The sequence below is a fragment of the Durio zibethinus genome, chromosome 9, assembly GCF_047325235.1.
Source record: "Durio zibethinus cultivar Kanyao isolate XHJ-2024 chromosome 9, ASM4732523v1, whole genome shotgun sequence".
NCBI lineage: Eukaryota > Viridiplantae > Streptophyta > Magnoliopsida > Malvales > Malvaceae > Durio > Durio zibethinus.
Window position 1 is genome coordinate 28,610,134 of NC_143170.1, and position 144,179 is coordinate 28,754,312.

Genomic DNA, 144,179 nt, shown 5'->3' on the forward strand with positions numbered 1-144,179 from the left:
GGTAATGGACCAATTCAAAACTTGGATCAAGTAGGGTCCTGACATTATCGTTCCAGTTGCATTTACAAAAGGAACTAAAAAAATCGCTTTACTTCATTCATACTCTTTACTCAAAAATCAAATTTTACGTTGTATATTAGTACACAAAAATTTCTACTTTCAATATTACTGCAGCAATATCTACCAAATTATTTCAGAAACTTAAGTACTGAACCAAAGAAGCTAGATGTTGAAGCAGAGGGCAGGCAAACGTATGAAATTAAATGAAGTGGATCAGCCTCAGCCTAAGCTCCCCTTTTTTTTGTTACACTTATTTTTAACCATATTCAGCAGCAGGTTTTGGATCATTTTCCTTTTTATAATAACCGTGCCCCAAGGCCCATACCCATCCATCTGATGCCGACCAAGCTTTTGTCAAAATTTCCCACCGAATTTAGATAGTGGGCCTGCAGAACAAGACTTGGAAGAACGCTATTCAAAAAGGTGGATATGTGTATTTTTCAACTTTGAACACAATTCTTGATCACGTACAATTTGTTCGTGAGATCTGAGATAACGCTGTCGTCCCTTGACACTGGACGTCGCTAGCTTGTTGAAAAGGTCAGCGGGAATGGGAGGTTGAGAGCCATGATACGCTGCTCTCAATTGCTGACAAAAATCGGGAATGAGAACCACTAAAGCTTCAGAACTTAATCCACGTTTAACGCGTAAATTAGATATGCTAATATTCTATACGGTACATTGATATGGAAATAAACTTTTAGTTTTAACAATCAAAATTCAATAACAAAAATGCGTATGACTAGATTCTTTTGTGAAACTACAAATAACGTTCTTGTAGCCTTTGCCACTCGACTAATTTTGTCTCAACCGAGTGTCAATGTATGAGAATTTTGTAAATAATATTCAGCTAGTTTATAGGTTAGTGAGAAAACTTACAATATAAATTATGAATATAATAAGAAAAATAGAATATAAAAGTAAGATTATTTAAAATTTTAGTAATAATTATATATGAATTTAACAAAATAAAAAGAAAAATTCGTGTTTTCGTAACAACACAAATTATGCATACAATTTTCATATAAAATATAATATAAATACAAAAATTTTAATATTTTATGTTACATGAATATATGAATTATCATATTACTTGAAACCATGATACACTCTAGTCCACCAACAGCTTCAAATGGGTTCCATTGTTTGACAAAAATCATAAATGTGGACCATTCAAACTCAGTGCAAATGTAAATGGTCAAACAATTTAAACTTTTGTTAAATTGCCAAATTCATAGAGTGCAAGTTTAGCAGTTTATTTGGGGTTGGGGCAACTTCCACAGACCTCACTCACTTTGCACCCCCCACAAGATACGTTATATATTATTTGTAGATGTAGATGGTCAAACAATTTAAACTTTTGTCAAAATTTCCAAATTCATATAGTCCAACTTTAGTAGTTTATTTGTTTGGGCAACTTCCACGGGCCTCACTCACTGTGCACCCCCACAATATTAGTTGTCTATTATTTGCATATGTAGATAGTCAAACAATTTAAACTTTTGTTAAATTTCCAAATTCATATAATCCAAGTTTAGCAGTTTATTTCGAATTGGAGGTTCCTAAGCTTTAGGTTTGGGCAACCTCCACAGACCTCACTCTGCACCCTTATAAGAGACGTTATATATTATTTCCTTTGTGATTCATCAATTTCAAAGTTCTTTTTTAATCTTTTTCTCTCCATGACCTGCAATTAAAAATGTTTAAAAAAAATTTGTCATCGGACTCATTTGAAGCACATAACTCAATTGCCAACTACTTAGGCTAAGTAGTTGATACAATTAAGAGTGTAAATGATACATTAATACTCATAAATTACTTAAGTTTGATTCAAATAAAACTCGAATTTTGCTCGATCATTATTGAGTCGAACTCGAGCTCGAATAATTTAACTCATCGATCAAGCAGAATTTGAGCATTTTTATACCTGATTCAAATTGCTCGTGAGACTAATTGAGTTTTTATATTTAAATATATTTTTATTATTTTAATTAATAAAATATCTCGAGCTCGAGCTTGAGCACAAATAATCGAGATTTTGTCGAATATAAGAATCGAGTTTATTTTTACATATTAATCGAGTCTAATTAAGCAGTTCGAATAATTCAATTTTTATATCGAGTTGAGCTCGAGTTAAAAAAATAAAAGTCGATCGAGTTCGAGCTGAGTTTCGAGACTCAAATTTTGAATCAAACTCGAACTCGAACTTAATATTATATCAACTCGAACTTAATCAATTACACCTCCAGATACAATCAAGGATTTTCATGTAAATGTAATACTCGGAGGAAACAACAAAAACAGCAAAATAAGCCACGTTAAAAGGAAAAAAAATTGTGTATTGCTGCCATCCACTTGGGAATCATCAGACTAATGCTTGTCTGTTGAGGAAGTGTTATTCACTAGTTTAGAGCTTAATTAGATACATCTAGTTGAATACCAGTATCTCTATCTACCAGAAACAGCCTACTTCAAGCTGCTGAGATACCCTACTCATAGTTGGTCGAGACTGGGGATTGGCACCACAACATAGGATTGCAATATTTAACACGAATGATAATTCATCTTCAAGTTTTTGGTCCACAGGAGAAGAGGGACGGGGATCTAAGACATCTTCCAAGCCGATTTTATGATCAGGGGATGAATGGAGATAGGATATAAGTTCCCCAGGATGGTTTCCCATCAAAACTTCAAGTGCTAAAACGCCATAGCTATATACATCGCATTTTTCTGTGACTGCCATGGAGTAAGCAAGCTCTGCAGCAACAAACATTCTTTGATTGATGATGGAAATTTCAACCTTATTTTGCAATAAATATAGATATAAATGGTCCCCTAAGTTATATTGATGATGTTGTTTTGCTATTTTACTTTCAAACCAAAACTGGAAATTAAGAACAGTTCATTGCCACTAAATATCCAATTTCTCACATAAAAGTTCGTTTGAGAATATTGAAAAAATTACCCCTATTATGAGCATGGAAGTTTTAACAATGGATTTTCCGAAATCAAGCTAAAGATTAAGTGATAAATGGCTCAGGATTCTTAGATCATGAATACTCAAGTGCGGAGAGACTAAGAGAGAAAGCGAGAGTGCAAATGCAGATTACCTGGAGCAACATAGCCATAAGTTCCTGCAACTGCAGTCCAGTTGGATGAGTTAGGATTCAACAACCTTGCAGTGCCAAAATCTGATACACGGGCCTCAAGTTCAGGACTCAATAAGACATTCTTGCTCGATATGTCTCGATGAATTATTTGTGGAACACAATCATGATGCATATACGATAGAGCATGAGCTACCCCTTTAATAACTCTAATCCTTTTCGTCCAATCTAATTCCTTTGCTCCTACGTCATTGCTCAAGATCTTAGCCAAGCTTCCCCTTTCCATAAACTCATACACCAACAATAAATGTCTAATTTGGGAACAAAATCCATAGAGCTTTACAATGTTTCGATGGCTTATCTCTGTCAGAGCCGCAATCTCATTCTTGAAACTTTTCACTTCCTCCATCTCTATGTCACCATGGGAGCTCAACTTCTTAACAGCAAATACTTGGCCATCTGCCATTTCTGCTTTGTAAACTTCTCCAAATCCTCCCACTCCTATGCAACATGTCTCGTCAAAGTTCTTTGTCGCTTCAAGGATGTCTTTGTACATGAATTTCCCATTAAACTGCCATATTGGGAAAAGATTTTCTCTTATTGGTATGTCTTCAAGTTCGGACTGATTTACTGATCTCTGATGGAGAAAAGCTAAAATCCATATGCAAACCATTACAAAGATTAATATACTTGCCAGGGATGCAACAACAATAACAACAATCTTGTTCTTATCATTTCTACCGTTCTTCTCTGTAGATGTGGCACTGCAGGGTTTTAAACATTGTCTTTCGCCGCATAGATCTTTGTTGTTCCTAAAAGCCTCTGGTTGAGCTGACCGGAAGAAGTTGCTGTTGGGAAGAGGACCCTCCAAGTTATTGTCTGAAAGATTAACGGACACCAAGCTCCAAAGATTGCTAAGCGAAGAAGGAACTTCACCAGAAAGATTGTTGTGGGATAGGTTTAAGTTTTCCAAATTTGTAAGCTTCCCAAACTGCCATGGTATCTCTCCAGAAAGTGAATTATAACTTAAATCTAGTAAACCTTGTAGGGCTACAAGATTACCAATTTGATACGGAATTGTAGCATTCAAGCGGTTTTCATTCAAACGTAAATTCTGCAGCTTGGAACAGTCCCCTAACTGATATGGAATTGACCCGCTGAGTCTATTTGTTGAGAGATCTAGAGACTGTAAATTCGATAGTCTTCCAATTCCTGCGGGTATTTGACCCGAAAGCTTGTTATCATTCAGGCTTAAGGAAAACAATTTCGATAATTTTCCAACTTGTGAAGGAATGATTCCCGAAAGTTGGTTGGAAGAAAGGTCAAGCTCCACTAATTGGTTCAACTGACTAATCTCATCAGGGATCTTACCACCTATCATATTACCGGCAGCTTTCAGCAGTGTCAAGTTCCGATATTCTCCCCAATTTGAAGAGAGCTCACCACTCAGTTTGTTGTAACTCAAGTCAATATATGTGAGGTTTGGGTACAAACCAAAATCTTGGGCTATGTTTCCAGTAAGTTGATTATATTCAAGCCGAACTCTGTACAAGGTCTTGCAATTCCTCAGGCTCTTTGGGATGGGACCTGAGAAGTTGTTGAAGGAGGCACTGAAATTGACAAGCTTTCCACCTCCACAAACTTGTGACGGTAAGTTACCACTGAAGTTGTTGACGGCCAGATGTAGAACTACTAATGATGAAAGATTTCCCAACTCCTCCGGTACAAGACCAGTTAGGTGGTTTATGTGCAAATATAGAATATTTAACTTGCGTAAAGTTCCAAAACTAACAGGAATGTTTCCTGAAAGTCGAAGACTGGAAAGCTGTAGAACAGTTAAACTGCTCAAATTACCCAAAGATGGAGGGATAGGCCCATAGAAAAGACTCCCATCTAGAGCTAGCAAAGAAAGATGTTTCAAATTCCCTATCTCATTAGGAATTCTGCCACTAAGTAGAGTATCTTGAAGGAGAAAATTTTTGAGACTAATGAGGCCTGTTTTCGATCGACTAGTTCCATCGGGGAATAAAGACGGGTATAACTCACCCGTTATGTTGTTTCGTGAAATGTCAAGCTCATAAACTTGAGTGAGATTGGCAAGAGAGATAGGAAGCTGGCTGTTAAAAGAATTTGTGGAAAGATCAAGGAACTGGAGTTTTGAAAGCAAACCAATGCTGGAAGGTATTTTGCCCGTGAGCTGGTTTACTTTAAGATCAAGCCGAAGAAGGTGCGGGAAGGAAGAAAAATCTAATTTTTCAATGGTACCTCTCAGACCTGTGTATGCAAGATTTATTGCAATTACATTTCCTGCACTATTACAGGTTATTCCACGCCATCTGCATGGACTCTGAGTAGTAGCATTGGCAGGAGCTGGAGTGACCCATGACTCGAGAATAGACTGATTTCCGAGGCTTTCTTTCCATTTGAGCAAGGCCTCAGCTTCTCTAATCGGGGCAGAATTGGCTTTCCAGGAAGAAGGCAATACCAAAAAAGCTAGAAAGAGAGTAAGAGAGTAAGAGAGAGATACTTTTCTTCGAAATTAGGCATAGTTTCACAAAGCCTTTTCTTTTCTTTTCTTTTTTTCTTTTTTTTCCTTCTGGTTCTGGTATTCAATGGCAATGGCATGATTTGGTTATATAGGGTATAGGTGACCTCTTGGCTTCTCACCCAACTCGCAAGTCAGAAGACGACGTTTGTTAAGACTCCCAAATCCCACGTTAACGTGGAATACAGACTACGATTTGAATTGACATTTGTGACAAATTCCCATCAAGATAGTAAAACTACAGTTGGATCATCCCTTGCGAAACGAAACTAGTCTTTTAATCAGCATATTTTCTTCAAAAGTTTTATCACAACTTATTTATTGCGTCAAAAGAATTTTCCCTCAATCAGTATTAAAACCAGAAAAAAAACGAAACGATATAGACTGAATCAAAATTTTAAATGATTGACTTGAAGCCCAATCCCAACGGAACTTGCAGGCCTATAGTTGATCCTCTTATGTTATATTGGTGTATAAGATGATCATGAAAAAGATAAAATAATAGTAATATTATATTATATTTTATTTATATTTAAAAAAAGAGATTAAATTACAAAAAGAATTAAATGTTCTATTCGTATAAAATAATTCAATCTTCTCAAAATAAAGAGAATTATTTTTAATTTATGAGATTAATTTTAAATTTATTATTGTAACTTTAAAAATGATATCAACAATACAAATGGTATAATTTTGATTAATAAATAAATTATTTTATTATAATCCTTGCACACATCAAATATAAAATAATATGATATTATTTAATGTAATCATAATCATAATATTATTTTATCTTATCTTATCATAACTCTATGTGTCAAATGTATCCTTAGTAAATATAAGTCATTTTTACTTGATCATTCTTATCAAATATATAAGTATTTTCTTTTACTATTAATTATTTTTTAAAAATTGTTAAATTTTCTTGTAAGTGATGTTTAATTGACACTTTTTTTTGGCTTTTTTGTGAAAAAAAAAAAAAAAAGCAAACTAAAGGTTAATATCAATATTTGCATATGATTTTAAAAGACATTTGGCTTTATTTTGGAGCTCAATTTGAAGGTATAGCCATAAAAAGCATATTTCAATTAGGTGAGAACCCTCCCAAGCTTCTAAATGGACTGTAATTAGTTAAGTAGTACATAATTAAAAATAAAAAAAATGATAAAAAAAGAGATATTTGACTAAGTAGTTAAGATTTTAATTAAAAAATAAAAATATGTATTATGAAAAATAAATAGAAAAGGTTACTATCAGTATTTACAAATGATTTAGAGGTTGCAAAAATAATAAAAGTAATTGTGTAATTACTAATTAACTCTGTATATAAAATATATATATATATATATATAAAGTATAAGCCATTAATTCAAAGACACATTGAAACAAAAATAAGGTGGAATTGTTAATGTAAGGACATAATAATAAATTAATTATATAGTTGGTAGCAATCCGAAGTCATGTAAATCTCCCTACTACTGAATCTCAAAATGAATTAGACATCGCCTAAAAGAGAATTAAGCAAACAAATTTAGTACAGGAGAAAAAAAGGTTAAGCCGCAGCCAGAAACTGATGCTTCACCGGGGAACACGACAATGTCATATGGAAGCCCAGCAACTGCAGCTCCAATGACGAGTCCAACCCAGTAAACTACTTGGTTCTCGAAGAGACCAGCAATGACAGCAGACACAAAGGCCAATGCAGGGTTCATTGACCCTCCAGCGAACGGACCAGCGGCCAAGGCCATGGCTCCTGCCATCAATCCTATTGCCAAGGGTCCAACGGTGCCAAATGGACCAGTTCTAGGGTCATCAGCAGCATAAACAGTGTATACCAATGCGAATGCAAGCACACCTTCGAGCATGGATGCTCCGAATCCAGTCATTTCATTTGCAATCGTATAAGTTGGGACATGCTGCAAAAATTACAGGCACTTTTAAATAAATTGGCTTCCTTCGTGGTCAGAAGTATTTTACCTGCCAAAAACTTTTAGCACAAATCTTTGAATTTGATTGTTCATGTAAAGCTTCCTAAGAAAGAAGTGCAAAATCATTTATCCTTTTTTTCCTTTTAACTATGATTTCTGTAAAACATTGTTGTTCGTAGGAAGGAAAAGATGAAGGAATGAAATAGGTCGAAGGAAAGATGAGGATATCTTTTTCATAATGTGTAGTTTTGTAGTACATGAGATGCTTGTAGTTTTGTTTTAGTAAATAATATGTGTTGCAAATTGCTAAACTGAAGCATATGAAGGAGATACCAATTCAAATTCACGTTTAGCAAAGATCTAAATTTTGGTGTTGCTACTGATTTCTCTTTCTAAATTGTTGCAAGAATGCCTCATCAACTACATTATGCAGACATAGGCTACTAATGTGTGATGAACAATTAGATGTGTGTTAGTGGTTTATGGAAGTTAGATGTTTGTTAGTGGTTTATGGATGTTAGATGTGTGTTAATGGTTTATGGAAGTTAGTTGTGTGTTAGTGGTTTTTGTTTATGGCTTGCAAATAGGAAGATCATGCCTTGTGACTAGTAGTCATTCTAGTTTTAGGTTAAAATCCTTTTGTATTTAAGGAAGTTGCATCAAATGAATAAGAGGTACAACATTTTCAATTTCATATTCTCATTGTTCATTCTCATAAGTTTTTTTTGTCTCTGTAAAAACTAACAAAATTGGTATCAGAGCCAAGCCTCTTAGGGGATCTGTGAGTTGAGTGAACAAAAAAAAAATTATTACAAATAAAAATCCTCTACACAAACACAGCAATACATAAAACCCTTAGTCAAATGGAGTCAGATAAGACATTCTCTGTTGAACCATCAATCTTTGATGGTGACAACTATCAAGCCTAGGCTGTTAGAATGGCAATACATTTGGATGCTTTGGATCTGTGGAAAGCAATGGAGGATGACTATGAAATTCTTGCACTACCTACTAATCCAATAGTTGCTCAGCTCAAGAATCGTAAGGAGAAATGGACCAAAAAGTCAAAAGCAAAAGCTTGCTTATATTCTACAGTTTCAAGCATAATATTCACCAGAATCATGAACCTACAATCAGCCAAAGAGATCTAGGAGTATCTTAAAAAGGAATACCAAGGCAATGAGGGGACAAAGAACATATAGGTGTTGAATTTGGTCAAAGAATTTGAAATGCAAATAATGAAAGAGTCAGAATTCATCAAAGAGTACTCTAACAAGCTGCTCAGTATTGTGAGCAAGGTGAGACTATTTGGTAAGGATTTTTTTTATGAGAGAATTGTGCAAAAAATTTTGGTTACATTATTTGAGAAACATGAAGCTAAAATCTCTTTTTTAGAAGAGTCAAAGGATCTATCAAGCATTCTTTTGGCAGAGTTAGTGAATGCATTGCAAGCATAAAAACAAATAAGGATGATGAGACAAGAGAATTGTATGGAAGGTGCTTTTCAAGCAAAGGCATAGAATTCAGGATGAGGCAAAAAAAGAAAGAATAATAGGAAGTAGAACAACAATAAGCTTGGCAATAATGTAGGCAACAACAAAAGCAAGGATGGAACTTATCCACCTTGTCCACACTGCAAAAAGACTAACCATCCGCAGAAGAAGTGCTGATGGAGGCTAGATATTCAATGTGGAAAATGTGGTTAGATTGGGCACAAGAAAAAGATTTGCAAATTACATAAGCATGAAGATGAAGCAAAAGTCACTACTGAACAATATCAAGAGGACCAGTTGTTTGTTGCAACATGCTTTGCAACGAACAGCAGTTCTAGTGACTCTTAGCTTATTGATAGTGGTTGTACAAACCACATGATAAATGATCAAGAACTTTTTAAAGAATTTGATAAAACTAACATTTCCAAAGTCAAGATTGGAAATAGTGAATACATCGCAGTCAAGGGCAAAGGAATAGTGGTCATAGAGAGGCCTAATAAGTTTGAAATGCATTATTGATATTTTATATATGCCTAACATTGATCAAAACTTGCTTAGTGTTGGACAACTGCTTGAGAAGGGTTTCAAAATATTATTCGAAGACAAATGGTGTAAGATAAAAAATGCAAAAGGTATAGATACATTTAAGATAAAAATGAAAGAAAAAAGCTTTGCTCTAAATCTAATGGAGGAAAAACATATAACCTTTCCATGTAACACAAGCAATGCAAAATTATGGCATAAGAGGCTTAGGGATTTCCATTAAGCTAGACTTTTTTATATGCAAAAACACAATCTAGTGAAAAAAGTACCATTGCTAAAAGAGAAGATGGTAGATTGTGCAGCTTGTCAGTATGGCAAACAAGTTAAAAGTTTTTTTTCTCAAATTGTGTGAAAAGCAACACAAAAGCTTTAACTAGTTCATACAGATGTTGGAGGACCTAAAAGAAATCATCCTTAAATGACAGTAAGTACTATGTTGTCTTTATTAATGATTATACTAGATTCTGTTGGATTTATTTTCTTAAATTCAAATCTGAGGTTGCTGGTGTATTTTGGAAATTTAAAATATGGGTGGATAATCAAAGTGGTTGCAGAATGCAGGTAATAAGGTCAGAAGGAATACATTTTTTATAGGTTTAACAATTTTTATGAAGAAGTTAGTATTGAGCATCAACTTACAGCATCCTATACTCCACAACAAAATAGAGTAAGTGAAAGGAAAAATAGAACCATAATAGAGATGATAAGGTGTATGCTATATGAAAAGGAGCTACCAAAGAAATTGTGGGCAGAAGCTGCAAATACAGAAGTCTTTCTACTAAATCGACTACGAACCAAAGTTCTCTAGAAGAGAACTCCATTTGAAGCATGGTTTGGTTATAAACCAGACTTGCAACATCTAAGAACCTTTGGTTGCTTATGTTTTCTTATGTGCCATAGGTAAAAAGAGACAAACTAGACAAAAAGGCAAAACCAAGAGTCTTCATTAGATGTAGCAGTCATCTAAGGCTTACAAAAGTTTTCAACTATAAAATGAAAAAATTCTTGTGAACAAAGATGTTAAGTTCATAGAGGATAGACAATGGAATTGGAAGGAGTTAGAAAAGAATTAAAACTCAAAGTTTCAGCAAAATCTTGAGTTTCTATTTTTTTTCTTCTTTATTTGTATATTTATTTATATTACTTAGTTATTTCTCTTTCTTTTCGTATGCATATTTAAAATAAATTTTTATAATAAATTCATGATCCCTACCAAACGATTAGAGGATTTAAGTTTTGAATTATAAATTCTACTAAACGATTGGAGAATTTCATAATGAATTTTTAAAAAATAATTTTTCAATCCTACCAAACAATTGGAAGATTCAAATTTTCACTAAATCTTACCAAATTATTGGAAGATTTAATGACTTTTTTTTTTCAAAAGAAATTTTGAGGTTTTCAATTAAAAATCTCACCACACGATTATGGGATATGCATTGATATAAATCTTACAAAACAATTAAAGGATTTTATTATTTACTTTCAAAAAATAATTTTACAGAAAATATGTTAATGAATCCGATGATAGAACCTCTTCAAAGTGGAACACAAGTCTCCATGAATACTTCAAAGGTAAAAAAACTATCTTAAATCACTACCAAACAATTAGAGTAATTTTACGATCAATTTTTAATAATTAAATTTACTTGGTAAAAATTCAAAAATATTTTAAAGCTTGGATAACATAAAATCAAATTGATACCATCCTTCGATGGGCGTTGTGAGGGTGTTATAACATTCCTCACATGTAATCGTACTCCTAAACCTAGTGCTGGTTTCATAGACATGAATCTATTTTTAAAGTTACCTAAGTCAAATTTTTGACTTCTCATTAAAATGGGACAAATTCAATTAGGTGACCAATTGCACCTAAATAAAAATGATTGGTTGCGACTCCTAAAATCAAGTCTAACTATAAGTTTTCAAATCTATACATTATGACAAGAATCATCAAACCTGAGGGTATGGAAAGTGAGCTTTAACCTTTCTTCCTATGTTCTGAGTGTAGCTTAGATCAAGAGCAACATCAACCTATTGCAACCATCTCATAGAGAAGTTAGTCACTTCAACTGTCATTTCATGACAATAATTTACTCAAAACAATAAAAGTACAATATGAAAAAGTAAAACAAGAACTATGGTGCCAAAAGTAAACTCAGGCCTTGAAAAATACCATGATTGTGTAAGTTTGCGTACTTGCAAGTGTCTTCAGATGCATAAACATTCAATAATTAAGAATCATTTCATGAAACATAAAATTTAGAAATTACTTTAAAATCCAACTTGTCTTAACAATCTTCCTATATTAAGCCATAATTGCCTATTCTATGGAATTGTGCCATTCAAGAGATTTTCATTCAAACATAAATTTTGCAGCTTGGAATAATCCCCTAATTAATGTGAACTTGGCCCACTGAGTCTATTTGTCAAGAGATCTAGAGAATGCAAATTCAACACTCTACCAATTCTTGCAAGTTTTTTTACCTAAAAGCTTGTTATCATCCAGGCTTAAGGAAAACAATTTTAATAATTTTCCAACTTGTGAAAGAATGATTCCTAAATGTTGGTTGGAAGAAAGGTCAAGCTCCACTAATTGGTTCAACTAATTAATTTCATTTAGGATCATACTGTTAGGATTTGCCTTGAATCTCATGATCCCACATCGAAAGTTAAGTGAGTTTGAGTTTGTTTTGTATCCCATATCGGGAGTTTAGTAAAAGTATAAGGGGTTTCACCCTTATAAATAAGATGTTTAGGTTTTCATTTGTTAATCCCAAATAGTTAGACATGAAGAGAATAGTTGGTGAGTAAGCTATTAAAATGGTATAATTGGGTTTTGGGTTAAGTTTTGAGTAAGGAATTTTTGGTGACTTTTCTCATTCCAAAAGTTTCATAGTTGTAAAGATTTATTTGTTAGTGGATTATGTTTAGAGTAGGCCATTTTGAGTTGGGCCGAAATAAATATATTTGTGTATTTTTTTTCTTGATTTGAGCTTGCTATTTTGTATATAGGTACTGCGTGTACATGTTGATTTCCTAACAAATGGTATCAGAGCTATGATAATCCCTAACAAGTGGTATTAGAGCAAGGTTTTAGGTTTGTGGGAAGAAGAGGCAGGCTTAAGAGATCATGAAGCAAGTATTTCAAAATGTTTGAAGAATATATGTCTAGTATGCCTATACCCAAGTTTGAGGTTTCGTTATTTGATAGAAAGAGTAATTTCATGTTATGATAAAGTACGATTCAATATATGTTAGTACAATAATAGTTGGATTAGGCATTAGAGAGTAATAAGCCTAAGGGAATGTCTGACTGTAATTGGAATAAAATTCAAAAAAATCCTATTAGTACTATTAGATTGGTGCTAGCCTTAGAGGTCAAGTACAATGTGTTGATTGAGAGTACTCTGAAGAGTTTGTAGGATAAGCTTGAGGGTATTTACATATCGAAGTCATTGACTAACAGGTTATGTTTGAAGATGGATTTGTATTCTCTAAAAATAAAAGAAGGTACTAATTTTCATAATCATCGAATAAGTTTAATTTATTGGTTTCTTAATTTTTGACTATTTCTGTTGATAAGTTAGAAGATAAAGAGAGGCTTAAAGTTTGTTGTCACATTTGCCCAAGTCCTATAGACCTTTAATTTAAACTTTATTAGTGGTTAGATCTACTTTGAAGTTGAATGATGTAACTACCCTGTTGCATGAGAACAAAAGGTTTATGAGAACACAAAACTCATCACTAGGAGAGAGTACATTAGCTGTAAAGGGTTTTGATCAAGAGAGGACTCAAAAAAAGATTGATAGATCAAAAAGGAGATCCAAGTCAAGAGATAAATATTATAATGATATAAAATGTTATTATTGTGGTGAAAAATGACATATCCAAGTACGCTACAAGAAGTTGAGAAAGAATATGATTGTTTTCAAAAGGACAAATGATGAAAAGAAATCAAATGAAAGAAAGAGTGATACTACTATTATTGTGTCCAATGATGATGATGTCATTTCAACGACTTGTATAGATAAGATTCAGACTTTGAAAGATGATAAAGGTTGGGTTTTGGATTCAGCTGCTATAGTTCATGTTTGCAATGATAAGAGTTGCTTGGTGGAGTTAAAAGAGATTGAGAAGTATGGGGATATTATGGTTGCCAACAATAAAAAGGTACAAATTAAAGGCATTAGGAGTGTTCACCTTAGATGTCACAATGGTGTTGTTAGGATGCTTCATCATGTAAGGTATGTGTCGAGTTGTAACTACAATTTGATTGTTTTGGGTGAGTTAGCTTCTTGGAGGTACACATATGATAGTTATGATTAGTTAAAAGTGTACAAGAATGGTTGTGTGAAAGAATGGTAGTGTGATTCTACATGAAAAAAGAGTCAAAAATCACTTGTACATGCTTGATGGAGACTCAGTTGTTAAGATTTGTAAAATGAAGAAAAAGAAGAAGGGCAAACAAGCATGTCAGCTTTGTAGATACTATTGAAATGTTTGGAAATTCAAGTCAATGAAGGATTTATTGGGATTTGCCTTAAATCTCATAATCCCACATCGAAAGTTAAGTGAGTTTAGGTTTGTTTTGTATCCCACATCGAGAGTTTAGTAAAGGTATAAGGGGTTTCAACCTTATAAATAAGATGTTTTGGTTTTCATTAGGCAATCCCAAATAGTTAGACATCAAGAGAATAGCTAGGTGAGTAGGCTATTAAAAAGGTGTAATTTGGTTTTGGATTAAGTTTTGAGTAAGGAGTTTTTGGTGACTTTTCTCATTCCAAAAGTCTCATAGTTATAAAGATTTATTTGCTAGTGGGTTAGGTTTGGAGTAGGTCATTTTAAGTTAGGCCAAAACAAATATATTTTTGTGTTCTTATTCTTGATTTGAGCTTACTATTTTGTGTGTAGGTGTTGTATGTACATGTTGATTTCCCAACACTTGCCACATATCATAATATAGGTAGCTTTTAGTAGTGTAAAATATCGAGATTCTCCCTAATTTGATGAGAGCTCACCACTCAAGTATTTGTAAATCAAGTCAATATATGTGAGGTTTGGATACACACCAAAATTTTGGGCTATGTTTCTTGTAAGTTAATTATATTTAAGCCGAACTCTGTACAAGGTCTTGCATTTATTCAGGCTCTTTAGAATGGGACCTGAGAAGTTGTTGAAAGAGGTATTGAAATTGACAAGCTTTCTACCTCCACAAACTTGTGATGGTAAGTTACCACTAAAGTTGTTGACAGCCAGATGTAGAACTACTAATGATGAACGATTTCCCAACTCTTCCGGTACAAAACTAGTTAAGTGGTTTATATGCAAATACAGAATAGTTAACTTGGGTAAAGTTCCAAAACTAACAAGAATGTTTCTTGAAAGTTGAAAACTAGAAAGTTGTAGAACAGTTAAACTAAATTACCCAAAAATGGAGGGATAAGACCATAAAAATGACTCTTATCTAGAGCTAGCAAAGAAAGATGTTTCAAATTCCCCATCTCATTAGAAATTCTGCCACTTATTAGAATATCTTGAAAGAGAAAATTTTTTAGACTAATAAGGCCAATTTTTGATCAACTAGTTCCATCAGGGAATAAAGACGGGTACAATTCACCTGTTACGTTGTTTTGTGAAATATGAAGCTCATAAACTTGAGTGAGATTGGCAAGAAAGATAGGAAGCTGGCTATTAAAAAAATTTGTGGAAAGATCAAGGAACTAGAGTTTTGAAAGCAAATCTATGTTCGAAGGTATTTTGCCTGTGAGCTGGTTTACATTAAGATCAAGCCGAAGAAGGTATGGGAAGGAAGAAAAATCTAAGTTTTCAATGGTACCTTTCAAACTTGTGTATGCAAGATTTATTTCAATTATGTTTCCTAAATTGTTGTAGGTTATTCCATGCCGTCTGTATGAACTCTAAGTAGTAGCATTGGCAGGAGCTGGAGTGACCCATGACTGGAGAATAAACTAATTTCCAAGGCTTTCTTTCCATTTAAGCAAGGCTTAAGCTTCTCTACTTGGACAGAATTGGCATGCTAGGAAGAAAACAATACCAATAAAGCTAGAAAGAAAGTAAGAGAGAGATATTTTTCTTGGTAATTAGGCATAGTTTCATGAGGCTTTTTCTTTTCTTTCTTGTTCTCTAGTTCTGCTATTCAATGGCAATGGAATGATTTGCTTATATAAGGTATAAATGAACTCTTGGCTTCTCACCCAACTCGCAAGTCAGAAGGCTTATCACAACTTATTTATTGTGTCAAAAGAAATTTCCCTCAATCAGTCTTAAAGCTAGAAAAGAAATGAAACGATATAGATTGAATCCAAGTCTTAAATGGTTGACTTGAAGCCAAATCCTAACGAAACTTGCTGGCCTAAAAGAGAATTTAAAAAACAAACTTAGCAGAAGAGAAAAAAAGGTTAACCCCAGTTCCAAAAATTGATGCTTCACCTAGGAACGCAACAATGTCATGTAGAAGCCCTGCAACTACGGCTCCAATTAGGGGTCCAACCTAGTAAAATACTTGGTTTTTGAAACGACCAGCAATGACAATAGACCCATGGGCTAATACAGGGTTCATTAACCTTCCAAAGAACTGACTTGCTGCTAAGACCATGGTTTCTACCATCAATCCTACTACCAAGGGTTCAACGGTCCCAAATGGATGAGCTTTAGGGTCACCAGCAGCATAAATGGTGTATACCAATGTGAATGCAAGCACACCATCTAGGAAGGATGCTCTGAATCCAGTCATTTCATTTGCAATCGTATAAGTTGGGACATACTATAAAAATTACAAGCACTTTTAAATAAATTTGCTTTCCTTCGAAGTTAGAAGCATTTGATCTTCCAAAACTTTTAGCACAAATCTTTGAATTTGATTGTTATTGTAAAGCTTCTTAAGAAAGAAGTGTAAAATCATTTATCCTTTTTTTTTACTATGATTTCTGTAAAACATTGTTGTTCTTGGGAAGAAAAAGATAAAAGAATGAAGTAGGGCAAAGGAAAGATGAGGACAAAAAAATATCACTAATTTTTCATAAAAAAATGGAAAGGAAAATGAATAGATTTACTCAACTTCACATCCAAGAAATCCAATATTTTCATAAATCAGAGAAAAATGAAAAGAAAACTATCATGGAATTTGGACTAATTGTTTTGTTTTATTATATACTTTCCCTTCTTTCATTTTTCATCATTTGTAGCAAATATAACAATAACTTTCCTCTGTTTTATCCCTTTTTCTCTTTCGTCCAACCAAACATATTGTTAAATAATTAAACAAAGTTGTATTACAGTTTTCTTACTACAAAGTTTACCATTTAAAGGTAATGAAAGACAAAACAAGAGAATAATCTGTGCTTGTAAATGAAGTTAATGTTAGAACAAATAAATAAGAAAAGAGAAATAATAGAAAAGAATTTTGGCTTTGAGGCGTGAAGAATACTTTTTTAAAGGCAATTATATCTTTAAGATACAATAAAGCCTCAAACTTTTCTATTAAAAGCAATGAAAATGGTTATATTTAAAAATTTATTTATAATAAAAATTTATTTATAATGAATGAACAGACATAAACTTTTATTTAAATGATTATGATCTTCTATATAATCATGACCTTTATGAATAATAATCTATTTATATTCAAATAGCTATAATCATTTATTATATGATAATTGTTTCTGTTCAAACATAATTATTTAAAAAATGAATAAAATTAACATAAAAATTAATTTTATTTATCAATAATTAAATCTTTCTATCCAATATGAGATGCACTACATTTTAAACTACCAACAATCCCTTACTAGTTTGGAATGTTGGTGCTTAATTTTTATCTTTTACACAAATAAATATTATGAATACAAGAAAGTATATCTTGATTTAAACCTTCAATTAGCATATATATCTTAGAATTTTAATGAAGTTGATAGTGTTCGTAGATTAAACCTCAACTCTTAGTGTTAGAATTGAATATATAACATTCATAATACTTATTTATTCTTTATCAGAGGTTTATAACTACTTTTTGCACTATTATGACCATGTGCTTATCCTATTTATAAACATTTATAGGAAAGACCCTAATTCTTCTTGTTGAAGCGGTACCACTTCTATGTTTATGTAGATAGAGTTTCCATTATGTCTCTATTGCTTTGGGCATTTAAAACTCCATTAAGAGTATAAAAACTCATTCTTCCCATGTAATGGATCACACTAGTTTTTAAAATCTGAATGGATTTTACTAGTGTTTAACAGACACATAACAATAACTTATTTTTACCCAATAAACTTTGTAATTAGAGGTTACTAATTCAAAGTTGGGTTCTTATTATTGGTGTCTAATAGTAAAGGTTTAAATCCATTCTACTTGTAGTAATACTAACCAAATATTTTGGAATTCAATTTTCTTTTATGGTAATTACCCCCATTTGAGATTGAATCTCTATTATAATCACTTCAGGTTAATATGTCTAAACTTTTCATTTTGTGTATCATTTATATGCTCCAAATATTGTTGCGTAATTATTATTATTTTAAGAAATAGTTGGTTTTGGTTATGGCCACAACTCTATATTATTAATTTCAACCATTCTATTTCCATACTTTTATACATTTTTATTATAATTATACTTTTAGACAATTGAATAAACTCAATGAATATACCAAACGATTTTTGTCCTTCTAAGATTTTTAAAAGCCTTTTTATGATTTACTTTAATAAGTGTTTAAACTTATTAGTTTGTATCATTTGCTCATAAAATTATACTAAAATCTTACAACAATATGGTGCTAATTTTTATTTCTTTTGATCTTATCACCCCCACCATGTGCAAGTATGCATTCTTTTATTAAAGAATATCTCATTCAATTATCAAGATATCATATATACTTAATTAAGTTGCCATTTCATTTATCTTTTCACTATTTGGTGGTTTTTTATTTTTTTAAGTAGGAGGCTTCTAAATCCACCATTAGTAAAAGATAATTAGTTGATATCTTAATATTTCAATAAAAGTTTCAAAACTTTTATATTTTAACTCAATATAAGAGTTTACATCAATAAGTAGATTTCATATATAATCATGCTTCTATAGTTTCCTTTTAAGACTTTTATGTCAATTCATAAAAATTTGTATGAATTTGTTTCATCATGGATACTATTAATAATTTTTTATTACCATGAACAAAACCATTTTCATCATCCAAATTGATCAAATAGCATTCTTTTTGCTATTATAAAAGTTTCAAATTCACAAGATCTTTGAATCACTCATGATTTCCAAAGTAAATACACTTTGAAATTTTAGCTATATAAAATTATAGAAGATAAATTATTTGTATAATCCATGAATTAGACCATATATATAATAAAAAATTACCACAACATGATCAAGATTGTGGCATGAATTTTGGCTTATGGCTATTTTAAGCCAACCATAATAATCCATCTCATACCTACAAATCATGTAAATTTGGCAATTAAAGTTATCTCATTTATAATAATGGCTTTTAGTGTAAATCAACTAGCTCAAATATTATCATGAGTTTTCAGTGCATATAGTAATTGCCCAATGGCCAATTCCAAGTTCATGATCATTGAAACCTTTAAACTTGATTTCAAATTTTTATGAGAACTTTCTTTCTCCACTATTGTGTAGCCTATATATCTCTATTATTTATCACTTTTAATTGGTCAAAACATTTTCAGATATATAATAAATTCAAACTTGACTTATAGGACCAATAAGCCTATATACAATAAAAGCCTATAGCATATTTAACTCCAATTTCAAATACTTTTACAATCATTTTGTAACCAATATGTTCATATCTAGATCACCATATCAATGCAAGTCATGAAACAAGAATCCAAAGAATCATTTTCATAAAATAGTATAAAAATAATTATAATATGAGTTCTACTCATATTTCATGCAAAAATTTGTGAAGAATTTGCATTGGTTAAATCATTGATTGGCTAACTCTAAGGTTTACGACTTTCACAAACTAATATTATTATCTAAGCCCATATGTTAACATGGTATATAACTAGCCACATCCTTGCCATTGTCATGAAATTATTGAAAACCTCATAAACTTGTTCACTTTTCATTTTAACAGCCTACAAAAGGGCATATTTTAGGTATAAGAAGCAAAATTACCTTCATTGTGTTTAACTAATAATGTATTAATTGGATGGTGCATTCAATCTCCATACTCCATATCTTTCTTATATGTATACAAAAGAAAATTTCATCCCATTTAGTTCATTTTTGTAATATATGGTAAACTGTACCAATGTTCTCCATGTCATAACAAAATGGAATTAAACACATGCATGTATTGGTGCTTTTGGAACATTGAATTTGCATGTTCTTTTTTAATTTATAAACATGCCTAATTAGACATTGATGAGCATCCTTTAAAATGCTAGTAACCAATAGATTCTTCAATATTTTTTAATAGCATGCCTTTTTGTTTAATCAATATCCCATATGTGAAAAGCAATAATGCTTTTGTTTTTATAACCATTGATTAACTCTTTGATGGCTTTTTATGATTTCCACTTTGTGATTGTTCACAATAAAATTTCATTTTGAAAATCACTGCTAGTGCAATACACCCAATAGGGAAAATACATGTCACTCCACCCATGTTTCTGATAATAATCATTATTTGGTTTATTATCCACCAATTAATCCATGAAACACCATATCTTAATAATAATTATTCACATATATGAATTTAATTTTAATTGATTTTCATGAAAATTAAACACTAGTCAAATTTTGAACTAATAATAATATTTTTAAAAATAATTATATCAACATTTACTTTATAATGATCAACAAAGATAGAAGCATATAAATAGCTTGACTCAACTTATTATCTCCATGTTGGTGCCATGATTTAATAGCAAAACAATTTTGTAGCCAAATCTTATTTTTTGCATGTATTCTACTTGCATCTAATTTTTCATTGTAAATTCTTTTACCTATTTTTGATTGTTTTCATAGAAACTATGGGACAATTTGCCTGTTCTATATATAACTAAGACACGACAATTAAACAATCAGCCACTTCATTATAACCTAATTTAATCTAGTACTCGATAACAAATGATAATTCTTTCGATCGTAAATCAATTCATTTCTTTGTCTTTTATGTTTTTAGGCTATTTCTCATCCTAGTCTTTATAAGCATTGATTTTCAAATAAATATATAATTTATTAAACCCAATTGTGGAGTCAGTTTCAGTATATGCATAAACTTATGTAATGTAATCAATATTTTACATATTGTGTTTTGACTTTAAACACTAATGAAATAAATTGCTAACATGTTTATCTCATTCAGTCAATCTTTTTACCAGCAATTATGCAAAAAATAAAATACATACCTCTAATGAAGATCTTTATGAAAATTAATATTTTGGTCTATAGAAACATTTATCCTTTGACATCTTGAATCTTCTCTAATATTGATCTTTAAATCATTTTAATTTCTTTTCCTTGTATCTTCCTCATGCGAAATATAAATTTTTTATAATTATCTTTAAATTGTTAGAAAAAATATAAATAAGAGAAAAAAAATAATAGAAAGGAATTTTGGCTTTGAAGTGCAAAGAACACTTTCTTAATGGCAATTATGTCTTTAAGATACAATAAAGACTCAAACTATCCAATCGAAGCAGTGAAAATGGCTATATTGAAAATTTTATTTATAATGAATGAATAAACATAAACTTTTTATTTAGATGGTTATGACTTTCTATATAATCATGACATTTATGAATAATAATCTATTGATATTCAAATAGTTATAATCATTTATCATATGATAATTGTTTCTGTTCAAAATAATTATTAAAAATATGAATAAAATTAATACAAAAATTAATTTTATTTATCAATAATTAAATTTTCTATCCAATGTAGGATGCACCATATTCTAAACTACCAATTGTTAACAATCGTGATAGAAGTGGATTCCCATAACTTAAGTAGCAACACTTTTTTTCTAATCTTAAGTAATTGAACTACATATGCAACAGATGAAACAGTCATTCCATACCTATGAAACAGTAGTCACCTTCAACAAAAGGCAAGCCATGATAGAGGCCAACATCTGAGAAACCCAATAAAACAGAGTAGTTAGGACACTAATATAGCCTTTAATTGCCAAGCCAAAGGTGACGGTCAATTTCACATGTCTGTCAGTGACGTTTGCAGCAATGTATACTAATGAGGACAATGCAAAGGTGTTTGCAATGGCGACTAACACTAGGCATGATAGATTTGTTGCCAAGTCTTGCATCATGTTCCCTGGCAAATGAAAAGTTGGAAATCATTTTTTTCTAATGTTTTAGAAAAACCTTGGGAAAGTAAAACAAGCAATTAAAAGCACTAATGTGAAGCCATGGCTGAACCAACAATTGCAAACACATAAAAAAATGTGGAGATAAATGCTACAAGATAGGCTCTAAGAGCATTAGAAGTAATAGATTGCTAGAATCGAAAAGGAAAGATGCCAAAGTCATTTAGCCAAGAATCTTGGAAATGGAAATTTTGTGGTGAATATTTTATGCGTGGAAGAGAGACTTTGATTCATTTTACTTTTGAATCTTTACAAATAAGAGGATATGAACGACAAGCCAAGTTTATAACAATCAAAAAAGGTTGCAACTATTTATGGTGCTTTAGGTACAACAATTAACTACCCATTAGCCATGTGGAAGGTGCCAAGTTACGAGCTTTTTGGTCGGGTGTTCTGTGATTTCTACCATTATGTTAATCTAATTTGTTGAAAGCCTAAAACTCATTCGTGGACTTGACTTGGGCTTGTCTATGATTTTTTTTAGATTTGGATTCAAGTCAATTCAAAATATTAGTATAATAATAAATAATTATTTAATTGTAAAATATTTCTAATTTTTGAATGATAATTATAATTTAAATATGAATATATAGGTTTGAACCTCAATTTTAGAAGTGTCAATCATATCTGTCTATGAATAGTTGGACATTTTTAGTATGCATTTTGATATTTGTTTTAGTGTCATTTTCCTTTCTTATATTGATTCATTTATGATTTCAATTTATTTTATTGTTTAGTTTTAAGTTTAAGTTCATTTCACCATCTTTTATCTTACAAATGATCATGTGAACTCTATTTAAACCAATCTTCATCATAAACAAATTTTATTTTTTGAGAATTCATAATTGTCTTAAAATAAAATATTTACTTTACTTTTTGTAGCCTACATGCATAAAGTACCAAGGAAACCCTAAAGAAAAAAATTTAGAATTTATATGCCTAACAAGTATTAACATAGAAAAGAAAGCAACCTAAGTTCGGTCTCACAAAGTTATTATTGTTTAAAAGGTATGAATTGTCTTTCTTCCTTCATATTTTCTAAAATACACCAACAAGAAGAAAGAACTTGTTAGCAAATCGAAGGTCAACTGTGTCCATCAACTCCATGTGCTTGAACATCATATGTGCTTGTGTGTGCTGAATACACTATAAGGCTGAGGTATGTGCTTTCCTAACAACAATTGCTTTTAGGAGAGTTGGTAGTACTTGAAGTCTTAAAAGAACTGTTAGTTTTTTAGGTGAGATGGTGATCCAATAGGGTGATGAATTGGATTTTTCCAAATTCTTTCCCAAAAATATATTTCAATATAATTAAATGGAAGATTAAAACAAATATCAAAATATCATACAAATAACAATAAATTGATGAACTTGAAGCAAATATAAACTATTATCAAAGTCAAGAGATAGGAAAAGAGAAATCAAACATAAGGACTTATAGAGGTTCAGTCATTCTCCAACATCCACCTACATCCTCCATTTTGGTTGTCCAAACCAAGGCTTTAATCAACTAATCTTGAATTAAGAATAAAACCCTATCTTTTTCTTATTAAGGCTTAAAATAGAAACCTTCACCCTTACACAATCAAGAGGATACCTCACCTGTTACTTACAATACAACCCAAATGATTTTTGCAAACTAAAATACCTCTCAAGGTTAAGTGTTTGCCTAATGAAGTACAAAGAAATTTGATGAACAAACAACAATAATGATTTGGAAAAAATAAATGCAAAGATATAAACTTTAAAGCTCTAAAACTCTTGATTTCGTTAAGAGAATGAATATATGACTAATTTGATCTTACTCTTTTGATTCATCAACCTTCTTGGTGTGTAGGAATGCCCAATTTATAGAGGAATTGAGGAAATAACCATTGGGAAAGCTTGGGAAATTAAAAACTATATTTTCTTCCTTTGAAACTAGCCATTGGAGCTTGTTTGGGACAAAGGGATCGATTGGTAATGATAGAGGATCGATTGATTCTTGAATTTTACTCAATTTTTGACAATTACAGCAAAGGGGATTGATTGGCATCTAATCGATTGGGTCAGCCAGATTTTGTGTACTAAATGATTTTGGATGAACAATGATGTTGGTTGCCTTCCGTTTTGCACTTTATTCACTAATTTGACCATATCTTGAGTTATACAACTCTAAATCAAAAACCATTAGAAGATTTAGAAACTAGACTTAAACGGCTTTCTATCCATGTAAAATTCATCATCTAATTCATTGTATTGGAATTATAGTGAATTTTCAAAACTACACCTTATGCAATTTTTAGATAACTGCATAGTGTCTAGTAAAAATTCAAAATCGTTTCATAAAAAATTTGGATTTTGATTTTGTTTGATTCATTAGAAAGTAGACTCAAAGAGCTTTCCAACCATATAAAATTCAAATATTAAAACTTTGTGAGTTAATACAAAAAATAAAACAAGTTCAATGTTAAAAAACTTTATTATTGTAAAACAACTTTCTTAAGTTAATCTATTTCTTAAAACCAATATTATCAAAATTGTATTGAGTCCATAATGAATAAATTCACTTTAAAAGCAACAATTAGACTTTCATTTAAGCTCAAATAAATAATCTTTAGAGATAGATTTAGTTTGAAAAATATGAATACAAAGAAAGGTTTGTTTACACTTTGTAAAATAAATTATTTATTTAGTACCAAAAATAATAAAACTTAAGAACATGTACTAAATAATTTTTTTTCAAAATTTTAATAAAGCTTATTTAGCTTAATATTTTATCATTTCAAAATAAGGATCAATTCAAGGCTAACAATCTCTCCTCTTTTGATATGACAAAATATAAAGATAACTTTGCTTAATGAAAATTTTTCTTTGAAATATTTAAGATTTTAAAAAACATTTTTAAAAACTCCACTTTAAACAATACATGGCAAATGTCCCCCTCAATTTATGCATCTTAATCCAACATAACTCAACAAATATATGTTATTCAAATATATCAAATTAGCACAATCAAACGTATGCATGTCAAGCACAAGCAAATTTATCCATATAATATTTCTCTCTCTTTGTCATGGCAAAAAAAGGAATGAGCATATTAATGAGAAAATAAATACAAAAGGCATCATTAACAAATATATTCATGAAATATTTCTCCCCATTTTCATTTAAGCTCTTTATACTAAATGTTAAAACTCGTATACCGATTGCTATAAGCATACAAGAATAAATATCCATAAACTCTCTCTTTTTTTGTCATAGCAAAAGAAAAGAGAGATCAATTCAAAGCATGTGATAAAATGCTTGATACCAATAATATTAAGAGTATTTTTGAATGCATGTAATCAAGTGATGTTCACAATCAAGTTCAAATACATGTATTCAAACAAAAGAGCAAAAAAGTATTATAATGTATCCAATTTTAGCAATTTAACACAAGTCTTCAAATTTACTACATGAAATTTATGAGTAAAAGATAATGAATGATATGCAACCTACTCAAAAATCATGTTATTGTAGATGTGCTTAGAACATAAAATATTAACAACAATTAAACATAAATTCAAGCACATTTATTTAAGCTCATACCAAATGTTAAGGATACCAATTGTTAAATATATGTCATCAAAGCATACTAATTGCTATCACAAAACAATGCATTTTAATCCAAGCAAAATTATATTCTAAGATTTTTTTAAAATAAGGAGTAATCAATTTAAGGCACACATAATTTTGCAAAAAAGGTACAAACTATATCAAGGATAGGCACATAAACAAATGTCTATGAAAATTAAAAAAATTCTTTAGTAATTTTGATACCAATTGTTAGCTATTTTGTTCACAAACTTTCAAGGATCACAATATATTTCAAACATATGAAAAGTTAAATCAATACATACATAGTAGTATTCTTTCATAAGCATATCCTATCGAAAACAAATATACAATCATCTGTTATAGCAAAGAATTATACGAGCATAATTTTTCAAGCATGATACACACATATGCTATAACAAAGAAATAATGAAAGCATAATTATTCAAATATATTCTTATTAATTCCAATGCATAGCAATGAACTTATTCTAAACATATGCAAGTATTTAAATATATATTTCGATCAAAATCATGCTAGCATATGCCAAAACATTTCAAATCACTTATAGCAATATACCAAAAAAAATGCAAATCTTTAGACACAATATGTTACATGCTATCTTAATGGACTCAATCAATGAACATGTATATAAAATTTCAAAAATGTAAGTTCATAATTCATGAGTCAAGGCAATTGAAAGTTCTAGAAATCAATTTATTCAACTCATATCCATGATCAAAGATTCATCTCACACAAATATTTATGCAATAAAAAACTATTAATCTCATCAAAACAATTAAGAACTAGGCATGAATATCAATGAAGGTGAATTAATTAATCCAAGCTTTTAGGAATATTAAAACAATATCTACCAAGTGACTTGGTGATTAATTTGTGCAATGTGTTCATATGTTCTAGCACAATATCTCATTTTCACACACAATCAAAGCAAGCATGTATAGACACATAGCATAGAGTTAATACAATTACCTCCATCCTTATCATGCTATGTTGATGTGCTCATTTGGTTTTGAATTTTCATTCCAAATGTTTTGAATAAATCTTTGATGTACTTTGACTTAATTGATGAAGATGCTTTACTTGCTATACTTGAAACTTCAAAAAGAATATTGACCCTTTCATGCTCATTTCAAGTTCTCCTTGTATCGACTTAGAAAATTTTGTGACAAAAGATTTTCATTAGAAACATCAAGAAAATCAATTGATAAAAATTATACCAATTGTCAAAAATGAATTCCATATTCTAAGTCATTATAGGTAAAAGAAAATTTATTTACTAAGTACAAGTTACTAATTGCAAGAGAGATATATTTCATCAAAAATACTTTATAAACTTATGTTAAAGGTCATGTATTAAATCAAACATCAAATAACTCAATATTAGCATTAAAGCAAAAGTTCTCAAGCAATGTGCAAAACATGAATCTTTTCTAGATTATTTAAAAATAATGAACACAAACAAGACATATTTAATATTGATGCATATTGAATAAATCACCAAGAATATGTCAAGACAAATTTTAGGCCATGTAAAAACTGAAAACTTAAGGAAGATAAATTTATCATCCAAACAAATTTGAAAAAATCTCATCATTAAAAAAAATAAATATGTCAACACAAATCATAGGCTAAAACAGACAATGACTTAAGGTAAAAATAAACACTATAAGAAAATCACTCACTTAAGTCGTATTGTAAGCATGTCAAGTAAAACTCAATCATATTAATATAAGCACACATTTGACAAGAATAATAGATGAATCAACAATACATCATTTTAAAAACAAGTACTTCATCAATGTAAAAACACAAACTAATAGATAAAACATTTAAGCACAAGACTAAGTATATCATAAAAGTATTTCACAAATTAAGAAATAAACAATTTAAGCACTTTTAAATCACAAATATTAAGGTCAAGTTGAATTAATTATCATATGAGCACATATCTTGACCAAAAACATAGATGAACAAAGAATCAATGTATATCTTTCAAGTACATGAAGTTCATCAATTCATCAAAATATGAGAAGAAATAAATCTTGAATTAATAAGGATAAAGAATTAAAACATATTTCAAGACTATTTAATAACAAATTAACAGATGAACAATCAAACATTAATATATGTGATTTAAGTGCAAGATGATCATCAATTTTTAAAATCACAAATCAAGAGTTAAAACAATTGCGAATAAAATAATCAAGTTTAAATAATATTTCACAAGATCCAACCATTACCAATAAGTGGAGCAATTTCAAATATCATGGTTACATAGGCATGTTCAACAATCACAAATCAATACGCATAAAAAATCATAAAAATCATTTCCATCATGCCAAAATCATACTAGCAAATATATTTATGCAAAATATAACAGCATAATCCATTCAAAGCTTATTATGTCTAAGATTTTGTTTTTTGCACTTTAAAACTCATTTTTGCTTGAAAAATACCTTAATAAATTTCAAAATGAGTCAAATTCACTTTTAACCATCTTTAACTGTTTCAACAAGTTTCAAATGAGAAAACAAAGTTTTTCAAGTGATCATTTGGCCTTAGAAACAAGAAAATCAAAAAGTCAATTCTGAAACCATATATTTCTTTGAAAAAGGCTATTAAGACGCCAAAAATGTTTAAACTCACATTTAAGCTCTTCAAACCATTTAGAAAAGTTTTATATCACACTTTGAAAAACTACAAATGGTTTTTATGCCCATAAATGTTCAAAAACAAGATTTGATATTTTAAACTCTAAAATCCTTTAAAACTTGCATGTAGCACTTATGAAAAATTGAAACCATTGCAAGTTATCAAGTTTTCTTTGTTTGAGCAAGTTTAAATCATTAAATTCAAGATATTTAAATTCGTTTTACAATTTAAAACTCACTAACATAAAATTGCATATTTTTAGGCTTAACTCTAGCAAAAATCATTAAAACATAATATTTCAAATTCATTAAGCTTTGACTGCTCTCCCTAAGTTTGTGCGTAAATATAAAAATAATTTTGCACACAATTAATCACATCAAGCATATATAAAATATATCTCAAGCATTAAACACAATATCAACAAGCATATGTGGGCATGTATTTCCTTCAAAACAATTTAGAATCAATCAAGACAATTAATAAAGCATATAACAATTTAGCACTCATAATTCATCAAGAATAGGTAACGAAATTCAAATTCGTAAAAGTTTAGAGGTTACCTATCTCCATTGTGTGCTTGGAGTTCCAATCTTAAATATCACATCGTAGCTTCTTACTATAGCATACTTACAAGGGACTACCTCATTTGATTTTTGGTACCTAAATTGCTTTGGGTCCTTGAGAGTTAGTCATCAAGTCTCTTATTCCTTCAAGAACCCATTCTTGCCTAATTCTACATGAAACTTTTCTCTTTATGGGATAAGTACGTATAATATGACCATAAAAATGATAAAAACTGCATTTAATCACTTTAATACTTTAATTATTGACACTCTTATGTTTTTCATTCATCAATTCATTAAATTTATTTTTCAAATCAAAATTTTCTTTTCCTAAAAGTTCATTACTGCTTTTAGAGGTTTCTAAATTCATTTTCAACTTTTAATTTTGAAATCATTTTCTTATGTTTCAAATCATATTTTCAAACTTAATTACTAAATCACTATAAGTATCTTGTAACTCATCAAAAGTATAAGAGTTTGAATTACAAGAGTTAGAAGTTACCTTCGATTCTTCAATAGCCATGAGACATGATGTATGTTGATTGAAAATTTATCGTTCATGTAGCTCATCCAACTTCTTCCATATCTCATTTGAAGTGTAGGAATTTGAGATTAAGTTGAAGTTATGGTAGTTAAGAGCTTCATAGAGTAAGCACTTGGCCTTTGCATCATCCATTATTTGCCTCAAATAGATTGTATCATTTAAATGAGTTCCAAACCTTCTATCATTAACCAAGATCCAAAATTTTGTGACATTATGAATATTTTCATTCTTATTTTCTATTCACAAAATTCAAAATTTTTTATCATGGGAGTTTTAAGGACATCCTCACTATCTTGGAACCTAAAGTGAGCTATAGGATCTTTACTCAAAGTGGTTAAACCTATAAAAAAAGACAAAAGCTCTAATACTAATTGTTAGTTTTAAGTGAAATAGTAATCCGAGAGAGAGTGAATTAGATTTCTTCAAATTCTTTCCTGAAAATAGATTTTAATATAATTCAATGAAAGATTAAAACCAATATCAAAATATGATGCAAATAACAATAAATTGATGAACTTGAAGCAAATATAAACTATAATCAAAGTAAAGAGATAGGAAGAGGGAAATCAAACACAAAGATTTATAAAGGTTTAGTCCTTCTTCACAAGGCACCTACGTCATCTTTCTTTGTTATCCACACTAGGCTTCAATCCACTAATTTTGAATTGAGAATACAACCCTATTTTTTTCTTCTTAAGGCTTGAAATAGAAACCTCTACCTTTACACAATCACAACTATACATCACCTCTTACTTACAAAACAACCCAAATGATTTTTGCAAACTAAAATACCTCTCAAGGTTGAGTGTTTGCCTAATGAAGTAAAAGAAATTTGATGAATGAACAACAACAATGATATGGATATAATAAATATAAAGATATAAACTTTAAAGCTTTAAAACTTTTAATTTCTTTGAGAGAATGAATATATGACTTGCTTGATCTTGCTCTCTTAATTCATCAACCTTTTTAATGTGTTAGAATGCTCAATTTATAAAAAAATTGAGGAAATAATAGTTGGAAATGCTTGGAAAATGAAAAACCATGTTTTCTTCCTTTGAAACTAGCCATTGGAGCTTGTTTGGGACGAAAGGATCGATTGGTATTAATAGGGAATCAATTGGTTCTTGAATTTCACTCACTTTTTTATCGTTACAATAGAATGGATCAATTGTTTTTGGTACCCAATCGGTTGGGTCAGCTAAATTTTGCATACTGAACGATTCGGGATGAATAGTGATGCTTTCGTTGTTTATTCCTTTAATCAACTATTTACTTGTCTATCATACCTCTTACAATAAAGTTTCTAATTCATTCTCATAAACATGTCCAAGAATATCCTTAAATCTTAGTAATGACATCACCAATTAGCTACCTCAAGGACATCATATACTGATTCTTTTTTTCTCTTATAATAAAATTTTTACTTAACCATTGTAAGATTGTGATAAATGCCAAACCAATACAATTGATTGTATCCGTAAATTCAACACAAAAATCAAAGCATAAAACTTTGAGTTTGTGATACAACTCCTTGTTCACATATTACTACTTCCAAATTTCAATGATCAGATTCCACATATCCATTTCACCATTCAACAGGCTTATAACCATCTAATATCTCAAATTTTCCTTTAAAAAAGCACATTATTTATTAGCTTTAAGTTAATATCAAAAATATATTTATGACGAGGAATCTTTTTATCAGAATTTCAATCAATATACTTGAAGACTATAATTCATATCAAAAGTACAATCATAAAACCACCCAAATATATCACTTCGTATCATTATTTTCTTAAATTCTTCGAAATCACATCTATACTTAAAATTACCGAACAACAAAATCATCTCTAAAGTTGACCCTAAAGTTGACCATATTATTATAAAGGTCTTTCTTTGTACTTATAACATGTAGTTTTTATACAAAAAATATATCATAAGCCCATGAAAAATGTTATCTCCATAAAAAAAAATTGATCAATTCTCATATTGCCTTTGAATTTGAAATTATAATCATAACCTAATCACATTGACCATTTCAAATTCCAACCATTCCAAAGTAAAAATAGAAAGATCGACTTCAAACAATTTCTTGGAACACCAAGTTACATAATCATGTTCGTAATTTCATCTTTTGAATGATAGAATATTTCTTATCGATATAATCATAGATTGTAACGAGGATCAAGACAATGCTATAGATCATACCTTAAGTTCCTTGGCAGTCAAATTCAACATAGTCCATTGAATACCCACTATAACTCCAAATTCATATCTAAATAGCTTTCAATTTCAATGAGCTAATTATCAAATAACAATCAAAATCTTCACCAAACTTATAGGCTTATAGCATCATAATATTCCAAAATTTCCATGTAGTCCAATATATTCTCTATGCTTATTTCACAATGATTTAATCTTAGCAAAACATAATTTCGATTTTCTTAATACTCAGCCAAAATCCACTTTTTTTTTTTAAATGACATTTTTCAATGATTGCAACCTTAGTTTCCATGCAAGAATCATAATATATGTCCATAATATGTGATATTCTCGGTTAACATTACTCAAACAAATTCATATTCTGTCTTAATAAAAAATCATAATCATTATTTTATCACATGACCATTAATAAATCATTTGCCTTCCAAGTATAATTGTAATTTTTCACACTTCAGGCTAATCACATAAGATTCTAACTCTTGTCATCAAGGATAAATAATTTCCAATAAAATAAAATATATCAATATAGACAAATGTCCTTATTTATGCATATAACGTTATTTACCACCAATACAATATAATAAAATAAAATCTATTAAGATAAATTCTAAAACTACAATACCATACCTATATAATAATCTAATTCTAGTAAATTCTCAAAAAGTCAATTCCTACCATCAAGTTATATATAACTCATTGAAATTAAAATCACACTAATATTATCGTAATCCTCAATTGTATCATAATTTTTACTGGCTCTAACTGTAAGTTTAAAAATCATAATCCATAAAAGAAAATTTACAATTAATAATAATAAATATCTCAAAGCCTCATATCAATTCTTATCAAGTTAAAATTTCCTACTTTATCTTAATAGAAATAATTTGTAGCCATGATAAAAAAATTCAATAAAAATTTATCGCAAAACTCTGAAATCTTAATTGATAAAAAATTTAACTTCAATACTATAACACCTCAGAAGGTCCAAATCATTCTTTACAATAACTCTTCAGCTTAAAGTGTCCAATTTATATAAAAATCCCACCAAGTCACTTCATTTAAAGGCATATCACTTCATCGCTTGTATAATGTTTCATATTTTGGCTCCAATAGTATAATAAATATCATGATTAAAGATTCATCAAAACCCATAGGCAAGCACAAAACAAACCACCAAAAATTGAAAATTTCAACCTCAATTCTATAGGATCTCTAAAGATAAAAAATCCACCATCAACTTAAGCTTAAGGTGACTATCTTATCAAAATTTCATACAAAAATCACTTACAACTTATCATTACTTATAATCAACTTCACCAAACTTTTTCCTCAACATAATTTCAAAACTAATGTCTAAAAATCAATCGGATTAAGAAATCTAGGATCCAAAAAAATCACAAAATATCAAAATCTCCATGGATCAAAAATCTAATTTGTCTCAAACTTATAAAATTTTGACAAATTAAAATCATTCTCTAGAATAATCATTGAGCTTAAGATATCCTTTTCACCAAATTCACATCAAAATTATTTCACTTACAACCACCAATACTCCTTATCAAACTAATCCAATTTTTTTTGGTACAAATTTTCAAAACTAATACCTTCATATTTAATTGAATAAAGTAACTCAAAATCTTTAGAATCACAAACCTGACTCTAATACCACTAATCTGTTCTGTCTCAAACTCAAAGATTTAGAGCGTAACAATGCCGTATACTCGTGAGATGAATCTCACCAACATGCAAGGTGACATATGTCAAACTAAATCAAAATCTCCAATAATCTTCAAAATAATACTCTACAAAATCTCAAGTCTACAAAATTATACTTTTGGCAAGTTGGTCGAATATACTAAAGTTCTTACTAATAAATCTTTTATAATCAACAATAAAATACTCACTTCAAAAGCAATACCAAACTAAAGATAGATGCTAATCTAACTAATCCAAGTAGTTGTCAAGATTAAGTCTTCCAAGACACAAATACCGAAATCTAAAAAGGTAAAAAAAAATAAAAAAATGAGTACAATGACTCAGCAAGTAACTGACATCCCCTTAATTGGATTAAGCATGCCATAAAATATTTAGTCCAAAACATTAACTAAATGATTCAAAAATATTTTGGGTAATTTTGTATTTACAAACATATTCTCAAAACTAGATTTTTAGATCACAAAATAGAATCAAATATCACAAAAATATAAATTTATTTAGTCTTTCATAACATACTATGATCAAACTTAACCCTTATGGCATAGGTCAAAATCGAAATTTCTCCTCTAATGCAATGGGATAGAAATATATCAGAAGCAACTAGATTGTTGCACTGACAATCATAATTAATCCATTAATGCAATGGGATAGAACGAAAATCACAGTAATTCATTTAATGCAATGGCATAAAAGTATATCACCAATGGCATGGTAAACAAAAATTACTATTCTCAATCGATGGTACGATTCGAACTCGATATCGATATCACAAAATACATATCAACATAGCCAATAATTAACACCTATTGGCAAAGTCAGAACATAGTTATACTAGGAGACAAAAGCCAAAATATATTTTCATATTGCCCAACATATACAAATTCAATAGTTTTAAATTTTCTCAAAACATAATCCATACAAAGTAAATTCCATAATCATTCTAAAGAAAAATTTCATATTCTGACAAACAATGGATATATAAATATATTATTACAAAATCATATTAAAAATTCAAAATAATATAAAACCATATTCCAAACTCATAACAAAGAAATTATATATACATTTTGCATGTGTAACGCCCCCAATCCCACATTGGAAGAATGTGTGGATATAGTATGATATATATGTAGAGACCTAAACCCAAACTTATGAGGCACTTTTTGTGGGATAAAATCATGGGACCTTCAGATTAAAGTGGCTCACAGGTTGGGTGCAGGTCTCCACAAATGGTATCAAAACAATTAGTAATTAGTAAAAACTAAGTGCTACATCATGAGAGTCATTAAGTGCTATATGATAAGGCCATGTGAGTTACTAAAATCCTAACATTTGATGTGATTTTGGTCCTATGGTTGGACTTGACATGATAAAGATATCAACCTTTAAAAGTTGAGAGATTGTAACACCCCCAATCCTACATTGAAAGAATATGTGGATATAGTATGATATATATGTAAAAATCTAAACTCAAATTTGAGAGGCACCTTTTGTATGACAAAACCATAAGACCTACAAATCAAAGCAGATAGCACCTCACAAGTTAGGTGCAGGTCTCTACAAATAGTATCAGAATGGTTACTAGTCAGCAGGAACTAAATGCTACATCATAAGAGTTACTAAGTGTTGTATAGTAGGGCTAGATGAGTCATTAAGTGCTACACGGTAAGGCCATAGGAGTCACTAAATCTCAACATCTGGTGTGATTTTAGTCCTGTGGTTGGACTCGACTTAACGGGGACATCAAGCATTAAAGGTAGAGAGATTGTAACACCCCAAATCCTACATTAAGAGAATGTGTGGATATGGTATGATATATATGTAGTTATCTAAATCCAAACTTGTGAGACACCTTTTGTGGATAAAATCATAAGACCTTCGAGTCAAATCGAATGATACTTTACAGTTTGGTGTGGGTCTCCATAGCATGCTCAACCCAAGTTACAAAACAAATGGACAGAACAATATATATTATATATTTCAACTCCAAATATATTAAGGCTGATTTTTAGGGACATAAAAACCAAATGGATATTAAGTCACTTACTTGATATGCTAAACTAAAATTTTGCAGCAAATCACTCAATTCTTTTAATATCCTAATAATTTAAGAAATATTCAAAAATTAAAATTCAACCTAAAAACATAAATTTAATGAGGCAAACCTTTCGTGGGTCACCCTAAGCAAATTGGATTGTGTGGTAACCTTTCTAACAATTCAAAACTATTTAAAAATATTTTTTTAGCATATAAAACAAAATTTTTTTTAATATAGTAAAATGCCTAGAATTGAGTATAAATATGAAATTAAGGATTAAAATATAAAAAATTAATAGCAATATAAATTTTTACAAATATTCAATTTTTAACATTTAATAGTAATCATCATTTTGTAAATCTGAATATAATTTAATAACCCTTTAACAATACTAATAACATGAAATTAACATAATAAAAATATATTAAAATAAATAAAAATTCATTAAAAATAATATAACTAAAATTCAAGTAATTTATAAAAAAAAAAAAACATCAAATATTGGCTGAAAATAATTTCTAAAATAATTAAAAAAAAGAACTTCTAAATGTTAAAATTTTCATATTTTGTGATCATTTGGCTTACTTTAAGCCATAGAAGCCCAAACATCCTATAATTCCTAATGACAAAGGGAAGCACGAATTTAAAGTAAGGATGCAATACTATAACCTAGAATTTTGTTTCAACAAAAATAATTTCCAAAAGCCTAAGTTTCGATGGCCAAAATTTAACAAATCATTACAAACAACCCCAGATTTTTTAGGTTTCAAATTCATGAAGCCTATTTTAGGGCTTCCATTCTCTTAGCCTATAAATCATTTGAACAAATCAATTATACCACTCAAAATTTCACTTTTTGTACTATAAAAAGCACGAAAGTTTGACCAAATTGACCACCAGAGAAGGAATTTTGATAATTCAAAGTCGGGCATCTGTAATTGTTAGAAACCTAAAAATCACAAATTTGAAATTCTAAATTCTCTTAAATTACTCAACTAAATGAAGTGTACCCATAATTTCATCAAATTGCCATCGAAAAGTAGCCAAAATATTTTTGAAGTTGAAAAAATATAAAAATATAGGTTGAAATTTTTAGAAAATTGCATAAAACTTAAAATTTCTAAGAGTTTTAAGCAAAATCTTATATTAATCAATCATTTCTAGGATTGATTTGCCCTATATTTTATTTTCATCTTCTTCTCGAGTGATTTTTAAAGTTTATCTTTTTTTTTTCTTATCCGAGAAAGCTATCGACAAAAACTATCGATAAGTTTTCTTTTTATTCTCTTCTCCTTTAGCTTTTTTTTTTCTTTTTTACCAATGATACCTATCGGCTGGATCACTAATTACTCTATAAGAACTTGGACTAGGTTTAGTTATGGTGATGTATCTTTTTTGTTTGAAATAGGATGTTAGTTAACAGAAGTTTGTGGGTTCTAATATTAATGCTTTGCTTGTAAAATGGTGTGTGCATAATTATCCTAGAATAGTAAGTTAGAATGTTGTCATTACCATACTTTGTTGGTGGGGTGGGAGAAATGCAAGCTTTTGAACTTCCCAATTCCAATAATATGTCTTGTCAACTTAATTTTTGTATCCCCCATTTTGTATTTCATATTTATCTTTCTTCCAAAGCTACTACCCTTAGTTGTCATATAGTATCTTGATATCATCTTGCAAAATATCAATAGTGTCATAACATATAGATCGGTAAATCTATAGCTACACTTACCAAAATGGAGTCGCTACCAATCTTTTTTACTAGGTGTGATTGGCCATCTAAGGAATTTATCCTCTTAAGGAGTTCCTAAGCTTAACTAAGGGTCCCTAAAAGAATAGGTTTGGGCCTACAAACCAGAACAAGGTTCGAGAGTTCGATTACATGTGAGAAAATTTATAGCACTCCTACATGCCCATCCGAATAATGGTACCATTTTATTTTAAATTTATCTTAAGGTCATGGTTCTAATGGCATTAAAATTTAATATTGAATATTGGAAATAATTCTTAAGATTCTCCATCAATCTAGTACAACTCTTAAAGATATTTTCTCACCTCAAGAGTATTTAAGGATCCCATTTGTTTCCTTAAAGAGGCTCCACTATTGGAAAAAAATATTTTTTGTTGGTTTTGTCGAAAATATATCTAATTATTCCACTATTTGGGTCAAATTAGAAATATTTTCTCATTTTGAATTTCTAAATTTTTCACCATTTAGACCTATTTAGAAATTCTTTTTATTTATTTATTTATTTATTTGGGTTTCTAAAGTTTCTACCATTTGGGTTAATTTAGAAATATTTTCTTTTTCAAAATTTTTCAATTTTCCACCATTTGGGCCTATTTAAAAATTTTTTTTCTTTTTTTTTTGGAAAGAAAAGAAGATGGCAATTATTTTTTATTCAAATTTCATTTAAATTCTTTCACCATTTCGGACAAATTTAAAGAAATTTCTCACCTAGTCATTTAGAGATTTCTTAGGAATTTACCATTTGAATTTCTAAAAATCTCATCATTGGATAATTATCAAATATTTTCAACCAAAAATTTTTTATTTGGAAAAGAATACAATTACTTTTATTAAAATTTCACCTAAATTATTCCACCATTTGGGACAAATTTAGAAAAAATTTCTCATCTAAAGATTTCTTAGAAATTTACCATTTAAATTTCTACGAATATTATCTTTGGGTAATTTGTATTTAATTCAAAAATTTTAACATATTTTAATTTTAATTTTTGATTTTTTTGTTTGAAAATAAATATTACTTATTGTTATTGAAAATTTATCAAAATCATTCCACAATTTGGGACAAATTCAGACAAAATTTCTCACCTAGGAATTTTATAGAAATTAATCATTTAAAATTTTTATAAATTCCATCATTGGATAATTAATACTTATTCTAAAAAAATTTTATTTTTTCCCTAAATTTAATCATGCAAAAATACCCCTAAAAATAAAGAAAGAAAAAAAAATGAAACAGCTCAACTGGAGGATTCAGTTCAACTTGGCTTCGAACATGAAAAACGGCTCGGGGAACATGGCTTGGTAGCTTGGCTCAACTCAAAGGGTCGACTAGTACACAAGTCAAATGTGGGTCAAAAGCAGGTAAGCACTACGGGTCGGGTCGCCCAAATGGAAATGCATGGATCCTGATGGGTCTTTTAATGCCAAAACGACGCCATTTCTTGAGAGTATATAAGCCCAAATCTCAGCTTTTCCTTTAGACCTCCTCTTTCCCCTCTCTCTTTTTCACCCCTTTTTCTCTCCCTCTTTCTCTAAAATCCCCTAAGAACACTGGTTGAATTTCACCAGATTCTAAAAAATCTTATCAAAATCTAGGTTATTCGACAAAAGTTCATCAAAAAGTTTATTGATTTTTGGGAAGTAACCACTAGAAACTGGGAAGCTTGTTGAAATCTAGGAATATGGCAGAAAACTCTTTAAAAAATTCAATTGAGGTTGGAAAATTCACTGAAAAATTCAACCGAGGTAAAAAAATTCACCAAAAAACTAAAAATTTTCTAAAAAAACTTTCAGAAAAAATTTTTTTTCAACCCAAAATCCTTCCAACAAAATTTTAACTGCCTTTCGTGAGTGTTTTTTTATTTTTCTCTGATTTTTTATATATTTTCTGCTTTGTGTGTGATCTATATTTCTTTAATCCATAGGTATTTATCAAGTGAAATCAGAAGAGTTTCTGATTAACCTTAACTCCCCTTTTGGATAGGAATTTTATATTATCAGAAAGCATGAAATCAATCCTTAGAGAGATTGAATCCAACTCTAACCCTACCAACCCCTAATTCACGGTAAAATTATTATTCATTTTTATTATTTTAACATCTAATAAAAAAGATAAATTAAATAAGAAAACAAAAAACAAATAAAAACAAAATCAGATAAGTAAGATTAACCCAAAAAAATAAATAAATAATTAAATAATTAAAAATAATTAAAAAAATAGTTGAGCTAGATGAATTAGACCCTATGGAACCAAGCCCTAATTGGTATGGGCCTAGACCAAAATGAGTGTCTATAGCTGTCCCTCTTTACATATTTCCTGTGAAACAGGAGTTGTGCAAAGATTAGACACCCTTCCTATTCAGATGGTCATCCTCAACACATTCGCTTTTTTTCTTTTCTTTTTTTTTCATTTTTTTTAAAACCAAATGCTTGAACCAACTGAATAACACAAGACTCCCCTAAGCAAAGGCTTATAACTTTTGAAAATAATAAATATGGCTTCTCTAAACAGAAGCTCAATGACTTTGAAAAATAAAGGCTCCTTTAATTAGAGGCTCAACGACTTTGAAAAATAAAGGCTCATCTAATTAGAGGCTCAATGACTTTGAAAAATAAAAGGCTCCTCTAAGCAAAAGCTCAACGACTTTGAAAAATAAAAGCTCCTTTAAACAAAGGCTCAACAACTTTGGAGAGATAAAGGCTCTGCTAAACAAAAGCATAACAACTTTAGAAAATAAAAGGCTCCTCTAAACAGAGCCTCAATGACTTTGAAAAATAAAGGCTCCTCTAAACAGAGGCTTAACGACTTTGAAAAATAAAAGGCTCTTATAAGCAAATGCTCAACGACTTTGAAAAATAAAAAGGCTCCTTTAAACAAAGGTTCAACAATTTTAAAAAATAAAAGGCTTATCTAAACAAAGACTCAACGACTTTAAAAAATAAAAGGCTTTTCTAAACAAAGGCTCAACAACTTTAGAAAGATAAAAGCTCCTCTAAATAGAGGCACAATAATTTTAGAAAATAAAAGTCTCGTCTAAATAGAGGCATAACAACTTTAGAAAATAAAAGCTCCTTTAAATAGAGGCTTAACAACTTTGAAGAATAAAGGCTCCTCTAAACAGAGGCATAATAACTTTGAAAAATAATGGCTCTTCTAAATAGAGGCATAATAACTTTAAAAAATAAAAGCTCCTCTAAACAAAGGCTTAACAATTTTGAAAAATAAAGGCTCCTCTAAATAGAGGCACAACAACTTTGAAAAATAAAGGCTCCTCTAAATAGAGATACAACAACTTTAAAAAATAAAAGGCTTCTCTAAACAGAGGCTCAACAACTTTGAAAAATAAAAGGCTCTTCTAAACATAGACACAACAACTTTTAAAATTAAAAGCTCATCGACAATCATGTCCAAAGAAATCATAGATCATGTCTAAAGGAATTTTAAGAGATTATACTGAAAGGTCTTACAAATCATTCATAATACTGATAAATGTCCTCTTCTAGGGATTAGAATCTTACCTCAAAGGCTTTTTTTTTTTCAAATGGGAAGTTGAAATCATTTTATTAGAAAGTTTTCATATTTATCTTCTCCATGGGGAATCTTGAAATATTCCTACTTCATGCATTGGACACTCTCACATGTAATGTATGCTATGCATAATACATGCTATGCAAATGTCAATTTTTCTTTCAAAAATTCAAAATCTCTTGTCATGAAAATTCTCAATCTTTCATCCAAGTCAAAACTTTGTCATGATAATGATGCAAATATCTTTTAATGATGCAAATATAATTGTTTATATTTTCATAATACTACAAATGCCATATTCTAAATCATGATTTATATGTCCATTGCCTGATGCAAGCGCATAAGCAAACCAAAGTTTTAAATTTTCTCCAAACAATAAGGCAAATGCAATGCTTATAATGCATATGTCAATGTCATAAAATTTCAATTAAATATGGTAACATGGTTCTTAAGACCCCACCATCTCACATTTTTTCATTGTTTACCTTCTTAACACTTTGGAACAAGTTTTATCAACTGATCTTCATTATTTTCATCATGTGCTCACCATTCATAGGCTTTTCAGCAATCTCAAAGCAAGTTTCATCCTTCGATTCATATTAATAACAACTCACAGGTTTCTCAGCATTACCAATTTCAAAATGAATTCTATCAACTGATCTATATTATTTTCATTATTTGATCACATTTCACAAGTTATGTTGACCAACCTATTACTATATTCATCATTTGGTCTCACCATGTATTCTTTTAAACCACTTTTTCAAGTTTTTGCCATCTTTCATTTTTTTTTTATCCCCTATCATCTTGGATTTCTTTCCAAAAGAATGCAAGAATCTTTTATGCACATTGTCATTCATTCATCATCATTTCAAATCATGCCAAGTATAATGCATTCATACATTTCCTCGATTTATTTTGGGGATACAACAATAAGAGAGCACAAAGTGAATTGGATGAAAGGTAATCAATGAAGAGTGAATTTGGTAAAAATAAATAGGCAAAGGAATGAATTCAAAGCATATCAATAAGGATTTTATTGAATGGTGTGACAATATCCAAACAATGAATACTTAGACAATTCTTAACATTAGTCTAGAATTCTTTCTCAAAAACTCATTCCATTGATTTTTGAAATCATTTTGAGCTAAGTGAACATTTCTTTTTTTCATTTTTTTCATCCATTAGTGATATCTCTCATACATTAATCTCTAAAGCAATGTAGCACAATTCCATTGTTCCATCACGAGCATGCCTTAGCCCAATATATGATCATTCAATTTGAGCACTCACATTTGATTCAAATGGACTTTTAAAGGTTGTAATGTAGCCCATGGTGAGGGACCATGAAAGAAATGGATAAAATAGGCCTAAAACATGTGTTTAAAGGGGTCAAAACTAAATGATCATTTCTCATCATTTGAACAACTTGGCATTTTGCCCCATTCCACATTATTTCATTACTTTTTCCTTTTTCACTCATCTTATTCCTCACAAAAAGATTCTCATTACTTTGCCCTAACTCATATGTGGTATTCTCTTTTTTCTTGCTTTTTTATTTTTTTTCTCTTTTGTCTATCTTTGAGACGTTTTGTGATCTTTTACCTTTTTTTTTTTCAAAAATTATCCCCCAATGTGGAGGGTGATCTTTGGTTGGGATTCTCTAGAAAAAAAAATCATAATAAGTTCAAAAGGGTAGCAATGAATGATTTTTTGAATGGTAAAGGAAATATGGCCATTTTTAATCTCAAATATGAATGCTTTCCTTGAAAATAAACATTGAACAAAAAAAAGCCCATGGATCTTTATAAATGACCACACATTTTCAAGATATATCTATTTCACATTTGTCAACAACTTGCTTTTTTTTTTAAATAATCTTTTCAAATCAATGTAAATGACTTCTCGAAATTAAAACCTATAATTATTGTTATCATTGTCTAAACATTCGTCATTGTGAATTCAAGAATGGGAATAAAAAGATATAAAAATAACAAAGTATGGAATTGTGGTTAGGATGAAAGAGAAAATGTAATGAAATGCAACTTGTCTTTTTTTAAATGATAACAAATGAAATCTTATTGCATGAAAAAATTCCTAACATTACTTTTAAAGAAAACCTAAAATGACAAGCAACTTTCAACTAACCTTATCTTTCTTAAAATTATGCCCCTATGTAATGAAGTGAAGGATATTTAGTGACATCTTACCCCCTTGATTCATCGAAGCTCACCAAGTCTTTTTAAAAAATACTCGTTCTTGATTTTCACTTGAAGCATTGATATTATGATTGGGCAATGGATTGTCACTAACATTAGGTGTTGTTGCCCCTCCTTGATCAAAGTTTATCATTCCATCCTTGATCAATCATTGCACCTTATGCTTTAGGGCAGTGCAATTCTCTATGAAATAACCGACAATTCTATAGTGGTAGTCACAATGAGCTGTAGGATCATACCACTTAGGATAAGGTGGCTTGAATGGCTCCAAACGACTGAAGGCAATCAAGTGGTTATTATAGAGCTCTCAGTATAACTCCATATAAGTCATAAGGATTAGGTCAAATACAAGTTTTTCTCGGGTAGCTCATTGCTCTCGTGAACCATTTGTTGGGTTAGCAGGATGAATCTGGGGTCTTACGAGAGATTGAATGTTAAGGCTATATATAAAAGCTTAGGGGCTAAAAATGAGCTGGTATGTTAATGGATAAAATGGTTGTGGAGCTGGCTACTATAGGTAGGATAAGGTATTGTTCACAATAGCATAGTATGAGGAGTAACTCATGGTGGATAGGGTTGATATCCCCTAAACTATTTGTCAAAGCTCATGGCTTGAACTTTAGTATCACCTAAAATGACAAGCAACTTCCAACCAGCCTTATCTTTCTTAAAATTATGCCCTTATGTAATCAAGTGAAGGATTTTTATTGACATCTTACCCCCTTGATTCATCGAAGCTCACCAAGTCTTTTTAAAAAAAAACTCGTTCTTGATTTTCACTTGAAGCATTGACATTATGATTGGGCAATGGATTGCCACTAACATTAGGTGTTATTGCCCATTCTTGATCAAAGTTTATCATTCCATCTTTGATCAATCGTTGCACCTTATGCTTTAGGGCAGTGTAATTTTTTGTGGAATAATTGATAATTCTATAGTGGTAGTCACAGTAAGCTGTAGGATCATACCACTTAGGATAAGGTGGCTTGAATGGCTCCAGACGACTAGGGGCAATCAAATGGTTATTATAGAGCTCTCAGTATAACTCCGTATAAGTCATAAGGATTAGGTTAAATATAAGTTTTTCTCGAGTAGCTCGTTGCTCTTGTGAACCACTTGTTGGGTTAGCAAGATGAATCTGGGGTCTTATGAGAGATTGAATGTTAAGGCTATATATAAAAGCTTAGAGGCTAAAAATGCATTGGTATGTTAGTGGATAAAATGGTTGTGGAGCTGGCTGGTATAGGTAGGATAGGGTATTGTTCACAACAGCATAGCATGAGGAGTAACCTATGGTGGATAGGGTTGATATCCTCTGAACTATTTGTCCAAGCTCATGGCTTGAACTTTAATCTCTTTCTTCTCTAACACCTTCTTAGTTTTCCCTATTTTTAACTTGTCATTTTTAATGGCATTCTCAATGATTTCCTCTGAGATCACCATGTTAGCAAAATTTTTTATTACATTCCCTATCATCTTCTCATAATAAAGAGATTTCAAAGTGCTGATAAATAACATTGTGGTCTCTTTCTCAGTCAAAGAAGGTTGCACCTGAGTAGCTATGTCCCTTCACCTCTAGGCATATTCCTTGAATGATTCAGTCGCATTCTTTTTCATATTTTGTAAAGACAAGCAATCAGGGGCTAGATCTATGATATATTGGTACTGATTAATGAAGTCATGGGCCATATCACTCTAAGAATAAATACAAGTATTGTCTAACTGGACATACCACCTAGCAGCAGAGTTTGTAAAGCTATCTTGGAATACATGCATCAATAGCTTTTCATATTAGCATGAACAATCATTTTTTGACAGTGCATGGTAATATGGGTCTTTGGGCACTTTGTACCATTATATTTTTCAAACTTTGAAACCTTGAACTTTGGAGGAATAACCACATCTGGGACTAAACAAAGCCTAGTGGCATCTATTGAACTATAAAAACCAATTCTTTTCATCGCTCGCAACCTGTCCTCTAACAAGTTCTTTTTTTGTTCAATTCTTGAGCCTTGTTAAGCCTCTTTCTCCCTTGGCTTTAGCTTGTCCTTTTCTTCTAGATCATCCAAGTTAGTGATTAGTATTGGTTCTATTACTTTTTTGATAAAAACAGGATTTACATAACTTTGGTACTATCTCGAGTTTGAAGCTGATGACATTTTAGGGTATGTATACCCTACAAGATATGTAAAACTACTGTGGTGGTGGATCTTGTGTGGACTGGGCTTACTATGGCCTAAAACCAATAGGGTACATAGGGTAATCACTTCTTGTGATGGATGATCATGCTGGCTAGTATTTTTTTCTATCTTTTTCCCTTTATTTGACTTATTCAAGGCATCTAAAATCTTACTCAACTATTCTTCTAGCTTCTTTTGAGCTTTCTCTATTCTCTCGAGACGATTGAAATTTTCTTGTTCCATTTATCTACCTTGAGCTCTTGTATTGTATTGGTGAGTTGATTATGTGGGATTCTTAATTAGTGGAGCTATCATTGAACCTTAAATACCACAATTATGATAAAAAAATGTTATGTTTTATGCATGATATGTTGATGCATGAATGAAATGTACATTTTCATGGATGAAATCTAATATGAAAATGATGCAGATGCATAATATTTCCTATGACAATGAAAATGATGCATGATAATACGATGCACAAAGTCAAACAAACAAAATGGTTAGATAAGCAATATATCACACAGATTGTTCCTTCTGTGTCCTAGTTTTAGGTTACATCTATCACTGGGTAAGAAAGGCTCTATCTTAGGGCTAGCTTTTTAAGTGTACACTATATGCATGGTTAAGTGATATTGACCACTAAAGGTTCCCAAATTATTCCTTACATCATCGTCCATCACAAACTAGTAAAGCAATCTAATCTTCACCCATCATGGGCTACCAACGAAAAGAATTCAATTTAAGTGGGAGTGTTTCACTAGCTATAATGGAGATTGTCATCTCACAAGAGTGTAGGTACTTTACTCCCTCTTAAGAGGGATAGAGCCCGAGTATAAAGTTCATGTAATGCAAATGTATGTGATAGTGTGTGTGAAGAAACATATAAGTTTCATGCCCCAAAAATAAAAGATAAAAAAATGAAAATGTTAGTAAACACATAACACAAATCATTACAATTTAAAACCATTAGACCAAAAAATAAGATAAAGTTAAAAGTTTATGGCTTGACTCTTTATGGCTATCCGCAGTGGAGTCGCCAAACTATCATAACATATAAATCCGTAAATCTATAGCTAGACTTAACAAAATAGAGTCACCACCAATCTTTTTTACTAAGTGTGATTGACCACCTAAGGAATCTATCCTCTTAAGGAGCTCCTAAGCTTAACTAAGGGTCCCTAAAAGAATAGGTTATGGTCTACAAACCAGAACAGGGTTCAAAAGTTCGATTACATGCGGAAAAGGTTATAACACTCCCACATGCCCATCCGAATGATGGTACCATTTTATTTTAAATTTATCCTAAGCTCATGGTTCTAATTATTTTAAAATTTAATGTTGAATATTGGAAATAATTCTTAAGATTCTCTATCAATCTGGTAAATACTTAAAAATATTTTCTCCCCTCAAGACTATTCAAGGATCCCATTTGTTTACTTGAAGAGGCTTCATTGTCGGAAGGATTTTTTTTTGTTTGGTTTTTATAAAAAATATATCTAATTATTCCACAATTTGGGCCAAATTAGAAATATTTTCTCTTTTTGAATTTCTAAATTTTTCACCATTTGGGCATATTTAGAAGTTCTCTTTATTTATTTATTTATTTATTTAGGTTTTTAAATTTTTCACCATTTAGGTTAATTTAGAAATATTTTCTCTTTCAGAATTTTTAAATTTTTCACAATTTGGGCCTATTTAGAGATTCATTTTTCTTCTTTTTTTTTTATTTTCAGAAAGAAAATAAGATCTTTTAATTGAAATTTCATTTAAATTCTTCCACCATTTGGGACAAATTTAAAAACAATTTCCCCCTAGAGATTTCTTAGGAATTTACCATTTGAAATTTCTATAAATTCCATCATTGGATAATTAGTACTTATTCTTAAAAATTTTATTTTTTTACTAAATTTAATCATGCAAAAATAAATAAATAAAAAGCAAAAAAAAAAAAAAACGGCTCAGCTCCAAAGACGAAAGCGACTTAGGGAATGCGGCGTGATGACTCAACTCGGCTCAAGGGGTCAGCTGGTACATGGGTCAAACGCGGGTTAAAAGTGGGTCAGGGCTAATGAAAACGCACAGATCCTAATGGGTCTCTTAATGCCAAGAAAATGCCATTTCCAGAAGGTATATAAGCCCAAATCTCAGCTTTTCCTTCAGACCTCCTCTTTCCTCTCTTTCTTTTCACCCCATTTTTTCTCCCTCTCTCTTTCAAAACCTCCAAGAAGACCGGTTTAATTTCATCGGATTTTAAAAAATATTTCTAGAATCTAGGGTATTCATCGAAAGTTTGTCAAAAGTTCACCAATTTTTGGAAAGTAATTGCCGAAAACTAGGAAGCTTGTCAAAATCTAGGAATGTGGCCAAAAAGTCATCAAAAATTCAATTAGCACCAAAAAATTCACCAAAAAATTTAACCGATGTCAAAAAATTATCGAAAAACTAGAAATTTTTCAGAAAAATTTACTTTTTCACCCCAAAATCCTTCCAACAAAATTCTAACTACCTTTCATAGGTGTTTTCTGATTTTTCTTTGATTTTTTATTTGTTTTCTACTTTGTGTGTAATATGTGTTTCTTTTATCCCTAGGTATTTATATGGTGAAATTAGAAGAGTTTTTGATTAACCTTGACTCCCTTTTTGGATAGGATTTCATATTATCAGAAAACGTGAACTCAATCCTTAGACATATTGAATCCAACTCCAACCCTAGCAACACCCAATTCACGATAAAATTATTATTCATTTTTATTATTTTAACATCTAATAAAAAATATATATTAAATAAAAAACCAAAAATAGATAAAAACAAAATTAGATAAGTAAGATTAACCCAAAAAAATAAATAATTAAATAATTAAAAAAAATAAAAAAAAATAGTTGGGCTAGACGAATTGGACCCCATAGAACCAAGCCCCAATGGGTATGGGCCTGGACCAAAATGGGTATCTACAAATAGTAGTTGCCTTCTATGTACATGATCAGCATAAACTGATATGCTATACATACTCTCTTCTTAATAATGCTTTCTCTACTATATTGAGCAAGGCATTTCCTTTATGTCTAATGAAAAATAAATTACTTGCAACCACAGATATGCAGGTTGCCTTAAATAATTTTAAAATTTTATGAAGCATATAAATATACACGATAATGCATTTTAAGTGTATCTAAATATAAAAATTTGTTTTGGCCAAAAAATAAAAATAAAAATTTTGTCCTAAACTAAAAATAAAAAAAAAAGTAAAAAAAGAATAAGAGATGAGGAAGGAGATACAAAATCTAACTGTCCTTTGGCACTTGCTTGAATTTTAGGATGAGCATAAAAGTAGTTTGTTTCTTGGCTATAGAAGATTTTTATATGCATGTTTGTTTGTTTGTTTGTGTGTATTATTTTTGCCATGGTGTAGGCCTAAATTTGCCATCTCCTAGTTGAGCTGTTTTTATATGATGTTAAGCCTATTGTTTTTTGTTTCTTTTTCACGATGGTCTGTTCAAAGCTGGGAAGAATGAATGATATATTGTAGACACTAAAAACAACTCTAGGGATAAAGCTAGTGAACTTTATACGATCCAATTTTGGTTGGAATGGATCACTAGAGAACATTGTCTCCCCTACCACAAATCCATTACAAGTTAGCCAAATTCTCAACCTCCTCTTTTGGCAAAGCTTGTTCTGTACTTATTCTATATAGTTTTATTTTTTTTAGATGGACCAATTCAAAACTTGGAGCAAATAGGGTCCTCACATTATTATTCTAGTTGCATGTACAAAAAAACTCAAAATCGCTTTACTTTATTCATAAGCTTTACTTAAAAAACGTTTTTTTAATGGAATCGCTATGTTGTATACTAGTACACAAAAACTTATACTTTTATTGTTTATTCCTTTAATCAACTATTACTTAATTAACTTTTTTGTTTCATGCCGTGATGAATTTATAACAAAAATCAATTTTTTTTTTTAATTTTTCATTACAGGATACAGATAGTCTAATAACCAACTTGAAGAGCATTAAAGACTATCTTTACTCTTTCAAGTCATGGGTATGCTATTTTATGCTTATTTCTATTGGTTGTTAGGATGAAACATTTGTTTGTATCCTCTTGTATGTTATGTGCCATTTTCTATCAAAACCATTTTTTATTGTACACAAGCTCTCATGCTTAGATCCCTAAGGCACAATGCATGCTAGTCAATAGCCAACCCGAAGCCACACCAGGCTCATCTTATCCCACAAAACTCATATCTCAGTGCCTCAACCCTTAGCCTCATTCTAGGCTGCCAGCATACATGATGGACACTTAGCATCATGCTCGTCCCATCTTAGGGACTTAGGTGTGCTACCCCAACCACAACACACCTTTACCAATTGGCCACAAAGGTCTAGCAGTATGTCTACCTACTAGTTTGCACATCCCTCAGACTTAATGGTACCTCTCTTACACAAACACCATCTCATGATCCTTTAGTAGAATGAGGGGAAATCAAGGGGCATAGTAAGCACTACAGCCTAACCCCATGGTTTAACCTAAAAGCATGATACGAGGCTTAAGGGTTCAATGTAAAGCATGATACAAAGCCCACCAACCCCGACCATCCCCACATTTACCATGACCTGAAAAGACACCATGCCACACTCATGACTCAACGATGCCTGCCTACCTAAATACTACATATGCCTAGAAGTAGCTCATTTTAGACTAGTCAGGCCTTCGCTTGCCTGTTAACCAAGGGGGTGGTGGAGAGTTAACACCAGTGATCCCCCTATAAAGAGTGTAAAAGCTTTCCAAGCTATCCTACCAGGAACTGTAAAACTGTTTGAAATAGGAACACTTTTTCCCCAGCCATCTCAAGGTCTTTCTTCAGCTAACTCAGGGCCTAATGACCTTTCTCTTGGTCATAATAATTTAGGCATTCCACTTGTTGCTCCACTAACCCACTAAATGGTGCTGTGGTCGGCTTCAACCAATAGTATTAGACTAGCTACTTAGCTCCAGGGCACCCAACCACTAGCTCACACTTACCCGTGTATCTTGAGGTCTAGGGCTTACATTGCTCGCATACACTATCATGTTTCTTGGCTCATACTACCTGTGCATAACTCTAAAATTGCTATCCCACCTTGATTGCTATTTAGTTCGGAGTCAGTCATGGCTAGATCGAGGCACACTAGGGCCTGACCAAGACACTCTCCTCTATACACTATGTTGATGCCCTCATCAATCTAAAAACCACACCCAACACTCTTGTTGGTCATAATTGACATTTTCCCATATGTTTCTCACTTATGCTTTTAAGAATTAGGTCGAGATCCCATCACATGAGGCATTACCCTTAGTACTCATTCATTGTCGATGTAGATGGGTCTCATCCTAGCTTTATGCACCATTGTGCTATATTCACATTTCACCATTAGACTCAAAATATTACTCGATAAGTGCCAATGCACTGTTTCACCCATGATCACATCATTTTGTGACCTCAATGCACCCTTGTCGATCATGACCCTCAGTAGAATGAATGACCACCTACTTTGCCATACATTGGTATGCCCCGTTGTACATGACACATAACAATAATTGTACGCTTATGGCACTGACTTTTCAATGCACCCTTTTGGACGTGGTGCTTAGGTCAATCATGCTCATAAGACACCACCCATGATAGACCTTAAATGGTGATATTCAAACATTTTGGCCATCTCACAACTGGGTCTTTTTAGCCCTTCCAAGTTCACCTCTCTAGGTGTGGCCTTCTAGCCAACCGCCCTCATGGTAGCACTTTAATACTCGTTATCTTGGACTCAACTTATGCTCAATAAAATTTTAGGCTCCACTGCCTGGGCACAGTTCCATAAAGAATCACTTTTCTCCCTTGTTTTACTTAAACTCAACTCAATTTTGCACGCAACCATATCTGTACGATGGTTCCATAACTCGTCTACCTTGACTCTAACATATATTAGAAGGGCAAAACCTAAAGCCCTTGTATAACTCAAGGATCCATTGAACCGCTCTAAACACAAGGTCTTTTCTCTGGCTTTCAAAAGTAAAAAATCTAAAAATCATGAAAAAACACAAAAAGTCACCACCAATCTTTTTAGTGGTGTGATTGGTCACCCAAAAATTTATCTTTTTAATAAAACTATAAAATGGGTTAAAAGCTTTATTAAAAAGACAGTGTTGGTCTACAAAAATAGATTAGGTTCTAGAGTCGATTACATGTGAGGAATGATTAGCACCCACAGTGCCCATAGAATTAGTACCAATTAATCATATGCTATTTATAATTTTGGACAAAAATGATTTTATATGAAATTTAATTGCAATTCCCTTCATTTTGTAAGAAATAATATTAGTTTTTAAAAAATAATTTATTTAGGAATATTAAGAAAATCTTCAAATTAAAGAAATATCTTCAAAGTCTCTAATATAAAGGCAGAATTCGAAGATAGTCTTTTCATTTAAGATTTATCATAGCATTCCTTCTAAAATAATAAAATAACACTATTTGTAAATGATAATTATTAATGACTCTCTAACATCTAGGCAAAGTAACAATAATTATATTTGATGGAATGCTAATTTAATTTTATTTATTCAAAACTAAAATTTCAAGAAAACTTTTGATATAGAAAAAAAGAGAATATAATATAATTAATATTAAACATCTACAACTAGAGCAAATATATATATATATATGCATTACAAATGAAGACATTAATTTAAAAATGAAACAAATGCAAAATGATGATCAAATGCGAATTTAAGAATCAGATTTTCAAATATAAAGAAACCACCTAGACTCTCAAACATTTAGGCAGAGTTTGGGCATGAACTTTTATATTTAAAATCTCATCCTATTATTTTTAGTATTATTGTATTTTTATAATCATGGTTTTAACAAAAGGAATTTATTTTGACTTTGTGGAAATGTATGCAATTCTTAATGAAATAAAATTTTCTAAATAACCCAACATCTAGGCAACATTTAGGAACAATTTACTTCATAAAAGGCTTTCATGCACATTTTTATAAATTTAAAATGAGTTTAGGGTTTTGGATAGGTTTGGGTTCCAATTTTAAGAACTTATGAACCTTTCTAAAAGCCTCCAAAATCTATGCAGACTTTCGAAGCAAGCTTGTTTTTATAGTTTTTCTAAAAATAAATTTTTTATATTCTTATATATTTCATATATATTTCTTGCTTTCTTTAAAATTATTATTATTTTTATTATTATTTTTTAAATAAGAGTGCAAATAAAATAAATTTAATCCAAAATAATAGCAATAATAATTTATGCATGAGAGATTAAGTTGCGTAAAATTAACTTTAGCATAAAATAATTTAAATATTAAATCTATCACAACACATGATATTTCAACTTTAGCTAACTAAGAAATAAATAAGTATGGACATATATTATAAAAAGCATGTATGACACCTAACAAAGTCAACTTGTACTCCATGCTTAGAAGTTTTCTCATGTTAATGAACGCAAAAGAAAAAAATCTTAGATTAGACAATTCAAAGGATAAGATAGTTTGACAATGAAAAAGTTCTCTAGGAACTACTATTATCTTGCAAAGTTTCAATGGTTCCTAAGGCTCTAGACACCAACATTCATTGATTTTCCTTTTTGTCTTCAAAAAAAGGTACTACTCTACCTAATTAAAACACACTAGCATGAATGAGAAACCAACATGGCATGAAGCTTTTGTAGGAGAGATGTCATACATGAGTAAAAGATAACAACCTTACCTTCATGAATTAACATAGCCCACATACAACAGCAATCAACACATAAGGCTTGAAAAAAAACTAACATTTCCATGAAATACCAACATAGGAAGAGGGAAAAAAAAGAAAAAATGAAATCCACCAACACCAAGCAAAACAAAAAGCTTGAACAAGAACTTTATGTGTGTTAAACCCAGCAATAAGTATGAAGCTTTAGATTTCTATCAACAAGTTTTACAGAAGAAAAAGTAATAAATGTGTAAATGGTAAAGCTACACCTTTTGCACCAATAGATACAAATGGGTTCATAGGAAACCTCTAACTTTCATGCAACAGAAAGTGATGAAACTTTTTAAAAGAAGAGATTTTCTTAGGTGTTTGATTTTTAAAAAGTTTCTTTCATTATACACCAATTGAATACAAATGGATATGACAGCGTTCACAAGCATGGAAGCAAATAAAAATGGAAGTAGAAGAGCCATCTTTCCAATCCACTTCTTTTCGAAAAGTGGAGGCTTCTCTTTCTACTAGACCAATCCACTTCTTTCAGCAGACTTCCCCCTTTAGTTGTAAGCTCTCATTTTTTCTAAAGCCCTTTCCTTCTCTTTTTTGTTGCTCATCTCTCTCTTTCTTTTTCTTAATTTACTATTTTTTAAAGCTCCCTAGTTTTCCTCCTTAAGGCTCCAAGGTTTTTTTTTTTTTTTTGCTCCACTAACCTTGTCTCTTATCATTGGTTGAAGGTGTTATCCCTCCACTACAACCCATCAGCTTGTACCCCTCTAGATGTTCCCCGTACTTTCATATTTGTGCATGCCTGTGAAGTGTTTTTGCTTGGGTTTCAAGTTCTTAACAACTTAGTGTTTTCTTCCATTTTTTGTTTCAGTGTAACTTTTAACAATTGGGTGAAGATTTCATAGGAGATCTGATGGTCTACATTATTCACTACAAAATTTTGATTTTTATAGCCCTTAAACCATATGAAAGACCATTTTACCCTTAGTACAAAATTTTTCAGTATTTTATGCCATTCTCTTAAAAATCAATGTTCCCATACTCATTTTTGGGATTTTAAAGCACTAAAAATCATGAAATATTATAAAATTGAGATTTGGGAAGTTTTGTGAAAATCCAAGCTAAAAAAAAGTTTTATGAAATTCCAAGCTCGAAAAGGCTAAATTACGAAAATACCTCTATAAGGATATTTTGATAATTTCACACTTCTTGAGGTACTACTATGATTTCAAATACCCCAAAAATTATAAAATATTATGAACTTAACATTTGAAAAGTTTCACAAAATTCTAAGGTTGAAAAGGCCAAATTACAAAAATACCCTTAGAATGATATTTTGGTAATTTTACACTTTTTAAGGTACTATTGTGATTTTTCATACACCAAAAATTATGAAATATTATAAAATTAAGATTTAAAAAATTTCACAAAAATCTAAGCTCAGAAAGGTTAAATTACAAAAATACCCCTATAAGGGTATTTTTATAATTTTGCATTTCTCAAGGTGTAATAAAAATTTTAGTGTTTTAAAAAATCCTTAAATTTAATTTTAAACCTCATTGATTTCAATTAAGTTTTGAATTTTTTAGAATTAACCTGGGCTTTATCCATTTTGATCAAGTTTTACGCAATTTTGATTTTGTTTGATTGAATTTGACTGAAGTTGACTTTAGGCATCTAAATGGACAAATTTGTAGGCTTTTTATGGGTTGTAAATGGTTCTCCTAAATGGTCTCAGCCCATGTTTACAAATAAGCCTAGGGTCAATCATGTTAAAAACGTTTCAAACAAAATTTGGTATCTACAACTGCCTCTCTTTGAATATTTTTGAGAAATAGAAATAATGCAAAAACATAGATGATAATTTTGTCTAGATGATGCCGTCGTTCCCTCCTTCCCTTTTAGTGTTTTGTTTTTATTTTTTTGTTTTGTTTTTTTTTTTTAAGTTGAAAAGTTCATAAACTAAGAAAAATAATTAGGATTACTACACAAGTTAGTGAAAAAAAAGCTCAGGATTGAGCCACGAACCAAAAATAGAAAAAGACAAGGATTGAACTAAGAGTCGAAAAGTAAATATGATCAAGACTAAGCCATAAATAAGGAAATAAAAATGATCGGGATTGAATTGTGAGTCAACAAACAAAGATCGCTGGATTGAGCCATAAAATGAAAAATAAAAATGACTGGGATTGAACAGTGAGTCGAAAGACAAAGATGACTAAGAGTAAACAGAAAGTCAAAAAATGAAAATGACCAGGATTGTACTGCTAGTCAAGAAATAAATATATTCTGGATTGAATCACGAGTCAAAAAATAAATATGACTAGGATTGAGTCATAAGTTAGAAGATAAAAATGATCGAGATTAAATCACGAGTCAAAAAATAACGATGATTGGGATGAGCTACGAGTCAAAAAATGAAACTGACTAGGATTGAATTGCGAGTTTAGAAATAACGATTATCAGGACTAAGCCACAAGTTGGAGAATAAATATGACTGGGATTGAACCACGAGTCAAGAAATAAATATGACCAAAATTGAATAGCAAGTTAGGAAGTGAAAATGACTGAGATTAAATCACTAGTTAAGAAATAAATATAATATGAACTGAGCCATAAGTCGAAGAATAAAAACGATTAGGATTAAACTGCAAGTCAAGAAATAAATATAACCAGGATTGAGATGCCAGTCAAAAAGTGAAAATGACCAAGATTGAATTGTAAGTCAAGAAATAAATATGATCGAGATTGAGCTACAAGTCAAAAAATAAAAATGATCGGGATTGAACCGTAAGTCGAAAAATAAATATGATTGGGACTGAGCCATAAGTCAGGAAATGAATATAATAGGGACTAAGCCACAAGTTGAAGAATAAAGATGACTAGGATTGAATCATAAGTCAAGAAATAAATATAACCTAACTGAATCGCAAGTCAAAAAATGAAAATGACTGGATTCAATCACGAGTTGAGAAACAAATATAAACAGGACTAAACGGTATCTTAGAAGATAGAGATAATCGAGATTAAACCACGAGTCAAAGAAATAAATATGATCGGGATTAAACCGTATGTTAAAAGATAGAAATGATTAGGATTAAATTGCAAGTTAAAAAATAAATATAACTAGAACTGAGCCATAAATCAAAAAATAAAAATGACAGGGATTGAACTGCGAGTCAAGAAATAAATATGACCAGGACTGAGTTGCAAGTCAAAAAATAAAAATGATTAGGATTGAACCACGAGTTGAAGAATAAAAATGATTGGGACTAAGCCACAAGTCCAAAAATAGATATGACCATGATTGAACCGTAAGTAAAAAATAAAGATGATTAGGACTGAGTCGTAATTTAAAAAATAAAAATAACCAGGATTGAACCACGAGTCAAAGAATAAAAATGATTAGGACCGAGCCGCAAGTCAAAAAATGAAAATGATCGAAATTAAACCTTAAGTCAAAAAATAAAGATGACTAGGCTTAAATCTTTCTTTGGTAGCAAAGAAACTGAGTTTAAAATTTCACTGGTGCTAGCGAAGCTAGGCTTAAATTTTCACTAGCGCCAAGTAAACTAGGTTTAAACTTTAATTGGTGCCAACCAAGCTAGGCTTAAACTTTTTTACAAGTGCCAAGTAAACTGGGCTTAAAATCAGCATCAGGTGCCAAGTAAATTGGACTTAAATTTTCATTAGTGCCAGCTAAGGTGGGCTTAAACTTTCACTGGTGCCAGATAAACTAGGGTTAAAATTTCATTGGGTGTCAGCTAAGTTGGATTTAAACTTTTCATCAAGTGCTAGGTAACTTGGGCTTAAATTTTCATTAGGGCCAGATAAAACTGGGCTTAAAATTTTCATAAGGTGCTAGCTAAACTAGGCTTGCATGCCTGAGAATTGACGATCTTTATCAAAAATGAAAGGTGAAAATTCATTCCAAATGGGTTGAATGGTTCTGTATATGGAGATTTCTATTTATTCAAAAGGGTTTCAACATCTGAATGAGATAAAAGGCATATAATTTTTCATGCAAGCTCAAAAATGAAACATAAACATTTCTAAAAACATGGATTCTTGAAAACCAAACATATTCAACATTTTCCTTAGTCTCCAAATGCTACATTTTAATATATCTCAAGAATAGCTATAAGGGTTTGAGATTTTGAAAGGTTATTTGGAAATAGGCAAAAGTTGAGAATTTTAAAATTAACTCATCTCAGACTTTTGTGACTTTGATATTTTAGATCTTTCAATAAGGTTTAGCTTATCTTGGCTCAACATTTACCACATTTAGCAATAAAAGTGGCCTTCAATGTTTGCTCTAGACTGCCATTTTTAAGGTTTTCACCCTAGAACCACTTTTATTTCTATTTTCTTCTTTTTTTATTTTTTTTATTAACACATCATGCACTTTAAAAAATTCAAAACTAATTTGAAAGAGGAAAATAATTTTTTCACTAACGATCCAAACAAGAAATTATGTAATAAATAGGGACTCAAATGATTCATGGTCATTTTTTCAAGATAAACTCTTTAATTTTAAGCCTTCATGCTTGATCTAATAAGGACTTTTCAAATGTTGTAACGTAGGTTCAGGTTCAGGTTATCAAAAAAAATGATAAAAAGGCTCAAAACAAGTATTTAAGGGCATTTAGAGCCAATGATCATTTTTCCATTCAAAGGATACACTTTGAGGTCTATTCCATTTTGCTTTCCACCCATTCATTTTTTTTCTTCTTCCTTTCCTTTTATTTTTTTTATTTTCTTTTCTTTTGCATTCTTTCACTAACTGGATTTAAAACTTATTGTGAACTTTTTATATTGAGCCTTTGCCCGAACATACAAGATTTCATTTAAACGTCCCCATTCTTAACCCTTAAAAGTGTTCTTTTTTGCCTTCTCAGTGTGGAGGGTGATCCTTAATTAAAGTTTATTTTGAAAGAATTCAATCAGACTCAAAGGGGTAACAAAGGATAAACTTCTACATTTGTGAAAAGATAATGAAAGACAACCATTTGTCATTTCAACTATAAACACTTAAATTGAAGAGCAGTTCCCTTTAGAAAAGTGATCTCAAAAAAAAGTTTTCATTTCAATAGTTTTTTTTTTTTTGCATTTTCTAGTTTTTGCTTTTTTCCTTTTCCTTTTTCCAAAACTTTGAATTTGTCAGGACTTTATTGGAATTTGTTCAAATTTCCTAAGTGTATGATGTGATAACCATTTTTATTTTCTTTTCATTTCTCTTTTTTTCTCCTTATTTTTGTTTTTGTTTTTGTTTTTTTTACATGCCCCCCATAACTCACACCTAAATTTATTTTACCAGTAATGCATTTTATGGAAAATGCTGCATTTTAGCAAACCACCCTTAATGAAAGTTGTTATAAAAAAAGGATCATGTGAATGAACAGGGAAAAAGCCATGTGGAATAAACTTATTTAAGGTATCAGATGATCTAAGTTACTCCACAAAAAGAAAATAAAAAAGTTGATCATAACTTATGTTATCTTAAGGGTAATAAAATCTTTCTTTTTTTATCAACATGCCTCTAAGACACATGAGTCAGGCCAATTTTGTACTAAAGTGCTGAAAAGGTTGATAAATTTGAGGTCTTTTTACAAGACTTGGGTTGGCTTTGAACTATAGCGTAATATTGACACATCAAATTACTACATCTAAATTCTTAAGAAAATTGTCATACTTGCTTGATCTTCTGGGAATCCAAATTTTTTTTTCTTTTTTTAATTAGATGTTTCATTATTCATTACCTTCTAAAAGAATATCATGTTTTGATATCATAACATTATCGGGTGAAAGCAAGGTTCACAAATTCAACTTTATGACTTTTAAAGGTCATGGCTGTTGAATGAAATCATTTGAAAGGCTTAAAAAAGACAGTTTAGGTATTTGACAAATCCCTAATACTGATTGTCAACTCATACGACACTTAAATTTTTTTTTCATTTTTTTATCTTTTGTCTTTTTTTTTTTACAATTTTTTAGAGTACTTTGTTTATAACCTTGGGACCTAACTATGTAAGACTTTATTCAAATCTAACATTTTTCCCTTTTTACCAATTACAAGTCCAAATTTTAACAGAAATTGAAAAATCAAATAATGATATAAATCCATAGAACACTCTTGATGCATAAGATCTATTCATGCAGTGTAAAAACTTAAACATGACCCAAAAATTCACATTCCTAATAATATTCTCAAGATGACACTCAAACTTACAAACAAAGGTTTTTCATTCGACGATTTAATTTTAGCATCATTGACCCGCAACTCTCTCACTATCAATCATCAAAATCACTAATCAATTCTTTATATTTTATGGGATTTACATCAACCAAAGCCTAAACTGTATCCTTGAAGGCAGTATAGTCTTTTATGAAATGTCCTTCAACCTTATCATGAAACTCGCATTTAACATTAGGATTATACCACTTTAGGTAAGAAAGCTTTGTGGGTCTTATAGGAACAATAGAGATCATAAGATTCTTCACCAGTAATGTAAAGAGCTTAGTATAAGACATTAGAAGTAAATGATACATTTTGACTTTCTTTCTCTCATGGCTTCATGAAAGGCTTAGGGAATGGAAGGTCGAAGATTTTAGTTCAGATATGGATTGCTTGAAGATTGTATGAAGTTTTGGAGCTTGATTGTAAATGTTTGGAAATGAGGCCAAAAATAGTCATGAAAAGGATTTGAATGCAAGTTTGAACTTGAAACAATTAGTAAAGGCTACACCGAACCTAGTAACCACATCTTTGAAATCAAATTTTGGAGCTCAGACACTTAAATGGTCAGATCAGTCATCCCTTTCATAATCTTGTCTAGACTTTCATTATTGCTTAAACCATTGAATGATTCAACATGTTTGAAAGTGTGCTAGGCCCTGTGGGAATTGGTTAATGATGACTTCATGAATTCATAGGACTCACTTAGGCTAAATTTGGTAAAGACTCTTGAAAAGGCATCAAAATAAATTTCTTGAGTCTAGCCATAGTCTTCGTCAACTCAACAAGCTATTTTTTTACCTTTCAAATATCATGACCAAACTCCTCTTGATTTTGTTCTAATGTTCTAATTTGTGCCTCCTATTGATCTTCCATATTTTTAGCTTCTTATACCCACTAACAAAAATATTATCTCAAGGGTTTAATGCCAATAATGCTTATACTATTATTCTTGCTAAATGAATGACATAATTTTTAATTTGCATGTGGCATATCTATGAATGCTTGAATATGATAATGACAAAAATGGAATAACCCAAAAATATACAAAGCAACTTAATGATGAATGGAATGACTAAATTCCAAAAAGAAAATAAATTTCTTACCTATCCTAAAATTGTTTTTGCTCTTTTTTTTTGCCTTTTTTTTCATCTCTTTTTTTTAACCTAACTTTCTTTGTGCTATTATTACCCTAAAACACAAATTGTATCAAAGTGCCCACATATCTTAATTTGGGTAATTTTTGTGAAAGAAAAAATGGCATGGCTTTAGACTTTTGAATAATTTTTACAAAAGGTCAACACCACAAATGGCTCAATGAGCATTTTTTTTTGTCTTTTTTGTCTTTTTGTCTTTTTTTTTTTGTCTTGTCGATGATTGGCCTAAAACAAATACCCTCTCTTAAAATATAATGCCTATGCAATGTAAGCAACAAAATCAAAAAAATATATAAAAGATAAAATAACTCAATAATTCGAAATGAAGAAGTAATAGAAACAATATAGCAACCATACAATAGAATAATATAATGTATATAGTATCCTAACTTTTGGTAATTTTTCTAAAAATGTAGCGTGGTTTTACACTAGGCATGCTTTCTATGGCTCTTAATATGCCAAGTTGGGATTTATTTATCTAAGGTTCCCAGACTATTTTTACATAATCATTCGTTATAGACTTGTAAGGCTCCTTGATCTGCATCCATTGTAGGCTACTAATAGAAAGGGTCCAATTTGAGTGAAAGTGTTTCACTAGTAAATACGGAGATTATCACCTCACGAGAGCATAACTACTTAACTTTCTCTTAAAAAGGATGGAGCTCGGGTCTAGAGCTCATGCATGTAAGTGCATATGCAAAAGTGTGCAAAGTGACATAGATATCATAAATAAATCATAAGCACAAAACCAAAATAAAAAAATAACTAACATACAATTTATTTTATTTATTAACCTATATATATATTTTTGAAAAATTAAAATAAAGGAAATTAAATTAAATATCAAATAAAACCAATTAAACTCAACAATTATTAATAGTGCATAATTAAAATTTTTGGCCTAACTTTAAAAAATCCCTAGTGGAGTCGCTAAGTTATCGTAATGTATTGATCCAAAGATTCGATCGTTAGATGTAAAAAATCTAAAAATCGTGAAAAATCATGAAGAGTCACCACCAATCTTGTTAGGGGTGTGATTGGTCACCCACAAATTTATCTTTTTAATAAAACTGTAAAATGGGTTTAAAGCTTTATTAAAAAGATAGTTTTAGTCTACTAAAATATACTAGGTTTGGGAGTCGATTATATATGGGGAAGGATTAGCTTCCCCACAGCACTTATAGAATTAGTACCAATTAATCATGTGTAATTTATAATTTTGAACAAAAATGGTTTTTATATTAAATTTAATTACAATTCCCTTCATTTTGTAAGAAATAAAATTAGTTTTAAAAAATCATTTATTTAGGACTATTAAGAAAAATCTTCAAATTAAAGAAATATCTTCAACATCTTCGACAAAAAGGTAGAATTCGAAGATAGTCTTTCTATTTAAGATTTATCACAACATTTCTTCTAAAATAATAAAATAATACTCTTTGTAAATGATAACCATTGATGACTCTCCAACATTTAGGTTGAATATCAATAATAATATTTAATGAAATGCTATTTTAATTTTATTTATTCAAAACTAAAAATTTTTTTAAAAAATTTAATGTAGAAAAAAATGAAATATAATATAATTAATATTAAACATTCATAACTTGAGCAAACATATATATATATATGTGTGTGTGTGTGTGTTATAAATGAATATATTAATTTAAAAATGAAATATATACAAAATGATGATCAAATGCGAATTTAAGAATCAAGTTTTCAAATATAAAGAAACCATCTAGACTCTCTAACATCTAAGCAGAGTTTAGCTACAAATTTTTATATTTAAAATCCTGTCCTCTTATTTTTATTATTATTGTATTTTTATAATCATGATTTTAACAAAACAAATTTATTTTGAATTTGTGGAAATATATAAAAATTCTTAATGAAATAAAATTTCCTAAATACCGCAACATCTAAGCAGAATTTGGCTACAAATTTTTATATTTAAAATCCTGTCCTCTTATTTTTATTATTATTGTATTTTTATAATCATGATTTTAACAAAACAAATTTATTTTGAGTTTGTGGAAATATATAAAAATTTTTAATGAAATAAAATTTCTTAAATACCGTAACATCTAGGCGACATTCGAGAATAATTTACTTCATAATAGGCTTTCATGTAAATCCTTATAAATTTAAAATGAGTTTGGGGTTTTAGGTAGGCTTGGGTTACAATTTTAAGAACTTACGAACCTCTCTAAAAATTTCTAACATTGGTAAATTTTCGAAGCAAGCTCATTTTTATAGTTCTTCTAAAAATGAATTTTTTTATATTTTTTTATATTTCATATATATTTCTTGCTTTCTTTATTATGATTATGATTATTTTTTTATTTTTATTATTACTATTATTATTATTCCCTTTTTTATCATTAGTTTTTTGAAGCAAGAGTGCAAATAAAATAAATTGCATCCAAAATAATAACAATAATAATTTATGACATGAGAATAAGTTGTACAAAATTAACTTTAGCATAAAAGAATTTAAATATTAAATCTATCACAACACATGAGATTTCAACTTTAGCTAACTAAGAAATAAATAAGGATGGACATATAATATAAAAAGCATGCATGACACCTAACAAAGTCAACTTGTACTCCACGCCTAGAAGTTTTCTCATGTTAATGAATGCAAAAAACAAAAACTTAGATTAGACAATTCAAAAGATGAGATAGTTCGATAATGGAAAAGTTTTCTAGGCCCTATTATTATGTTGCAAGTTTCAATGGTTTCGAAGGCTCTAGGCACCAATATTCATTGATTTTCTTTTTTGTCGTTAAAAAAAGGTGCTACTCCACCTAAGTAAAACACACTAGCATGAATGAGAACCCAATATGGCACGAGGCTTTTCATAGGAGAGATGGCATAAACAGGCAAAGGACAACAACCTTATGTTTGTGAATTAACATAGCCCACATACAACAGCAATCAACACATAAGGCTTGAATAAAAAGTAACATTTTCGTGAAAGACCCATACAGGAAGAAGGAAAGAGAAAAAAAATGAAAGCTACCAACACCAAGCAAAACGGAAAGCTTAAACAAGAACTTTATGTGTGTTAAACCTAGCCAGAAGTATGAAGCTTTAGATTTCCATCAACAAGTTATGCAAAAGAAAGAGTAATAGATATGTAAATGGTAAAGCTACACCCTTTGACATCAATAGATACAAACAGGTTCATGGGAAACCTCCAACTTCCATGCAATAGTGATGAAACTAGTTTAAAAGAAGAGGTTTTCTTGGGAGTTTTGGTTTGAAAAAGTTCCTTTCATTACACACCAATTGAATACAAATGAATATGACAGTGTTCACAAGCTTGAAAACAAACAAAAATGGAAGCAAAAGAGCTACCTTTCCAATCCACCTTTTTTTAAAAAGTAGAGGCTTCCCTTGCTACAAAACCAATCCACCTCTTTCGACAAACTTCCCCCTTTTGGTTGTAAGCTTTCTTATTTTCTAAAGCCTTTTCATTATCTTTTCTATTGCTCCTCTCTCTCCCTTTCTCAACATTACATCTCATAAGGCTATTTTTCTCGGCCAACATAAGCACAGTCCATTGACTACCACAATCTCATAATTCTCTGACCACAAGAACTCATGGTCCACTGACCATCACAAACTCATGGTTTCAATCTTCAATCAACTCATACTCATCTACCTTTGTAGAGTGGCTCCATGCTTAGACCCAAATTACTCAACTCATATCCTCACTAGGGCATATGTACCACATAACAAGTGCACATGTTAGTAACTAATCTCAATACGCATGACTCATGTCCTTCAGGATAAAAATTGCTTCGGCCCTCATGGCTTTACTCAACACCATTTCATGGTGTATGCCCCTATCGTATTTTGGTCACATCATGGTTTTCCCATTGTAAGGGCATCACATCCTTGTATGCGCTAACACCTTATGCTAGGTGAGGACAGACTCCCATGCCCTTTCGCTTGGCATCCAAGAGCCTACTCAAAAACTTTCCACCTATGCCAAATTTTCTCACAGCACGTATCGTTAGCTTATTCCCAAGCCCTCATAGCCACAGAACTATATTTGTGTCTTAATAACTCTCTTTGACCTTAGCATTGCCTCAATTTCACTTTATCGTGCCCTCACTCGGGGTCACATTAATCCCACCACTAAGCCAAACCAAGCTCTGATATCACGTGCTATTAGCCACTTGTTCCTTAGACCAAAACCTCGATTCTGTGTGGTACCAAGACTACTTTTAGTCAAGTCAACCTTTTTGAGTCCATTTTTTCATGGACAAATCGTTACTAACTCTTTAAGCCATATACTCATGAGCTCTTCCTAGCTCATACCTTGTAGGGTCGCACGCAACATTTTCAAACTTGATAGAGAGGAACCCAACTCCCATTATCTCATTAGCCCATGATTCTCAGTGTGGCCCTGAGTACCCATCTCTACTTGTAGGCATTAAGCTCCCAAGCACCGACTTACTTGGCTCATAAGGGTGTATAGCCTCGATTCTTATGTTATTATCTCATTCTGGCATGGTGATAACCCAACACCATACCCACCTACATCGTACATAAGCTCTCATACCTAGATCTTGTAAGCATAACACATGCTAGTCAGTAGCTAGTTCGGAGCCACACTAGGCTCATCTCATCCTACAAAACTTATATCTCAAGGCCTCAACCCTTAGCCTTATTCTAGGTTACTTGCACACATGATGGACACTTAGTATCATGCCTATCCCACTTTAGGGACTTGTGTGTGCTACCCTAGTTGCAGTACACCTTTACCAATTGGCTATAAGAGTCTAGTAGCTTGCCTACCTGCTAGGCTGCTCATCTCTCAAGCTCAATGGTGTCCCTCCTACACAAACACCATCTCATGATCTTTTTGGCACAAAGAAAAAAATCGATGGGCATAGCGAACGCTACTGTCTAACCCTATGGTTCAACGCAAAGGCGCGATGCAAGGCCCGTCGACCCTAACTGTCTCTGGGTTTACCATGATCTGAAGAGATACCATGCCACACTCATGATCCAATGATAACCGCCCACCCAAACACCACATGTGCCTAAAAGTAGCTCACTTTAGACTTGCCAAGCCTCCCCTGCATGCTAGCCAAGAGGGTGGTAGACAGCTGACACCAATCATCCTCCTATAAAGAGCATAAGAGCTATCCCAGCTATCCTACCAAAAACCATAAGACTATTTGAAATAGGGACATTTTTCTCCCTAACCATCTCCGGGTCATTCTTTAGCCAACTTGAACTGTTTTTATATGATGTTAAGCCTTTTCTTTTTTTTCGTTTTTCCGTTCCATGATGATCTGTTCAGAGCTGGAAAGAACGAATGAGATATTATGGATGCTAAAAGCAACTCCAAGAATAAAGTTAGTGAACTTTATGCGATCCAATTTTGGTTGGAATGGATTACCAGAGAACATTATCTCCCCTACCACAAATCTATTGCAGGTTAACCAAATTCTCAACCTCCTCTTCTAGCAAAGCCTGTACCGTACTTATTCTATATAGTTTTTTTTTTTTTTGGTGATGGACCAATTCAAAAATTGGATCAAGTAGGGTCCTGACATTATCGTTCCAGTTGCATTTACAAAAGGAACTAAAAAAATCGCTTTACTTTATTCATACGCTTTACTCAGAAATCACATTTTAGGTTGTATATTAGTACACAAAAATTTCTACTTTCAATATTACTGCACCAATATCTACCAAATTATTACAGCAACTTAAGTACTGAACCAAAGAAGCTAGATGTTGAAGCAGAGGGCAAGCAAATGTATGAAATTAAATGAAGTGGATCAGCCTCAGTGTCATGAGCCACCCTTGTATAGGGCCATGGTCGGAACTTAGGTTGCCATGAGCCACCCATGTATAGGGCCATGACCGAGTAGATACCTTGTGCTAGGAAAAGTGTCCCCATTTCAAACATTGTAACAGTTACTGGCAGCATAGCTCTAAAAGCTCTAAGGCTCTTTAGGGGGGGTGAACCGGCAGCGTAGTGTTGGGCTGTCTCACCGGGTGCTATGCGAGCTTAGGCCACCCACCAAGGGCTGCCCCCTGGCCTTGGTGATGGTGGGAGGACCCGATGTATGATTCCCGTTTATAATAAAATTTACCCCGATTGAATGCCCGATTGTTGCCTCGATGCGTTTCTTTCTTTCTCGATGTGAATGTGCCTTGTTGTGTGTGTATGCTTGAGATTGATCTCGATATATTGTGCCTTATTGTGAATGCATGAGACTAACCATGGTTTATGGTTATTTGTTCAGATATCGATCTATTGAAGGCTGACTTGGGTGGAAGCGTCCATTCAAGTGCCGCGTGGGCTAGTGCTTGTTGAGAGAAAGCTTAGTCCGTGACACGTGGTATCAGAGCACGATTGAGAAGTGCTAGAAAATGGATGAGATGGCCACATGTGGTGGACCTAATCATCAATAGAGAATCGAAGAACTTGAGGTCGCGGTGGCCGCAATGAAAACTCACATGATGACTAAAGATCGAGTAAGGGAGATCGAGACAACCCAGCGGGAGTTATCCGATACTCTCCACAATGTGAGTGAAGAGGCTAGAGATGCCTTGAATATTCTTCAGAATGAGTTTGAAGAGCTCAGAACACAGGTGAGCATCTTACAACTGGCTGTGGCCAGGTCAGGTTCGAGCTTGATGGATAGGGGAAGAAGGCCTAAGGTGCCGGAGCCTCGATGTTATGATGGGGCAAGGGATGCCAAGAAACTTGAGAATTTCTTATTTGACATGGAGCAATACTTTCGGGCGGTGCACACGGATTCAGAGGAAGACAAGGTATCAATGGCATCGATGTACCTCGCAGGGGATGCCAAGCTTTGGTGGCGTTCCAAGTTTGTCAATGACGAGTGCCTAATTAAAACTTGAACGGACCTGAAACAGGAAATGAAAACCAATTTTTCCCGGAGAATGTGGAGTATATGGCTCAAAAGAGACTCCGAGAGTTGGTGCAAACGGGGACGGTGCGAGAGTTTGTGAGGAGCTTCTCGACCCTGATGTTGGACATTCGAGACATGTCTGAGAAGGACAAGATGTTCTATTTTCTTGAGAGCCTCAAGCCTTGGGCCAGAGCAGAACTACACCGATAAAAAGTGCAAGACGTGGTCGCAGCCATGGCTACAGTGGAACGTCTCCAAGACTATAACGATGGCTCCTTAAAACGGAAAAATCCTTCACCAGCTGGCAGTAGCTTCAACTTTGGGAGTGGGAGAAAGATGACCAGATTGGACCGTCCCTTCAATGGGGGATCAGATAGGAGGCTTTTCGATCAAGATAGCACCCAGCCCAAAACAAACAATGCAGTGACTTTCAGGCCTAGGCAACCGCTAGCTTGCTTTCTTTGCAAGGGGCCGCATCGGGTGGTCGAATGCCCGCATAGAGGAGCCCTTAGCACTTTAAGGACCTCATCGTAAGAGTCTGTAAAAGCGTCGGAGAGCGTTGGAGAGATCGAAGAAGAACCAGTCAGGATGGGCTCAATAAGGTTCCTCAATGCCCTTCACACCCAACTGAACACTATAAGGAAAGAGCAAAGTAGGGGCTTGATGTATGTGAATCTAATGATCAATGAGAAGGCCACCAAGGCCATGGTGGATACAAGTGCAACCGATACCTTCATCACACCAAAAGAAGCGAAAAGGTGTGGCCTCCAGGTTAACAAAGACTGTGGACGAATGAAGGCGGTCAATTCGCCAGCCTTTGCGATCAGTGGAAGCTCCAAGGGTGTGACAACTAAATTGGGGCCATGGGAGGGGAAGGTGGACTTCACAGTCTCCCCTATGGATGACTTTGATGTCATCCTTGGATTGGACTTCATGACGTTGGCTCAGGTGATCCCTATCCCCGCTGCTAGCTGCTTGTTGTTTTTAGGGGAACACCCATGTGTGGTGCCAGCCAATATCTTGCCAAAGAGTGGAAAGAAAATGATTTCGGCTTTGCAATTCAAGAAAGGGGTAAAAAGAGGGGAACCCTCTTTTGTGGCCATGTCGATCTACAAAGAAGGGTCGAAAGTAGAACCAATACCCGATGACGTGAAGAGAGTGTTGAAAGAATTCGAAGGGGTGATGCCAGAGATGTTGCCCAAGGTTCTACCCCCTCGACGAGTAGTGGACCACGAAATTGAGCTCCTCCCAAGAGCAAAACCCCCTGCTAGAGCTCCCTATCGCATGGCCCCGCCAGAGTTAGCTGAGCTGAGAAAACAGTTAGATGAACTTCTACAATCCGGGTTCATCCGACCATCAAAGGCTCCTTTCAGAGCGTCAGTGCTATTCCAGAAGAAGCATGATGGGAGTTTGTGCTTATGTGTTGACTACAGGGCCCTGAACAAAGTCACCGTAAGAAACAAATATCCTATCCCGCTTATAGCAGACCTGTTTGATCAATTGAGCCGGGCCAAGTACTTCTCCAAACTAGACTTGAGATCTGGATACCATCAGGTCAGAATCGTTGAGGGAGATGAGCCAAAGACCACTTGTGTAACACGGTATGGCGCATTTGAATTTTTTGTTATGCCCTTTGGACTGACCAATGCTCCTGCCACATTTTGTACATTGATGAATCAGGTGTTCCATGACTACCTTGACAAATTTGTAGTCATTTATTTAGATGATATAGTGGTGTACAGCTCCACCTTGAAAGAACATCAAGAACACCTACGCCGGGTATTTAAAAGGCTGCAGGACCACCAGTTATATGTAAAAAGGGAGAAATGCGCGTTTGCCCAGACCCAAATCCACTTCCTCGATCACATTGTCGAACGTGGCCACATTCGAATGGACATGGAAAAGGTTAGGGCCATCAAGGAGTGGACAACACCAAAGAATGTTAGTGAACTCCGCTCATTTCTGGGACTAGCCAACTATTATAGAAGGTTTGTGGAAGGGTACTCTCACAAGACCACGGCCCTCATGGAGTTATTGAAGAAAGAGCATAAATGGTGTTGGACCAATGAGTGCCAAGAGGCCTTTGAGAGATTGAAAGATGCCATTATGAAGGATCCCATCTTAGCTTTCCCCGATATTGAAAAGCCTTTTGAAGTTCAGACGGATGCATCTGATTTTGCTATTAGAGGTGTGCTTTTACAACAACATCACCCGATAGCATTTGAAAGTAAGAAGCTAAGTGAAGCGGAGAGGAAATATACGGCCTAAGAAAAAGAGCTCCTGGCGGTGGTTCATTGCTTAAGGACTTGGCGACATTACTTGTTGGGTTCACACTTTGTCGCGAAGACAGACAATGCAGCCGTCAGCCATTTTCTCACCCAACCAAGGCTTACGGCGAAACAAGCTAGGTGGCAGAAATTTTTAACAAAGTTCGACTTTCATTTTGAGCATACCGCTAGAAAGACCAATCAAGTGGTGGATGCATTGAGCAGGCGACCAGAGTTGGCGGCCCTCAGAAGAATGGCCCCAATGGCAACTAGCAGAGCCACTACGGACATTCATAAGTTGATTGGAGATCATCTAGGGAAGGACCCGTAAGCCTGTACCATCTTGAAGCTAGTGGAAGAAGGGAAGTCCAAATACTTCTGGCAAGAAAATGGGGTCTTGTGGACCAAGGGACCTCGAGTGTTTGTGCCAAGAGCAGGAGGGCTGGGACAGATGCTGATGAGGGAATGCCATGACACCCCATGGGCGGGACACCCAGGCTGGCAACGCACTTTAGCGTTACTAAAACAGGGATACTATTGGCCTCACATGCGACAAGATGTGATGGACTACACGAAGACTTGCCTTATTTGCCAACAAGACAAAGTCGAAAAGAGGAAACCTACAGGCATGCTGGAACCATTGCCGGTACCCACCAAACCGTGGGAAAGCATCTCCCTCGATTTCATCTCGAGCCTACCTAAGGTTGGTGATCTTGGAACTATCTTAGTGGTAATTGACCGGTTCTCCAAGTATGCCACATTCATCCCCGCTCACAAGTATTGTACAGCAGAAGACACAGCTCGGCTATTGTTCAAACATGTGGTCAAATATTGGGGCCTCCCTCAAAACATCATCAGCGATCGAGATTTGAGATTCACGGGGTCCTTTTGGAGGGAACTTTTCAAGATTTTGGGTTCCCAACTCAACATCTCTTCGAGCTACCATCCGCAAACCGATGGCCAAACGGAACGTTTCAATGGATTGTTGGAGGAATATTTGAGGCACTTTGTCCAAGCCAACCAAAAGGACTGGCCTTCATTGTTGGATGTTGCTCAACTCTGCTTTAATTCCAACAAAAGCTCTTCCACTCACAAGAGCCCATTTGAGGTGGTCACGGGACAACTACCAAGGCTACCCCACACTTCCTTGGAACAATATGGAGGAAAGAATCCAAGAGCTTTCAACCTCAGCAAGGAGTGGAAGCAAAACACAGAGATAGCGCAAGCTTACCTGGAGAAGGCATCAAAGCGGATGAAGAAATGGGCAGACAAGAATCGCAGAGCTCAGCAATTCCAAGTTGGTGATTTGGTCCTGGTCCGACTAGTTCCTGAACAAACCAGGTTCTTAAGAAAGAGAGATCGTAGACTGGTGCGCAAATATGAAGGTCCAGTAAGGGTCATTTCCAAGGTGGGGAACGCTTCTTACAAAATCGACCCACTGAAGTGGATGAAGGTGCACCTAGTATTTCATGTAAGCAACCTGAAGCCTTTTCATACAGATCCTACAGATACTAACCGAAAGGAGCCAACCAGAGCTGCCATCACCATGAAGCCACCCTCAGAGCGTCGAGTCGAAGAGATCTTAGCCGACAGGGAAACCAAGATATCTCGAAGACTAGTTCGGGAATACTTAGTGAAGTGGGAGGGTTTAGGACTAGAAGAAACCAGCTGGGAGAGAGAACACGACCTCCAGAGATTTCAAAGGAAGATTGAAGAATTTCAAGCCAGCAAGTCGACGAGGACGTCGATAGAATAGGTGGGGGAGGATGTCATGAGCCACCCTTGTATAGGGCCATGACCGGGACTTAGGTTGCCATGAGCCACCCATGTATAGGGCCATGACCGGGTAGATCCCTTGTGCTAGGAAAAGTGTCCCCATTTCAAACATTATAACGGTTACTGGTAGCATAGCTCTAAAAGCTCTAAGGCTCTTTAGGGGGGTGAGCCGGCAGCGTAGTGTTGGGCTGTCTCACCGGGTGCTATGCGAGCTTAGGCCACCCACCAAGGGCTGCCCCCCTGGCCCTGGTGATGGTGGGAGGACCCGATGTATGATTCCCGTTTATAATAAAATTTGCCCCGATTGTTGCCTCGATGCGTTTCTTTCTTTCTCGATGTGAATGTGCCTTGTTGTGTGTGTATGCTTGAGATTGATCTCGATATATTGTGCCTTATTGTGAATGCGTGAGACTAACCATGGTTTATGGTTATTTGTTCAGATATCGATCTATTGAAGGCTGACTTGGGTGGAAGCGTCCATTCAAGTGCCGCGCGGGCTAGTGCTTGTTGAGAGAAAGCTTAGTCCGTGACACTCAGCCTCAGCTCCCCTTTTTTTTGTTACACTTATTTTTAACTGTATTCAGCAGAGATTATGGATCATTTCCCTTTTTATAATAACCGTGCCCCTAGGCTAATACCCATCCATCCGATGCCGACCAAGTTTTTGTCAAATTTTCCCACCGAATTTAGATAGCGGGCCTGCAGAACAAGACTTGGAAGAACGCTATTCAAAAATGTGGATATTTGTATTTTCCAACTTTGAACACAATTCTTCATCACGTACAATTTGTTCGTGAGACCTGAGATAACGCTGTCGTCCCTTGACACTGGACGTCGCTACCTAGTTGAAAAGGTCAACGGGAATGGGAGGTTGAGAGCCATGATACGCTGCTCTCAATTGCTGACAAAAATCAGGAATGAGAACCACTAAAACTTCAGAACTTAATCCATGTTTAACGCGTAAATTAGATATGCTAATATTCTATATGGTACATTGATATGGAAATAAACTTTTAGTTTTAACAATCAAAATTCAATAACAAAAACGCGTATAACTAGATTCTTTTGTGAAACTACAAATAACGTTCTTGTAGCCTTTGCCGCTCGACTAATTTTGTCTCAACTGAGTGTCAATGTACGAGAATTTTGTAAATAATATTCAGTTAGTTCATAGGTTAGTGAGAAAACTTACAATATAAATTATGAATATAATAGGAAAAATAGAATATAAAAGTAAGATGGTTTAAAATTTTAGTAATAATTATATATGAATTTAATAAAATTTTTAAAAAAATCATGTTTTCGTAATAACACAAATTGTGCATACAATTTTCATATAAAATATATATAAATATGAAAATTTTAATATTTTATGTTACATGAATATATGAATTATCAAATTACTTCGAAATACACTCTGGTCCACCAAGAGCTTCAAATGGGTTCCACTGTTTGACAAAAATCATAAATGAGGACCATTCAAACTCAGTGCAAATGTAAATGGTCAAACAATTTAAACTTTTGTTAAATTGCCAAATTCAGAGTGCAAGTTTAGCAGTTTATTGGGGTTGGGGCAACTTCCACAGACCTCACTCACTTAACACCCCCGCAAGATACTTCATATATTTTGTCAAAATTTCCAAATTCATATAGTCCAAGTTTAGTAGTTTATTTGTTTGGACAACTTCCACAGGCCTCACTCACTCTGCACCCCCACAATATTAGTTGTATATTATTTGCATATGTAGATAGTCAAACAATTTAAACTTTTGTTAAATTTCCAAATTCATAAAATCCAAGTTTAGCAGTTTATTTCGAATTGGAGGTTCCTAAGCTTTAGGTTTGGGCAACCTCCACAGACCTCACTCTGCACCCCCTTAAGAGACTTTATATATTATTTCCTTTGTGGTTCATCAATTTCAAATTTTTTTTTAATCTTTTTCTCTCCATGACGTGGAATTAAAAATATTAAAAAAAATTTGTCGTCCAACTCATTTGATGCTAACTCAATTGCCAACTACTTAAGCTAAGTAGTTGATACAATTAAGAGTATAAATGATACATTAGTACTCATAAATTACTCGAGTTCAATTCAAATAAAACTTGAATTCGATTCGATTATTATCAAGTCGAACTCGACCTCGAATAACTCGACTCATCAATCGAGCGAAATTTGAACATTCTTATACCCGATTCAAATAGCTCACGAGCCTAATCAAGTTTTTATATTTAAATATATTTTTATTATTTTAATTAATAAAATATCTTAAGCTCGAGCTAGGGCTTGAACACAAATAATTGAGATTTTATTGAATATAAGAATCAAATTTAATTTTATATATTAATCGAGTCTAATCGAGCAAGTTCGAATAATTCAATTTTTATATTGAATTGAGCTAGAGTTAAAAAAATAAAACTCAATCGAGTTTGGGCCGAGTTTCGAGCTTCAAATTTCGAATCAAACTCGAGCTCGAGCTTAATACTGTATCAACTTGAATTCGATTGATTACACCTCCAGATACTATCAAAGATTTCCATGTAAATGTAATACTTGGAGGAAACAACAAAAACATCAAAATAAGCCACGTTAAAAGGAAAAATAATTTTTTATTGCTGCCATCCACTTGGGAATCGTCAGACTAATGCTCGTCTGATGAGGAAGTGTTATTCACTTGTTTAGAGCTTAATTAGATACATGTAGTTGAATACCAATATCTCTATCTACCAGAAACAGCCTACTTTAAGCTGCTGAGATACCCTACTCATAGTTGGTCGAGACAGGGTATTGGCACCACAACATAGGATTGCAATATTTAACACGAATGATAATTCATCTTCAAGTTTTTGGTCCACAGGAGAAGAGGGACGGGGATCTAAGACATCTTCCAAGCCGATTTTCTGATCAGGGGATGAATGGAGATAGGATATAAGCTCCCCAGGATGGTTTCCCATCAAAACTTCAAGTGCCAAAACGCCATAGCTATATACATCGCATTTTTCTGTGACTGCCGTGGAGTAAGCAAGCTCTGCAGCAACAAACATTCTTTGATTGATGATGGAAATTTTCAACCTTGTTTTGCAATATATATATATATATATATATATATATATATATATATATATATAAATGGTCCTCTAAGTTATATTGATGATGTTGTTTTGCTATTTTACTTTCAAACCAAAACTGGAAATTAAGAACAGTTCATTGCCACTAAATATCCAATTTCTCACATAAAAATTCGTTTGAGAATATTGAAAAAATTACCGCTATTATGAGCATGGAAGTTTTAACAATGGATTTTCCGAAATCAGCTAAAGATTAAGTGATATATGGCTCAGGATTCTTAGATCATGAATACTCAAGTGTGGAGAGACTATGAGAGAAAGCGAGAGTGCAAATGCAGATTACCTGGAGCAACATAGCCATAAGTTCCTGCAACTGCAGTCCAGTTGGATGAGTTAGGATTCAACAACCTTCCAGTGCCAAAATCTGATACACGGGCCTCAAGTTCAGGGATCAATAAGACATTCTTGCTCGAAATGTCTCGATGAATTATTGGTAGAACGCAATCATGATGCATATACGATAGAGCATGAGCTACCCCTTTAATAACTCTAATCCTTTTCGTCCAATCTAATTCCTTTGCTCCTCGTCATTGCTCAAGATCTTAGCCAAGCTTCCCCTTTCCATAAACTCATACACCAAAAATAAATGTCTAATTTGAGAACAAAATCCATAGAGCTTTACAATGTTTCGATGCCTTATCTCTGTCAGAGCTGCAATCTCATTCTTGAAACTTTTCACCTCCTCCATCTCTATCTCACCATGGGAGCTCAACTTCTTAACAGCAAATACTTGGCCATCTGCCATTTCTGCTTTGTAAACTTCTCCAAATCCTCCCACTCCTCTGCAACATGTCTCGTCAAAGTTCTTTGTAGCTTCAAGGATGTCTTTGTACATGAATTTCCCATTAAACTGCCATATTGGGAAAAGATTTTCTCTTATTGGTATGTCTTCAAGTTCGGACTGATTTACTGATCTCTGATGGAGAAATGCTAAAAGCCATATGCAAACCATTACAAAGACTAATATACTTGCCAAGGATGCAACAACAATAACAACAAACTTGTTCTTATCATTTCCACCGTTCTTCTCTGTAGATGTGGCACTGCAGGGTTTCAAGCCTTGTCTTTCGCCGCATAGATCTTTGTTGCTGCTAAAAGCCTCTGGTTGAGCTGACGAGAAGAAGTTGCTGTTGGGAAGAGGACCCTCCAAGTTATTGTCTGAAAGATTAACGGACACCAAGCTCCAAAGATTGCTAAGCGAAGAAGGAACTTCACCAGAAAGATTGTTGTGGGATAGGTTTAAGTTTTCCAAATTTGTAAGCTTCCCAAACTACCATGGTATCTCTCCAGAAAGTGAATTATAACTTAAATCTAGTAAACCTTGTAGGGCTACAAGATTACCAATTTGATACGGAATTGTACCATTCAAGCGGTTTTCATTCAAACGTAAATTCTGCAGCTTGGAACAATCCCCTAACTGATATGGAATTGGCCCGCTGAGTCTATTTGTCGACAGATCTAGAGAATGTAAATTCGATAGTCTTCCAATTCCTGCGGGTATTTGACCTGAAAGCTTGTTATCATTCAGGCTTAAGGAAAACAATTTCGATAATTTTCCAACTTGTGGAGGAATGGTTCCCCAAAGTTGGTTGGAAGAAAGGTCAAGCTCCACTAATTGGTTCAACTGACTAATCTCAGCAGGGATCTTACCACCTATCATATTACCGGCAGCTTTCAGCAGTGTCAAGTTCTGACATTCTCCCCAATTTGATAAGAGCTCACCACTCAGTTTGTTGTAACTCAAGTCAATATATGGGAGGTTTGGGTACACACCAAAATCTTGGGCTATGTTTCCTGTAAGTTGATTATATTCAAGCCGAACTCTGTACAAGGTCTTGCAAGTCCTCAGGCTCTTTGGGATGGGACCTGAGAAGTTGTTGAAGGAGGCCCTGAAATTGACAAGCTTTCCACCTCCACAAACTTGTGACAGTAAGTTACCACTGAAGTTGTTGACAGCCAGATGTAGAACTACTAATGATGAAAGATTTCCCAACTCTTCCGGTACAAGACCAGTTAAGTGGTTTATGTGCAAATATAGAATATTTAACTTGCGTAAAGTTCCAAAACTAACAGGAATGTTTCCTGAAAGTTGAAGACTGGAAAGCTGTAGAACAGTTAAACTGCTCAAATTACCCAAAGATGGAGGGATAGGCCCATAGAAAAGACTCCCATCTAGAGCTAGCAAAGAAAGATGTTTCAAATTCCCTATCTCATTAGGAATTCTGCCACTAAGTAGAGTATCTTGAAGGAGAAAATTTTTGAGACTAATGAGGCCTGTTTTCGATCGACTAGTTCCATCCGGGAATAAAGACGGGTATAACTCACCCGTTATGTTGTTTCGTGAAATGTCAAGCTCATAAACTTGAGTGAGATTTGCAAGGGAGATAGGAAGCTGGCTGTTAAAAGAATTTGTGGAAAGATCAAGGAACTGGAGTTTTGAAAGCAAACCAATGTTGGAAGGTATTTTGCCCGTGAGCTGGTTTACTTTAAGATCAAGCCGAAGAAGGTGCGGGAAGGAAGAAAAATCTAATTCTCAATGGTACCTCTCAGACCTGTGTTTGCAAGATTTATTGCAATTACATTTCCTGCACTATTACAGGTTATTCCACGCCATCTGCATGGATTCTGAGTAGTAGCATTGGCAGGAGCTGGAGTGACCCATGACTGGAGAATAGACTGATTTTCCAGGCTTTCTTTCCATTTGAGCAAGGCCTCAGCTTCTCTACTTGGGGCAGAATTGGTTTTCCAGGAAAAAGGCAATACCAATAAAGCTAGAAAGAGAGTAAGAGAGAGATACTTTTCTTGGTAATTAGGCATAGTTTCACAAGGCCTTTTCTTTTCTTTTTTTTTTTTCACTCTGGTTCTGGTATTCAATGGCAATGGCATGATTTGCTTATATAGGGTATAAGTGACCTCTTGGCTTCTCACCCGACGTTTGTTAAGACTCCCAAATCCCACATTAATGTGGAATACAGACTACGATTTGAATTGACATTTGTGACAAATTCCCATCAAGATAGTAAAACCACAGTTGAATCATCCCTTGCAAAACGAAACTAGTCTTTTAATCAGCATATTTTCTTCAAAAGTCTTATCACAACTTATTTATTGTGTCAAAAGAATTTTCCCTCAATCAGTATTAAAACCAGAAAAGAAACAAAACGATATAGATTGAATCAAAATTTTAAATGATTGACTTGAAGCCCAATCCCAACGGAACTTACAGGCCTATAGTTGATCCTCTTATGTTATATTGGTGTATAAGATGATCATGAAAAAGATAGAATAATAACCATTCTATATTATATTTGATTTGTATTTAAAAAAAGAGATTAGATTACAAAAAGGATTAAATGTTCTCTTCATATAAGATAATTCAATATTTTTAAAATGAAGAGGATTATTTTTAATTTATGAGATTAATCTTATTTTTATTATTGTATCTTTAAAAATTATATCAACAATACAAATGGTATAATTTTGACTAATAAATAAATTATCTTATTATAATCTTTGCACACATCAAATACAAAATAATATGATATTATTTAATGTAATCCTAATAATAATATTATTTTATCTTATCTTATCATAACTCTATATATCAAATGTATCTTTAGTAAACGTAAGTCACTTTTACTTAATCATTCTTATCAAATATATAAATATTTTCTTTTACTATTAACTATTTTATAAAAATTGTTAAACTTTCTTGTAAATGATGTTTAATTGACACTTTTTTTTTGGCTTTTATGTGAAAAAAAAAAGAAGCAAACTAAAGGTTACTATCAGTATTTGCATATGATTTTAAAAGACATTTGGCTTTATTTTGGAGCTCAATTTGAAGGTATAGCCATAAAAAGCATATTTCAATTAGGTGAGAACCCTCCCAAGCTTCTAAATGGACTGTAACTAGTTAAGTAGTACATAATTAAAAATTAAAAAAAAAGATAAAAAAAGAGATATTTGACTAAGTTGTTAAGATTTTAATTAAAAAATAAAAAATGTATTATGAAAAGTAAATAGAAAAGGTTGCTATCAGTATTTACAAATGATTTGTAAGCTGCAAAAATAATAAAAGTAACTGCGTAATGTATGGACATAATAATAAATTAATTAGTTGGCAGCAATCCGAAGTCATGTAAATCTCCCTACTACTGAATCTCAAAATGAATTAGGCATGGCCAAAAAGAGAATTAAGTAAACAAATTTAGTACAGGAGAAAAAAAGGTTAAGCCGCAGTTCCAGAAACTGATGCTTCACCGGGGAACACGACAATGTCATATGGAAGCCCAGCAACTGCAGCTCCAATGACGGGTCCAACCCAGTAAACTACTTGGTTCTTGAAACGACCAGCAATGACAGCAGACAAAAAGGCCAATGCAGGGTTCATTGAACCTCCAGCGAATGGACCAGCGGCCAAGGCCATGGCTCCTGCCATCAATCCTATTGCCAAGGGTCCATCGGTGCCAAATGGACAAGTTCTAGGGTCATCAGCAGCATAAACGGTGTATACCAATGCGAATGCAAGCACGCCTTCCAGCATGGATGCTCCGAATCCAATCATTTCATTTGCAATCGTATAAGTTGGGACATGCTGCAAAAATTACAGGCACTTTTAAATAAATTGGCTTTCCTTCGTTGTCAGAAGTATTTTACCTGCCAAAAACTTTTAGCACAAATCTTCGAATTTGATTGTTCATGTAAAGCTTCTTAAGAAAGAAGTGCAAAATCATTTATCCTTTTTTTTTTTTTAACTATGATTTCTGTAAAACATTGTTGTTCGCAGGAAGGAAAAGATGAAGGAATGAAATAGGTCGAAGGAAAGATGAGGATATCTTTTTCATAAAAAAACGGAAAGGAAAATGAATAGATTTACGCAACTTCACATCCAAGAAATCCAATATTTTCATAAATCAGAGAAAAATGGAAAGAAAACTGTCATGGAATTTGAACTAATTGTTTTATTTTGTTCTATACTTGCCCTTCTGTCTTTCATTTTTCATCATTTGTAGCAAATATAACAATAACTTTCCTCTGTTTTATCCCCTTTTCTCTTTCGTCCAATCAAACGTAGTGTTAAATAAATTAAACAAAGTTGTATTGCAGTTTTCTTACTGCAAAGTTTACCATTTAAAGGTAATGAAAAACAGAACAAGAGAATAACCTGTGCTTGTAAATGAAGTTAACAATCGTGATAGAAGTGGATTCCCATAAACTTTAGTAGTAACACTTTTTTTTTTTTTTTAATCTTCAGAAATTGAACTACATATGCAACAGATGAAACAGAGTCATTCCATACCTGTGAAACAGTAGTGACCATCAACAAAAGGCAAGCCATGACAGAGGCCAACATCTGAGAAACCCAGTAAAACAGAGCAGTTAGGACATAAAAAAAATTAAAGTATCTACTGTATTGTGATGATTGGACTAACCTTGAAAATGCCATTTTTTTTCATTTTAATCAAACTTGAATGTCATCTATTTACTACATTGATATTGAAATAAACTATGACACAATTGTTACTATCAACTTTTTGAATAATCTCTCAAGATTATTTGGTTGATGAAAAAGTAGCTTTCACACCAAGCTACCAAATTCTTGGACGGCAATTTGATCACATTTTTATAATTATTTTTCTGGGTAAGAATCAACTATTTTTAATTGCCTTATTGATGTAAAAATTTTTGTATATGTTAATCCTTAAGTCTCATTATATTTGTTATTTATTAAATTTTGGATCAAATAAATTCAATTTTGGTCATTATTTTAAGAAAATTGTAAAATTAAAAAAAAAAAAAAGATTTGTAAAGTTTGAATTTCAAAATTTTAAAACATGTTTTTTAAAAGTTTTAATTCAATATAATTTTTTTAAAAACAATTGTCGAATTGAAGTCTATTGAAAAAATCAAATGTAAACATAGAAAATAGTTAAGAGGAAATAGTAGATTTATGTTGATTGAAATTAAACTTAAATAATATCATCATCTGAAAGACAGCTAAATAATTGTTTATGTGATTTGCCTGTGTGGAGTGTGATTGTTTATCTTTTACGGGAAGGAGGAGTGGGCTGGTTGCATATTAGCTTTACTGGTGGGTCGGGCTTTTACTTTGCACTACTTTGTGTTTCTTTGATCATGAAGGAGAGGGTGTATATAGTTCTTTATAATTGGCCAAGAGAGAAACCTGTCAATGGGATTTTCAATTCACTTGAATTCTTTAGGGTGTATACTTTTTTTCCATATTTTGTTTTCTTTTTCTGTTTGTAGAATACTTCTTTCTCTTCTCTTTCCCTTGTTTCTTGTACCTGATAAAATCCACTGCTGGGAGTGTCCTGTTCTCTCATCGCTGTTCTATAGAGGTAGGATTATTACTTGATAATGATAATATCTTTCAACTTTTTTCTGTTTATTTATTTTATTTTTATTGCTACGACATGGTGGTTTCAGATTCCAAATCATGTAGCCATTAAAATCACTCTCGAGCTCTAGAAGCTGCATATGGATAACAGCCTTTTGGATGTGTATGATTCCCTTCTCTTTCCGTTTTGGTTATAGTTTCGTTGTCTTATCAGTGGTAATTTTTTTTTTTAATTAATGTTCTGTTCATCAAATTGTTATGCAGCTCGCAGTCTGATTTGCCAGCTAATCTTTTTAAGGTATTTCGTCATAACATTTATGAATTTGTCATATGGATGAACTTCCTAATCAAACTCTTTGTGCAGTTAATGGAGCAGCAAGGTTACGGGGAAGAGTACGTAAACCGGTACAAGATGATGACCAGGTCAGATAGCTTCTCAAGTTGATGCCAAACGATTTTATGCTAGCAATTCTGGAATCAAATTTTCATTTTGAACTTCTTTATCACATGTTTATTGCCATCAAAAGCTAATTCACCTCAAGAAAGTTTGCTAACTACGTGATATTGGTGGTTGCTTATTTTTGTATAACAACAGTTTTTTTCCCCTTTGTGTGTAACTATCTTCATTTTTTTATGCTAGATAATTTACCGGTATTGCGGGTCTGGGTTCAATGCATGTCTTCACCCAAATTTAATGATCATAAAGACACGAGTAATGTTGGAATAGTTTTAATTCTGATTATGCATGGCACATTTTTCATTGACTCATTACTTGCCCTTGACTTGTAGTGAGCGAAATATATAAGGAACTTCTACGTGTTGCTTCACTTTGCTAATACTGTTTCTCTTGTTTCTTACTTTCAGATTTCACCATCAAAGGGGTCCTTTGGTGATTCTTGTTTGTGGAACTGCCTGTGTTGGGAAGTCTACAAAAGCTACACAACTTGCACATAGGCTAAACTTGCCAAATATCTTACAGGTGTTTATATACTGAATTTTTTGAGATTTTCTTCTTTCATATTTCTTTCATTGTTCAATCTGTTTCCATGTTTGCTGGTGCATTTAAATTTCTGCTTTCAGTTGTTACAGACAGATATGGTTTATGAATTGCTACGCACATCAACCGAATACGTCTAGAATCAATTTACTTTCTTCTCTTCTTGTATTGTTCAGATTTTTATTCCAATATAGAAATTATCCAATCAGATCAAATCAGTGCTCCAAAGTAAATAAAAAAGATGGTTATCAGTAAGGCATTTTCTTGCTTCAACAAAGGGAGGACAGTTGACATTTGTTGTTCTAGTCATATGTCATCAGTTAGGTTTTGTTTTATATGTGGTAGGAAGGTATTGAGCTTTTGGATCAGAATGGATTGTTGTGGTTTTCAAAGTTGTGAAAGGTCACCTGTGCTACTTATTGGTTACAAGATAGAAGTGTATTTCCATAATCACTTCCTACTCCTGATAAAGGTAGATGAAAAGGCACTACCTTATGATATGTGTGATATGTGCATGCCTATAGAGTGCATCATATTTTAAGTGTTTGTGGTTCATATTAATTGTTTCTTTGCATTGGTTCATTTAATTTAATAAGTTATTTTACTCAAAAATAAAATCATACAATTTCACAACGTGCTATATCATTGCCGGGAAGTAAAGTCTCAGGTGTTGTTTATTTTTGTAGCATTGGTCATGAAAGGGTGTGATACATGAATTTCTGAGTGTGTACAATAAAATAAGCATGGAATCTAGTAGATTATGGCCTTCTTTCCATGAATGAATAGATTGTACTCATGAAAATATCAATACATGTTGCTTCTGTTGTATTTGCAGCAAATTTAGCTCAAATTTGAGCTCCTATCCTTGGATTTCTGTCGATCTTTGGGGTTATTCTTTTTTGTGATTTAATGAATGTAATAGTTAAAATAAGATATCTAGCCGTAACGGATGTTCTATGGGAGCATGGCTATATGTCTTAGAACACAGATGCATGTCACACATGTATTATGTTCATAAGATGAAGTGTGAGTTTGGATCTGTAACCATGTTACCTTGCAGATTGCTATTCTTTCTGGAATATGTAGACTACCTTTGTATTTGTTTTGTTTTTTTGGCTGTATAAGGTTTTAATATGCTTAAATACTGTATCATTTTTTTCCACCTTATCATTGCTTGGGATTTGAAAGCATTGGCATGTTCTTGTGCACCTTAGTGTTTATCACTTTGAAGTGAGTTTTCCTTGTTTCTTATGACAATAACAGGGAATACATTTGGACCCAAGTATTTATTTAATGGATGACGAGCATAAAACTCCAACTGCTATGTCTGAAGGAAATCGATCGATTGCACTATTTGTGGCTTCAGATAATTGATTCTACAGTGCAAACGGAGAATAATTTCTCAAGTATACCTAGAAGTAATATGGAAAATAGCCAACTATCCTGTGCCTTTGGGTGAAGATGTGTGTATTGACCAGCTGAACAAAGTTTCGGAATCTCTAGTGTCCATTGCTTTAGCAATTACTTTAGACAATAAAGGTAGATTTTTGCTCTAAATTCTTTGTATTTGGTATACCATCTAGCTCCATTTATAAGCATTGTTTCATGTGCATGTGTTAGTATTAGAGGCATAGTAAAGATGCAATATGACAATTTATTAACAGTGTTTGTGTTCATGCAGGTGAAACTATTAACATACCAAAAGTAAATGGAAGTACTGCTAGAAAAGAAAAATCTGGCCCTAAACCAATAGTAATACCCATAGTTCTTAAGATGGCTGAATTTGATCATAAAGCATGGTTGCTTTCTCTTTTCACTCTTATATATCCTGCTTTAAATTGTAAAGTACATAAGAAGCTTGTAGTTTTGTTTTAGTAAATAATATGTGATGCGAATTGCTAAACTAAAGCATATGAAGGAGATACCAATTCAAATTCACGTTTAACAAAGATTCAAAATTTGGTGTTGCTTCTGATCTCTCTTTCTAAATTGTTGCAAGAATGCCTCATTAGCTACATTATGCATACATAGGCTACTAATGCGTAATGAAAAATTAGATGTGTGTTAGTAGTTTATGGAAGTTAGATGTTTGTTAGTGGTTTATGGAAGTTAGATGTGTGTTAATGGTTTATGGAAGTTAGTTGTGTGTTAGTGATTTTTTTTTATGGCTTGTAAATAGGAAGATCATGCCTTGTGACTAGTAGTCATTCTAGTTTTAGGTTAAAATCTTTTTGTATTTAAGGAAGTTGCATTAAATGAAGAAGAGGTACAACATTTTCAATTTCATATTCTCATTGTTCCTTCTCACGAGTTTTTTTTTGTCTCTGTAAAAACCAACAAAATTGGTATGAGAGCCAAGCTTTTTAGGGGATCTGTGAGTTGAGTGAACAAAAAAAAATTATTACAAAAAAAAATCCTCTACACAAACATAGCAACACATAAAACCCTTAGTCAAATGAAGTAAGATAAGACATTCTCTATTAAACCACCAATCTTTAATGGTGACAACTATCAAGTCTAAGCTGTTAGCATGGCAGTACATTTGGATGCTTTAGATCTATGGGAAGCAGTGGAAGATGACTATGAAGTTCCTGCACTACCTGTTAATCCAATAGTTACTCAGCTTAAGAATTATAAGGAGAAAAGGACTAGAAAGTCAAAAGCAAAAGTTTGCTTATATTCTGCAGTTTCAAGCATAATATTCACTAAAATCATGAACCTATAATCAAGCAAAGAGATCTAAGAGTATCTCAAGAAGGAATACCAAGGCTATGATAGGATAAAAAATATACAGATGCTGAATTTGATCAGAGAATTTTAAATGCAAAGAATGAAAAAGTCAAAATCCATTAAAGAGTACTTTGACAAGTTGCTCAGTATTGTGAGTAAGGTGAGACTATTTGGTAAGAATTTTTCTGATGAGAGAATTGTACAAAAAATTCTAGTTACATTACCTGAGAAATATGAAGCTAAAATCACTTCTTTAGAAGAGTCAGAGGATCTGTCAAGCATTTTTTTGGCAGAGTTGGTGAATGCATTGCAGGCATAAGGATGATGAGAAAAGAGAATTCTATGGAAGGTGCTTTTCAAGCAAAGGCACAGAATTCAGGAGGAGGTAAAGAAAGAAAGAATAATAGGAAGTAGAACAACAACAAGCTTGGCAATAATGTAAGCAACAACAAAAGCAAGGATGGAACTTATCCACCTTGTCCACACTATAAAAAAAATCAATCATCCACAGAAGAAGTGCAAATGGAGGCCATATATTCAATGTAGAAAATGTGGTCAGATTAGGCACAAGGAAAAGATTTGCAAGCTACATAAGCATGGAAAGGAAGCAAAAGTCACTATTGAACAATATCAAGAGGAGCAGTTGTTTGTTCCAACATGCTTTGCAATAAATAGTAATTCTAGTGACTCTTGGCTTATTGATAGTGGTTGTACAAATCATAAGATTAATGATCAAGAACTTTTTAAAGAACTTGATAAAACTGGCATTTTCAAAGTCAAGATTGAAAATAGTGAATATATTGTAGTCAAAGGCAAAGGAACAGTGGTCATAGAAAGCCTAAAAGGTTTGAAATGCATTACTGATGTTTTATATGTGCTTGACATTGATCAAAACCTAGTGTTAGACAATTTCTTGAGAAGGGTTTCAAAATATTATTCGAAGACAAATGGTGTAAGATCAAAGATAAAAAAGGCATAGATACATTTAAGATAAAAATGAAACGAAAAAGCTTTGCTCTAAATCTAATGGAGGAAGACCATATAGCCTTTCCATGTAACACAAGCAATGCATAATTATGGCACATGAGGCTTAGGCATTTCCATCATGCTGGACTTCTTTATATGCAAAAACACGATTTGGTGAAAGAAGTACCATTGTTGGAAGAAAAGATGGTAGATTGTAAGGCTTGTTAGTATGGCAAACAAGTTAGAAGTCTTTTTCCTCAAACTGCATGAAAAGCAATACACAAGCTTCAACTGGTCCACATAAATGTAAGAAGACCTTAAAAAGCATCATCTTTAAATGGCAATAAGCACTATATTGTCTTTATTATTAATGATTATACTAGATTTTGTTGGATTTATTTTCTTAAATTCAAATCTGAGGTTGTTGGTGTATTTTAAAAATTTAAATTATGGGTGGAGAATCAAAGTGGTTGCAGAATGCAGGTAATAAGGTCAGATAATGGGAAGGAATACACTTATGATAGGTTTAACAATTTTTGTGAAGAAGCTAGTATTGAGATCAACTTACGGCACCCCTATACTCCATAACAAAATGGAGTAAGTGAAAGGAAAAATAGAACCATAATGGAGATGACAAGGTGTATGCTATATGAAAAGGAGTTACTAAAGAAATTATGGGCAGAAGCTTCAAATACAATAGTCTTTCTACAAAACCAACTACCAACCAAAGTTCTGCAGAAGAGAACTCCATTTGAAGCATGGTTTAGTTATAAACCAGACTTGCTGCATTTACGAACCTTTGGTTGCCTATATTTTTCTTATGTGCCACAGGCAAAAAGAGACAAACTAGACAAAAAGGCAAAACCAAGAGTCATTATTAGATATAGAAATCCTCTAAGGCATACAAAATTTTTCAACTATAAAATGAAAAAATTCTTGTGAGCAGAGATATTAAGTTCATGGACGATAGGCAATGGAACTAGAAGGAGTTAGAAAAGAAATAACGCTCAGAGTTTCAGCAAAATCCTGAGTTTCTAATTTTTTCTTCTTTATTTGTATATTTATTTATGTTACTTAGTTATTTCTATTTCTTCTTTTTGGCATATTTGAAATAAATTTTTATAATAAATTCATGATCCATACCAAACGATTAGAGGATTTAAGTCTTGAATTATAAATTCTACTAAACGATTAGAGAATTTCATAACGAATTTTTGAAAAATAATTTTTTAATCCTACTAAACAATTGGAGGATTCAAATTTTCACTAAATCTTACCAAGCTATTAGAGGATTTAATGACTTTTTTTTTTCAAAAGAAAATTTTGAGGTTTTCAATTAAAAATCCCACCAAATAATTAGGGGATATGCATTGATATAAATCTTACCAAATGATTGGAGGATTTTATTATTTGCTTTTAAAAAATAATTTTTAGAAAAATGTTAATGAATCCGATGAAATAACCTTTTCATAGTGGAACACAAGTCTCCATGAATACTCCTGAGATAAAACTATCTTAAATCACTATCAGACAATTAGAGTAATTTTAAGATCAATTTTTAATAATTAAATTTATTTGGTAAAAATTCAAAAATATTTTAAGGCTTGGATAACATAAAATCAAACCGACACCATCCTTCGATGGGCGTTGTGAGGGTGCTATAATCTTTCTCACATGTAATTATACTCCTGGACCTAGTGTTGGTTTCATAGACATGAATATATTTTTAAAGATATCTAAGTCAAACTTTCGACATCTCATTAAAATGGGATAGATTTAATTAGGTGACCAATCGCACCTAAATAAAAATGATTGGTTGTGACTTCTAAAATCAGGTCTAACTAGAGGTTTTCGAATCTATATGTTATGACAATAATCATCAAACCTAAGGGTGTGGAAAGTGAGCTTTAACCTTTCTTCCTATATTCTAAGTGTAGCTTAGATCAAGAATAACATCAACCTGTTACAATCATCTCATAAAAAATTTAGTCACTTCGACTATCATTTTATGACAATAATTTACTCAAAACAATAAAAGTACAATATGAAAAAGTAAAACAAGAACTACGATGCCAAAAGTAAACTCAAGCCTTGAAGAATACCATGATTGTGCAAGTTTGCGTATTTGCAAGTGTCTTCAGATGCATAAACGTTCAATAATTAAGAATCATTTTATGAAACATAAAATTTAGAAATTACTTTAAAATCCAACTTGTCTTAACAATCTTCCTATAGTAAGCCATAATTGCCTATTCTCTTATTTCATGGTGTTATTACGCTATTTGTAATTATCTAAAGTATAACATAATAACCAAAAACCTTCTATAGACTTGCAGTAGGTTAATTATGAAGATGCACTTGGAAATCTCAACAAGTACAATGAACAATGAAATTCAGGTATTTCAAATGTATCCACTTTTATCGAACAATGAACCTTTTGGACCAATTAGCTTTACCTCAATTGCCAAATAAGGGTTTCTTTTGGAGTTTTTAAGTTGTCAAGTGGGAGATTAGAAGTTATAAATTTGAAAAGGGAAAAAAAAGGGTTTTGTGAGTTTAGTGCTGTCGAACTTGGATAATGCAAATGTGCCAAAGATCAAAACCATGGTTTCAAAAAATGTAAGAATTTTGGAGGGTTTCTAGCTTTCTGAAAGTTTGAAAATTTGAGCTTTTGTGAGATTTTAGTGTTTGGTGGTGACAATGAAAAAGGGAAAAGCCAAGAACGGGAAATGGATGTGTGAATTATTTTCAAAATAATGCAGTGGGCTAGGAGCTCATGGCCCAATTGGAAGGCTAAAACACTGAGATAGCCAACCTAGTTATTAGTTAATGGCTTTAATGATCGAGAACCGTTGGATTGGCGGATGTTAAGTCCAAGCCCAACGAAACTTGCTAGCCTAGAGTTGATCCCTTTAGCAAATATAAGTCATTTTTACTCAACCATTCTTATCAAATATATAAGTATTTTCTTTTACTATTAACTATTTTTTAAAATTCTTAAACTTTCTCATAGGTGTTGTTTAATTGATACTTTTTTTTTTACTTTTTTTGTGAAAAATAAAAAAGTCAAAGGCAAAAAAAATAAAGATAGCAAACTAAAGGTTCTGATATCTCTTTTTAAATCTTTCTCTTTTGGTAGAACTGGTACTCTTAGAAATCTTTATTTGTATAAAGAGAAAAACTTTGTTAAGGATTTTGAATTCCAAAGAATATAGATGCTTCATTTGGTGGAGGATGGAGAGTTTTTTTTCCACTATTCTTATTCTGAGAAGATGTCATTTGGTGGATAGGCTATTCAAAATGTAACTTTATAAACCAATGGGTTCTTTTGACTGTTATATTTTGGAATTAGTCTAAGCTAAGATATTGCTGAGTTTTTTCTTGATGTTAAAAAGATATAATTAGGTTCATCTAAAGTTATTCTTGATAATATGAAGATGTCATCCTTTAGTTAGGATTGCATTTCACCTATTCTCACATAATGTCTCTCTTCTCAATCTTGCATGATTTTTTAAATTTTAAACAATTTTTTCTATACGCAGGCATTACTAGAGAAGAGGATCATTACTCAAACATTAAGTCACTACAAGAAAACTGCTCTATACTGATGCTCGAAAAACCATCAATAAAACTTAAAAATCTATCAGTATAGCATAATAAACTTTATACTGACAGTCAAAATATCTATTTCGATGAATTTTTAATCGTCAGTATATCCCTTGTTAGTATAGACCTATATTGATTGCTTTTAAGCTATCAGAATATATAACAAATATATACTGATGGTTTTAGTTAGTCACTATATGTATAGCTGTTGGTATAGCAACTATTGTGTGTTCTGCATTATACCTTTTACTGACAGTTATTTTCGTCAATATAGACTCGTATGTTTTAATTTATTCAACTTATACCGATGATGTCTCCATCAGTATATCTTTTACCAATGATTAATGCCCATCAATATAGCCTTATGTGTTTTAACTTTTACTAATGGCCTGTGATGACTGTCAATATAGCCTAAAATATTTTTATAGTAAAATGCATAGGTATAAATTTTAAGGCATCACTAAAAACTTTTTTTTGAATTATATTTTCAATTATTAATATTAGTTTATGTATAATCATAATATGATATGGTTTCACATAAAGTAAAAATACACAAAAAAGTGAAAATATTTAATAACATTTGAAATAAAATAACAACCAAATTGTTTTATAATCCACAAATTTAAAATAAGTCAAAAACTAACGTCATTGTACCAAATCTAGAAAAAGAAAGAAAATTTATATCTATTAATGGTATAACCATGGTTGATAGTGAATCTAGTGAGCAATTCAACATTACTAGAATTTTAAGCTCCCATGGCAGAACCGTTTGGACTTACAGTTATCCCATTTAGTGCATTTAAGCTAAAAACAATCGTAGTCCTATGTTGGAAATAAAAGGCATTTGATCCAAGTAAAAGGAAACTTCATCTAGCTATTTAAATGTTAGGAAATAGATAAATTACAAAGTTCATGAAAATGGTACTAAAGTTTACTTACCCAGATTTTTTGAAGAAATGTTAAGTTTATCCCATCTAGACATAGGTAAGCAACCTTTGGAGAAAACCAAACATCTTTTCCATCCTTTACAAATTTTGACTAAATAGAGAAATCAAAGCCAATGCCATTAGAAGGATAAAAAAAAAAAAGCATGCTCGATGATAAAAATTGAAATGCAAAAAATGAAAAATACCTTTGAGAAATGACGAGAGTCTTGATGCTTTAACTTTGATTCAACTCTTAAACAAAATGGGTGCCGATGGGTTTAAGTTTTTAAAGTCGGTGAGAAGTGGAGAAAGTTGGTGGGCAGTCGAGAGCTATGGTTATCGATGGGTGGATAAAGTTGGTGGGAGGTGGAGATTAAATATGTAGAGTCAATGGGAAGTGGAGGAAAAGAAAAGCTTGAATGAGGCTATTTAAGGCGTTTCTAGCCACAAACACCTTCAATAATTCACAAAAATTTTTATGAGTGCCAAAAATGCCTTCTCCTAAAATTTTTTGTATAGATTATTGAAGGTGTTTTTGGCTAAAAACACCTTTAGTAATCCCTTTCAAAATTTTTATGAGAGATTATTAAAAGCATTTTTGACAAAAAAAGTCTTCAATAATCAATCTCCAAAATTTTTTGAATAGATTATTGAAGGTTTTTTTAGCGAAAAATGCCTTCAATAATCCCATTCAATTTTTTGTAAACTAATAGTTTTTTTTGTTTTGAGCCTATACTGATGGTTACATTAATAACCATTAGTATATAATATATTTAAACTGATGGATAATCATATGCTATAAAAAAAGTTTATTTACACTAACTGTTAAATAAAGTATTGGTATAAGTATGGTATATTTTGACGATATTAAAAATCCGTTAGTAAAAGTTTTATTTACTGACGGAATTTAACCATCAATAAATAATCCATACAAAAAATATTTTTTATGGATTATTGAACGTGTTTTTGATTGAAAACGCCTTCAACAATCCCTCTCCAAAATTTTGTGAATGGATTATTGAAGGCATTTTTAGCCAAAAATGCCTTCAATAATCTCATTTAATTTTTTGGTAGCCAATAGTATTTTTAATTTGAAACTATACTGACGGTTACGTTAATAACTGTCAATATATAACATATTTATACTAATGAATAGTCATATACCATAAAAAAAGTTTATTTATACCTACGGTTAAATAAAATATTGGTATAAATATGATATATTTTAACGGTATTCAAACTTTGTTGATCAAAGTCTCTTTTACTAACAAAATTTGACTGTCACTATAACCAAACGTCAATATATAAAAAAATTTTTGTAGTGAGTGGTAAATAACTAGTCTAGGTATTAATAACAATTCTAGGGTTCTTATTCCATTACGAACTGAATTGGTCACAATAAAGGTCAAGTGGCTATCATCTTAGCAGAAAGATGGTATCATTTGACAAAATGCTTAGTTGGGGCATTGCATGGTATTATGAAGAATCTTTAATTGGAAAGTTAGGTTGATTTGAAGTGTTTTCTCTCAATTTTGACTATTAAATTGCTCTATAACCAAGGGTTTTGGTAAAGTATTGAGTTATATAGTGTGATTCTATTTCTATGAATATAGAGCAACTGTTGGCTTCATTTGGTGCATGGAAAGTGGATCCTAGAAATTTGGTTGAAAGCAATCAAATTCATGTACATTTTCCCCTTAAATAGAGATGCTACCATTAAATAGTTTTTTTGAAGCTTTACTTTTAGCTTTCCTAAAACATTGTGACTCTCAAGTACAGTCATAATTTGACTTCACTATGAACAAAATTACTTGAATTTTTAGTGCATGGTAAATTTGTCCTGAATTCTTATAAGCTGTTATGGTGTTGATACCTTCATCAAGTGTTGTGGTGTTATTTTGTGGTGTTGATACCTTTATCAAGTAGGATTATCATTGGCAAAAAAGAAAAGAATATTTGACAAGGGCATGAGATGATGCTTTCCAACTACATCCAAGTTTGCCAAATTTTGTGTCATTTTTAGTTAAAAGTGGGCATATTGATACCATGATTTTTCTTTTGCTTACTCTCAGTTTCATTTCTTCTGCAGTGATGCTTTCATTGTTTATTCCTTTAATCATTTACTTGATTGACTTTTCTATTTCATTTTGTGATGAACTTATAAAAAAAATCAAATTCTTTTTTTTTAATTTTTCATTACAAAATACAGACAGTTTAATAACCAACTTGAAGACCATTTAAGACTTTCTTTGCTCTTTCAAGTAACAGGTATTCCATTTCATGCTTGTTTCTATTGGTTGTTAGGATGAAACATTTTTTTGTATCCTCTTGTATGTTCTATGCCATTTTCTATCAAAACTTAATATGTAGCTATTGCAATATAACATCATGTTGAGGTATCTATAGATTTGATGTAAAACTAGTTTTAGTTGGAAAAGATAGTCGGTTATGACTGTGTAGAGTATGAAGGCTTAAACATTATAAGCATCATATTTGGGTGAACATGCTTTTAAATTTCTGATAAAGAAAATGGGTCATATCTAAGATGTCCATTGGTATTTATACAAAGGGCTTCTTGATTGTTTTATCTATCATTCTCCAAGATAATCTCATGGTTTTACCTTTGTTGGTAATACCATATAATGTTGTGGGCTTATACTTCAAATTTCTTGGATTGCCCCATCATTTTAGGTATATAAAATTTTTAGTATGGTATTGTCGTAACGGTTTTGTATTGCCCAATGAATTTGAAAAAAATAAAAAAGAAAGTCACCATCAATCTTTTTTGGTTAAGTGCGATTGGTCACCTATTAAAACATATCCTTTTAACAAAATCTTAAAATTAATTAAAATTTATTAAAATAATAATTTTAGGGTCTACGAAACAGTCCAGGTTCAAGAATTGGTTACGCGTGGAGAAAGATTAGCACCTCCACAACGTCCATTTAAAATGGTACCAATTAATTACGTGTTATCCATTTATTTTGATAAAAACAATCTTATTTTCGATGTTTGAAAATTAATTTTCTTGATTTTTCATTTATTGGTTTTTTTTACATCTTTTATTATTTATTGTTTCATTCTTTATTCAAGAAAAATAAATTAGAACCTTTTTATTGAAATAGTTCTTAAAACATTCAAGTACATTGGTAACATTAGAAGAACTCTTTCTCACCTAAAGACTTTTTAGGCCTCACTTCTCGGAATACGATAGAATTTCATCCTCGAAGGCTTAAATTTGCTTTTTGTAAAAAAACTACGCCATGCATGCAATGCAAATGCTAACATATCGATGCACACATTTTATTCATTCTTTAAAAAGTTTTATTAATATTTTTTATTGAATTATTGTTTTTATTATTATTCTTTTATCGAAAAAAAGAGAAATTTTATCATATTGAAGATTTTTATAAAAATTCCAATATACTGATAATATTTAAGAAAAATTTTCTCACTTAGAGATTTCGTAAAGCATTGCTACTCAGAATACTTTTAGAATCCCATCCTCCAATAATATTATCTCTTTCCTCATTTTTATTTCTATTCCTTTATCACTTTGTTTTTTAATAAATTAGTTCATTTTTACTTTACTATTTTATAAAAAAGAAAATTTATTGTATAAATACTCTAATACACTGGTAATATTTAAAAAATCTTCTCACCTAAAGATTTCGTAGGTATCACTATTTGGAGTACCTTTGAATCTCATCGTCGAATAAAAAACTTTTTTTCTTACTTTTTTATTATTTTTGAATTAGATTTCGTAGGTATCACTACTCGGAGTACCTTTGAATCTCATCGTCGAATAAAAAACTTTTTTTCTTACTTTTTTATTATTTTTGAATTATTTATGGTTTGTTTTAAAAATTAATATAATTATAAAAAAAATTTATTATATATTTCACCATTTATTTTTATTTATAAAAAAATTTATTCTAATAGATATAAACATTTTAATATGCATGAATATTAATAATAAAATTTAAAATAACAAAAATAATATATAAAAAATTTTAAAAATTCTAAAAAAAAAAAACTTGAACCAGACTAGTCGACGGTTCAGTCAATGCAAGTTCAATTAGCTTAGTGGGTCGATCTGGTCTGGTTTGGTTCGATCTGAGCTAGTTTAGCTGGACTTGTCAGAAGTTAAATAAAGAAATGGGTCACGAGTAGGGTGCGCGGACCACAGGTTGGGTAAGGGTTGACCCGCAGATTCTTTTGGGGTTAAAACGACATCGTTTTGGCTTTCAGTTTTTTATAAAACCCAAACATTTTTTATTTCCCTCACTTTTTTGGTTTCTCCCTCTCTCTCGAACTCTTTCCCTCTCTTAGACCCCCTCTCTCTAAGTTGATTAGCCAGTGGTCATCCGTCATGTTAGCCACCGATCGTTGGTTGTCGGCCATCACCATTGGCTGTCAAAAAATCCCAAAAATCTTAGAACACCCTACTGACTCCCTGAACCTGATTCCGGCCTCTATTTTGCCAAAAAGAGACCCAAATGGTCTAGATCTACTTTTAAAGGTTTGGTCAAACCTTTCACTTTTTTTTTTGTGATCTAAAACTGATGACATTGTTTTTTTTTTTTTTTACAGGGCTTTTGGCGTTGGGTTCCCTGCTCCAGGAGACTGTGATTTTTTATTTCTTTGTTGTTTTTTTTGTTTTTCTTTTTGACAGGATGTTTTTTTTTTAACAAGGTCTCCTCTTTTTCCTCCGACTTCATTACTCTATTTATAAAGCGAAGAAAGACCAAAACCCTAGAAAATCTAAGATTTTAGTGGCCTAAGATTAGGATGGCCACCAGTTGTCAAAACGACTGCCGATAGTTGTTAGAGCAACTGGCAGCTACAGGCGGTCGACAGAAAAGCTGTCAAAAAAAGAAAAAAAAAGAAAAGAAAGAGAAAAGAGATAAAATATAAAATATATATATAAAACAATAGTGTCTACAGCTGCCTCTCTTTGCTTATTTATAAGAATCAGGAGTAAGGCAAAGACAAATGAACAACCATTTTATTCGAAAAGAAGAAACATTAAGCATAAAATCTTTTTAAAAAAAAAAATTTTAAAAGCTCTTCCAAATAGAGGTTTAACGACATTTTTGAAAATTTAAAAAGCTCCTTTAAGCAGAGACTCAACTACTTTTAAAAATTTAAAGAGGCTCCTTTAAGCAAAGGCTTAACAACTTTAAAAATTTAAAAAGCTCATCTGAGCAAAGGCTCAATGACTTTTGAAAATTTAAAGAGGCTCACTCAAGTAGAGGCTTAACAGCTTTTAAAATTTAAAAAAGGCTTCGCTAAGCAGAGACTCAACAATTTTAAAATTTATCTTTAAAAATCCATCTTGAAAAAGCTCATCTAAGTAGAGGCTCAACAACTTTAAAATTTATGTTGAAAAAGCTCCTCTAAGCAAAGATTCAACAACCTTAAAAATCTATCTCGAAAAAGCTCCTCTAAGCAAGACTCAACAACTTTAAACTTCATTTTGAAAAAGCTTCTATAAGCAGAGGTTTAATAACTTTAAAAATTTTATCTGTTTTCAAAACTGAGTTCTCATCTTTGAACAAGTAAATTTCTCTCTTTTGAAATTTTTTGTTTGATTATTATCTTCATCCAAATATCAAAATCTTGTTTTTCATTAGGAAATGAAAAGTCTCTGTCCTTATTATAATTGCTCATGGATGCGTATATTGAGTGCTCTAACTGTAATGCATGTAATGCAATCAAAATTATTCATTGTAGTAAAAAGGTTCTCAAAATCTCTCACTTTTTTGTTTCTTTTATTAGAATTCTCAATAATTACCATATCAATATATTCTTAACACCTGATCATTGTATTCTTCCTCAATATTTTTTTTCTTTAAGTCTACAATATCAATGTCTTGTCATACTTTTTTCATCCTTTTTCATATGCTTTTGTCAACTTTTAAAAAGTAATGGTGAGATTTTTTGTGTTTGTTTTTCTTTTCATCATTTTAAGTTCAAGACAAACAAAATACAATCACACATTTCTCCTACTCAATTTTAAGGTGAACAAAAATATCAAATGAAAATAAAGGAATGGATAGGCATTATTTCCAAAAGAAAGATAGCATATTTCATTAGATTGATAATAAGTGCATAAATAGGAACAAAGGTACCCAAGTATGAACGTTGCCTTAAATAATCTTTGAAATTTTGTGAAGCATATACAAGTAAAAGATAACGCATTTTAAAGGATATCTAAATATAAAAAATTTGTTTTTGGCCAAAAAATAAAAAAAAAAATTTTGTGCTAAACTGGAATATTGTTTCAGTTAAGTCTGAATAGATATAGAGTAAGAAGATATGAGTCTGAGCAAAAAAAAAGAAAAAGTAAAAGAGAATAAGAGAAGAGGAAGGAGATAGAGAATCTAATTGTCCTCTGGTACCTGCCTGAATTTAGGACAAGTAGAAATGTAGTTACTTTTTTACTTGGCCTAAAAAGATTTTTTATGCATGGTTGTTTGTTTGTGGGTGTGTGTGCATTATTTTTGTCATAGAATAGGCCTAAATTTGCCATCTTCTGTTTGAGCTGTTTTTATATGAAGTTAAGCCTATTCTTTCTTTTTTTTTTTTTTGCTTTTCATGATGATCTGTTCAGAGCTGGGAAGAAGGAATGCGATATTATGGATGCTGAAAGCAACTCCGGGGATAAAGCTAGTGATCAACTTTATGCGATCTAGTTTTGGCTGGAATGGATTACTGGAGAACATTGTCTTCCCTACCACAAATCTATTGCAGGTTAACCAAATTCTCAACTTCCCCTTCTGGCAAAGCCTGTACTGCACTTATTCTATATCGTTTTTTTTGGGGGGGTGATGGACCAATTCAAAACTTGGAGCAAGTTCCTGACATTATCATTCAAATTGCATTTATAAAAGAAACTCAAAAATCGCTTTACTCTATTCATACGCATTACCCAAAAATCGTGTTTTTTTTTTTAATGGAATCGCTAGGTTGTATGTTAGTACACAAAAACTTCTACTTTCAATATTACTGCGGTAATTGCTACCAAATTATTACAGCAACTCAATAACTGAACCAAAGAAGCTAGATGTTGAAATTAATTGAAGTGGCTCAGCCTCAGCCTCAGCCTCAACTCTCCATTGTTTTATTACACTTATATTTTAAACCATATTCATCCGCAGGTTATGGACCATTTTCTTTTGGATGATACCAGTAACCGTGCCCCTCGGGATTATCGGAAGGAGTGAGCGCTGTAAGATCCGCACCAACAAATTAAAAAAAAAAACTGACAATTAATTATCAGCTGATTAATTTGAATTCCCTCTATTGAAGTGGTAATAAAAGAAATCTTACATCAATTAAATTAAAATATTTTGAGTACATAAATATAACTAAAGTCACTTCATCTATTATCAATTTATTTTAATGGGATATCCTTCTAAAATTTAACCTCCAACAAAAATATATATAGTAAATACCTAAATTTATTTTAAAAAGTACTATATATATATACATATTATATAGTTGGGAAAGCCACTGAGGGCTGTAAAACTAATTTCTCATTTTTCTTTCTTGTTTATATATGGTAAGTAATATTTAATCAGTCGCTTGAATTAATGAGCATGTTTTGTGTGATTAATTAGCACAGAAAGAAAAAGTAGTTGATGCATATAGACATAGCACAATTAAACATATTATTATGATATCTCAGACTACCTATATATAATAATAAAATTCTAGGCCATGAAATGAAGTAAATACTCAAGAAGCTAGACCAGGCTATAATCCTTACGAGATTGGAGTTTCCTTGACGCCATGGCAGAGCCTAGAAGGAGAATACTAATAACCAAGAGAACCTGGGCGAAGAGTAATATAAGCTTCTTAGAACCCATTTTATTTGTTGGTAGAGGAAAGAAGGTGAAACCGCAGAGTATATATAGGCCCATACCCATCCATCCGATGCCGATCAAGTTTTTGTCCAATTTTCCCACCAAATTTAGATTGTGGGCCAGCGGAACAACTAGACTTGGAAGACCGCTATTAAAAAACGTAGATATGTATATTTTCCAACTTTGAACACAATTCTTCGTCACGTACAATTTGTTCGTGAGACGGGAGATGACGCTGTCGTCCCTTGACAGTGGACGTCGCTAGCTACTTGAAAAGGTCGGCCGTTAGCGGGAATGGGAGGTTGAGAGTCATAATACGCAGGTCTGAATTGCTGACTTTTGCTCCCTCCTTGTCAAAAATCAGGAATGTGGACCACTAAAACTTCAACTTGTGGAACTTAATCCATGTTTAACTCGTAAACTAGATGCTAATATTCTATAGCGTTATGTTGATATGGTAATAAACCTTCTGTTTTAACAATCAAAATTCAATAACAAAAACGCGTATAATTGGATTTTTTTGTGAAACTACAAATAACGTTCTTATAACCTTTGTTACTCGATTAATTTTGTCTCGACTGAATATCAATGTTTTGAGAATTTTATAAATAATATCTAGTTAGCTCAAAGATTAGCAAGAAAACTTACAATATAAAATATGAATACGATATGAAATATATATATATATATATAAATAATACGGTTTAAAATTTTAATAATAATTATATATGAATTTAAAAAAATTCAAAAAAAATTTTGACACAAATTGTGACAAATAATTTTCATATAAAATATGAATAAATACATAAATTTTAATATTTTATATGATATGAATATACAAATTATCAAATTACTCAAAATCATGATACACTATATGGAGACCCACTCTCAATTTATAAAGTATTGTCAACTTTAACTGAAACTCTCACAATTTTATCTCATAAAAATTATCTCTACATATATATCATAGTAGATTCTCAAAGTATCCCGATATAAGATTAGAAGGTTACATTTTTAATCCACCGTGAGCTTCAATTGTGCTCTATCGTTTGACAAAAATCACGAATGTGGACCACTCAAACTCAATGCAAATGTAAATGATCAACCAATTTAAACTTTTTGTTGAATAGCTAAATTCATATAGTCCAAGTTTAGCAGTTTATTTGGGGTTATAGGTCCCTCGGTTTTGGGTTTAGGCAACTTCCACAGACCTCAATCGCTTTGCACCCCCACAAGATGCGTTATATATTATTTGCAGATGTAGATGGTCAAACAATTTAAACTTCTGTCAAATTTCCAAATTCATATAGTCCAAGTTTAGCAGTTTATTTGGGGTTGGAGGTCCGTATGCTTTGGGTTTGGGCAACTTCCACAGACCTCACCTCACTCTGCATACCCACAAGATACGTTATCTCCAGAAATTTGGGATCCCTTCGAAGCTTCCAAGATCTATCCAAGTTACGAAATTAACTTGCAACACCAACCAGAATGAAGTTCTCACAAATTAACCAACCAACCAACCAAAGTTCTTAGTCGACAAAAATAAAATGGAATTCTCTTTTTTCTTTCATAACAAAAAAAAAAAAAGAGAAACAAAATATAGTCTATTGGACCCAAATCAATAAATAATCCAATTATCACTTTTTTTTTTTTTTTGGAAAAGGTTAATTTTATGATGCCGCATTGCTTTATATATCATTTCCTTTTTGATTCATCAATTCCAAAGTTTCTTTTTTTTTTTTTGTTTTTATCTTTTTCCCACCTTGATGTGGAATTAAAAATGTAAAAAAAAAATGTTCAACCCGTTTGAAGCACATAGCCCAATTGCCAACCAATTAGGCTAAATTGTTGATGCAATCAAGGATTTCCATATAAATGTAACACTTGGAGGAAACAACAAAAAAAGCAAAATAAGCCAATTTAAAAGGAAAAATAATTTTGCATTGCCGCCATCCACTTAGGAATTATCGGACTAATGTTCGTCTGATGAGGAAGTGTTATTCACTTGTTAAAGCTTAAGTGCCATCAGAACTTCAAGTGCCAATTGCCAAAACACCATAGCTATATACATCCATTGTTCAGTGACTGCCATGGAGTAAGCAAGCTCTGCAGCAACAAACATTCTTTGATTGATGATGGAAATTTTCATCCTTGTTTTGCAATAAATATAGATATGACTAAATGGTCCCCTAAGTTATATTGATGCTCTTGTTTTGCCTTTTTTACTTTCAAGCCAAAACTGGAAATTAAGAACAGTTCATTGCCATATAAAAATTCGTTTGAGAGTATTGAAAAAATTACTGCTATTATGAGCATGGAAGTTTTAACAATGGATTTTCTGAAATCAGCTAAGGATTAAGTGATATATGGCTCAGGATTCTTAGATCATGAATACTCAAGTGCGGAGAGATTAAGAGAGAAAGAGAGAGTGCATATGCAGGTTACCTAGAGCAACATAGCCATAAGTTCTTGCAACTGCAGTCCAGTTGGATGAATTAGGATTCAACAACCTTGCAGTGCCAAAATCTGATACACGGGCCTCGAGTTCAGAGCTCAATAAGACATTCTTTCTCGATATGTCTCGATGAATTTTAGGTGGAACACAATCATGATGCATATACGATAGAGCATGAGCTACCCCTCGGGCTTATCATAAGGATTCGTCGCTGTAAGATCAGCACCAACAAATTAAAAAAAAAAATTTGTCAATTAATTATCAGCTGATTAATTTGAATTCCCTCTATTGAATTGATAACAAAAGAAATCTTACATCAATTAAATTAAAATATTTTGAGCACATAAATATAACTAAAGTCACTTCATCTATTATCAATTTATTTTAATGGGATATCCTTCTAAAATTTAACCTCCAACAAAAATATATATAGTAAATACCTAAATTTAATTTAAAAAGTACTATATATATATATATATATATACATATTATATAGTTGGGAAAGCCACTGAGGGCTGTAAAACTAATTTCTCATTTTTCTTTCTTGTTTATATATGGTAAGTAATATTTAATCAGTCGCTTGAATTAATGAGCATGTTTTGTGTGATTAATTAGCACAGAAAGAAAAAGTAGTCGATGCATATAGACATAGCACAATTAAACATATTATTATGATATCTCGGACTACCTATATATAAAAATAAAATTCTAGACCATGAAATGAAGTAAATACTCAAGAAGCTAGGCCAGGCTATAATCCTTACGAGGGCGGAAAATCATTCCGAGTTTCCTTATAGCCTTTGTTACTCGATTAATTTTGTCTCAACTGAATATCAATGTATGAGAATTTTATAAATAATATCCAGCTAGTTCAAAGGTTAGTGAGAAAACTTACAATCTAAAATATGAATACGATATGAAAAAAAATATATAAAAGTAATACAATTTAAAATTTTAATAATAATTATATATGAATTTTAAAAAAATCCAAAAAAGTTTTCTTATTTTTGATTCGACACAAATTGTGACATATAATTTTTATATAAAATACGATATAAATACATAAATATGACATGAATATACAAATTGTCAAATAACTCATAACCAAGATACACTCTATGTGGAGATCTGCACCTAATTTGTGAAGTATTATTGACTTTGATTTAAAAGTCTCACAATTTTATCTCATAAAAAGTACCTCTTTATATATATCATAGCAGAACCCCAAACTAATCTCATATGGGATTGGGGCGTTACAAACTCCCTCCGTTAAAGCTTGACATCCCCGTCAAGCTTAACATAAAACACATAGCACACAAATCTATTGAATTACACTAAATGTTAGACAAAGCCCAACACAAAGCATACAGATCACGCACTTAACTCCCATACAATTGGTGACAGCTTTTATACAATTTGTGAAGATTCGCACTCAACCAATAAAGTATTGTCCATTTTAACATGAAGATTTCATAATTTTGTCTTACAAACGACATCATTACACATATATTATAGCAAATTCTCAAAGTATCCCGATATAGAATTGGGAGGTTACACTTTTAATTCACCATGGGTTTCAATTGTGCTCTGTCGTTTGGCAAAAACACGAATGTGGACCAATCAAACTCAATGCAAATATAAATGGTCAAACAACTTAAACTTTTGTTAAATTGCTAAATTCATATAGTCCAAGTTTAGCAGTTTATTTGGGGTTATATGTCCCTCGGTTTTGGGTTTAGGCAACTTCCACAGACCTCAATCACTTTGCATTCTCACAAAATACGTTTGTGATAGGCACTTGGACACTTTGGCAAATAGATTTAATTTTTAAATCTTTTAAATTTTTTTATTTATTTCAGAATATTACTAATTCTGAATAAACATGTTTAAATGGAGAAAATATGATGGTCCAAATAAACATATCTGAATAGGAAAACATAATTATTTAAATAAAGTTTATTTAAACAAAAAAACATAACTATACAGAATGTCATGACTTTTTTGAATTGGCTTGATTGGTGGCTATTCATTTATTTTAAAAAGATCTTTCTGCCTGACCATTTTCACTACTTCTGATTTACAGAGATTTTAAGGCTTTGTTGTATCCTATAGGCATAATTGTCTTTAAGATAATGTTCTTCATGCCTCAAAGTCATATTTTCTTCTTTCTTTTTATTTCTATTTTCTTAAATTTTCTAGCACTTTATAGCTTCAAGGATGTCTTTGTACATGAATTTCCCATTAAACTATCAGGTTGAGAAAAGATTTTCACTTATTGGTATGCCTTCAAGTTTGGACTGATTTATTGATCTTTGATGAAAAAATGCTAAAATCCATATACAAACCATTACACAGATTGATGTACTTGCCAAAGATGCAACAACAATAACAACAATCTTGTTCTTATCACTTTCATCGTTTTTCTTTGTAGATGTGGCATTGCAGGGTTTTAAAACTTGTCTTTCATTGCATAGATCTTTGTTGTTTCTAAAAGCCTCTGATTGAGTTGACAAAAAGAAGTTGTTCAAAAGAGGAACAGACACCAAGCTCCAAAGATTGCTAAGTGAAAAAGGAATTTCACTAGAAAGATTGTTGTAGGATAGGTTCAAGTTTTCCAAATTTGTAAGCTTCCTAACTTGTCATGGTATCTTTCCAGAAAGTGAATTATAACTCAAATCTTATCAATCTTGTAAAGCTCAAGATTACCAATTTGATATGGAATTGTGCCATTCAAGCGATTTTCATTCAAATGTAAATTTTGCAGCTTGGAATAATCCCTTAATTGATGTGGAATTGGCCTACTGAGTCTATTTGTCAAGAGATCTAAAGATTACAAATTCGATACTCTACCAATTCCTGCAAGTTTTTTACCTAAAAGCTTATTATCATCAAAGCTTAAGGAAAACAATTTTGATAATTTTCTAACTTGTGAAGGAATGATTCTTGAAAGTTGGTTGGAAGAAAGGTCAAGCTCCACTAATTGGTTCAACTGATTAATTTCATTTAGGATCATACTATTGGGATTTGCCTTGAATCTTATGATCCCACATCGAAAGCTAAGTAAGTTTGAGTTTGTTTTGTATCTTATATCAGGAGTTTAGTAAAAGTATAAAGGGTTTCACCCTTATAAATAAGATGTTTGGGTTTTCATTTAGTAATCCCAAATAGTTAGACACCAAGAGAATAGCTAGGTGAGTAAGCTATTAAAAAGGTGTAATTGGGTTTTAGGTTAAGTTTTGAGTAAGGAGTTTTGGTGACTTTTCTCATTCCAAAAGTCTCATAATTGTAAAGATTTATTTGTTAGTGGATTAGGTTTAGAGTATGTCATTTTGAGTTGGGTTGAAACAAATATATTTATGTATTTTTTTTCTTGATTGAGCTTGTTATTTTATATGTGGGTACTGTATGTACATGTTAATTTCTCAACAAATGGTATCAGAGCTATGATGATCCTTAACAAGTGGTATTAGAGCGAAGTTTGAGGTTTATGGGAAGAAAAGGCAAGCTCAAGAGATCATGAAGCAAGTATTTCAAAATGTATGAAGAATATATGTCTAGTATGCCTATGCCTAAGTTTGAGGTTCCATTATTTGATGGAAAGAGTAATTTTATGTTATGACAAAGTATGATTCAAGATATATTAGTACAACAAGAGTTCAGGCATTAGAGAGTAGTAAGCCTAAGGGAATGTCTGACTGTAATTGGAATAATATTAAGAAAAAAATTGTTAGTACTATTAGATTGGAGCTAGCCCTAGAGGTCAAGTATATTGTATTGATTGAGAGTACTCTAAAGAGTTTGTGAGATAAGCTTGAGGGTATTTATATATCAAAGTCATTAACTAATAGGTTATATTTGAAGATGGATCTGTATTCTCTGAAAATAAAAGAAGGTACTAATTTTCATAATCATCGAATAAGTTTAATAGATTGGTTTCTTAATTTCTGACTATTTCTATTGATGAGTTAAAAGATAAAGAGAGGCTTTAATTTTGTTGTCATCTTTGCCCAAGTCCTATAGACCTTTAGTTTAAACTTTGTTGGTGGTTAGATCTACTATGAAGTTGGATTATTTAACTATCATGTTGCATGAGAACAAAAGGTTTATGAGAACATAAAACTCATCACTAGGAGAGAGTACATTAGCTATAAAAGGTTTTGATTGAGGGAAGACCCAAAAGAAGATTGATGGGGAGATCCAAGTCAAAAAATAGATATTATAATGGTATAAAATGTTATTATTATGGTGAAAAAGGACATATCCAAGTATGCTGCAAGAAGTTGAGAAAGGATATGACTGTTTTCAAAAAGGCAATTGACGTAAAAAAATCGATGAAGGAAAGAGTGATACTACTATTGTTGTGTTTGATGATGATGATGTCATTTTAATGACTTATATAGATGAGATTTAGACTTTGAAAGATGATAAAGGTTGGGTTTTGGATTCAGATGTTATAGTTCATATTTGCAATGCTAGGAGTTGCTTGGTGGAGTTATAAGAGATTGAGAAGTATGGGGATATTATGGTTGCCAACAATTAAAAGGTACAGATTCAAGGCATTGGGAGTGTTCGCCTTAGATCTCACAATAGTGCTGTTAGGATGCTTCCTCATGTAAGGTATGTACCAAGTTGTAACTACAATTTGATTGCTTTAGGTGAGTTAGCTTCTCAGGGGTACACATATGGTAGTAATGATTGGTTAAAAGTGTACAAGAATGGTAGTGTGATTCTACAAGGGAATAGAGTCAAAAATCACTTTGTACATGCTTAATGGAGGCTCAGTTGTTGAGATTCCTGCAATGAAGAAAAAGAAGAAGGGCAAGCAAGCATGTCAGCTTTGCAGATACTATTGAAATGTTTGGAGATTCAAGTCAAGGGAGGATTTATTGGGATTTGCCTTAAATCTCATAATCCCACATCAAAAGTTAAAATGAGTTTAGGTTTGTTTTATATCCCATATCGAGAGTTTAGTAAAGGTATAAGGGGTTTTACACTGATAAATAAGATGTTTTGGTTTTCATTTGGTAATCCCAAATAGTTAGACATCAAGAGAATAGCTAGGTGAGTAGGCTATTAAAAGAGTGTAATTTGGTTTTAGGTTAAGTTTTGAATAAGGAGTTTTTGGTAACTTTTCTCATTCTAAAAGTCTCATAGTTGTAAAGATTTATTTGTTAGTGGGTTAGGTTTGGAGTAGGTTATTTTGAGTTAGGCCGAAACAAATATATTTATGTGTTCTTATTCTTGATTTGAGCTTACTATTTTGTGTGTAGGTGCTGTGTATATGTGTTGATTTCCCAACACTTATTACATATCATATTACCGACAGCTTTTAGCAGTGTCAAATTCTGACATTCTCCCTAATTTGATGAGAGCTCACCACTCAATTTGTTGTAACTCAAGTCAATATATGTGAGGTTTGGGTACACACCAAAATCTTGGGCTATGTTTCTTGTAAGTTAATTATATTTAAGCCGAACTCTGTACAAGGTATTGCATTTCTTCGGGCTTTTTGGGATGGGACCTGAGAAGTTGTTGAAGGAGGCACTGAAATTGACAAGCTTTCTACCTCCACAAACTTGTGATGATAAGTTACCACTAAAGTTGTTGATAGCCAGATGTAGAACTACTAATGATGAACGATTTCCCAACTCTTCCGGTACAAAACCAGTTAAGTGGTTTATGTGCAAATACAGAACAGTTAACTTGCGTAAAGTTCCAAAACTAACAGGAATATTTCCTGAAAGTTGAAGACTGGAAAGCTGTAGAATAGTTAAACTAAATTACCCAAAGATGGAGGGATAGGACCATAGAAATGACTCCCATCTAGAGCTAGCAAAGAAAGATGTTTCAAATTCCCCATCTCATTAGAAATTCTGCCACTTATTAGAGTATCTTGAAGGAGAAAATTTTGAGACTAATGAGGCCAATTTTCAATCAACTAGTTCCATCAGGGAATAAAGATGGGTACAATTCACCCGTTATGTTGTTTCGTGAAATATCAAGCTCATAAACTCGAGTGAGATTGGCAAGAGAGATAGGAAGCTGGCTGTTAAAAGAATTTGTGGAAAGATCAAGGAACTGGAGTTTTGAAAGCAAACCAATGTTGGAAGGTATTTTGCCTGTGAGCTGGTTTACTTTAAGATCGAGCCGAAGAAGGTGTGGGAAGGAAGAAAATCTAAGTTTTCAATGGTACCTTTCAGATCTGTGTATGCAAGATTTATTTTAATTATGTTTCCTGAATTGTTGCAGGTTATTCCACGCCATCTGTATGGACTCTGAGTAGTAGCATTGGCAGGAGCTGGAGTGACCCATGAATGGAGAATGGACTGATTTCCAAGGCTTTCTTTCCATTTGAGCAAGGCCTCAGCTTCTCTACTTGGGCAGAATTGGCATGCCAGGAAGAAAACATACCAATAAAGCTAGAAAGAGAGTAAGAGAGAGATACTTTTCTTGGTAATTAGGCATAGTTTCATGAGGCCTTTTCTTTTCTTTCTTGTTCTCTAGTTCTGCTATTCAATGGCAATGGAATGATTTGCTTATATGGGGTATAAATGAACTCTTGGCTTCTCACCCAACTCGCAAGTCAGAAGGCTTATCACAACTTATTTATTGTGTCAAAAGAAATTTCCCTTAATCAGTCTTAAAGCTAGAAAAGAAATGAAACGATATAGATTGAATCCAAGTATTAAATGGTTGACTTAAAGCGCAATCCCAACGGAACTTGCTGGCCTAAAAGAGAATTTAAAAAACAAACTTAGCATAGGAGAAAAAAAGGGCTAAACCCCAGTTCCAGAAACTGATGCTTCACCTAGGAAAGCAACAATGCCACGTAGAAGCCCTGCAACAGCGGCTCCAATGAGGGGTCCAACCTAGTAAATTGCTTGGTTTTTGAAGCAACCAGCAATGACAGCAGACCCAAGGGCCAATGCAGGGTTCATTGACCTTCCAGAGAACTGACCAGCTGCTAAGACCATGGCTCCTGCCATCAATCCTACTACCAAGGGTTCAACGGTCCCAAATGGACGAGCTCTACGGTCACCAGCAGCATAAAGTGTATACCAATGTGAATGCAAGCACACCATCTAGCATGGATGCTTCTAATCCAGTCATTTCATTTACAATCGTATAAGTTGGGACATGCTGTAAAAATTACAGGCACTTTTAAATAAATTTGCTTTCCTTCGAAGTCAGAAGCATTTGACCTTCCAAAAACTTTTAGCACAAATCTTTGAATTTGATTGTTCTTGTAAAGCTTCTTAAGAAAGAAGTGCAAAATCATTTATCCTTTTTTTTTACTATGATTTCTGTAAAACATTGTTGTTCTGGGGAAGAAAAAGATGAAGGAATGAAATAGGTTGAAGGAAAAATGAGGACAAAAAAAATCACTAATTTTTCATAAAAAAAATGGAAAGGAAAATGAATAGATTTACTCTACTTCACATCCAAGAAATCCAATATTTTCATAAATTAGAGAAAAATGAAAAGAAAACTATCATGAAATTTGAACTAATTGTGTTGTTTTATTATATACTTGCCCTTCTTTCATTTTTCATCATTTGTAGCAAATATAACAATAAGTTTCCTCTGTTTTATCCCCTTTTCTCTTTCATCCAATCAAACATAGTGTTAAATAATTAAACAAAGTTGTATTGCAGTTTTCTTACTGCAAAGTTTACCATTTAAAGGTAATGAAAAACAGAACAAGAGAAAAATCTGTTCTTGTAAATGAAGTTAATGTTAAAACAAATAAATAAGAAAAGAGAAATAATAGAAAAGAATTTTAACTTTGAGGAGTAAAGAATATTTTTTTAAAGGCAATTATGTTTTTAGGATACAATAAAACCTTAAACTTTTCAATCAAAAGCAGTGAAAATGGCTATATTTAAAATTTTATTTATAATAAATGAATAGACATAAACTTCTATTCAAATGATTATGATCTTGTGTATAATCATGACCTTTATGAATAATAATCTATTTATATTAAAAAAGCTATGATAATTTGTTATATGATAATTGTTTCTGTTCAAACATAATTATTTAAAAAATGAATAAAATTAATACAAAAATTAATTTTATTTATCAATAATTAAATCTTTCTATCCAATATGGGATGCACCACATTTTAAACTACCAACAATCCCTTACTAGTTTAGAATGTTGGTGCTTAAATTTTACTTTTCACACAAATAAATATTATGAATACAAAAAGGTATCTCTCGATTTAAATCTTCAATTAGCATATATATCTTATAATTCTAATGAAGTTAATGGTATTCACAGATTAAACATCAACTCCTAGTGTTAGAATTGAATATATAACATACATAATACTTATTTATTCTTCTATTAGAGGTTTATAACAACTTTTCACACTATTATGACCATGTGCTTATCTTATTCATAAATATTTACAGGAAAGACTCCAATTCTTCTTGTTGATGCGGCACCACTTTTTTGTTTATATAGGTAGAGTTTCCATTATGTCTCTATTACTTTAGGCGTTTAAAATTCCATTAAGAGTATAAAAACTCATTCTTCCCATGCTATGGATCACACTAGTTTCTAAAATTTAAATGGTTTTTACTAGTATTTAACAGACACATAACAGTAACTTGTTTTTACCCATTAAACTTTGTAATTAGAGGTTACTAATTCAAAGTTTGTTTCTCATTATCGGTGTCTAATAGTAAGGGTTTAAATCCATTCTACTTGTAGTACTACTAACTAAATATTTTGGAACGCAATTTTCTTTTATGGTAATTACCCCCACTTGAGATTGAATATCTAATATAATCATTTTAGGCTAATATGTCTAAACTTTTCATTTTGGATATCATTTATATGCTCCAAACATTGTTGCCTCATTCTTATCATTTTAAGAAATAGTTGGTTTTGGTTATGGCTATAACTCTATATTATTAATCTCAACCATTCTATTTTCATACTTATATACATTTTTATTATAATTATACTTTTAGTACAATTGAATACACTTAATGAATATGTCAAACGATTTTAGTCCTTTTAATATTTTTAAGAACCTTTTTATGATTTTACTTTAATAAGTGTTTAAACTTATTAGTTTGTATAATTTGCTCATAAAATTATACTAAAATCTTACAACACTATGGTGCTAATTTTTATTTCCTTTGATTCTTATCACCCCTACTGTAGACACCGATTTTATCCGGGTCTACTATTTTAATTTTAATAATAATATTAATTTAAAAAAAATATAATTATTAATTTTATAAAAAAACAAAAAAAACAAAAAAATAAAAAAATAAAAAAGAGAAAAACAGAAAGTAGGGTGGCTGGCGCTGCTGTCGCCCCCGACTAGCCACCCTACAGCCCTCTGACCAGCCCTCACACTCACTAGCCTACAGCCACCTAGATCCTCTTTTGAACCCATTCAAAAACTCTCGGATCCCCTCTAAAAAAAAAAATCTCTCGAATCCCCTCTAAAAAAAAATCTCTCAGACCCCCCTTTTTGAAAGCTCTCTCGTGGACATCCCCTCGAAATCTTTCAGACAGTTCTTCACCTTCAGACACACCGAAAAATCCTAACCCCAATCAACCCCACACCCATTAAAACACCACACTAAACCCAAACAGAAACGTAAAAATAGAAACAAAAAAAAACAAAGACAGACAGTCCTCCCCGTAGGGAGGAACCTCAGCGCCGAGCTCCCTGCAAGAATAAAAAAAATCAGATCAGCCTTCGTTTTACAAAAAAAAAAAAGAAAACAGCAAACCCAGAAAAGTTCAAACCTTGATCTACGTCAATCGAGACTTGTTTTCTCGAAAAGGACCACGGATCTGAACTTAGGAGGGCGAGAGGAGCATCGTGGTGACTTTTTGATGCTTTTTCGATCACTGATGACCACCGCCGGCTGTCGGACGGCGAGACAGCCAGAGCTCTCCCTCAAAGCTCTCTCTTTCTTTCCCTTTTTTTTTAAAATGCAAAAAGAATAAACCAAAAAAAAAAATTTCAGTTATATATAAAAAACAAAGAACCAAAACGATGTCGTTTCGGCCAAGGAGGATCCGTGCGTTGACCCAGATCCGACCCAGGATCCGCGTAACCCAACCCATGGACCCGCTCTTCCAACAGCTGCTGATCGGTCCAATTAAACCGGTTTGAATCGGATCAAATCGTAGACCGTTCAACCGAACCGTGCACCGAATCGACCTCTTTCGGTCCAACTGAACTGGTCATTGACCGGTCCGATTTACGTAAAAAAAATTTTTTTTTTTGAATTTTCTAATTTTTTTATATTATTATTTTTGTTATTTTAAGTTTGTTTTATTTATTCTTGCCTGATAAATTTTTAAATTTGTTAGAATAAATGTCTCATTGTTTTAATAATAGATAATAATTAAAAATATATTAAAAATGTTCAAAAAAATATTTATTTTTATTATTATTTTCCCTGCCTAGATGTTGGAGGGAATAAAAAATATTTTTCTAAAAAATAATTCCGCCTAGATATTGGGGAATTATTATTAATAAATTTTCATGAAAAATAAATATAAGAAAATTTTAAATCAATTTTCAAAAAATATTAAAATCGAACCTGCTTCGAAAATTCGCCTAGATATTGGAGATTTTTAGAGATGTTCGTATTTTCTTAAAAATGAAACCTTAAACACTAATTCTTAATTTTCAAAATCTTAGGTTTCTAAAACCCCTAAAAAATTCAAAATCCCTTAAATCCAAACCCCATAAAAATCCGAAATCCCCTAAAATCTGAAACCCCTTAAAATCCAAACCCAAAATCCAAAATCCCTAAAATCCAAATCCTTAAATCAAAACCTCAAACCTCAAAACCCAAACCCTAAAATCTCCAAACTCAAAAATCAAAACCCTAAACTTTCCATATCCTAAAATTCAAGCCTTAAAACCCTCTAAACCTTAAAACCAAACCTTCAAAACCTCTACTCAAGCCCTTAGTCCAAAATCTTAAAAATCTTAAGGACACGTGTGAAAATTCTATTTGAAGCAATTTATTCTCGAATGCCGCCTAGATGATGGGGTATTTAGAAAATTTTACTTCGTTAAATCTTTTCACATGATTTTTTAATTCACATTAATAATAAGATTAATAAATAAAAGGTATAATAAAAAATTAGGATCTTTAATATAAACAGTCGCACCTAAGCTCTGCCTAGATGTTGGAAAGTCGAGATGGTCTCATTATACTTAAGAATCCAATTCTTAAATTGCATCTCATTTTATATAACATTCATTGGCATACATACGTTAGCATATTATTATCAGTAATTATTTGTACTATTCTATCTTTAATTTTTATTACTACTTGGTGATAAAATATTTTATAATGAAAAAGAATCATACTTTAAATAAAAATTGTGATATTACAAAATAAAATAAAAATAACATTCCAAAAGAAATAATTCTTGGTACTCTACCTAGATGTTGGAGAGTCACCAATAATTTTCTATAAAGAGTGTTATTTCATTTTAAGGATTGTTGTGTTAAATCTTAAGCGAAAAGAGTTATTTCAAATTTTACCTAGATGTTGGAGAATTTTAAGATAATTCTTTAACTTAATGATTTTCTCAATATTTTTAAATAAAAATTTTAGCAAAATTTTATTTTTCCAAATGAAGGAAATTATTGTTAAATTTCAAATTAAAACCATTTTTATCCAATACCGAAAATAACGCGTAATTAAATGGTAGCAATTTATGGGCGTTGTGGGGGTGCTAATCCTTCCCTACATGTAACCAACTCCCGGACCCAATCTGGTATTTCATAGACCAAAATTTATCTTTTTTATAAACTTTAAACCCATTTTTATAGTTTTATTAAAAAGATAAACCTTTGGGTGACCAATCACACCCTAACAAAGATTGGTGGCGACTCTTTTTATTTTTCTCGATTTTAAAAACTCAATTTACGTCTGATGGTCTCAAAACCGTTATGACAGCTTGACGACTCCACTGGGGACTTTTGAGAGTCAGGCCAAATTTTAGTTATGCGCTATTAATAGTTGTTGGATTTAATTGGTTTTATCTGATATTTAATTTAATTCTTTTTATTTTAATTTTTAAAAAATATATACATACAAGTTAATAAATAAAATAAATTGCTTGTTAGCTATTACTTTATTTTGATTTTGTGTTTATGATTTATTCATGTTATTTTGATTAATACATTACTTCGCACACACTTTGCATATTTACTTGCATGCATGAGCTCTAGACCCGAGCTTTTTCCCTTTAGGAGGAAGTGAAATAGCTACGCTCTCGTGAGGTGATAACCTCCGCATTTGCTAGCAAAACACTTCCACTCAAATTGAACCATTTCCATTAGTAGCCTATAATGGGTGAGGATCGAAAAACCTTACTAGTTTGTAACGGACAATGATGTGAGGAATAGTCTGAGAACCGTTAGAAGCATAAACCTTAACCTAGCATATCGTAAGCTATATGAACCTTGTGATCTTTTTATAGAAATAACCAGAAATGGATGATAAAAGAAAAGCATTTTCTAAAAAGATAAATTTTCTCTTTACATGCAGTTTATTCATTTGGTAATTGTTCAAATTTTATAATTTCATAAAATATTTTAGAATAAAGTGATTTTTTTTAAGCATTATCCAACAAGCCAAAAAAAAAAAACAAAAAGGTTTTCAGAAAAATTAAAGATTTTTCTTAAATTCTTTATTTATTGGCCCAATCAAAAAATCAATTTTCATGTCCTAGTTATTTTGTTTTTCCTTTTAAAAAAAAATTTTATTTTGTTTCATCTTTTGCATTTCATACATCATAAAAAATAATACATGTATCACATCCCATATACATAATAAAAGATAGTGTCAGTTTCACTAGGTTGGCATAATACAAGCATTGCATTCCATGTAACATGCACTTAATAGGTTCATACATTCCATACAAGTATTTTGTATTAGTCATAGGAATACATCTCATCATTCATGTAAATATGTCATTGCATTTCATGCATATAAATTCATGAATGGTAGGGTCATATGGAACAAACGTTACATTTCATATCCCGCTATCCCTGCAACATAACATTCCTTACATACACATTCATGGTTGATAAAAATTTTCATTTGGGTCATTTATACATATAAAAATTCATTGTCATAGGCATATATGCATTTCATGACATTCTGTAGCCATTGTATTCATGTATTCATACTTCGTGTGTCATTGTCTTTGTGATATTCATTTAATAAGGGTAGTAATCTAGAATTTTTTATCTAAGTTCTGGAATAAAATGTTTGTCTTGGTGGGAATCAGAGTGACGAAAATGAGAGATCAATTGGAAGCAAGGATTAGTGCTTTGGAGTTGAATCAAGAGGAATTATGGCTTGTACATCATACATCATGATTTCATTATTTTTCATGCTAGTTAAAGACAAAAGATAATGATTGTGAATATGCTTTTGTTAAATCTTCAAGGCCAAAAGATTTTTTATAATAAAATTCATGTTGTGCATTTCTGACTTCTGATAATTAATAAAAGGTTCAAAGATAGCTATCATAGGAAACAAGGTCAGTTGTCTGCACACTTATAGCACTCGAGTTTGTACCAGAGTCATGAAAAATAAAGATGTAGATCGAATGGATAGAGTAGAAAAGGCCCAAGGAGAGATCAATGAAATAGTTACGGGAATGCAACAAAATGTGAATAGACAACTGGTAGAATTAAAATAGATGATAGTGGAATTGACAAAAAGAAAAAGAGTTGTTAAGATGCACAGGACAAGGGAGGAAACATCTGTCGAGACACCATTGTATCTATCTAGGTTCATATATGTTCAAGATCCCCATATGTCACAAGCACCGCCAACAACTCATCAACCTTATATTGGCCATTTTGCCAAGTTACTATAAGTTCAGACAAATGTCAATCCTGGGCATATTCCTCACGACTTCACTACTGTGCCTAATGTGGATGATCATAAAGAATTGAAAAAATTGAAAAGGGTGCTAGATCTATCAGAAGATATAGTGATAAAGATAAGTATGATCTGTTATAAGGGAGATTAAAAGTAATTGAAAGCTATGATGTGTACGAGAATGTTGGCGCCAGTGAACTTAGTCTAGTACCTGATCTTATTATTCCATCAAAATTCAAAGCCCCAGATTTCGAAAAGTATAACGAAAATGGATGTCCTAAAATACATTTAGCTCAATACTGTCACAAAATGGTTGGGTATGCTAGTGATGAAAAGCTGCTTATTCATGACTTTCAAGAAAGTTTGACTAGGGCAGCAACTAATTGGTATCATAGTCTGAAAAGTAGTCAAATTCGTACTTGGAGAGATTTATCATGGGCATTCTTGAAGCAATACCAGTATATGTTGGAGTTGGCTCTAGATCGATTAACCCTTCAAAATATGAGAAAGAACCCCAATGAGAGCTACAAAGAATATGTTGTTAGATGGAAGAAATGGCATCGCAAGTACAACCACCTCTTACCAATAGGGAGTTGAATTCCCTATTTGTGGATACCCTTCCTTCTCTCTATTATGATAAGTTGATCAGTAATACTTTATCAGAGTTCACGAATTTATTGTTTGCTGTGGGTAGAATTGAGGATGAAATAAGAAGAGGAAAAATTATAAATACTAGTGATGAAAAAGGAGGAGATATTTTTGCAAAACAAGCCCAAGAAATAATTGTTAAAGGGAAAAATAAGAGAAATCTCACCATGATGCAGGAAGATCCAACGGATAATTATTCACAATGGCTACCATATTGTCCCCAACCAATATTTTCGATCGATGATTTTTCTCAATCACTTCATCTGTGTGCTCAAATTCCTTCACCATGAACAGAACCAAGGATCAACTTAAGCCATTCACAAAGTCATAAGAGAAAGAGAGCCAAAGTGTATCATTCACTTTCAATACCTTACGTTTGGCTCTTTACTTTACTAATAAATAATCATATGATTTTTATTGTTCCTGCAAGACCCAGAAATCCTCCGTACCCGAGTGGTATGATCCTAATGCTAAATGTGAATTTCATGATAGAGTTAAGGGGCATTTCATAAAAGATTGTACTGCCTTCAAGGATAAAGTTCAAGCTTTGATCGAGGTAGATGATGCAAAGTTTAAAGAGCTAGTTGGCAGTTTTGATGATTGATAGTAGTAAAGTTGCAAGTTAATGATGCTAAAGTTGAAACATCAAGGGGAAAACTTTTGTTTATGTAACTTTGAATATCATCTCAAGAGTATGATCAAGATGATAAATTTTTTTTGGTCAAGTCTTAAGGTTTGCATTGCATGAGTAAATATTGTGTATCATAGTGTTTTATTTCATGTAAGTTTTGATATATAGTTGGTTTTTTTTTTTTTAAAAAAAGAAGATGTTAGATATGAATAAAGCCCCATGTGGTTAAGTACCGAGGTTAGAGAAATATCTTGAAAAAAAGAAGCAAAAAAAAATGAAGTTTTGAGTCTAAGATGAATTGGCGATCATTATTAGGAATTTTCCAAATACCTAAATGCCAATTTGCTCATTCAGTTGACCCCATTTCATTGGTCATGACCCCTTGATACCTTGAATTTGAATTTGTGAACCTTATTTTCACCTGATATTGTTGGTAATATTCTTTTTTAAGGCAATGAACAAATGAAACAATCATTAAAAAATGTGTGATTCCTAGAAAATCAAGTCTATATGACTTTCTTTTTTAGAATTCAAATGCAATATTTTAATATGACAAGATTATACTGCAGTTCCAAAATTTTCAAATCCAAGTTTTGTAAAATGCACTTAAGCATACTACCCTTTTAGCTTTTTATCCTAAAATTAACCCGATCCTTTGTCTTGAGGTATATTTGTCAGAAAAGAAATACCTCATTACCTCTAAGGTAACTTGAGTTATGATTAACCTTTTTGTTCTCTTTTTGTGGAGTAACTTAGATCATTTGATACTTTAAACATGTTTACCCTACATAATCCTTTTCTTATCCATTTCATATGACCCTTCTCTTGTAATTACTTTCATTATGAGTGGTTTGCTAAAATAGGACATCTTTCATAAACGTGTTACTGGCAAAATGAATCTAGGTGTGAGCTATGGGGGCATAAAAAAAAAGAGAGCAAAAAAAAAAAAAAGAAAAAATTGGTTATGACATCATGCACTAAAAAAAATTTTTTTTGAGCAAATCCAAAAAGGTCATGACAAAGTCAAGGTTTTTTTTTTTTAAAAAAAGAAACAAAAAAAAACCAAAAAATTTTTGAGATAAAAAACCTTTTTTCAAGTTCATTTTCCTGAAGAGTAATCTTCAATTTAAGTGTTTATGTTTGAAGTGACAAATGGCCATCTTTCATTATCTCTTCACAAAAATAAAAATTTATCTCTTGTTACCCCTTTGAGCCTGATTAAATTCTTTCAAAATAAACCCTGACTAAGGATCACCTTCCATATTGGGGGCAAAAAAAAAAGAATGCATTTGAAGGATAAGAATGAGAATGTCTAATGGAATCTCATGTGATAGGGGCACAAACCCAATATAAAAGTTCATAAAAGTTTTGAATCTACTCAGTGAAAGGATGCAAAAAAAAAAAAAAAAAAGAAAAGAAGAATAAAATAAAGAAAAAAGAAAGAAATGAATAGGTGGAAAGCATAAAATAGAATATACCTTAGAGTGTATCCTTCCAATGAAAAATGATCCTTAGTTTCAAATACCCTTAAATACTTATTTTAGGCCTTTTTATCATTTTCTTTGGCAACCATGAACCTTAACCTACATTACAACCTTTGAAAAATGCATATTGGATCAGGTATGAAAGCTTAAACTTGAAGAGTTTCTCTTAAAAAAATGAACATGAATTTTTTGAGTTTTCTTTTTATTACCTAATCTTCTGTTGGAACCGTTAAACCTTTTTGAAAAAAAATTCTTTTCCTCTTTTGGATTAGATTTGAATTCTTAAGTGCATGGTGTAAAAAAAAAAAAGAGAAAAATAAAAATAAAAATGACTTTATGGTGAAAACCCTCAAAAGGATAGTCTAGAGCCAACCTTAAAAGGTCACTCCTGATATTAAGTATGGTGGATGCTAAACAAAAGTAAAGCCAAACCTTTTTGAAAGACCTGAAATATCAAAGCTATAGAAGTCTGAGAGGGGTTGATTATTCCCAAACAACCCTTTAAAATCTCAAGCCCTTACAGCTGATCTTGACATATATCAAAATGTCGCATTTGGAGACTAAGAAAAATGTTGAATATGTTTGATTTTCAAGGAATTCATGCTTTTAGAAAAGTTTGTGTTTCATTTGTGAGCTTGCATGCCTCTTTCACTCCCTTCAAGGATTGGAACCTTTTGAATCAACATCACTATCTACAGAACTATTACATCCATTTAGAAACAAAATCCTCACCTTTTTTTTATTTTTGATAGGGATCGCCAAATTCTAAAAAAAAAAAACTTTAAGCCCAGTTTATCTGGCCTCAAATGAAGATTATGTCTAGTTTATCTGGCCATTAATGAATCTTTAAGCCCAGTTTATCTGGTCTCAAATGAAGTTTTAAGCCCAGTTTATCTGGCCATTAATGAATCTTTAAGCCCAGTTTATCTAGCCTCAAATGAAGTTTTAAGCCCAGTTTATCTGGCCATCAATGACATTTAAGCCCAGTTTATTTTGCCTCAAATGAAGTTTTAAGCCTAGTTTATCTGGCCATCAATGATGTTTTAAACCCAATTTATCTGGCCTCAAATGAAGTTTTAAGCCCAGTTTATCTGGCCATCAATAAGGCTTTAAACCCAGTTTATCTGACCTCAAATGAGGCTTTAAGCCCAGTTTATCTGGCCTTAAATAAATATTTAAGCCCAGTTTATCTGGCCATCAATGATATTTACGCCCAGTTTATTTGACCTCAAATGAGGTTTTAAGCCCAGTTTATTTGGCCCGAAAAGAAGTTTTAGAGTTTCAAAGTTCTATCCAGAATAAAAATTCTCGATGCATAACCTTTTGAAAGATTTTGCATTTGCATTACTTATATCATGAGAAAGACATTTAACCTACAAAAAAAAAAGAGATATTCAAATTTGCATCGCTCATCTGTGCATCATGAAAAGGATATTTGCATTTGCATCACCTACATCTGTACCACAAGAAAGACATTCGCATTTGCATCACTTGCATTTGCACTTGCATAAGATATTTGCATTCGCACCGTAAGAAAATTCATATTTGCACTACCATGGCATCCACATCCTAAGAAAAGGTATTTGTAGGAGCATTTACATGAAAATAACATTGTCATTGTCAAATATAGTTGCATCAAGCATTCGTATTCTTGCATTTGCATTAAAATTTGTATTTTTATCAACATTTCCATTAGCATCATTTGATCAAGATGGACATTTGTATCATTGATTGCATTCATTAACTCTGATTGGGGAAAAACCATTTTAAAAAAACTTTTTAAATTTTTAAAGTTTCATTGCCTCTGATTATGAGGAGCATTCAAAGATTTTAAGATTTGTATGACCTCCGGGCGTAATCTCTAAGATCTCTGGGCATGATTTCTAAGTCCTCCGAGCATAAATTTGATTCGCGGTGTTATCCTGATCGATTCTTTATTTTTGACTTACGGTGTTATCCCAATCAATTCTGTAAGACCTTCGGGTATGATTTCTAAGACCTCCGGGCATAAATTTGATTCGCGGTGTTATTTCGATCGATTCTTTATCTTTTGACTTGTGGTGTTATCCCAATAAATTTTGTAAGACCTCCGGGCATAATTTCTAAGACCTCCGGGTATAATTTTGATTCGCAATATTATTTCAATCGATTTTTTATCTTTCGACTTGCAGTGTTATCCCAGTCGATTCTGTAAGACCTTCAGGTATGATTTCTAAGTCTTTCAGGTATAAATTCGATTCGCGATGTTATCCCGATCGATTTTTTATTTTTGACATGTGATGTTATTCCAGTCAATTCTGTGAGACCTCCGGGCATGATTTCTAAGACCTCCGGGCATAAATTCGATTCACGATGTTATCCCGATCGATTCTTTATCTTTTGACTTGTGGTGTTATCCCAATAAATTATGTAAAACCTCCGAGCATGATTTCTAAGTCCTCCATAAATTCGATTGGCGATGTTATCCTGATCGATTCTTTAATTTTTGACTTGTGGTGTTATCCCAATCGATTCTGTAAGACCTTCGGGCATGATTTCTAAGTCCTCTAGGTATAAATTCGATGCGCGGTATTATCTCGATTGATTCTTTATTTTTGACTTGCAGTGTTATCCCAATCAATTCTGTAAGACCTCCGGGCATGATTTCTAAGACCTCCGGGCATAATTTTGATTCGTGGTGTTATTTCGATCGATTTCTTATCTTTCGACTTACGGTGTTATCCCAGTCGATTCTGTAAGACCTTTGAGCATGATTTCTAAGTCTTTCGGGCATAAATTCTATTCGCGGTGTTATCCTGAATGATTTTTTATTTTTAACTTGCGGTGTTATCCCAATCGATTCTGTAAGACCTCCGAGCATGATTCTGGATGACCTACGGGCATGATTTGTAAGATCTCCGAGCATAAATTCGATTCGCGATGTTATCTCGATCGATTAATTATTTTTCAACTTGCGATGTCATCCCAATCGTTTTGTGTTTTAAAAAAAAATCATGATTTACTTTCAGACAAAATCGTTGTCTTTGTCTTTACCCTATTCTTGATTCTCAATAATGTGCAAAGAGGGACAGCTGTAGACACCAATTTTGTCCGGGTCTACTATTTTAATTTTAATAATAATAATAATTTTAAAAAATATATAATTATTAATTTTATAAAAAAATAAAAACATAAAAAAATAGAAAAATAGAAAGTAGGGTGGCTAGCATTGCTGTCGCCCCCAACTAGCCACCCTACAGCCCTTTGACCAGCCCCTACGTTCACCAGCCTACAGCCACCTACAGCCACCATACAACCACCTAGATCCCCTTTTGAACCCATTCAAAAACTCTCGGATCCCCTTTAAAAAAAAAATCTCTCAGACCCCCATTTCTGAAAGCTTTCTCGTGGACATCCCCTCAAAATCTTTCAGACAGTTCTTCACTTCCAGACACACCAAAAAATCCTAACCCCAATCAACCCCTCACCCATCAAAACACCACACCAAACCCAAACAGAAACATAAAAACAGAAACAAAAAAAAAACAAAGATAAACAGTCTTCCCTGTAGGGAGGAACCTCAGCATCGAGCTCCTTGCAAGAACAAAAAAAATCAGATCAGCCTTCGTTTTACCAAAAAAAAAAAAGAAAACAGCAAACCCAGAAAAGTTTAAATCCCGATCTATGTTGATCAGGGCTTGTTCTCCCGAAAAGGACCTCAGATCTAAACTCAGGAGGTCAAGAGGAGCATCATGGTGACTTTTTGACGCTTTTTCGATCACCGACGACCACCGCCAATGGTCAGATAGCGAGACGACCGAAGCTCTCCCTTAGAGCTCTCTCTCTCTCTCTCTTTTTTTTCTGAAACACAGGAAGAATAAACCAAAAAAAAAATCTTTTAGCTATATATAAAAACCAAAGAACAAAAACGACGTTGTTTCGGCCAAGGAGGATCCGCGCATTGACCCGGATCTGACCCGGGATCCGCGCAACCCAACCCGTGGACCCGTTCTTCCAACGGCTGCTGACCGATCCAATTGAACCGGTTTGAACCGGATCAAACTGTAGATCATTCAACCGAACCATGCGCCAAATCAACCCCTTTCCGATCCAGCCGAACCTATCATTGACCGGTCTGGTTTAGGTAAAAAAAATTTTTTTTTTGAATTTTATAATTTTTTTATATTATTATTTTTGTTATTTTGAGTTTGTTTTATTTATTCTTGCATGATAAATTTTTAAATTTGTTAAAATAAATGTCTCATTGTTTTAATAATAGATAATAATTAAAAATATATTAAAAATGTTAAAAAAAATATTTATTTTTATTATTATTTTCCCTGCCTAGATGTTGGAGGAAATAAAAAATATTCTTCTAAAAAATAATTTCACCTAGATGTTGGGGAATTATTATTAATAAATTTTCATGAAAAATAAATATAAGAAATTTTTAAATCAATTTTCAAAAAATATTAAAATCGAACCTGCTTTGAAAATACGCCTAAATGTTGGAGATTTTTAGAGATGTTCGTATTTTCTTAAAAAGAAAACCTTAAACACTAATTCTTAATTTTCAAAATCTTAGGTTTCTAAAACCCCTAAAAAATCCAAAATCCCTTAAATCCAAACCCTATAAAAATCCGAAATCCCCTAAAATCCGAAACCCCTTAAAATCCAAACCCAAAATCAAAAATCCCTAAAATCCAAATCCTTAAATCAAAACCTCAAACCTCAAAACCCAAGCCCTAAAATCTCCAAACTCAAAAATCAAAACCCTAAACTTTCCATATCCTAAAATTCAAGCCTTAAAACCCTCTAAACCTTAAACCAAACCTTCAAAACCTCTACTCAAGCCTTTACTCCAAAATCCTAAAAATCTTAAGGAAACGTGTGAAAATTCTATTTGAAGCAATTTGTTCCCGAATGCCGCCTAGATGATGGGGTATTTAGGAAATTTTACTTCATTAAATCTTTTCACATGATTTCTTAATTCACATTAATAATAAGATTAATAAATAAAAGGTATAATAAAAAATTGAGATCTTAAATATAAACAGTCGCATCTAAGCTCTGCCTAGATGTTGAAAAGACGGGGTGGTCTCGTTATACTTAAGAATCCAATTCTTAAATTGCATCTCATTTTATATAACATTCATTGACATACATACATTAGCATATTATTATCAGTAATTATTTGTACTATTATATCTTTAATTTTTATTACTACTTGGTGATAAAATATTTTATAATAAAAAAGAATCATATTTTTTAAAAAAATTGTGATATTACAAAATAAAATAAAAATAACACTCCAAAAGAAATAATTTTTGGTACTCTGCCTAGATGTTGGAGAGTCACCAATAATTTTCTATAAAGAGTGTTATTTCATTTTAAGGATTGTTGTGTTAAATCTTAAGCGAAAAGAGTTATTTCAAATTCTGCCTAGATGTTGGAGAATTTTAAGATAATTCTTTAACTTAAAGATTTTCTCAATATTTCTAAATAAAAATTTTAGCAAAATTTCATTTTTCCAAATGAAGGAAATTATTGTTAAATTTCAAATTAAAACCATTTTTATCCAATACCGAAAATAACGTGTAATTAAATGGTACCAATTTATGGGCGTTGTGGGAGTGCTAATCCTTCCCCACACGTAACAGACTCCCGAACCCAATCTGATATTTCGTAGACCAAAATTTATCTTTTGTAAACTTTAAACCTGTTTTTATAGTTTTATTAAAAAGATAAACCTTTGGGTGACTAATCACACCCTAACAAGGATTGGTGGCAACTCCTTTTATTTTTCTCGATTTTAAAAACTCAATTTACGTCTGGCGTCCCACAATCATTACGTCACCTACCATGTGCAAGTATGCATTCATTTATTAAAGAATATCTCATTCAATTATCAAGATATCATATATACTTAATTAAGTTGCCATTTCATTTATCTTTTCACTATTTGGTGGTTTTTTTTTTTTTTTAAGTAGGAGGCCTCTAAATCCACCCTTAGTGAAAGATAATTAGTTGATATCTTAATATTTCAATAAAAGTTTCAAAAATTTTATATTTTAACTCAATATAATAGTTTACATCAATAAGCAGATTTCATATATAATCATGCTTTTATAGTCTCTTTTTTTAAGACTTTTATGTCAATTTATAAATATTTATATGAATTTATTTCATCATGGATATTATTATTAATTTTTTATTACCATGAACAAAACCATTTTCATCATCCAAATGGATCAAATAGCATTCTTTTTGCTATTATAAAAGTTTTCAAATTCACAAGATCTTTGAATCACTCATGGCTTCCAAAGTAAATATACTTTGAAATTTTCGCTATATAAAACCATAGAAAGATAAATCATTTGTATAATCCATGAATTAGACCATATATATAATAAAAAATTATGACAACATCATCAAGATTGTGGCATGAATTTTGGCTTACAGCTATTGTAAGCCAACCATAATAATCCACCCCATACCTGCAAATCATGTGGATTTGGCAATTAAAATTATCTCACTTATAATAATGGCTTTTAGTGTAAATCAACTATCTTAAATATTATTATGAGTTTTCAATGCATATAGTAATTGCCCAATGGCCAATTCCAAGTTCATAATTATTGAAACCTTTAAACTTGATTTCAAAATTTTATGAGAACTTTCTTTCTCCACTATTTTGTAGCCTATATATCTCTATTATTTATCACTTTTAATTCATCAAAATATTTTCAGATATATAGTAAATTCAAACTTTACTCATAGGACCAATATGCCTATATACAATAAAAGCCTATAGCATATTTAACTCTAATTTCAAATACTTTTACAATCATTTGTAACTAATACGTTCATATCTAGATCATCATATCAATGCAAGTCATGAAACATGATTCCAAAGAATCATTTTCATAAAATAGTATAAAAATAATTATAATATGAGTTCTACTCATATTTCATGCAAAAATTTGTGATGAATTTGTATTAGTTAAATCATTGATTGGCTAACTCTAAGGTTTACGACTTTCACAAACTAATATTATTATCTAAGCCTATATGTTAACATGGTATATAACTAGCCACATCTTTTCCATTATCATGAAACTATTGAAAACCTCATAAACTTGTTCACTTTTCATTTTAACAGTATACAAAAGGGCATTTTTTCAAGTATAAAAAGCAAAAATACCTTCATTGTCTTTAACTAATAATGTATTAATTGGATGATGGCATTCGATCTCCATAGTCCATATCTTTCTTATATGTATAAGAAAGAAAATTCCATCCCTTTTAGTTCATTTTCATAATATATGGTAAACTATACCAATGTTCTCCATGCCATAACAAAATAGAATTAAACACATGCATGTATTGGTGCCTTTGGAACATTGAATTTGCATGTTCTTTTTTAATTTATAAACATGCCTAAATAGACATTGATGAGCATCCTTCGAAATGCTAGTAACCAATAAATGCTTCAATATTTTTTAATGGCATGCCTTTTTGTTTAATCAATATCCTATATGCGAAAAGCAGTTATGCTTTTTTTTGTTATAACCATTGATAACTCTTTGATAGCTTTTTATGATTTTCACTTTGTGATTGTTCACAATAAAATTTTATTTTGAAAATCACTGCTAGTACAATACACCCAATAGGCAAAATACATATCATTCTGCCCATGTTTATGATAATAATCATTATTTGGTTTATTATCCGCCAATTAATCTATGAAACACCATATCTTAATAGTAATTATTCACATATATCAATTTAATTTTAATTGGTTTTCATAAAATTAAACAGTAGTCAAAATTTTAACTAATAATAATAATTTTAAAAATATATATATCAACATTTAATTTATAACGATCAACAAAGATAGAACTATATAAATAGATTGACTCAACTTATTATCTCAATTTTGGTGCCATGATTTAATAATAAAATAAATTTTGTAGTCAAATCTTATTTTTGCATATATTTTCTACTTGCATCTAATTTCTCATTGTAAATTATTTTACCCATTTCAGATTGTTTTCATAGAAACTATGAGACAATTTGCTTGTTCTATATATAACCAATACATGACAATCAAACAATCAGCCATTCCATTAGAACCTAATTTAATTCAGTACTTGATAACAAGTGATAATTCTTTTGGTCGTAAATCAATTCATGTCTTTGTCTTTTATGTTTCAGGCTATTTCTCATCCTAGTCTTTATAAGCATTGATTTTTCAAATAAATATATAATTTATTAAACCCAATTGTGGAGTCAATTTCAGTATATGCATAAACTTATGCAATGTAATCAATATTTTACATATTGTGTTTTGACTTTACACACTAATGAGATAAAATTGTTAACGTGTTTATCTCATTCAGTCAACGTGTTTATCTCATTCAGTCAATCTTTTTAGCAGCAATTACGCAAAAAATAAAACACATACCTCTAATGAAGATCTTTATGAAAATTAACATTTTGGTCCATAGAAACATTTATCCTTTGACATCTTGAATCTTTTCTAATATTGATCTCCAAATCATGCCGATTTCTTTTCCTTGTATTTAAATATAAATTTTTCATAATTGTCTTTAAATTGTTAGAAAAAATTAAATAAGAAAAGAAAAATAATATAAAAGAATTTTGGCTTTGAGGTGTGAAGAATACTTTTTTAAAGGTAATTATGTCTTTAAGATACAATAAAGACTCAAACTATCCAATCGAAACAATGAAAATGGCTTTATTGAAAATTTTATTTATAATGAATGAATAAACATAAACTTCTATTTAGATGGTTATGACTTTCTATATAATCATGACATTTATGAATAATAATCTATTGATATTCAAATAGTTATAATCATTTATCATATGATAATTGTTTCTGTTCAAACATAATTATTAAAAATATGAATAAAATTAATACAAAAATTAATTTTATTTATCAATAATTAAATCTTTCTATCCAATGTAGGATGCACCATATTCTAAACTACCAACTGTTAAAAATCGTGATAGCAGTACATTCCCATAAACCTTAGTAGCAACACTTTTTTTCTAATCTTAAGTAATTGAACTACATATGCAATAGATGAAATAGTCATTCCATACCTATGAAATAGTAGTGACCTTTAACAAAAGGCAAGCCATAACAGAGGCTAACATATGAGAAATCCAATAAAATAGAGCTGTTAGGACACTAATATAGCCTCAAATTGCCAAGCCAAAGGTGTATCAGAGACATTTGCAGCAATGTATACTAACGAGGACAATGCAAAGGTGTTTGCAATGGCGACCAACACGAGGCAAGATAGATTTGTTGCCAAGTCTTACGTCACTTTCCTTGGTAGATGACAAGTTGGAAATCATTTTTTTTCTAATGTTTTGGAAAAACCTCAGGAAAGTAAAATAGGCAATTAAAAGCACTAATGTGAAGCCATGGCTAAAACAACAACTGCAAACACATAAAAGAATATGGAGATAAATGCTATAAGATAGGCTCTAAGAGCATTGGAAGTAATAAATTGCTGGAATCGAAAAGTGAAAGATGCCAAAGTCATTTAGCCAAGAATTATGTAAATGGATATTTTGGGGCAAACAAATATTTTATGCGTATAAGAGAGACTTGGATTCGTTTTACTTTTGAATCTTTACAAATAAAAGGATATGAATGGCAAGCCAAGTTTATAATAGTCAAAAAAGGTTGCAACTATTTCATGGTGCTTTAGGTACAAAAATTAACCACCCAATAGCCATATGGAAGGTGCCGGGTTGAGAGCTTTTTGGTCGGGTGTTCTGCGATTTCTACCATTATGTTAATCAAATTTGTTGAAAGCCTGAAACTCATCCATGGACTTGACTTGGGCTTGTTAATGATTTTTTTTAGATTTGGATTCAGGTCGATTCAAAATATTAGTATAATAATAAATAATTATTTAATTGTAAAATATTTTTTATTTTTTAATGATAACTATAATTTAAATATGCATACATAGCTTTGAACCTCAATTTTAGAAGTGTCAATGATATCTATCTATAAATAGTTTGACACTTTTAATGTGCATTTTGATATTTGTTTTAGTGTCATTTTCCTTTCTTATATTGATTCATTTATGATTTCAATTTATTTTAATGTTTAGTTTTAGGATTAAGTTTATTTCACCATATTTTATCTTACAAATGATTAGGTGAACTCTATTTAAACCAAGTTTCATCATAAACAAACTTTATTTTTTGAGAATTCATAATTGTTTTAAAACAAAATATTTACTTTACTTTTTGTAGCCTACATGCATAAAGTACCAAGGAAACCCTAGAGAAAAAAATTTAGAATTTATATGCCTAACAAGTAATAACGTAGAAAAGAAAACAACCTAAGTTCGGTCTTACAAAGTTATTCTTCTTTAAAAGGTATGAATTCTCTTTCTTCCTTCATATTTTCTAAAATACACCAACAAAAAGAAAGAACCTATTAGCAAATCGAAGGTTGACTGTGTCTATCAATTTCATGTACTCGAACGTCGTGTGTGCTTGTGTGTACTGAATACACTATAAAGCTAGGGTATGTGCCTTTGTAACAAAAATTTCTTTTAGTAGAGTTGGTAGTGCTTGAGGTCTTAAAAGAATTGTTAGCTTTTTAGGTGAGATGGTGATCCAAGGAGGTAATGAATTAGATTTCTCCAAATTCTTTCCCAAAAATAGATTTCAATATAATTCAATGGAAGATTAAAACGAATATCTGCAAATAACAATAAATTGATGAACTTGAAGCAAATATAAACTATAATCAAAATAAAGAGATAGGGACAGAGAAATCAAACATAAGGACTTATAGAGATTCGATCTTTCTCTAAAATGCACCTACGTCCTCCTTTTTGGTTGTCTGCACCAAGGCTTCAATCCACTAATCTTGAATTGAGAATACAACCCTATCTTTTGCTTATTAAGGCTTAAGATAGAAACCTCTACCCTTATACAATCAAGAGGATACCTCACCTTTTACTTACAAAACAACCCAAATGATTTTTGCAAACTAAAATAGCTCTCAAGGTTAAGTGTTTGCCTAGTGAAGTACAAAGAAATTTGATGAACAAACAACAACAATGATTTGGAAACAACAAATACAAAGATATAAACTTTAAAAATCTAAAACTCTTGATTTCTTTGAGAGAATGAATATATGACTTATTTGATCTTACTCTCTTTATTCATCAACCTTCTTGGTGGTTGGAATGCCCAATTTATAGAGGAATTGAGGAAATAACCATTGGGAAAGCTTGGGAAATTAAAAACTATATTTTCTTCCTTTGAAATTAGCTGTTGGAGCTTGTTTGGGATGAAGGTATCGATTGGTATTAATAGAAGATTGATTGATTCTTGAATTTCATTCAATTTTTGACCATTACAGCAAAGGGGATCGATTGGTTTCGTTACCCAATCAATTGGGTCAGCCAGATTTTGTGTACTAAACAATTTTGGATGAATAATGACGCTGGTTGCCTTATGTTTTACACTTTACTTACTAATTTGATCATATTTTGAGTTATTTAACTCCAAATCAAAAACCATATTGAATATTTAGAAATTAGACTTAAAGGGCTTTCTATCCATATAAAATTCATCATCTAATTCATTGTATTCGAATTATAGTGAATTTTCAAAACTACACCTTATACAATTTTTAGATAACTGCATACTGTCTAGTAAAAATTCAAAATCATTTCTTAAAAATTTTGGATTTTGATTTTGTTTAATCCATTTGAAAGTAGACTCAAAGAGCTTTCCAATCATATAAAATTCAAATATTAAAACTTCGTGAGTTGATATAGAAAAATAAAACAAATTCAACATTGAAAAACTTTGTTATTGTAAAACAACTTTCTTAAATTAATCTATTTTTGAAAACCAATATTATCAAAAAATTTTTGAGTCCATAATGAATAAATTCACTTTAAAAACAAAAATTAGACTTTCATTTAAGCTCAAATAAAAAATCTTTAAAGATAGATTTGGTTTGAGAAATATGAATACAAAGAAAAGTTTGTTTACACTTTGAAAAATAAATTATTTATTTAATACCAAAAATAATAAAACTTAAGAACATGTACTAAATAAATTTTTTTCAAAATTTTAATAAAGCTTATTTAGCTTAATGTTTTATCATTTCAAAATAAAGATCAATTCAAGGCTAAAAATCTCTCATTTTTTGATATGACAAAATATAAAGATAACTTTGCTTAATGAAAATTTTTGTTTGAAACATTTAAGATTTTGAAAAACATTTTAAAAAACTCCCCCTTAAACAATGCATGGCAAATTTTTCCCTCAATTTAGGCATCTTAATCCAACATAACTTAACAAATATATGTTATTCAAGTATATCAAATTAGCACAATCATATGTATGTCAAGCACAAGCAAATTTATCCATATGATGATTTCTCTCCTTTTTTATCATGGCAAAAAAAGGCATGAGCATATTAATGAGAAAATAAATACAAAAAGGCATCATTAACAAATATATTCATAAAATATTTCTATCCCTTTTTATTTAAGCTCTTTATACCAAATGTTAAAGCTCATATATCGATTGCTATAAGCATAAAAGAATAAATATCCATAAACTCTCTCTTTTTTTGTCATAACAAAAGAAAGAGAGATCAATTCAAGGCATGGGAGAAAATGCTTGATACCAATAATATTAAGAGTATTTTTGAATGCATGCAATCAAGTGATTTCACAATCAAGTTCAAAAACATGTATTCAAACACAAGAGCAAAAAAGTATTATAATGCATCCAATTTTAGCATTTTAACACAAGTCTTCAAATTTACTGCATAAAATTTATAAGTAAAAGATTATGAATGATATGCAACCTACTAAAAAATCATATTATTGTAGACGTGCTTAGAACATAAAATATAAATAGCAATTGAACATAAATCTAAGCACATATATTTAAGCTCATACCGAATGTTAAAGATACCAATTGTTAAAGATATGTCATCAAAGCATACCAATTCCTATCACAAAACAATGTATTTTAATCCAAGCAAAATTGTATTCTAAGATTTTTTTTTAAATAAGAAGTAATCAATTTAAGGCACACACAATTTTGCATAAAAGGTACAAACTATATCAAGGATAGGCACATAAACAAATGTCCATGAAAGTTAAAAAATTCTTTAGTAATTTTGATACCAATTGTTAGCTATTTTGTTCAGAAACTTTCAAAGATCACAATATATTTCAAGTATATGAAAAGTTAAATCAATACATGCATAATAGCATTCTTTTATAAGCATATCCTATCGAAAACAAATATTCAATCATCATGTTATAGCAAAGAATTATACGAGCATAATTTTTCAAGTATGATAAACACATATGCTATAACAAAGAAATAATGAAAGCATAATTATTCAAATATATTCTTATTTATTTCAATGCATAGCAATGAACTTAATCTAAACATATGCAAGTATCTAAACATATATTTCAATCAAAATCATGCAAGCATATGTCGAAACATTTCAAATCACATATAGCAATATACGAAAAAAAATGCAAACCTTTAGACACAATATGTTACATGCTATCTTATTAGACTCAATCAATAAGCATGTATATAAAATTTCAAAAATGTAAGTTCATAATTCATGAGTCAAAGCAATTGAAAGATCTAGAAATCAATTTATTCAACTCATATCCATGATCAAAGATTTATCTCACACAAATATTTATGCATTAAAAAAACTATTAATCTCATCAAAATAATTAAGAACTAGGCATGAATATCAATGAAGGTAAATTAATCAATCCAAGCTTTTAGAAATATTAAAACAATATCTACCAAGTGACTTGGTGATTAATTTGTGCAATGTGTTCATATGTTCTAGCAAAATATCTCATTTTCGCACATAATCAAAGCAAGCATGTATAGACATATAGCCTAAAGTCAATACAATTACCTCCATCCTTATCATGCTATATTTATGTGCTCATTTGGTTTTGAATTTTCATTCCAAATGTTTTGAGCAAATCTTTGATGTACTTGGACTTGATTGATGAAGTTGCTTTACTTGCTATACTTGAAACTTCAAAAAGAATATTGACCCATTCATGCTCATTTCAAGTTCTCCTTGCATAGACTTAGAAAATTTTTTGACAAAAGATTTTTATTAGAAGCATCAAGAAAATCAATTGATAAAAATTATACAAATTGTTAGAAATGAATTCCATATTCTAAGTCATTATAGGTAAAAGAAAATTTATTCACTAAGCACAAGTTGCTAATTGCAAAAGAGATATATTTCATCAAAAATATTTTATAAACTTATGTTAAAGGCATGTATCAAATCAAACATCAAATAACTCAATATTAGCATTAAAGCAAAAGTTCTTAAGCAATATACAAAACATGAATCCTTTCTAGATTATTTAAAAATAATGAACACAAAGAAGACATATTTAATAATGATGTATATTGAATAAACCACTAAGAATATGTCAAGACAAATTTTAGGCCATGTAAAAATTGAAAACTCAAGGAAGACATATTTATCATCCAAACAAATTTAAAAAGAATTCATCATTAAAAAAAATAAATATGTCAACACAAATCATAGGCTAAAATAGAGAATGACTTAAGTTAAAAATAAACACTATAAAAAAATTACTCACTTAATTCAGATTGCAAGTATGTCAAGGAAAACTCAATCATATTAATATAAGCATACATTTGACAAGAATAATAGACGAACCAACAACACATCATTTGAAAAACAAGTAATTCATCGATTTAAAACACAAACTAAGAGATAAAACATTTAAGCACAAGAGTAAGCATATCACAAAAGTATTTCACAAATTAAGAAATAAATAATTTAAGCACTTTTAAATCACAAATATTAAGGTCAAGTTGAACTAATCATTATATGAGAACATATCTTGACCAAAAACATAGATGAACAAAGAATCAATGTATATCTTTTAAGCACATGAAGTTCATCAATTCATCAAAACATGAGAAGAAATAAATCTTGAATTAATAAAGACAAAGAATTAAAACATATTTCAAGACTATTTAGTAACAAATTAACAAATGAACAATCAAACATCAATATATGTGATTTAAGTGCAAAATGACTATCAATTTTTAAAATCACAAATCAAAAGTTAAAACAATTGCGAATAAAATAATCAAGTTTAAATAATATCTCACAAGAACTAAGCATTACCAATAAGTGGAGCAATTTCAAACATCATGGTTACATAGGCATGCTTAATAATCACAAATCAATAAGCATAAAAAATCACAAAAATCATTTCCATCATGCCAAAATCATTCCAACAAATATATTTATGCAAAATATAATAGCATAATCTATTCAAAGCTTATTATGTCTAGGATTTTGTTTTTTGCACTTTAAAACTCATTTTTGCTTGAAAAATACCTTAATAAATTTCAAAACTAGTCAAATTCACTTTTAACCATCTTTAACCATTTCAACAAGTTTCAAATGAGAAAACAAAGTTTTTCAAGTGATCACTTGGCCTTAGAAACAAGAAAATCAAAAAGTCAATTCTTAAACCATATATTGCTTTGAAAAAGGTTATTAAGATCGGCAAAAATGTTTAAACTCACATTTAAGCTCTTCAATCCATTTAGAAAAGTTTTCTATCACACTTTGAAAAAATACAAATGGTTTTTATGCCCATAAATGGTCAAAAACAAGATTTGATATTTTAAACTCTAAAATCCTTTAAAACTTGCATGTAGCATTATGAAAAATTGAAACCATTGCAAGTTATCAAGTTTTCTTTGTTTGAGCAAGTTTAAATTATTAAATTCAAGATATTCAAATTCATTTTACAATTTAAAACTTGCTAAAATAAAATTTCTTATTTTAAGGCTTGACTCTAGCAAAAATCATTAAAACATAATATTTCAAATTCATTAAGCTTTGCGTGTTCCCCCTAAGTTTGTGCATAAATATAAAAATAATTTAGCACACAATTAATCACATCAAGCATATATAAAATATATCTCAAGCATTAAACATAATATCAACAAACATATGTGGGCATGTATTTCCTTCAAAACAATTTAGAATCAATCAAGACTATCAATAAAGCATATAACAATTTAGCACTCAGAATTCATCAAGAATAGGTAACCAAATTCAAATTCATAAAAGTTTATATCTCCATTTTGTGTTTGGAGTTCCAATCTTAAATATCACATTGTAGCTTCTTGGTGTAGCATACCTATAAGAGACTATCTCATTTGATTTTTGGTACCCAAATTGCTTTGGCTTATTGAGAGTTAATCACCAAGTCTCTTATTCCTTCGGGAACCCATTCTTGCCTAATTCTACATACTTTTTTCTTTATGGGATAAGTATGTGTAGCATGACCATAACAATGACAAAAATTACATTTAATCATTTTAATACTTTAATTATTGACACTCTTGTGTTTTTCATTCATCAACTTATTAAATTTATTTTTCAAACCAAAATTTTCTTTTTCTAAAAATTCATTACTACTTTTAGAGGTTTCTAAATTCATTTTCAACTTTTAATTTTGAAATAATTTTCTTATGTTTCAAATCATATTTTCAAACTTAATTACTAAATCACTGTAAGCATCTTATAACTCATCAAAAGTATACAAGTTTGAATTACAAGAGTTAGAAGTTACCTTCAGTTCTTCAATAGCCATGACACATGATGCATGTTGGTTGAAAATTTATCGTCCATGTAACTCATCCAACTTCCTCCATATCTCATTTGAAGTGTAGGAATTTGAGCCCAAGTTGAAGTTATGGTAGTTAAGAGCTCCATAAAGTAAGCACTTGGTCTTTGCATCATCCATTATTTATCTTAAATAGTTTGTATCATTTAAAGGAGTTCCAAACCTTCTCTTTATCATTAACCAAGCTTCAAAATTTTGTGACATTATGAACATCTTCATTCTTATTTTCTATTCACAAAATTTAAAATTTTTTTATCATGGGAGTTTTAAGGACTTCCTTACCATCTTAGAACCTAAAGTGAACCATAGGATCTTTACTCAAACTAGTTAAACATACAAAAAGAGACCAAAGCTCTAACACTAATTATTAGTCTTTTAGGTGAAATGGTAATCTAAGAAAGTGTGAATTAGATTTCTCTAAATTTTTTCCTAAAAATAGATTTTAATATAATTCAATGAAAGATTAAAACCAATATCAAAATATGATGCAAATAATAGTAAATTGATGAACTTGAAGCAAATATAAACTATAATCAAAGTAAAGAGATAGGGATAGAGAAATCAAACATAAGGATTTATAGAGGTTTGGTCCTTCTCCATAAGACACCTACATCATCTTTCTTTGTTGTCCACACCAAGACTTCAATCCACTAATCTTGAATTGAGAATACAACCCTATCTTGTTCTTTTTAAGGCTTGAAATAGAAATCTCTGCCCTTACGCAATCAAAACAATACACCATCTCTTACTTACAAAATAACCCAAATGACTTTTGCAAACTAAAATACCTCTCAAAGTTGAATGTTTGCCTAATGAAGTAGAAAGAAATTTGATGAATGAACAACAACAATGATTTGGATATAACAAATACAAAGATATAGACTTTAAAGCTTTAAAACCTTTAATTTCTTTGAGAGAATGAATATATGACTTACTTGATCTTGCTCTCTTAATTCATTAAGCTTTTTGATGTATTGGAATGCCTAATTTATAGAAGAATTGAGGAAATTACCGTTGGGAATGCTTGGAAAATGAAAAACCATGTTTTCTTCCTTTGAAACTAGCTGTTGGAGCTTGTTCAAGGTAAAAGGATTGATTGGTATTAATAGGGGATCAATTGGTTCTTGAATTTCACTCAATTTTTTACTGTTACAATAGAAGGGATCGATTGGTTTTGGTACCCAATCGATTGGGACAGCCAGATTTTGCATTTTGAACGATTTTGGATGGACAGTGATGCTTTCATTATTTATTCCTTTAATCAACTATTTGCTTATCTGTCATACCTCTTACAATTAAGTTTCTAATTCATTCTCATTAACATGTTCAAGTATATCCTTAAATCTTAGTAATGACATCACCAATTAGCTACCTTAAGGACATCATATACTGATTCTTTTTTTCTTCTATCATAAAATTTTTACTTAACCATTGTAAGATTGTGATAAATGTCAAACCAATACAATTCATTGTGTCCATAAATTCAACACAAAAATCTAAGCATAAAACTTTGAGTTCATGACACAACTCCTTGTTCACATATTATTACTTTCCAAATTTCAATGATCAGATTCCACATATCCATTTCACCATTCAACAGGCTTATAACCATCTACTATATCAATTTTTCCTTCAAAAAAGCATATTATTTATTAGCTTTAAGTCGATATCAAAAATCTATTTATGATGAGGAATCTTTTTATCAGAATTTCAATCAATATACTTAAAGAGTATAATTCATATCAAAAGTACAATTGTAAAACCAACCAAATATATCACTTCATATCATTATTTTCTTAAATTCTTCAAAATCACATCTATACTTAAAATTACCGAATAACAAAATCATCTTTGAAGTTGACCATATTATTATAAAAGTCTTTCTTTGTACTTATAACATGTAGTTTTTATACACAAAATATATCATAAGCCCATGAAAAATGTAATCTCCATAAAAAAAATTCATCAATTCTCATATTGCCTTTGAATTTGAAACTATAATCATGACCTAATCACATTGACCATTTCGAATTCCAACCATTCCAAAGTAAAAATAGAAAGATCAACTTCAAACAATTCCTTGGAACACCAAGTTACATAATCAAGTTAGCAATTTCATCTTTTGATTGACAGAATATTTCCTATCAATATAATCATAGATTGTAACGAGGATCAAAACAATGCTATAGATCATACCTTAAGTTCTTTGGTAGACAAATTCAACATAGTCCATTGAATACCCACTATAACTCCAAATTCATATCTAAATAGCTTTCAATTTCTATGAGCCAATTATCAAATAACAATAAAAATCTTCACCAAACTTATAGGCATATAGCATCATAATATTCCAAAATTTCCATGTAGTCCAATATATCCTCTATGCTTATTTCACAACGATTTAATCTTAGTAAAACATAATTTCGATTTTCTTAATACTTAGTCAAAATCCACTTTTTTTTTAAATGACATTTTTCAATGACTGCAACCTTAGTTTTCATGCAAGAATCATAACATATGTCTTATACCAAAATATGTGATATTCTTTATTAACATTACTCAAACAAACTCATATTATGTCTCAATAAAAACTCATAATCATTATTTTATCACATGACCATTAATAAATCATTTGCCTTCCAAGTACAATTGTAATTTTTCACACTTCAGGCTAATCACATAAGATTCTAATTTTTGTCATTAAGGATAAATAATTTCCAATAAAATAAAATATATCAATATAAAGAAATGTCCTTATTTATGCATATAACGTTATTTACCACCAATACAATATAATAAATAAAATCCATTAAGATAAATTCTAAAACTGTAACACCATACCCATATAATAATCTAATTCTAGTAAATTCTCAAAAAGTCAATTCCTACCATCAAGTTATATGTAACTCATAGAAATCAAAATCACACTAATATTATTGAAATCCTCATTTGCATCATAATTTTTACTGGCTCTAACTGTAAGTTTAAAAGTCATAATCCATAAAGAAAATTTACAATTAATAATAATAAATATCTCAAAGCCTCATATCAATTCTTATCAATCTAAAATTTCCTACTTTATCTTGATAGAAATAATTTGTATCCATAATAAAAAAAAATTCAATAAAAATTCATCACAAAACTTCAAAATCTTAATTGATCAAAAATTTAACTTCAATACTATAACACCTCAAAAGTTCCAAATCATTCTTTACAATAACTTTTAAGCTAAAGTATCCAATTTATATAAAAATCCCACCAAGTCATTTCATTTAAAGGCATATCACTTCATCGCTTATATAATGTTTCATATTTTAGCTCTAATGGTATAATAAATATCATGATTAAAGATTCATCAAAATCGATAGGCAAATACAAAACAAACCACCAAAAATTGAAAATTTCAACCTCATTTCTATAGGATCTCTAAAGATAAAAAAATCCACCATCAACTTAAGCTTAAGGTAACTATCTTATCAAATTTTCATACAAAAATCACTTACAACTTATCATTACTTATAATCAACTTCACTAAACTTTCTCCTCATCACAATTTCAAAACTAAAGTCTAAAAATCAATTGGATTAAGAAATCTAGGATCCAAAAAAATCACAAAATACCAAAATCTCCATGGATCAAAAATCTAATTTGTTTCAAACTTATAAAATTTTGATAGATCAAAATCATTCTCCATAATAATCATTAAGCTTAAGATATCCTTTTCACCAAATTCACTTGAAAATCATTTCACTTACAACCACCAATACTCCTTATCAAACTAATCTAATTTTTTTTTTGTACAAAATTTCAAAACTAATTCCTTCATATTAATCGAATAAAGTAACTCAAAATCTTTAGAATCATAAACTTGAGCTCTGATACCACTAATCGTCACATCGCAAACCCAAAGATTTAAAATGTAACAATGCCACATATTTGTGAGATGAATCGCACTTGCATGCAAGGCAACATATATCAAACTAAATCAAAATCTCTAATAATCTCCAAAATAATACTCTATAGAATCTCAAGTCTACAAAATTATACTTTTTGCAAGTGGGTTGAATATACTAAAGTTCTTACTAACAAATCTTTTATAATCAATAATAAAATACTCACTTTGAAAGTAAAACCAAACTAAAGATAAATGCTAATCTAACTAATCCAAGTAGTTGTTAATATTAAGTCTCCCAAGACACAAACACTGAAATCTGAAAAAGTAAAAAAAAAAAAAGGAATGAGTATAATGACTCGGCAAATAACTCACATCCCCTCAGTTGGATTAAGCATGCCATAAAACATTTAGGCCAAAACATTAACTAAATGATTTAAAAATATTTTAGGTAATTTTGTATTTACAAACATATTCCTAAAACTAGATTCTCTTATCACAAAATAGAATAAAATATCATAAAATTATAAATTTATTTAGTCTCCCGTAACATACTATGATCACACTTAACCCTTATGGCATAGGTCAAAATCAGAATTTCTCCTCCAATGCAATAGGATAGAAATATATCAGAAGCAACTAGATCATTGCACTGACAATCATAATTAACCCGTTAATGCAATGGGATAGAACAAAAATCACAATAACTCATTTAGTGCAATGAGATAGAAGTATTTCACCAATGGCACGGTAAACAAAAATTACTATTCTCAATTGGTGGTATGGTTCGAAATCGATATCAATATCACAAAATACATATCGACATAACCAACAATTAACCCCTATTGGTAAGGTCAGAACATAGTTATACTAGGAGATGAAAGCCAAAATATATTTTCATATTACCCAACATATACAAATTCAATAGTTTTAAATTTTCTCAAAATATAATCCATACAAAGTAAATTCCATAATCATTCTAAAGCAAAATTTCATATTCCGACAAATGATAGATATATAAATATATTATTATGAAATCATATTCGAAAAACAAAATAATATAAAACCATATTCCAAACTCATAACAAAAAAATTATATATACATTTTGCATGTGTAATGCCCTCAATCCCACATTGGAAGAATATGTTGATATGGTATGATATATATGTAGAAATCTAAATCTAAACTTATGAAGTGCCTTCTGTGGGATAAAACCGTGAGACTTTCAGATCAAAACAGATAGCACCTCGTAGGTTGGATATAGGTCTTTACAAATGGTATCAGAATAATTAGTAGTCATCAAAAACTAAGTGCTATATCATGGGAGTTACTAAGTGCTATATAGTAAGGCCGTGAGAGTCATTAAATGCTACACGATAAAGCTATGAGAGTCATTAAAATCTCAACATTTGGTGTGATTTTGGTCTTATGGTTGGACTCAGCTTGATAAGGATGTTAAGATTTAAAAGTGAAAAGATTGTAATGCCCCCAATCCTACATTGAAAGAATGTATGGATATGGTATGATATATATATATATATAAAGATCTAAACTTAAACTTGAGAGGCACCTTTTTTGGGACAAAATCATGAGATCTTCAGGTCAAAGCAGATAGTACCTCACAGGTTGGGTGTAGGTCTCCACAAAATGTATCAGAACGGCTACTAGTCAATAAGAAGTAAGTGCTACATCGTGGGAGTTACTAAGTGCTATATAGTACGACTGGGAAAGTCATTAAGTGCTACACGATAAGGCTATAAGAGTGACTAAATCCCAACATCTAGTGTCATTTTAGTCTTGTGGTTGGACTCAGTTTAATAAAGATGCCAAGCTTTAAAGGTAGAGAGATTGTAATTGCCTCAATTCTACATTGAAAGAATGTGTGGATATGTATGATATATATGTAGAGATTTAAACTCAAACTTGTGAGACGCTTTTTGTGGGATAAAATCGTGAGACCTTCGAGTCAAATCGGACGATACCTTACAGTTTGTTGTGGGTCTCCATAGCATGCTCAACCCAATTTATAAAACAAATGGACAGAACAATATATATTATATATTTTAACTCTAAATATATTAAGGCTAATTGTTAGGGACATAAAAACCAAAGGGATATCAAGTCACTTACTTGATATGCTAAATAAAAACTTTGTAGCAAATCACTCAATTCTCTTAATATCCTAATAATTCAAGAAATATTCAAAAATCAAAATTCAACCCAAAAACATAAATTTAATGAGGCAAACCTTTTGTGGGTCACCCTAAGCAAATTGAGTTGTGTGGTAACCTTTTCGACGGTTCGAAACTATTTAAAAATATTTTTTAGCATATAAGACAAAAACTTTTTTAATATAGTAAAATACCTAAAATTGAGTATAAATATGAAATTAAGGATTAAAATATAAAAAATTAATAGTAATATAAATTTTTACAACTATTCAATTTTTAACATTTAATAGTAATCATCTTTTTGTAAATCTGAATATAATTTGATAACATTTTAACAATACTAATAACATGAAATTAACATAATAAAAATATATTAAAATAAATAAAAATTCATTAAAAATAATATAACTAAAATTCAAGTAATTTATAACTAAATACATCAAATATTGGCTGAAAATAATTTCTAAAATAATTAAAAAAGAGAATTTCTAAATGTCAAAATTTTCATATTTTGTGATCATTTGGCTTACTTTGAGCCATAGAAACTCGAACATCCTAAAATTCCTAATGACAAAGGGAAGCACGAATTTAAAGTAAAGATGTAATACTATAACCTAGAATTTTGCTTCAATAAAAATAATTTTCAAAAGCCTAAGTTTCGATGGCCAAATTTAACAAATTATTACAAATAGCCCCAGATTTTTTGGGTTTCAGATTCATGAAGCCTACTTTAGGGCTTTCATTCTCTTAGCTTATAAATCATTTGAACAAACCAATTATTCCACTTGAAATTTCACCTTTTGTACTATAAAAAGCCCCTAAAGTTCAACCAAATCGGCCACCGGAGTAAGGAATTTTGACAATTCAAAGTCGAGTGTCTGTAATTGTTAGAAACCCAAAAATCACAAATGTGAAATTCTAAATTCTCCTAAATTACTCAACTAAATAAAGTGTTACACATACCATTAAAAAGGTCTTGAAGAGACCTTTCCATTGGTACCCATAATTTCATCGAATTGCCATCTAAAAGTAGCTGAAATATTTTTGAAGTTGAAAAATATAAAAATATAGGTTGAAATTTTTAGAAAATTGCATAAAACTGGAAATTTCTAAGAGTTTTAAGCAAGATCTTATATTAATCAGTCATTTCTAGGATTGATTTGCCCTATGTCTTCCTTTCATCTTCTTCTCAAGTGATTTTTAAAGTTTATCTTTTTTTTTTATCCGAGAAAGCTATCGACAAAAACTATTGATAAGTTTTCTTTTTATTTTCTTCTCCTTTAACTTTTTTTTACTTTTTACCAATGATACCTATGGGTTGGATCACTAATTACTCTATAAGAACTTGGACTAGGTTCAGTTATGGTGATGTATCTTTTTTGTTTGAAATAGGATATTAGTTAATAGAAGTTTGTGGGGTCTAATATTAATGCTTTGCTTGTAAGATGGTGTGTGCATAATTATCCAAGAAAAGTAGGTTAGAATGTTGTCATTACCATACTTTGTTGGTGGGGTGGGAGAAGTGCAAGCTTTTGAACTTCACAATTCCAATAATATATCTTGTCAACTTAATCTTTGAATTCCCTATTTTGTATTTCATATTTATCCTTTATCCAAAGCTACTACCCTAGCTTGTCATACAGTATCTTGATATCATCTTGCAAAATATCAATAGTGTCATAATTGTTAGCTTTATAAATTTGGAATAAACCAAGAGGGGGTGAATTGGTTTTAATGAAGTTTTCAAAAACAATATTCAACAAGCATAAATTTTGCTAAACAATTAAACATAATAATTGAAAGTAAATAGGAGTTAGAGATAGAGAAGATAACACCGCAATTTATAGAGGTTCGATCTTTCCTTAGGCACCTATGCCCTCTTCTGTAGCCTCTCTTACCAAGGAGTTTAATCCACTATAAGTGTTGAAGATTACAACCAAGCCTCTCTAAGCTCTACAAACTCAGCACAATATACTCTTAAGGGTTATCCTCCCCTTTAAGCTTACAAACTCACAAAATAGAAAAATGAAGTGTTTTGCAAACTCTAAAAACCTCTCAAAGGTTGGGTGTTTGCTAATTTGAAGTACACAATGGTATAGACAAGAGAATGATGAATAAGCAACAAAAATAGTTTGAATACAATAAATACAAAGATATAGACTTTGAAACTCTAAAACTCTTGATTATTTGAGAGAATGAAAATATAGCTTATTGGCTTTTGCTCTCTTGATTCCTACTGCTTCTTGGTGTTTTGGAGTGCCCAATTTATAAAAAAATTGAGGAACTAGCCATTAGGGAAGTTTGGAGTGAAGAAATGCCCATTGAAAGCATCAAAAATTAGCCGTTAGAGTTCCTACCCCCAAAATCGATCGATCACGTTGGAGAAGGCACGGATTTGTGCCTTAAAAGCTTTACTCGATCGATCCCCTGCTTGAGGGGATTGATCTGTTCTTTGGGTGATCGATCCCCTATGCAGGGGGATCGATCCCTTTTTTAGATTTTCAGACTTGGGAGGCATTCTGTTTGAGCAACCGATCGATCCCTTTAAGAGGGGATCGATCCCTTACCATAGATGATCGATCCCTAACGTGGGGGATCGATCCTTTTTATGGAAAATTGAGAGAAGTGATGATTCTATATGAAAAAGTGATCGATCCCTTCTAGAGGGGATTGATCCTGTCTAGCTGGGTGGTAGTCTCCTATTCTATACTCTACTTACTAATTTAATCATATCTTGAGTTACGAAAATCCAAATTATAAAAAGTTTCAAGATTTAGAAACTAGAATTAAAGGGCTTTCTATCCATATAAAGTTCATCATCTAATTCACTATGTACGAATTATAGTAAATTTTCAAATCTACCCATTGTGCAGTTTTCTATACAACTGCAGTGTGTCTAGTAAAAATTCAAAATCTTTTCTTAGAAAATTTTGATTTTCATTTTGTTTAATCCATTAGAAAGTAGACTTAAAGAGCTTTCCAACCATATAAAACTCAAATATTAAAACCTTGTGAATTTATACAGAAAAATAAAATAAGTTCAATGTTAGAAAACTTTGTTTTTGTAAAGCAACTTTCCTAAGTTAATATATTTTCCAAAACTAATATTATCAAAATTGTATTAAGTCCAAAATGAATAAGTTCACTTTAAAAACAACAATTAGACTTTTATTTAAGCTCAAATAAAGGAAGATTTGGTTTGAGAAATATGACACGAAGAAAGGTTTGTCTAAACTTTGAAAATCATATTATTTATTTAGTACCAAAATATAAAACTTAAGAACATGTACTAAATAATTTTTTTTTCAAAATCTTGATCAAGTTTATTTAGCTTTAATGTTTTGTCATTTCAAAATAATGATCAATTCAAAGTTAACAATAACATATAGATCGGTAAATCTATAGCTAAACTTAACAAAATAGAGTTGCTACCAATCTTTTTTACTAGGTATGATTGGTCACTTAAGAAATTTATCCTCTTAAGGAGCTTCTAAGCTTAACTAAAGGTCCCTAATAGAAAAGGTTTAGGCCTACAAACTAGAATAGGGTTCAAGAGTTCAATTACATATGGGGAAGGTTATAGTACCCCCACATGCCCATCCAAAGGATGGTGCCATTTTATTTTAAATTTATCCTTAGGTCATTGTTCTAATGGTTTTAAAATTTAATGTTGAATATTGAAAATAATTCTTAAGATTCTCCATCATCTGGTAGAACTTTTAAAAATATTTTCTTACCTCAAAAGAATTTAAGGATCCCATTTGTTTCCTTGAAGAGGCTCCACCATTGGAAATATTTTTTTTTTGTTTCGTTTTTGTCAAAAATATATCTAATTATTCCACCATTTGGGCTTATTTAGAAATTCTCTTTATTTATTTATTTATTTGGGTTTCTAAATTTTTTACCATTTGGGTCAATTTAGAAATATTTTTTTTCGAAATTTCTAAATTTTTCAACATTAGGGCCTATTTAAAAATTCTTTTTTTTTCGTTTTTGGAAAGAAAAAAAGATGATAATTATTTTTTATTAAAATTTCATTTAAATTATTCTCCCATTTGGGACAAATTTAAAGAAAATTTTCACTTAAAGATTTCTTAGGAATTTACCATTTGAAATTTCTAAGAATCCCATCATTGGATAATTATCAAATATTTTCAACAAAAAATTTTTTATTTGGAAAAGAATACAATTACTTTTATTGAAATTTTACCTAAATTATTTTACCATTTGAGACAAATTTAGAGAAAACTTTTCACCTAGAGATTTCTTAGAAATTTACCATTTGAAATTTCTAAGAATATCATCATTGGGTAATTTGTATTTAATTTCAAAAGTTTAAAATTTTTTTATTTTATTTTTTGATTTTTGATTTTTTTATTTTTTTGTTCAAAAATAAATATCAATTATGGTTATTAAAATTTTATCTGAATCATTCCACAATTCGAGACAAACTCAGATAAAACTTTTCACCTA

General features: G+C 31.4%; 1 protein-coding gene, 1 long non-coding RNA gene and 7 pseudogenes across 3 annotated transcripts; 2 read left to right on the forward strand and 7 right to left on the reverse strand.

Annotated features, from left to right (window-relative positions):
* Positions 1-2,193: 2,193 nt before the first annotated feature.
* LOC111303995 (uncharacterized) lies at positions 2,194-5,920 on the reverse strand. Its single transcript, XM_022900530.2, has 3 exons — positions 5,899-5,920; positions 3,171-5,693; positions 2,194-2,817 (listed from the first exon to the last, which is right to left on the reverse strand). Exons 1-3 carry the CDS (start codon positions 5,918-5,920, stop codon positions 2,513-2,515), a joined length of 2,850 nt encoding a protein of 949 aa, XP_022756265.2. The 3' UTR covers positions 2,194-2,512.
* Positions 5,921-7,229: 1,309 nt separating this feature from the next.
* LOC111303986 (putative aquaporin TIP5-1) lies at positions 7,230-66,191 on the reverse strand (annotated as a pseudogene).
* Positions 8,579-9,899, forward strand: LOC149516933 (uncharacterized; annotated as a pseudogene).
* On the reverse strand, positions 14,576-16,433 carry LOC149516934 (uncharacterized; annotated as a pseudogene).
* A 7,582-nt stretch (positions 66,192-73,773) lies between the features above and the next one.
* On the reverse strand, positions 73,774-77,129 carry LOC111304035 (uncharacterized; annotated as a pseudogene). Its single transcript, XR_016345407.1, has 2 exons — positions 74,596-77,129; positions 73,774-74,212 (listed from the first exon to the last, which is right to left on the reverse strand). The product of XR_016345407.1 is annotated as an uncharacterized LOC111304035 (transcript).
* A 1,414-nt stretch (positions 77,130-78,543) lies between these two features.
* Positions 78,544-79,761, reverse strand: LOC111304023 (putative aquaporin TIP5-1 pseudogene; annotated as a pseudogene).
* A 550-nt stretch (positions 79,762-80,311) lies between these two features.
* On the forward strand, positions 80,312-81,203 carry LOC149516935 (uncharacterized). Its single transcript, XR_016345360.1, has 3 exons — positions 80,312-80,836; positions 80,938-80,971; positions 81,038-81,203. It is a non-coding gene; the product is annotated as an uncharacterized LOC149516935 (long non-coding RNA).
* Positions 81,204-100,965: 19,762 nt separating this feature from the next.
* Positions 100,966-106,985, reverse strand: LOC111304015 (uncharacterized; annotated as a pseudogene).
* LOC111304006 (putative aquaporin TIP5-1) lies at positions 106,902-126,445 on the reverse strand (annotated as a pseudogene).
* Positions 126,446-144,179: the final 17,734 nt, after the last annotated feature.

Coding starts and splice junctions, on each gene's coding strand:
- LOC111303995 (XM_022900530.2), bottom strand. CDS start 5,920: ATGTCAATTCAAATCGTAGTCT. Junction 5,694..5,898: donor GTCAATTCAAATCGTAGTCT/GTATTCCACGTT, acceptor TTCGAAGAAAAG/TATCTCTCTCTTACTCTCTT. Junction 2,818..3,170: donor TTATGGCTATGTTGCTCCAG/GTAATCTGCATT, acceptor TTGTTGCTGCAG/AGCTTGCTTACTCCATGGCA.